General features: G+C 40.3%; 3 protein-coding genes and 2 long non-coding RNA genes across 22 annotated transcripts; 3 read left to right on the forward strand and 2 right to left on the reverse strand.

Moving 5' to 3' along the window:
- Nucleotides 1–2947: 2947 nt before the first annotated feature.
- ZMYM1 (zinc finger MYM-type containing 1) lies at nucleotides 2948–31904 on the reverse strand. 5 transcript variants are annotated; one of them, XM_025421395.3, is made up of 9 exons: nucleotides 31785–31904; nucleotides 23075–23245; nucleotides 21468–21540; nucleotides 20819–21068; nucleotides 15245–15416; nucleotides 10383–10536; nucleotides 8968–9105; nucleotides 8729–8766; nucleotides 2948–8195 (listed from the first exon to the last, which is right to left on the reverse strand). In XM_025421395.3, the coding sequence occupies exons 2-9, from the start codon at nucleotides 23168–23170 to the stop codon at nucleotides 5895–5897; spliced, it is 3222 nt and encodes a 1073-aa protein (XP_025277180.1). In that variant the 5' UTR covers nucleotides 23171–23245; nucleotides 31785–31904; the 3' UTR covers nucleotides 2948–5894. The 5 variants fall into 5 exon arrangements, with proteins under 5 accessions (XP_025277180.1, XP_048950075.1, XP_048950074.1 ...); XM_049094118.1 differs by lacking the exon at nucleotides 31785–31904 and adding an exon at nucleotides 31220–31553 and having other exon boundaries at nucleotides 10383–10491; XM_049094117.1 differs by lacking the exon at nucleotides 31785–31904 and adding an exon at nucleotides 31220–31552.
- Nucleotides 31905–49404: 17500 nt separating this feature from the next.
- LOC118350689 (uncharacterized) lies at nucleotides 49405–51152 on the reverse strand. Its single transcript, XR_007402269.1, has 3 exons — nucleotides 51018–51152; nucleotides 50442–50556; nucleotides 49405–49766 (listed from the first exon to the last, which is right to left on the reverse strand). It is a non-coding gene; the product is annotated as an uncharacterized LOC118350689 (long non-coding RNA).
- A 21-nt stretch (nucleotides 51153–51173) lies between these two features.
- Nucleotides 51174–92490, forward strand: ZMYM6 (zinc finger MYM-type containing 6). 14 transcript variants are annotated; one of them, XM_025419973.3, is made up of 16 exons: nucleotides 51174–51313; nucleotides 53386–53552; nucleotides 62682–62766; nucleotides 63467–63716; nucleotides 66957–67131; nucleotides 67230–67421; nucleotides 69920–70070; nucleotides 70489–70604; nucleotides 71404–71721; nucleotides 71900–72050; nucleotides 73862–74034; nucleotides 75139–75286; nucleotides 76559–76699; nucleotides 77138–77178; nucleotides 88933–89077; nucleotides 90573–92490. In XM_025419973.3, exons 2-16 carry the CDS (start codon nucleotides 53460–53462, stop codon nucleotides 92402–92404), a joined length of 4011 nt encoding a protein of 1336 aa, XP_025275758.3. In that variant the 5' UTR covers nucleotides 51174–51313; nucleotides 53386–53459; the 3' UTR covers nucleotides 92405–92490. The 14 variants fall into 14 exon arrangements, with proteins under 14 accessions (XP_025275758.3, XP_025275760.3, XP_025275762.3 ...); XM_025419975.3 differs by lacking the exon at nucleotides 51174–51313 and adding an exon at nucleotides 51421–51649 and having other exon boundaries at nucleotides 90699–92490; XM_025419972.3 differs by lacking the exon at nucleotides 51174–51313 and adding an exon at nucleotides 51422–51649.
- On the forward strand, nucleotides 51176–52179 carry LOC112642211 (accumulation-associated protein-like). The gene is made up of 2 exons (XM_049094547.1): nucleotides 51176–51193; nucleotides 51598–52179. The coding sequence occupies exons 1-2, from the start codon at nucleotides 51176–51178 to the stop codon at nucleotides 52177–52179; spliced, it is 600 nt and encodes a 199-aa protein (XP_048950504.1).
- Nucleotides 92491–100282: 7792 nt separating the features above from the next.
- LOC112642423 (uncharacterized) lies at nucleotides 100283–105773 on the forward strand. Its single transcript, XR_003125242.3, has 4 exons — nucleotides 100283–101428; nucleotides 101866–101952; nucleotides 102340–103960; nucleotides 105169–105773. It is a non-coding gene; the product is annotated as an uncharacterized LOC112642423 (long non-coding RNA).
- The last annotated feature ends 266 nt before the right edge of the window (nucleotides 105774–106039 follow it).

Raw genomic sequence — 106039 nt, forward strand, 5'->3', positions numbered from 1 at the left:
GAGGCAGAGACACAGGCGCTAAACCGCTGCACCACCCAGGGATCCCTAGCCTGGATTCTCAAAGGAATTTTTTTCTTTAAACAAAAAAATTTTTTTGGCCATGACTATTCTGGGTCATGTTCTTAAGCATACAGCTTATCTTTTCAATACATAGTCTTTTTCTTTTTTTATAGATTTGAGAGCGAGTGTCAGAAGGGACAGAGGGAGAGAGAACCTCAAGCTGACTCCCCAGAGTCCAACGCCCCATCGCATGATGCTGAGATCATGACCTGAGGTGATACCAGGTGTCACTCAACCGCCTGAACCACCCATGGGCCCCAATACATCAAGTCTTTCAATTTCAGGCAAGCTCCTTTGATTTACAGAGTATTCGTTAGGGTCCAGTGAGGACAGAGAAGCCATATTAGTTATCTGAGCAGAGGGACTATGAAAACAAATGAACAAGTAAGAGGTAAGTAGGTTACTGAAAGAATAAAAAGAAAACACCAAAACGTCATAGAAGCAAATTAAATTCTCAGGGATGAGAGAACAAAATAAAGGAGATAGGAATTAAAATTTAGAGGGACCTCATGGAGCTGAAAGTCGGACCTCTGAAGAAGGATGCTGGTGCTGCTGGTGGCCCTGAGACCTAGATCCCCGCAGTCACGCTAGCGTCTCACGACATGATCAAAGCAGTTCCGTAGGTGTTGTGAAAACTGCAACTGTGTTCAGTTCCTGCTCGGGAGGGAGGAGGCGCTCTCACGGTGAAGCAGCACTGTTGGAATGATGCTCACAACCACGCACCTACATAAAGCCCAGGAAGCACACAGGAAGGAACAAATCCCTTCTCCCTCAGGCTTGGCACCGTCCTCCAGTGTCCCCTATGGAACAGGCTGGAGAACTGCTGTGGTTCGGAGATCCAGCTTTATCATCCACAAAGCAGACAGAATGGTGGGTGTGGAGCTGAGGCAAAATCTGTTTTTTTTTTTTTTTAAGTTTATTTATCCACGACACACACACAGGCAGAGGGAGAAGCAGGCTCAATGCAGGGAGCCTGATGTGGGACTCAATCCCAGGACCCCAGGATCACACCCTGGGCTGAAGGCAGGTGCTCAACCGCTGAGCCACCCAGGTGTCCCAAGACAAAATCTTAGTAACTGGCATCCGGTTTTTACTATTTGTTCTTTTCTATCGCTTTGGATTACTGTGTAGCTTTCGATGTTCTTTTCCGTTGCCTCAATTTTTCTGAAGATTCCTTTTATATGGATATCAAGTCTTCTGTATTTGGTAACACTGTCTCTTGAATCCTTGCAGTCTCTTGTTTTGATGGGAAACATTTCCTTCCTTCCCATTCTGTTTCTTAGGGATTATCAGTCGTCTTACTCACATTGGAGTCCCTTCTAGTTTAGTTTTCAGTTTTTTCTTTTTAGAGTAGGCTCCGTGCCCAGTGTAGAGCCCAGCGCAGGCTCTGAACTCCCAACCCTGAGACTGAGACCTGAGCTGATATCAAATTGGACACTTAGCTGACTGAGCCACCCAGGGCCCTGAGTTTTCAGTTTTAAAGTGACTTTTCCCCTTTAATTTCTAATGCTTTGCTGAATTGTTACTGATCTTTTAAAATCTTTCATCTACTTATCTGAGCTTTTCTAATTTTTATAGCTTTCATAATTTTCTTAAACTTTTATAGCTTGGTTTAAAACCATTTTTATGTTTTTAAGGATAATTCTGTTTCCTATTTTTGTATTAAATTCTACAATTCTGTTGTTTGCTTCTATGTGAAATGCATTTTCCTGTACTTTTAGGGAGGTAGAAAGGACAAATTAACTTTTCTGGCCCCAAGGTCCATTCAATTCTATTATTTTCACAAAATGACCTGAGATTCTGCTTCTGATTCTCTCCTTCATTTCACTCTATACATGGTCTTTCCTTTGTCCCTACTATCCCTGTCCTGATCAATTTGGTGTCTATAGCTAGCAGTTCCTCCTTAATTGAGGTGTTTGGAAATAAAGCTTCTGTTAGTTTCAAGATTTCAGAAGAACCAAAAAGAAAAAGTTCATATGGACTGAGACTACTCCCAAAATCTTCAGAACTTAGCACAGTCCCCTTAAATTCACCAGCTGACATCTGCAGGAACCTTCTGTTTGGGTTGTTTCCAAATTAGCCTGCCATGCTTTCTAGTGGAAATCTGTTGATTTGGGGGATCTCTTGATTTTCAAGGCTATCAGATGTCCCACTGCTTTTCCTCCATGGCTTTCTAAAGATAGCCAATACCATTCAGGATTGGTTTTGAGTTTGTCACTACCTAATCTTATTTGGGGACTATGGGGATACACGGTCACCAAGATTGGTTGTAGATGCTGGGCATCAATTTCTACTTCAATGGATTTGGGGAGATTAAAAAACTATACTATTTCTGTGATCTTCTGTTCTTTTTTTTTTAATTTTAATTTAATTTTATTTTTCTTTTATGAGAGAGAGAGAGAGGCAGAGACACAGGCAGAGGGAGAAGCAGGCTCCATGCACCGGGAGCCCGATGTGGGATTCGATTCCGGATCTCCAGGATCGCGCCGGCCAAAGGCAGGCGCCAAACCGATGCGCCACCCAGGGATCCCTTAATTTTTATTTATTTTTGATAGTCACAGAGAGAGAGAGAGAGAGAGAGAGAGAGAGAGAGAGGCAGAGACATAGGCAGGAGAAGCAGACTCCATGCACCGGGAGCCTGACGTGGGATTTGATCCTGGGTCTCCAGGATAGCGCCCTGGGCCAAAGGCAGGCGCCAAACTGCTGCGCCACCCAGGGATCCCTCTTCTGTTCTTTAATACACTTCTGGTGGTTAATCTTTTATTTGGGAACATTTCTGACAAGTTTGTATAGGAGTTAGTAGAGCACAGTGATTGGGAGCACGGGCTAGTCACACTGCCTAGATATAAATCCTACGTTCACCATTTACTAACTGTGTGATCCGTATCCCCTTTTTTTTTTGTTTCCTGTGTAAAACAATAGGTTGTTGAGAGATCTAACTGAAACAACCTAAGTAAAGCACTGAACAGAGTACTATATTACATAGTAGGTATTCAACCAAGATAGCTGTCTTAATTACTGTATTTTTCTTTTTCAGGTCTAGGTCTTATATTACTCACCTTATAGACTACCAAAAAAAAAAAGTAAAAACCAAAACATTTGAATATTAAAAAAGAAAAAAAAAAAACCCAACCCAACCTCTTGAAATCAATTCCTGGTTTCATGATAATATAGAAACTACAACTGCGAACAGCTAGAAAATAATGAAAATGAGAAAAACACATGGTTGACAAAGGTGAGTTCAGAGGAATATTCAGAGCACTAAAGCACTTTCATTACAAAATAGAAAAGAATGAAAACACATGCAAGAAGCATTCAGTACTAGAGGTTAACTAATTGCCTATTTTGTTTTCTTTCTCTTTTTTAAAGGTAAAGTAGAGGGCAGCCCGGGTGGCTCAGCGGTTTAGTGCCACCTTCAGCTCAGGGCCTGATCCTGGAGACCTGGGATCGAGTCTCATGTCGGGCTCCCTGCATGGAGCCTGCTTCTCCCTCTGCCTGTGTCTCTGCCTCTCTCTGTGTCTCTCATGAATAAATAAAATCTTTTTTTTTTTTTTTTAAAAAGGTAAAGTAGAAATCAATGAATTAAAAAAAAAAAGACAGTAAAATGATAATACCAAATGTTGGTAAGTATGTGCAGAACAGAGACACTCAGGTAGTGGTGGGAAAGAAAAACATATAAAGCCGAGGCTTAATTAAAGTGGAAGATGAACATAGCCTTGAATTATCGAGTCTACTTTCAGGTTAAGTACCCTAGAGCAGACTTTCCCAACTAGCATGTCAGGGATAGGTGGCTGGGTAAGGCCTTTACTGGCCACAGCTTCCAAAACCTCATCTTTTTCCTAGTGCAGCCTATAAATATTATTTTCTGTATTATCATCCACCTAAAGAACTGCTGAGTAACTTCTTCTAGCATCTTTCTTGGACCGCCACATTAGAAAGCTAAGTTTCATTGGAGTCAGGGCCTTGTTTTAGTCTCTGCAGGATCTCCAGCAGCTAGAACAGTGTTTAGTATATAGTACTTGTTGAAAAACATTTGTTGAATGTGCAAATGCATACTACATATGGAAATGTCATTGGAGTATTATAAAAGTGCAAAATCAAGGAGTATAAAATTTCATTTAAATAGAGAAAGGATGAACATGTACAATCATATAATGGGGTAATATTCAGCAGCTAAAAATAAATGAACTAGAAATCCCATCTATAAATTTCAAAAACATTGAATGAAAAAAATTATTGGAAGGTATGTACAATGCAACAGAGTTTTATATAAAGTTCATAAATATGAAACAAAGCTATCTTTTAAGTATAAAATTAAACATTCATGAAAAGAAGCACAACAAATCATTGCTTCTGGGGAAAATAGAAGAGGAATGCTATCAGTAAACAATCTGCAAGAGAGCTCCATCTTGCTCTGTAATATTTTATTTCTGAAGTAAAAATCTGGAACATAGTAAAATGTTAGGATTTAATAGGATTAAATGTTATTTAGTATACTCTTTGTATTTTTAGGTTAAACCATAATATTTTTAAAAGGTAGGACTGATAAATAAATCTAAGAATGTGTCTGAAAAACAAGTCAGTCAGTCACTGGCTGGCTAATCAAGAAAGGAAGCATGTATATAGAAATTGATGAGGAAACTTAGTATACAAAAAAAATAAAAAACTTTCTATAGCTCTATATAAATCAGTTTTTGAAAAACCTAAATAAAATGGATGCTCTCTCTAGAAAAATTACAAATAATAATTGAGGAGAAAGAAACAGAATGGTGGCAGAAAAATATTCTTAAAAGAAACAAAATTCTAGGCCTAGATACATCTACCACTAAATTCTTGTAAGTCTCTGAGAAACAGATTTTCCTTTATCACCGGAACCTTTTTAAAGTATAGTGATAGAAAAAGAGTTTTTTTTTTTTGGGGGGGGGGTGTTATTTGTTATTCAGTCATATTTTCATAAGGCAGATTAAGAATTCATATTGTGTCATCTAGCTATTTGTGTCAACCAAAACCACAGCCATGTTTAACCATGACAGTTCACTAGGAAAAGGAAATACAAATAGCTCAAGTAGATACCCAACCTTATTCTTCAGTGAAAATACGAAATTCCACTGGGGCTTAGAACAGATTGGTAAAGATCAATATGTTTCAGAACTCTGTTTATAAAGATTCAAGGAAATAGGCAATATCACACACACATGGTTGAATGGGACTTAAATGGGCATAATCCTTATAGAGCAATTTGTCAGTATTTATCAAGAATAGAAATGCATAAATCTTCTGACCTAGTAATTGCAATTTAAAATTTTATCTTAAAAAATAAAAAATAAAATTTTATCTTACAGTAACTCACTCATGTGCAGTATGACCTACATACAAGGTTACTAAATGTGGCATTCTTTATAATAGCAAAATACTGGAAAGAATTTAAATGTTTGCTCTTAGGGACTGCTCAAATATTTTATGGTACATCCATACAATGAAATTCTATGTAGTTGTAAAACGAAACCAAGAAACTATGTACTGATATAGGACAATTCAAAAATATGTTAAGCGGACAAGCTGAAGAATGGTGTGCACTGCAGAGTACTATCTATGAAAAATATCGCCAGGAGCGTATCTGAGAAACAGCTAACACAACAGGGAGGGGGAATTGCATACTACAAAGGGGAAAGAGACTTTTCATTATACATCAGTCTGGTTTTTGAATTTTGAATCAAGTGATTGTTACATGTTCTGATGAAAAAAAAAATGTTTTCTTAGAAAATAAAATTCTGAAATTAAACATTCCAATAGAAATACAAAATTCTTTTTACGTAAATCCAAATTAGCAAGTGTTATATTTCTTTCATCCGATGGATAAACTTTTCCACAATTCCATTGAGTCTTTCAGGTTCCATCAGTTTATTTACCAATTCCTGCTCAATAGCCATTAGGGCCAGGCCACTAAGCTTCTCTTGTCCCATGGTATGACATAAATATGTTTTAAGACGGGGCAGTGTAGAAAATATATTTTGAGCACTTGAAGTAACTGGCCAAGACAAACCAATATATAATAACTTTGATATGCAGGGAATATTATTGTGAAGACCATGCTGAATAAACAAATAGCCAAGATCGATGAAGTTGATACAATCATAATTTATGACAAAATTGAGCTTTGCATATTGCCGATAAAATCTAAGTTCTGGGATGATGTCTGCATCAAGTTTATAAAATTCTTGGACCTGTTTGGCTGTTGTTTCATTTAATGGTTCATTCCATTTAAATAATAGTTCTGAAATTTGTTTCATTTTGCAATAATCAAACTCTGAAAAACATAATTTTAAATTATCTAATATAGTGTCCAATCCTTGGTAATAAATATTAATTTTATATTGTTCTTCTGTTGAGGTAGGAAAAAACATACTATCTGAATTGCCAAAATCTATTGTTTTCTGAATTTTTCTTCTTTTCTGAAAAGAAGGTCTTTCAACTTCAAAACCTTTACTGGTTATTTTTTGACATATTTCCTCTGCTCCATCCCAGATAGTTTTGAAATAGGCATCATTTCTCTCAGATGATAAACATTCTAAAATTGCTTCTATTTTTGAAGACAATGAAAAAATATCTATGGTTTCACTTTGAAGCTCTTTGGAAAGAATTCCTGTAACACTTAAGACTCGATAAAGAAATTTCAAACAAAAGATAAATTCAAATTTGGAGACCAGTATTAACAAATTATTCAATTCATCAGCCAAACTTGTGTTTGAAGAATGGCTTGATACAACTTCCAAAGTTTCAATAATCTCCGGAAGACCCTCAATCACAGATAGTAATATATGATCGTGAACTGTCCAACATGATTGTGATGTATGTTTCTTGCATGTTTTGTTTGGACTTAGCTTACAGATGTTTTGAAAATTTGCAGACATTTCCCCAGACATATGAATAGTGTTGAACAAAGAGCTGAGAGTATTTAGAGTACTTCGGAGTTCTTTCACTTCTTTACAAAACCTAATTACTGCTAAATCCAAAAAATGTGCATAACAATGTATGTACAAAGCTCTTGGCTCTTCTTTTTTGAACTCTGCTGCAATTTTATTAAATTTTCCCCTCAAATTGGCGGTACTATCATAGGCCTGGCCACATATCTTATTCAGATCAACTCCAATTTGCTGCAGGTACGTTTTGATAGTCCTATGTAATTTAGTCCCACTCATCTCTTTAACATCTATGAAGCCCAAAAATCTTTCTTTAATTAAGATAGCCTTTGACATTTTTTGTGGGTATCTTACATAAATTGCAAGCTGTTCTTTAGTGGCACTATCAGTTGTCTCATCACATATTATAGAAAAAGCTGAGGAGACATTGATTTCATCCACAATATCTTGCAGCATTTCAGTCTTTATTATTTCAATAATATCATTTTGAATTTGTGTACTATTGTAGAAGTCAACTTGTGAATTCATAAGTCGAAATATTTCTTCTCCTTTATCTTTTGCTCTGATTTCTAACAGTTCTAAAAAATTACCTTTATTCATAGATGAAATTGATTGGTCATTTCCTCTTAATGGTAAACACTGCTTCCCAAGAAATAAAATATTTTCAATTATAAGCTTTAGGTACTTTTTATTTCCTTCAATCTGCTTTGAATGAATAGATAAATTATCATTGACTGCTTCATCAGAAAACTGGTGTTCCCTCCAAAACTGCAATGACTTCAAATGCATTTCACTTTTTTCATGCTTCCTGAATTTTTCTAGAGTCTTTTTCCAATTAGAAATTCCTTGGCCTGCAAATGATTCTCCTCCACAACTAAAATTTTTTTGGCAGAACAACTGGCATGAATAACAGAATGTCACATCCTTCTTAATACTGTTTTTCAAATGTTGGAGATTTGAACACCAAGATTTTTTAATACTTCGTGATTTATCTTTAACTTTTTGTACTTTGGATGTAAACTTTGGGTGACACAGTCCATCACTTATTTTCATAGATTTCATATTGTATGTAGCATCTTGGTTTGACACTTGATCTCTTTGTACTTCTACACTGGAGTCAACTGTATGCTGACTGGGTACTGATGAAGATGGTGAAAGCCTTGGCTGTTCAACACTATTATTAGCAACACCATTACTTGATTCACTGGGTAAACTCTTAGCAATGTTTGGGAGAAAAAGAAAAAAAACATTTGTTCGAACAGTTTTCAAATGATTAATATATCAAACATATCTATTCTAGTAACACAATAAAATGAATGGGCGAGTTGCAATATGAGCTCCACTAGAGGGAAACATTAACAATTATTTATAATATAATGTTGCAATCTAGACTCAGCATTAAATGTTCAAAGAATCTTTTGGTATGTAATTGTAATAAAAATAATTTTTATTGCTCATGTGACCTAGAATATTGAAAAAGGTAATAAAGAACCCAGAGGAAAAACTATGACTAATAATACTTGTTTAAATATTCTTATTAATAGTGTCAAGTCAAACCTGGGATTCGGGAAATTGAATATGAATACCAAAAGATGTTTCTTGTTCAACTTTTTTGAGCCTTAGGATGAAAATAGGAATGAATATGCATATATATGTATATATACACACATATATATATGTTTACATATATAAATGTACAAAATATGCTTAAAAAAGACAGGGTCGAAAGTATTAAGAACAAAACTTACATCTACAATGACTTTTGCTGTTACTGAAGAAACTGTATCTGGTAAAATAAAAGAGTAACATCAATTCAAGATCTTATACTATAATCTATAAAACAGCATCATAAACTACAATTGCTTATTTCATATCAGACAACAAAAACAACCTAAGAATATAGATAGATTCCTCAAGGATGTGAAGACAGTGTATATATCAAGTATCTTTTGTTTTTTTATATCAAGTATCTTTATATCAATTTTACCTTGTAAGACATCAGAGTTCATGATGGGCAGGGAAACATGAGTATCTGCCAATGACACTATATTGCTTATAACTGGAGTTGTATCTTTCTTTGGAGCTAAGAGCTCTGTTGAGGCATCCTGTACCACAGAAACATTTACTGAAAAAAATTAAAAGATTTCTCAACAACCAGGAGAATCAATCAGAAAGCACTGTTTAATAACCAGTGTTTCAACAAACAATGCAAATATCCAATAGCTTTAGGTATTGCTGGAAATTGGAGTAGGGCTTATAGCCAGGTTCTTTAGCATAAACACATTAGTACCCTGAAACTGATAATTTACATTTTCCATTTTTTAATATATTTGACCTTTGCATACAACTTCTCAAGTCCCTTTATGTCATTTACATGAAATTACCCATGAAGAATAGAAAAGAGATTCCTTCAATATCTCCTAATGGATATCAGATCTTTCATCTTTTAAACACATTATTTTATTTTAAGTAATTTCTAGGGGATCCCCTTGTGGCTCAGCGGTTTGGTGCCTGCCTTCTGCCCGGGGCGTGGTCCTGGGGTCCCGGGATAGAGTCCCGCATCGGGCTCCTTGCATGGAGTCTGCTTCTCCCGCTGCCTGTGTCTCTGCCTCTCTCTCTCTCTCTGTGTCTCTCATGAATAAATAAAATCTTAAAAAAAAAAAAATTTCTACACTCAATGTGGGGTTCTAACTCATAACCCCAAGATTAAGAGTCACTCGCTCTACTGACTGAGCCAGCCAAGCACCCCTAATGGGTCTCATTTCTAACTCTTTCAAGATTCATAACCCTCAACATGACTGGAGTTAGACTGGTATCTAAGCTAGTATTGCAGAGATTTCTAGAATAAACCAGTTTACATGAAGTACAAACCTCAGGGGTATCATTTTCTTTATTATCTATGTAAAATAGCACTAATGGTCCTATATGAGGCTCTTTGATAGAATACAAAGTTGGCCCTGGGTTACTTGTGCTTTTCTATTAATGAACTTTCAAGTATTTCCAACTAGCTCCACTTCCTATAAAAAAACATAACTGATACCCTTATTTTTACAAAGCAGGGCTAAGTATAAAATTCTATATTCTAATATGATGATCTTTACAAATAAATATTAAGTCTTTGGTTGTGAAGTAGGCTTCCTTTTACATAAAACTACTGGAAAACATTTTTTTCCTTTTAAATGTAGGCTCCATGCCCAATGTGGGGCTTGAATTCAGGACCCTGAGAGCAAGAGTCACGTGCTCTACCGACTGAGCCAGCCAGGTGCACCTGGAAAACATTTTTTTTGCAACGAGTTTTATACTGTTTTGACTCATGTTGAGATAAATCAAGGTGATAAACTAAAGGAAATTAGTAATATTCAACAGTTTCTAAACCTCTGATAACTTCTAAGCAAACATTACCTGTTGATGATTCCATCTTAGCTTTATTGTAAGCAGAGAAACAATTAATAGAACAGAAGAGGTCTGTCTTCCCAAAGTCATTGGTGGTCTCAATCATTTCATCTGAGGGCTTCAATGATTTGCAAAGAACAGATGTAAGTGTTTGGGTTGGTTTCTGTTTAAAGATTAAAGTTATATTCATATTCCTGGTGTATGACATATTATCAACAAACAAAAACACACCCATTATTGCTCCTCTTAGCTAAAATATAACAAGTAATGATAATGAAGTCACATTTTTACACTTTCTTAAAAATCGGAAAAAAATAAGCACTGAATGTTATATGCAACTGATGAATCACTAAAGTCTACCTTGAAACTAATAATACACTATATGCTAACTAACTTGAATTAGAAACAAACAAAAAAGAGGAAAAAAAGGCACTATAGATTAGAGTGACTAAAATGAAAGAAATAGATCATTCCAATATTTGTGTTATTTATCAGATATACATTAGTAGCAGCAGCATTATTAGATACATATTAGAAAGCAGTATGCTTTCTTCATATGCAAGCAATGAAGAAAGAGGTCATAGAATATGTTTATCACTCCAGGCAATCAACTCTGACTGGATAAATACACAAAAGTCTTACAATTATATCCCTTTCTTCAATTCCACTTTAAAAAGAAAAAGAAAAAAAAAGATTTTATTTATTTACTTGACTGAGAAAGAGCACAAGCAGGGGGAGAGGGAGAAGCAGGCTTCCTGCTTGATGTGGGGCTCCTGGGATCATGAACTGAGCTGAAGGCAGATGCTTAACCGACTGAGCCACCCAGGTGCCCCACTCAATTCCACTTTGAATATTAACTCAGGAAAGCAGAGGAGCCAGAGAACAGCTGTGGGAATCATTGCTTTTCTAGCCTAACTTCATGGTAAACACTGAAAGCATATTGTTAGAAAGTAGCACAGAAGCAGTAAGATATACAGAATATAGTACATTCAGTAAGCAGTAAGTGTGTAAAGGACATGAACTGTGTGGTTCCCCATCTATTGTTTCTACTGTAACAGGAACCATCATTTTGGGCTTAGAGCAATGGTGAAAAAGAACTGCTTTTGGGGGCATAAAATACAAGGACAAATGAAAATACCATATGCAGATTTTCTTCCATGAAAAACAGGATATTGGCAAAGGAACAATAAAACAAAAAACAATTTAAGTTTGAAAATTCTTTTATCCTTTATTAGTATGACGTTTTTATTTTGAGAAGAGCTATTTTAACATTATTTAGGGGATCCCAGGATGGCTCAGCGGTTTGGCGCCTGCCTTGAGCCCAGGGCATGATCCTGGAGACCTGGGATCGAGCCCCAGGTCAGGCTCCCTGCATGGAGCCTGCTTCTCCCTCTGCCTGTGTCTCTGCATCTCTCTCTCTCTCTCTCTCTGTGTCTCATGAATAAATAAAATCTTAAAAATAAAATTATTTAGCCCAATATTTAACATTAAGTAACAATACTGGTATTATTATAGTTAATTTATTATTCATCTGGGAAAGATAACAATTAATTTATTCTATTAAGATGTGGAGGGGGCAGCCTGGGTGGCTCAGTGGCTTAGCGCCGCCTTTAGCGCAGGACGTGATCCGGGAGACCCGGGATCGAGTCCCACATCAGGCTCCCTGCATGGAGCCTGCTTCTCCCTCTGCCTGTGTCTCTGCCTCTCTCTCTCTCCTCTCTATGTATTGTCATGAATAAATAAATAAAATATTAAAAAGAAAAAAGATGTGGAGGGAAAAAAGATGTGGTCAAAGTAAGTATAATTCTATCAAGCAGGGCAGCCCTGGTGGCGCAGCAGTTTAGCGCTGCCTGCAGCCCAGGGCATGATCCTGAAGACCCTGGATCGAGTCCCACGTCAGGCTTTCTGTATGATGCCTGCTTCTCCCTCTGCCTGTGTCTCTGCCATTCTGTGTGTGTGTGTCATGAATAAATAAAATCTTTAAAAAAAAAAAAAATTCTATCAAGCAATCTACTTTAGGGTGCCTGGGTGGCTCAGTAGGTTAAGTATCTGCCTTTGGCTCAGATCATGATCCCCGGGTCCTAGGATTCAGTCCCCCTGTTCGTGCTCTCTCTCTCAAATAAATAAAATCTTTTAAAAAAAAACTATTAAAAAAAAAACCCCAGTCCATTAGAAGACATTTTTTTAAATTTATTTTTTATGATAGTCACACAGAGAGAGAGAGAGGCAGAGACACAGGCAGAGGGAGAAGCAGGCTCTATGCACTGGGAGCCCGATGTGGGATTCGATCCCGGGTCTCCAGGATCGCACCCTGGGCCAAAGGCAGGCGCCAAACCGCTGCGCCACCCAGGGATCCCTAGAAGAAATTTTTTAAAAGATTTATTTATTGGGGGGGGGAGGGGTAGGGAAGGAGAATCTTAAAGCAGATTCTGCAATGACTGTGGAGTTGGACATGGGGCTCGATCCCACGACCCTGAGATCACGACCTGAGCTGAATCTAAGAGTCAGACACTTAACTGTGTCAGCCAAGCGCCCCTCAAACAATCTAGTTTTGTGTTTTTTAAAAAATATTTTATTTATTTATTCATGAGAGACACACAGAGAGAAGCAGAGACACAGGCAGAGGGAGAAGCAGGCTCCATGCAGGGAGCCCAATGTGGGACTCGATCCCGGGTCTCTGGGATCACGCCCTGGGCTGAAGGCAGATCCTCAACCATTGAGCCACCCAGGGATCCCACAATCTACTTTTAGAAATAAAAAGTCACCCTATTTTTAGACTCATAGATTTGAATATTTTTCTAATTCTTATTACAGTTAACTAACAATATTAATTTTTCTCCATTATCACTATCATAATAACTCATATGCAGGATATAGTGTTAAATGGTGCTTTTTAAACTCTTTCAACCAATCACATAGGCTAAGTATGTGGTACTCACAATAGGCTCTTAAAAACAGGACAAGGTGTATTCACTGAGTGTGAGGGATGAAGAAGGAAAAGACTGAACGGCATTTCTTGCCTTCAGAAGGCTCCCATGCCTCCCATTTTCCCACTTCTGTGCCCAAGGTCATCACATGAGCACTCTGCCACAGGGAAGATGTGGCTCACAAATGACTTAGTTGAATTCACACTTGCGGAGAATCCTATCTTGAATCGCGTGTTTTTAAGGAAGAATTTACGGAGATGGAATTGGGTCTCAAAGCATCATCCGAACAAGCAAGACAATAATCCTACCTCATGAAAGGGGCTCAGACCACTAATTGCGTTAATCTCATGTAGTCCACCAAAGCAGGACAGCTTCTCTGCTCTCAGAACCACCTACCCACGGCTCTTCTACCAGAAAGGGGATTATTTCTCATTCAGAAAAGCCTGTGACATTCTTAATTCATTTTAACATTGCTTAGGTGTAAGAAAACAGAATTAAAAACACCTTTGTGGTTGAGTTTTACGATAGGTAGGCTATTGTTACTTCTGCTATCTTTATTTGCAGTTTATTTATTTATTTTTTTAAAGATTTCATTTATCCATTCATGAGAGACAGAGGGGGAGAGAGAGGCAGAGACACAGGCAGAGGGAGAAGCAGGCTCCATGCAGGGAGCCCAATGTGGGACTTGATCCTGGGTCTCCAGGATCATGCCCTGGGCTGAAGGCGGCGCTACACTGCTGAGGCCTATTTATTTGCAGTTTATAAACAAGCTTCCATTTGCTTGGTTTTCTTCAAGGCAAGATCATCCTGAGAGTCTTTAGGAGAATCTTCATACAGCATTTATCATGAATTGTTATGTAAGAGGAACTGTCAGAAGTCTTATTTCATCTTCTTCACTGTCTTATCAACTGAAACTATTCCCAATGGTACTAAAATCTTATCCCTACATTTTCCTAAAGTGGAAACATCCACAACTAAACTAATGGAAGGAACTCAATCTTGGATATTTTGAGTCCACGTAGTCAAATTCAAATGGAGTTGTCCTTACTTTATGCAACAGGTCTTTATTCGTACCCACTTATGTGCTGTAATACTCTGAACTATTTTTTTTCAGTATTTTATTTATTTATTTGAGAGAGAGCAAGCGAGCGAGCATGAGCGTGTGGCGGGCAGGCAGAGGGAGAGGGACATGTGGGGCTCATGACCTGAGCCAAAATCAAGAGTTAGATGCTTAACCAACTGAACCACCTGGGTACCCTCTCTCTGAACTATTAAAGTAATAAGACTGTCCTTTCATCTGAAGCATTCGAAACAAACTAGAGACAGTGTAACAATAAGTAAGCCCCACGGTTCTCAAGATAGACTTCATGATGAGGTTGCTGGAGTGAAAGTGAAAAACAGGCATTACTACAGTGTTTCACATTCTAGTATTTTACTTTATACTGAATCTAGGATTTAAAAAAAATTCAGTAAAGGGGAGCCTGGGTGGCTTAGTGAGTTAAGCATCTGCCTTTGGCTAGGGACACGATCCTAGTGTCCTGGGGTCCAGCTCTGCATCAGGCTCCCTGCTCAGTGGGGAGTCTGCTTCTCCCTCTCCCTTCGCCTGTTGCTCCCACTGCTTGGGCTCTCTCTTTCTGTCAAATAAATAAATAAAATCTTGGAAAAAATTTTTTTAATTCAGTAAAAACTCTAACATTTAAACAAAATAATCAGAATCCCTAAAAACTAGGGTGCCTGGGTGACTTGGTTAGCTAAGCGCCTGCCTTTGGCTCAGGTCATAATTCCAGAGTCATAAAACTGAGTCCTGCATTGGGCTTCCTGCTAAGCGGGGAGTCTGCTTCTCCCTCTGCCCTCCCCCCTGCTCATGCTCTCTCTCAATAAACCAAATATATAAATAAATATCTTTAAAAAAAAGAATTCTTAAAAGTTAGATTTTCAACTTACAACAGTAGTCTTCTGACACATGCTGCACTTGGTTAAAATGCTATTAGTACATATGGTAACAAATACTTTTCTTTTTTCTTCATATGATGAAAGACAAGATTGGCTGCAAAAATTTTTGCTAGATGTATCTTCTAGCTGGACACTGATCACATCCTTTAGATTTAAGAGGTCTCTAAAAAGAAAAACAAGGGCACCATTAAACACTTTTAGAAGTTAAAGCACTCCTTCAAGTAACCCTCTCCCATTTCACCTACCTTTAGATTATGCAACAGCAAAAAAAAAAAAAAAAAAAAAAAAAGATTATGCAACAGCAGGGACATCAGCCTTGAAATAACAAAACCTGAATTTGGTATTTAGTTCTAGAATTTATACTACATAATGTTGGGTAAGTCATTTATACTCCCAAATGCTGATTCCTTTATCTATAAAGTAGGGATTACAAAACACATCTGATAGCACAGTTTTGAGGATTACCTAGTTGCATTAGTTAGTGCTAGTGATAATAGAATGTTGATGAGCAATCACATATTCATACCTGACCAACTCTGTAATCTACAAGACAGAGGATACCAAACTATGGCCCGCAAAACTCTAGGGATCCTCCGGATACTTTTAGAGGGGTCCACTAAAACAAAACTATTTTCATATTAAAATATTATCTGCCCAAAAAAGTGTCATTTGTCTTTTTCACTATGTTAACATTGGAACTGATGATGCAAAATCAACAATGGGCCACTGCAATTCCACTCCTCGTACTGAAAAAAGTATGAAGACACACATGTTCCTAACAGCTCTATTTCAAATAGCTAAAAGATAAGGGCACTGGCCTGGCTCAGTTGGTAGAGCACATAACTCTTGATCTCAGGATTGTGAGTTCAAGGCCCACACTGGGCCTGGAACTTACTTTAAAAAGAAAAAAAAAAAAAAAAAAAAAAAAAGCCAAAAGATGGAAATAGTCCAAATGTTTACCAATGAATGAATAGATAAACAAATTGTGATATATCCATACAATGGAATATTACTCAGCTACAAAAAAGATGAAGTACTGCTATACATGCTACAACATGTATAAGCCTGGGATAAACCTTGAAAGCATTATGCTAAAAAGATGGACACAAATGGTTGTATGTTGTAGAATTCCATAATTATAAAATATCCTGAATAGATAAATCCAGATAGACTGCAGATTGGTGGTTGCCAGAGGCTAAAGAGAATTTTCTCTGGGGAGAAACTCCTTAATGGATACATTGGAGAAATGTTTTGGAATTAGACACTGTTGAGTGTAGTAAATACTGCTGAAATGGCTTTTTATGTGGATTTCACCTCAGTAAATTGGGAGGAAAAAAAAAAAAAAAACCAATACTGGGTAAAATGCCAGGGCCTTATTAGCACAAACTAATGCAGCTGCACCAAAACGTCCTGGTATCAGCTATTCATTGCCATACATTTGCTGTAAAAATCATTTTCTTATTAAGCTTTATCTTTGAAAACTTCTTTTTCATATTCCGTGTGATGATATGGGACAGAGACACAAAGTATTTCTCCTGCACACCAAACTATGATGGTTGTCTCCAGGAAAATCTCACGTGAGAATGTTGAGCTACAACCTGAGGTAGTTACTATTTTCATGGAACATATTTTTACTTGAAAGAACATACCATTATCCAGAGTGGATATCTAGCAAATATTTTCTCAAAAAAGAATAAAGTAAGACTGTTACTTCAAGATAAAGAGCTGACAGTATTCATTGCCAATGATAAAATTCAAGCTTTCATTGAAATTAGAATTTTGGAAAATTTGCCACCTCCAACTTGATTGCGTCCCAATAGCTAAGATTTCCTGATGAGATTAGTAGTTTTGTTTTTTTAACAAATGTGATTGTTAAAATATTGCATAAAGAAATATGCCAACATTTGGAAGATCTAAATAACTCAGTGAAGTAGTATTTTCCAAATTATGATAGCATGTAACAAAAAAGCATTCATTCACGTGTTAAAAAAAAAAACCCATTCAAAGTACAAACAGATCCATGTATTTTAACCTAACAGTACAAAGAATTCATTGATATGGTTTCAGATTTCACATTGTAACTAACCTTTAAGAAGTACAACCTGTTTTCTGCTAGAGTATCAAAGAGCATCCACAAAATCTAAGACTATTAAAACATACCTCCCTTTTCCAATTACTGATTGTTAGGACCAGATTTTTTTCACACTTTGGCCAAAACATTTACCAATTCATTGAACACAGAGGCAGATATGAAAACCCAGCCAGACATCGAAGAGGTTTGCAAAACTGATAAAATGATGTTCACTCAATTTTTCTTAAAATTCTTTTCACTAAAGACTACTTTTCATTAAAAATATTATTTATGTCCACATTCACTGAGTTCTTTTTAAAGGAGTTAATAATTAGTTTAAAAATTTCTCAGTTTTAGAGGCACCTGGGTGACTCAGTCAGTTAAGTGTCTGCCTTCAGCTCAGGCGGTGAGCCCAGGGTCCTGAGATTAGCCCTGCCTCGGGCTCCCTGCTCTACAGGGAGCCTGCCTCTTTCCTCTGCCTCCCCTCTCTCATGAATAAATAAAATAAAATTTCTCAGTTTTAATCTCGAACACTGTATATATTGGCAGATATAACCTACATAAAGTAAAGCTTCTGGCTTTTCAAAAAATTTTAAGAGTGTAAAGGGTTCCAGAAACCAGAATGTTTGAGAACTGCCAATGATGTCTGGCTACTTAGAAACCTCAGAACATCAATCTTTCAGGATAATAGTTTTCTAGATGAAATACTCCTGAAATCAACACTATTTTTAACACTTACAAATTTTCCTCCTGAAATAGATTGTACCAAAAATAACAGGTTCATTTCATTACTATGAATCAGTCATTTTACTGGTTTAAAATATAGCTCTAAATGCAGTATCTGAGTTGTACTATCCTTGTATTTTATTTGACAAAAATTTTTTTTCTCGGATTCACTGTGTGCCAGCTAGTGTAAAGGCATTGGGAATATAAAGATGAGCGTGATCTGGTTCCTAATCTCAAGAGATTCATAGTTTAACTGGGGCAGTATCAATTCTTTCTTTAAAAAATTTTGATTAATGCTGTGGGAATTATGAACACTATTAAAACACAGACCATGGAACAATTATTCTGAAAGGGTGGGGGTTAGTGAGAAGAGAGGAAAAAATTGTGTGGGAACAGACAAGAGGTAAGGATATTTGAGGCAGACCTTTGTGACAGAAATAAATTAGCCAAATGGAAAGGGAGGCAGAAGAAACTGCATCGGCAGAAGCATGGAAGTCTGAAAATGCTTACTGATTTACTGCTACCAGTATACTAGATTCCTGGTTTCTAATCTACTAAGTCCTTATAAATAAAAAACTAAAAAATGAATTTTCTTAAAAGTGCCTAAAATTAGCTTAAACAAATTCCAAGCACAGGACTGAACAACTTTCTTATTTATATGTGTTATACAGCATTAATGCACAGGGATATTCTGCACTCTGTTGACTGCTTTCAGAATCTCTGGTTGGTTTCAAATTGGGATACTACAGTGCAAAAATGACATTTCTTAAACACACTGCTCTCAAAAGAAGTCTTATCTAACATGATTTAAAATGTCATTTTCAAAGCCACTTTTTATTTGGTTCATGAAACAAAAACTGCATTAACTCAAAACAGATTTTTAAATCATTGCTATAAAAGAAACCTCAATAGTAACTGAAAATTAGCTAAAATCTTGAGAACTGTAGATTAATACCAGAGGCTAATGAGGAAGAAAAAAAACTTTGAGAAAAGCACAGGTTACTCTGAACAATGGACAGCCTCTTCCAGGCTATGTATGCATTATTATCACCTTTCCACCAACCTATACAATAGTATTTTGTATTAAAAAATATTTGAAAGGAAGTAATTTTGGAAAAATATTCCAAAGGAAGTAAAACTTGTTTCATATTTTTGCTCATATTGGATTTCTTCATCTTAGAGAAAAACTTACACTATATCTTTCCTGTTTCAGCCTTTTCAATCTGTCTGGGAGATCTGCTGAAGATGTATAATAGGTAAATTCCAAACATAGTAACATGGTACCTTAACTTCTCAGGACCTCAGTTTCCTCAAAACCAAAAGAAAATGTTTTGACTGGATGATTTCTAAGGCCCCTTCCAGTTTTATGATTCTGCAGAGAAAGAAAGCAGACTGAAGAGAGTGCCTTACAGCCCTTAGCAAAAAGGAAAAAAGACATAGTATTGAAGAGTTGAAAAAAACACAAAGATAAAGGTGAGTTTCAGGGAGTAAGACTTGAAGCAGCGGATAACACCCGAAGCAGCAGCCAAATGAGGAGTTGAAGCAACCAATAAAAAGGGTTTGTGAATTTGTTACGAGAATAATAATGGTGATAATTAACATTTATTGAGGTCTTATTACATGCCAGTATTGCTCTGATGGCTTAAATCTATTATTTAATGCTCATAATTCTTATGTACATTTTATAAAACAGATGGGAATACTAAGAAAGAAGTTCTCACTGTTTTTCATACTTAAGCATATATATGTATTATCTGGGGACAAATGCAATTCTGATTCAGTAGATCTGGGTGAGACCTGAGACTCTGTATTTTTATTTAACAAGCTCCCAGATGATATTGATATAGCTGCTATGAGTTGTAAAATATAACTATAAATGGAGAAAGATTCAAATTATGGCAATCGGATTCTAAAATAAGATACTTGAAAGGTATTTACTATATTTACAAGCAAAACTGGTGGCCTGTGTGTTTCCTCTGTTCTGAAACAAAAACATTTAAAATTTAGCAATAGCATTTATTTTTTTATTTTTTTATTTTTTTAATGAGAACTAATAAACCAGAATTATAGTATGATAGGAGTTTCAAAGCACATTGATTCTTTACATCTCAAGGTAGAGTTCAAAGTTTTGGACATTTTCCACTAATTCATTATGAAATTACCTCTACTTCCTCTCTCTGCATCTAAATTGCCTTATATACGTTAAAAAAAAAAAAAAAAAAAGTAGCAATACAAACCCCAACAGCAGCTCACTGAAATCTTGAAAAGATTACATGCAACCATGTTTACCTAGGACTACTCAAATTTGCAAAAGTATCTAATAAATTCATTTGTCATTACAACAGAAACATTACTTTATAATGTTATACCTTGGTTATTTTATACCTTGAACGATCCAAATTGACTACTATTATATGATTAATGTGTTAGTGGTTTGCAGCCTATACAGTTAAATGATAGAATAGACATATAATAATCCCACTTACAGAGAATTTCTAATGAAAACAGTAGGAAAGTAAGTTTCAGAAGTCACATTATTTAAAGCTGAAGAGAAACAGAACTCCTTATGTTTTAAATTCTGCAAATCTCTCAACAGAAAAACTATTTCTGAAGAATCTAATTGAGGAACTGAAAGCGGAAGCGGCTTCTTTTCACTAAACCAAGGTGATATTTCTTTAGAAAAAATGAAAATGTAGACAGTTACAACCAAGACTCTGATCAAGATCTATGTAGGGAAGTAAAAGAGGGCATAATTTAGAATTATATACTTTGAGCAGTTTGAACAAGTTCTCTTGGGAAGAGCTGGTGAATTGGCAGATGAAATGTACTCATTGATGCACAGCGTGGAGCAGAAAAGCTGAGTAGACCCTTTCCTCTGATAGGCAGTTTGCCCCTTCTGAAGGATTTTTTTACAACCAGAACAGGAGACCTGAACAGCTGTGGTTGAAACTGAAGGAAGCATTTTATTCATGCCAGATGACGTAAGAGAAAGCTGAATGCCTGCAGTCAACTGTGGAGCTATAAACACAAACAGGAAGAAAGAAAATTAGTATTTACATAAAATTAAGTATGCATTCCTTCATTTTCTTTTAGAGGTTACTTCTACTGGACTTGAAACCCAAAACAAACAATGCACTTTTCAAAGACATTTTTTTTTAATTTTTATTTATTTATGATAGTCACAGAGAGAGAGAGAGAGAGAGGCAGAGACATAGGCAGAGGGAGAAGCAGGCTCCATGCACCGAGAGCCCGACGTGGGATTCGATCCCGGGTCTCCAGGATCGCGCCCTGGGCCAAAGGCAGGCGCTAAACCTCTGCGCCACCCAGGGATCCCTTCAAAGACATTCTAAAAAAGTAGAATAAACTGGCTAATACGTTGGTTAGGATAAATATGATTAATTTAAGTAATTCTATTACCACTCTCTGAAAAGGTAGTGTTTATTTTCAGTTCATTCTCCTGAGTTTTGGGCTGCTGGGCTTGACAGTACTCCTAAAACAAGAAATGAAAATAATGAATACAATGTGTATAAAACAGCTAGTTATTCAATAGAAAATAATAAATTATGTTTAAGTCTTTGCAGTGAATTGTGTAACTGAACTGAACCATAGGTGAACACTTCGTTTCTGGTGACCTTTGGCTGACAACACTAATCAATTACTACATTATATTCTATCATACCTGGACGTGACTTCAGTAATCTTTGTTCACACAGTCCTTCGGTAGCTACCACACAAAGAGCAGACACACTCAATGACATCTATTTTCCCTCCTTGTTTTAATTAGTACTAGCTAATTGTCTTTGTAAAGACCTTAAACACAAAAGTTGTTGGATTGAGCTACGAGTCTTACGGAGGATTCTTCAGAGCAGTAGGCAATCTATCTAAACATGATCTATGTTTGGATGTCCACAACATCCACAATGTGTGAATGTCCACAGACTGAAGAAGCAACAAACACTTCCTAGATGGACAATATTCCCCAGAATCACCAACTCAGTGGGAGTCATATCCCTACTTAACACTGATTTACTTTAGGCTATTTCTAAACAGAATACTAGAAATAAATTAAAACTGAATTCACTTTTTGTTTCATTAGAAATTTCAGCTGGCTCATATATAAACAGTCTAAAGAAATTTGGCACTACTCACAGAACATTCACGGCTTGAGTCAGTTTATTATTTATAGATTTTTTAGGACATAATATGTGTGAAAAAGTTTAAGAAAAAACATGAAATTAATTTGGGTAAAATAATTACAAAGAAAAAATTCTAATAATTACATACAATTAGTTAGCCATACTGTTTTAAGTTAAGAAAAATGAAAACAAAAATGTGTTAACCTTAGCTAGACCCATAATTTCCTAAGCAATCCTTTTATCAATCCAAAACCAAATGCCGGGAGGCCTGGGTGGAGGCCTGGGTGGCTCAGCAGTTGAGCGCCTGCCTTTAGCTCAGGGCGTGATCCTAGATTCCTGGGTTCAAGTCCCACGTCGGGCTCCTTGCATGGGGTCTGCTTCTTCCTCTGCCTGTGTCTCTGCCTCTCTCTCTGTGTCTCTCATGAATAAATATATAAAAAAAAAAAAAAACAAAAAACCCCAAAACAAAAAACAACAAAACCCCATGCCAAACATCCATTCTTGGGCAGCCCTGGGTGGCTCAGCGGTTTAGCGCTGCCTCCAGCCCGGAGTATGATCCTGGAGTCCCGGAATCGAGTCCCATATTGGGCTCCCTGCATGGAGCCTGCTTCTCCCTCTGCCGCCCCCTCTCTCTCTCTGTGTCTCATGAATAAATAAACAAAATAAAAAAAAAAAAACAAACAAAAAACAAACAAACATCCATTCTTTTCTCAAATCATTTTCTTATATAGAGTTGGGATGGCATTTCACACCATATGCCTTATATTATGTGACCAACTACTTCGGGGAAGATAAAGATTTAAGGTTTTCAACCAGTAAACTAGCATCTTGCATAACTGAAATGTACAATTAAATGCTGTTCTAGAAAAAAGAAAATAGAATATTTACCTGAGCACTGTCAGGTTCAGTCTTAATTTCATCTACCCGCCCCATTTGTGGTGCCATTGCTTTGTCACATTCACCATCTATTGGCGATTCTTTCATCTTAGTATCTGATGCAAAGGAATCCTCCAGTTCCAAACTAATGAAATTCTTCTTTGGGGAAGAGTGTCCAGGTTCCTAAAATAAAATAAGAATTGAGAGTCTGATTTTAACATTAGTTCTTTTAAATATGGTAATTTTCTGGAAGCACAACGGGTCTTCAGACAGCTTAGACTCAAGGTTCCTTCACAGTACCAACACTGGCTTTCTTCCCTTCATCACTATTCCCTAACATAGTTTCGCTTTGTAATTCTCTGGTGGACATATTTCTCGCTTTCTTCTGGGACTAATCTTCTTCACTTTTATTCCCCCAGGCCTGCCTATAGCATAAACTCATTAACCCACACGTTTACTTTTAAATTATTAGTCTTAGAAAACATAAAGTCTTCTATCTAAGGTTAATCCAAATAGCTGTAGTCACTACCTCTCCCCCGCCAATGCCCTCCTATAGAGCCAGTTATTATCTTCATCTCCCTCAACTCCTCTTTCCATCCTTACTGGTTCTTCACATATAAACATTCAAATACACTCAAGGGTCCAACTTTTAAAGCTAGTGGCCTCTCTCTGACCACTCCTGTTCCTCATCCTTGAAACTCTCCACTTCCTTGAATCCTATGACTCCAAAACATATTCCTTCCTCCTCCTACCTCTTTGCCAGTTTTCTTCTCAAACATTTATTTCACCTGCTTCTAAATTATTTGTGTTCCAGGGATGCCTGGGTGGGTCAGTCAGTTAGGGGTCTGCTTTCAGCTCAGGTCATGATCCTGGGATTAAGACCCAAGTCAAGCTCCCTGCTTAGCGAGGAGTCTGCCTCTCCCTCTCCCCACCCCTCACTCATGCTCTCTTTTGTGCATGTTCTCAAATAAATAAAGTCTTAAAACAATTTTTTTTTTGTTCCTTCAATTCCACAGGACTCTTTCTCATTTGCTCTGTGGGCACAACCTTGGATTCAATTATCATTTTTAGGCTGATTTCGCCTTACATTTCTGAGCTCCAGCCCATATATCTAATGGCCTACTAAATATCTCCACTTAGATGCTCCACAGGTCCCTCAAATTCAAGAGATTTTTTTCTTTTTTTTAATTCAAGAGATTTAAAACTATATTCTTATAGTATTCCTGTAAACCTGCTTTACACATGTTCCCTTTTTTGATAAAATGGCTCTATACCCAATTTCCCATGCCAGAAATCTAGGGGTAGTCCTAAATTCCTCTTCTCCCAAAGTCCCCACATTTAATCACCAAAGTGGATCAAATATACCTTCTAAATAGATTTTGAATCTATTTTCCTTTTTTTTTTTTTTAAAGATTTATTTATTCATTCAGAGAGAGCGAAGAGAGAGGCAGAGACACAGGCAGAGGGAGAAGCAGGTTCCATGCAGGAAGCCCGATGTGGGACTTGATCCCAGGTCTCCAGGATCACACCCAGGGCTGCAGGTGGTGCTAAACCGCTGTGCCACTGGGGCTGCCCTGAATCTATTTTCCAATTACACCTCATGCCTGTCTCCTACTCTCTACCCCCATGAATGGATTCCTTTTTGGGAACTATATAAGATAGTTAAAGTCCCAAATCAAAATATAAAAGATTGTTGCACATTCAGGCTTAAAATATAATCCCATTTTATGTCTTTTGAGGAATCACAAGTGCCTTTTGATTGCTCAGCCTCAAGGTCTCTTTTTCCAGGACAAACTGGTTCCTTCTATCTTCTTTTCTCTCATCTTTGGTCTTTCCCCCACTTTTCTGGTAGCTTTAATTCAAAGTCCCTATCCCAGAGCAGAAAATTAAATGAATAAGACCTGACTGTGAAGTGCAGTAAAAGCTCAGACGGCTTCTGTGCAGCCTACTTAAGCACTCCAAATAACCAGAGCAAAGCAAAACTCACGGAAAATTGACTACTAGACTGTCATTCACTCAAAAGAAAATATGCAAGTCTAAAAATCAATTAAAAACAACACATTTTAAAGAAAAAAAAAAAAAAACAACAAAAACCCACAACGCATCTATGAGCTTTTGCATCTTGGAATCCCTTCAAATGTCAGTCATCACACAAATAGGCAAATAATGGAAAGCACCCTCAAAGTGTAATTAATTAATCTAAATTAGGTCTCTGAAGCAAGGAAGAACAGTATGTAACATTTCTTCAGCTATTAGAAAAAGCAAAAGAGCAAAAAACATATATGAATAACAAATCTAGTACTTTCTTTTCCAACAAGATGCACATTAAAAACCCTAAAAGATTTTATTTTTGGGGTGCCTGGCTTGCTCAGAGGAATAAGAGACTCTTGATCTCCAGGTGGTGAGTTTTGAATTCCACACTGGGTGTAGAGATTACTTAAATGAATAAACTTAAAAAAATTTTTTTAAAAAGATTTTTGTAAAAATCTACACCCAATGTGGGGCTTGAACTAATGACCCTGAGATCAAGAGTTGCATGCTCCTCTGACTGAGCCACCAAGACACAATGAAACCTCTTTTTTAATATAGTCTTTCACCTATCTTTCCCAACTAGGGCTAACCCATGTATGTTGGAGTATTAATGTGGCACAGGTTCCTACTGGTTAATACTACTAGGTAATAACCAATTAAAATATTTTAATTTAAACCAAAGAGGGATAACATGGAGCAGAGAATAAAATTCACATTAATTAAAAAAATTTTTATTTATTTACTTGACAGTGAAAGAGAGAAAGAGAGAGAGAGAGAGCGCGCGCGCACAGAGACAGAGGGAGAAGCAGACTCCCTACTGAGCTGGGAGCCCAACTCAGGCTTGATCCCAGGATCCTGATACCACCACCTGAGCCAAAGGCAGTCGCTTAACTGACTAAGCCACCAAGGCGCCCCTCAAAATTCACAATTTTTAAAGTAAAACTGGAGACTGCAAAGAAATTACAAGCTATCAGGAATTATTTCCAGACACACAAACAGATCTCCAGAGAGAATGTATGTAGCTTTCCTCCTGGAAAATTACTACAATATTGATGCTTCAAGTTGCTTCGCCCTTAATCTTTTAATTCTTCCCCACTATAACTGTGCTTATACTGCTCTACCTGTAAAGTCATTTTTGCTTATTCAAATCCTATTCAGCTTCTAAACCAACTCTGTTCCAAATTTTATCCGATTGGCAAGAATTAAAAATAAGACTGACAAATCTAGGGGTGCCTTACTCGCTCGGTTGGCACAAAACTCTTGATCTTAAGGGTCATGAATTCAAGCCTCATGTTGGGTGTAGAGAATGTTTAAAAAAACGAGACTGATAAATCTAGGCATAACAGATAAAAATAACAGGCTTTAATTTTATCTGTCCTGAGGACACTTTCCAGAACAGAGTAGAGGAAAACAGCAGCACATTGAGCTAAGGAGATGGGAGTTTTGGGTTGCCAAAGCAGGTGGAGCTCCTGAGGCACAAAGGAGATGTGGGAACCAAGGAGAAATAAGCCTCCCAATTTGCACACAAATACCTCCTTCTCCACTTTTTAGCTGATCTCCAAATGTACATCTATGGATTATGACATCAAAAAATCCGGGATCCCTGGGTGGCGCAGCGCTTTGGCGCCTGCCTTTGGCCCAGGGCGCGATCCTGGAGACCCGGGATCGAATCCCACATCGGGCTCCCGGTGCATGGAGCCTGCTTCTCCCTCTGCCTGTGTCTCTGCCTCTCTCTCTCTCTCTGACTATCATAAATAAATAAAAAATTTAAAAAAAAAAAAATCTAGCAGAAAATAGCAGATTGAGTCTAAAGAGCTGAACAGAGATTACAGTAGCTTTGCAGAGCTAAGAACAAAGCTGAGATTTAAGCCCAGCAAAGGTAGAGGGGGCTTGGTAAAGATCTGGACTTTCAGTTGGCCATGTGGTAGGAGTAAGGATCATATCCCAGGAGAAAAGACCAGTCCCTGGAAAAAAGGGCAACCCAAAATAAATCAGCCCTAAAAAGTCCCAACAAGTCCTAATGCTAACCCTCAACAGGATCAATGTAATCTGTTAGAACTATCTGCCTGCTTATAAGGAACTTAGCCCTCTCTGGAGGAAGTGCACCTAGAGTCTTTAAATTTTGTCATCCACAATACAATAAAAATGTATGGGTATACCCTCAAAAAAAAAAAGCCCCAAATAAGACTGACTGAAAACCAATAAAAAGAAAAAAGACAACAGAACAGATCTATAGGTAATTCATATTGGTATTATCAGGCTAGGACTTTGATGCATTTGAGAGGATAAGAGAAAAAAGGTGAAGAAGTTTAGCAGACCCCTGGAATAAGAAGTCATAGAAATAGGAGAATTGGAAAATAGAGAAATTAAGAATAGATACATTTTATATCAATAGTAGAAAATAGTTCAGACTGATGATGCATAATAAAATAAAAATACAAATAATGTAAGCAATATGTGGAAACTGGCAAAAAGGTTAACACAGATGTAAATAGAGTTCCAGAAAGAGAAAACAGACAAAGCTACAGAAGCAGTATTTGAAAAACTACTGGCCAATTTCCTCCAAATGAAGAAAAACATCAAACCACACAATTCAAGAAGATCTATGAGTAATAAATACAGTAAATATAAAAGGAAAAAACCAAACCTATGCATATCAGAGTCATACTGGTGAAAACTAAAGATAAAAAACTCTTAAAAATAGCTTAAAAAAAAAAAAAGACATACAGGAAAACAGAAATAAGAATAAAAGAAAAAAAAAAAAAAGAATAAAGGCTGTTTTCTTGTCAGAAACAATGAAGGCCAGAAGCCAATGGAGGGTCTTTAAGGTAATGGGAAAAAACAACCCCCCCCCCCCAAAAAAAAACTACTTAAAGTATTCTCTAGTCAGTAAAAATATCCTTCAAAAATAAAGGTAAGCGATGCCTGGATGGCTCAGCGATTGAGCATCTGCCTTTGGCCCTGGGCCCAGGATTGAGTCCCACATTGGGCTCCCCACAGGGAGCCTGCTTCTCCCTGTGCCTGTGTCTCTAAGTAAAATCTTTAAAATAAGAAAAAAAAAATAAAGGTGCAATATTTCCTTCAGATACATGAAAATGAGAATTTATCACAAACAAATCTATACTGCAGAAATGCTAAAGAAAATTCCTTAAGTTAAAGTGAAATATTTAACGGAAATTTGGTGTAAAGATTGGAAAGGGAGAAAGCAAACATACTGCTTTAAATAAAAAAAAAAAAAAAAAGAGGGATCCCTGGGTGGCACAGCGGTTTAGTGCCTGCCTTTGGCCCAGGGCGCGATCCTGGAGACCCGGGATTGAATCCCACATTGGGCTCCAGGTGCATGGAGCCTGCTTCTCCCTCTGCCTATGTCTCTGCCTCTCTCTGTGTGTGTGACTATCATAAATAAATAAAAATTAAAAAAAAAAAAAAAGAAAAAAAGAAAATCCAAAAGGATCTCCAGGTAATTACTGCCAATTATTAAGTAAATTTAGGAAGGCCAATATTCAAAAATCATTTTTTACTTGAACAATCAAAAAAATTTTAAAACAACCATTTTCTAAAGCATCACAAAACATCAAATGCATGAATATATCTAATGAAATAGGTCAAGATCTCTACACTGAAAAACCAAACAATGCTGAGAGAAATTAAGGAAGATATAAATAAATGGAGAAATATAGCACGCTCACTGACTGACTTAATACTGTTAAGTCAGTTTTCCCCAAATTGAGCTACAGATCAAAATCCCAGTTTTTGTGGAACTTGCAAGAGGATTTAATGCATAGGGAATGTGTATAAACATAGAAAGCTAAAACAATCTCAAAAAAGAAAAAAGTAAAAAAAAATATATATATATATAAAAGAAAAAAGTTGGAGGACTTAACTATAAAGCTACGGTAATTAATATGTGGTACCGTCACAAGCAAAAATAAAGTGACTCAGTCTAGAAGCAGGTATACTCTAACCTTTTACTTCTTTGCATTACAGCTACTTCTTTATACATTACGCTTTTTTTTTTTTAAAGATTTTATTTATTCATGAGAGACAGAGAGAGAGGCAGAGACACAGGTGGAGGGAGATGCAGGCTCCCTGCGGGGAGCCTGACAAAATCAGTAGCTTTTGAGGTTCAGCAAACATTTCACTCATATATATATATATTTTAAACCTACTTTTAAAAATAAAAAAGAAGGACGCCTGGGTGGTTCAGCAGTTGAGCATCTGCTTTTGACCCAGGGTGTAATCCTGGAGTCCTGGGATCAAGCCTCGCATCCGGCTCCCTGCAGGGAGCCTGCTTCTCCCTGCCTGTGTCTGTCTCTCTCGCTGTGTCTCTCATGGATAAATAAATAAAATCTTAAAAAAAAATTAAAAATTAAAACAAAAATCATTAGATACAGTTAACCGTGTAATATACCAAGCGTCACCTATTTTTGGAGACTTCTGAAGCATCCAAAAAATAGCCCTTCCTGCCATCTAGGGGAGTACACTTCACACACACACACACCCCCTCCCTGCAGCGGTGACACTAAGGAGGACGCTCACAGCTTCTCACCTGCTCTTTTTGGATTCCAACCTGTGTATATGCTCCAGCACAGAAAATCCCGGGTTGGGGGACAAAAATCACTATTTCAAGCAAAGGGCAACTACTCCCCTAAACGCTCTTGCCTCATCCTACGAGCTAAACGGCAAACTGCTGGGTCCTGAGGCTGCTGGGGCTGAATGTAATATAGATCTTGCTATAGGGATCCCTGGGTGGCGCAGCGGTTTGGCGCCTGCCTTTGGCCCAGGGCGCGATCCTGAAGATTCAGGATCGAATCCCACGTCGGGCTCCCGGTGCATGGAGCCTGCTTCTCCCTCTGCCTGTGTCTCTGCCTCTCTCTCTCACTGTGTGCCTATCATAAGTAAATAAAAAGTAAAAAAAAAAAAAAAAAAGATCTTACTATAAAATTTAAATTTCTCATTATATATAATAAATATATTATATATTGCATATATAATAAATATAACATAATAAATTATTAAAAATAAAAATATAAGAGCATATAAAAATAAAAATAACATTTTATTTTTTATAAAAAACAAAAATATATCATATATAATAAATATATAATGAAATAACTAAGAATAAAAATATAATAAATAAAAATGTATAATAGAAATATTTCGGGATCCCTGGGTGGCGCAGCGGTTTGGCGCCTGCCTTTGGCCCGGGGCGCGATCCTAGAGACCCGGGATCGAATCCCACGTCGGGCTCCCTGCATGGAGCCTGCTCCTCCCTCTGCCTGTGTTTCTGCCTCTCTGTCTCTCTCTGTGTGACTATCATGAATAAATAAAAAAAAAAAAAAAAAAAAAAGAAATATTTCTATAAAATATAATAAAAATATAAATAAGCATAGCACATAAGATAAGCTATTAAAAATAAAAATATAAATAATATAAAAAATAAAAATATAATATATATAAAAATTAAAAAATATAATAAAAGTATATAAATAAAAATAAATTTTATTTTTATAAACAAATAAAATATATCATATATAATAATGAAGTAATCATTAAAAATAAAAATATAAGAAACAAAAATATTTCATGATAAAATACATTATATATAATAAATATATAATAAAAATATATTATATATATAATATAACAAATATAAACATAATGTAATAAAACAAACTATTAAAAATAAAATATAATAAAAATAAAATAAATTATTTTGTAAAAATAAAAATATAATATACATAATATAAAACATAAATATAAGTATAATATAAATATAATTCAATAAAAATAATGTAATAAGCATAATAATAAAATTAAAATGTAATAAATATAAACAAAAATAATTTTTATAAAAATAAAAAATATAAGAAACATAATATATGCTATATATAATAAACACAAATAAAGAAATATTTATTTAGACATCCTATTTATTTATTCCTGAGACCCAGGCGGAGGGAGAAGCAGGCTCCCCGCGGAGAGCCCGACGCGGGCCCCCGCGACCCCCGGCCCCCGAGGCGGCCGCGCAAGCCCGAGCACGGCGCGAGGCTCACGGCGGCCGCCGGGCGTCCCCCGGAGCTGCAGCTCCCGCCCACAGAGCTGGGCGCCGGGCCGGCCGCGCACCTTCCCCGCGGCCCGGCTTCGAGCCACACTCCTGCACCGGTCAGTCCCCTTCTGCGGACGCTCCGTGCGCAGCACCTCGTTGCAAGAGCACTTCCGTGATTCTTTTTTTTTTTTTTTTTTTTTACGGCGTCTCGGGGCCCCCGGGGGCCCAGGTAGGTTAGCGTGACCCTGGAGACCCAGGTTCGAGTACCGCGTCGGGGTCCCCAAGAGGAGCGTGCGTGCCGCTCCGCCTGCGTCTCCCGCAAAAGCACTACAGTAGGGGCCGCGAGCTGGGCGTGCGCGGGCGTGCGTGGGTGTGCGCGGGCGGCCCCTCCGGGAGGCCCGCGGCGGCCGCGGGGCGGGGGAGCGCAGGCCGGCGAGGGGCACGCGGGCGCGCTGCGGCCGCGGGAAGGGGCCCGGCCGCACATGGCGGACCCGCTCGCAGGGACCCGTGTCCGGGAGCCCGGCCCGGCCCGACCCGACCCGACCGGACGCCTCATCCTCCCGCCGACCGGCCACGCTCTCTGCCCCTTCGCGGGAGGCGCGCGGGGAGGCACCGACGCCGCGGCGGCCGGAGGACGCTTACTAATTTTTCTCAGGGACGCTCGCCGCGCGAGGAGGCTCGGAGGGACTTCGACGCGGAACGGTCACGCAGGCCCCGCCCCTTCCCGGCGTGCTCTGCGGCTGAGCCTGCGCGGCGCAGCCGGGGGGCGGGGCCTCCGGGCCCCTCGCTGGAGGGGGCGGGGCTGACCCCGACGGTTGAGCCTCGCGGGCTGGGCTCGGGGGCAGGTGGGCCTGTTAGCGACCTCTGTCAGCGACCTCTGTAAATCCCGATTTCTGCGTCCTCGAAATGGGAGTTATTTCATTTTTTAAAATATTTTTATTTATTTATTTATGATAGAGAGACAGGCAGAGACAGGCAGAGGGAGAAGCAGGCCCCATGCAGGGAGCCCGACACGGGACTCGATCCTGGGTCTCCAGGGTCACGCCCTGCGCTGAAGGCGGCGCTAAGCCGCTGAACCCCTGGGCTGCTCGTATGGTATATTTTAAAGGCTACTTAATATTTTCAACACTCAGAAAAGTATAGGATCAAATAATTATTCTATTCCTAAAATCATTAACAGGATAATAGAAGATTTATAGAGTTGAGTGATGAATGTATTGCAGTCTCGTCTTTGACTATATAATACTTCCTGTGCTACACCAATAAAAAATAAATTTATTAAAAAAATACTTCCTGTGCTATTATCAAAAGTCTATGTCCAGGGCAAAACGCCCTCCTGACCCCTGCTGCCAGGGTCCCTAAATGTCCTCTACGGTTAACCTTACATTCAGACCTTTGGGTGATTCTGAATACTACATTGGTAACAACTGAATTTCTCCAACAGTCATTCTTACCTTCCTAATATAATCTATAGTAATTAGCTATATCATTTTATTGTTTGCTCTTTGTTCCCTTTCCTTGCTTTCTTTTGGCTAATTAGAACACTTTCTAGTATCTCATTTAACTATTGTATTAATGATCGTATCTTTTGGTATGATTTGTTTAGTAGTTGCTCTAGTGATTGCAATAAACATAACTAACTTTTCATAATCCCCTTGGAATCATATTTTACTACTTCAAGTGGAATGTAGAACTATTACCCCAAATAAATCCCTTTATCCTCTCCCTACTGTCTTGTTATGGTTGTTTTTATGTATTAGAATCACAAACCCATCAGGCAGTGTTAATAATTTTCACTGTCGACTAGTAAATATTTTTAAAAGAACTCAAGGGGAGAACAGTCTATTATGTTTACTCATATACTTACCATTTCTGTTCTTTCATTCTTGATGTTCCCCGATTTTTTTCAGGTATCATTTCCCTTCTATCTGAAGAACTTCCTTTAGCAATTCTTTTAGAACAGGACTGTTAGCAACAAGTTATTTTGGTTTTCTTCTCTAGTAACGTCTTTATTTTACCTCCACTTTTGAAGGATATTTTCACTAGATATAGAAGTGTATTTCTTGGGACGCCTAGGTGGCTCAGTGGTTGAGTGTCTGCCTTTGGCTCAGGTTGTGATCCCGGGGTCCTGGGATTGAGTCCCGCATCAGGCTCCCCAACGTGGAACTTACTCCTCCATTTGCCTATGTCTCTGCCTCTCTCTGTGTGTCTCTCATGAGAAAATAAATAAAAATCTTTAAAAAAATGTATTTCTTGGGCAGCCCGGGTGGCTCAGCAGTTTAGCGTCGCCTTCAGCCCACGGTGTGATCCTGCAGAACCGGGATCCAGTCCCTGCATGGAGCCTGCTTCTTCCTCTGCCTGTGTCTCTGGCCTCTCTCTCTCTCTCTGTCTGTCTCTCAGAATGAATAAATAAAATCTTTAAAAAAATGTATTTCTTGATAGGGTGGAAGAAAAATCCTCGTGAGGTGCTATCAAGTGACCACCACTGACTTTGTCATAATATCTGGAAGATGGAGTACTCTGATTCCAGTCTAGAACATATAATAATTTTGACACCTTCCTTCCCTGATTGATCCATTTGTGATGTCCAACTCTTGGAACTTCCATATTATGTAAGCCGGTAGATTCTCTCTTTTTTTAAGTTTTATTTATTTGTTTTAGAGAGAGAGAGAGAGAGAGAGAGTACTAGTGGGGCAGTAGGGGTGGGGAGGAAAAGAAGGAGAGAGAAAATCTTCAAGCAGACTACCCTGTGAGTGCAGAGCTCAAGTGGGGCTTGATTCTGGGACCCTGAGATCATGGCCTGAGCTGAAATCTAGTTGGCCATTTAACTCACTGAGCGACCCAGGCGCCCCAACCAATAGATTCCCTATGTATTTAACCTTCTTTGATTTGGTTTTCTGTCACTAGCAGCCCAAAGTCTTGTCTAGTAAATGTGTATCCATGAGCAATTGCTGACAACAAATGCATTTTCTTTTCTTTTTTTTTTGCATTATATTTTCTAAGTTGATGTAACTTTGTCCAAGCAAAATAAAGCAGTTAAATCTTCAAGATATGTAGATTCTTGTTTCTTTTTTTATGATTTTTTATTTATTTATGATAGTCACACACAGAGAGAGAGAGAGAGAGAGAGGCAGAGACATAGGCAGAGGGAGAAGCAGGCTCCATGCACCGGGAGCCCGACGTGGGATTCGATCCCGGGTGTCCAGGATCGCGCCCTGGGCCAAAGGCAGGCACTAAACTGCTGCGCCACCCAGGGATCCCCTAGATTCTTGTTTCTAATAAATGAATGACTTATACAAATAAAATATATGTGTGAAAGATAAGCCCTAGCTTTTGTGTAACAACTTCAGGAAACTGGAGCACAGTGTACATCCCATATCAGAGCGTTTCTGATTATTATCAGACCAAGGGAGCCAAGGGAGAAAAAGCAACACTATAAAAAAGATTGAATCCTAGTTCCAGGTGAGGACTACCATTGAGTGTGCAAACTGTTCATGGGGAAGTTATCTAATTTTTGAGACATTAATTTGTATTATATACCTTTCCTCCCTTGCATCTTTGACAGAGGGGTTTTGGTAGGACCCAAAGCTGTTAGAAGTCAAGAGCAGCCTTATGTTTTGTAAAAATTCAACCTGACTTGAAAAGATTATGAAAATATCCAGGGAGAGAGAGAGAGAGAGAGAGAGAGAGAGAGAGAGAAGACAGGAAAGTGCCTTAAAGAAAAGGAAGAAAAGATTTCAGAAGGCTAGGAAGGGGGTGAAGATCTACAGTTGTGTGATTTCAGGGAAGCTGCACCGTGTTCTTTGACAGCACTGAGGGGAGAGGGCTGGACCTTGAGCATAAGGATTTTTATTCTCGATGAAGATCCTCATGCCTCAAAGCCATGGGTCCTGGTGCAGATTGGGGCAATAGCCATCTCTGTGGTAACCAGTCTGGACTATTGAACCAATCGCTGCAGAGCCTCCCTGATGCTTTAATGGTGGGCGACCCACCCTGGCACCTATACATACCTCTGGTGGATTTCTTCTTGGGAATGCCAATGACGACCGAGATTGAATTTTCTGCCAGTGTAATAGTGTGAGGAGGCTTCAGATTTGGGTTTAAGTTCAATTATGAGAAAAATGGTATTTTCTTCATACCTGAATATGCCCTAAAATTCATCCCTGTTACTTCTGGATGAAGCATCAGACCCCAACTTAGTTCCTTGACTTACTACTTTTGATTAAGTATCTGAAGAGACAGGCCCAATAGTCGAATCATAGTCCTATAATTCCCCAGGAGCTCATCCAAAATCAATGCCTTTATACCCTTAGGACAACACCTAAACATTAAGAGTGTCCTACTTTGGGTCCAAGAGTAAGAGTTCAGAAAGAATGAGAATTAATCCCACAACTGTGTTCTTTGTATTTTAAATCCCCCCAAAAGACTTCTCATATATTTCCCCTCAAACTATAACCTGTATCACTTTTATAATGGAAAAAAAAAGCCCCATAACTTTATTGAAAAAAAATCAAGAGTTGGGATCCCTGGGTGGCGCAGTGGTTTGGCGCCTGCCTTTGGCCCAGGACGTGATCCTGAAGACCCGGGATCGAATCCCACGTCGGGCTCCCGGTGCATGGAGCCTGCTTCTCCCTCTGCCTGTGTCTCTGCCTCTCTCTCTCTCTCTCTCTCTCTGTGACTATTATAAATAAATAAAAATTTAAAAAAAAAATCAAGAGTTAAAGAATGATCCGAAATAATAGTTTGAGATTTCCCAAGGTCATTAGTACACAGCTAATTGCCAATAACTATCTGCAGGTGGAGAGAATAAGAATGAGTCATAATTCTGTTTGTCTCCTTGTTGAGCCCTTTTCCCTCTTCAAGTTTCTTTATGCTAAAGGAAAATTTCATTTTATTATTTTTAAAAAAGATTTTATTAGAACGCCTGGATGGCTCAGTGGTTGGGCTCTGCTTTCGGCTCAGGGCAAAATCCTGGATTTCAGGGATCGAGTCCCACATTGGGCTCCATGGGGGGAGCCTGCTTCTCTCTCTCTGTCTCTGTCTCTGCCTCTCTCTCTGAGTCTCTCATGAATAAATAAATAAAATATTTAAAAAATAAATAAATAAGATTTCATTTATTTATTCGAGAGAGGGAGCACGAGGGAGAGAGAAAACACAAGCACGAGGGAGAGGGAGAAGCAGGCTTCCCTGCTGAGCAGAGAGCTGGACAGACCTGGGTTCCATCCTAGGACCCTGAGATCATAACCTGGGCCAAAATCAGACACTTAACCAATGGAGCCACCCAGGTACCCTACTAAAGAAAATTTTTAAAAGGCACCCGAATAATGTGTCATGTCTTAGGACAACTATTTGAAATATATATATATATATATACTCACACACACACACATATATATACACTTGTATATATATATATAAAGTATATACTTAATATATATTACTTATATATATTTATATACTTTTTTCTGGTTATCAAACATGCAAGTTGAAATGAAACTTTCTGTGTAGGTCTTTCTCTGCATCTCTGCCTGACATGCGCTTTCTCTGTTTCTGGAACTGTAGGTCTTTGTCTCTCACAGCTCATCTCCTTAGTACTTAACACAATACTGGGCAAGGAGTCCTCCTCCATAAATGTTTGTTTAGTGAAGGGATGTGTGAATGTCTCCTTTATGCTTCAGAATATCTTTGTTTCTATTTCTCATTGTCACATCCTGGTGGATGGGGGTATTATTCTAAGAGGGAACACAGGAAAGAGGGAGGTGAGCTGTTGAAGGAGTGGGGCACTGGGGCAAATAATGGGTTCAATTTTAGATATGTTGAGTCTGAGATGCTGTGGGCTACCCAAAGGGAAATATATGTATATTTTTTAAAGATTTCATTTATTTATTTGACAGAGGGAAAGAGAGAGAGAGAGAGAGAGGCTGGGAGGAGCACAGGGAGAGGGAGAACCTAATATCAAGCAGATTGCCTGATAAGTGCGGAGCCCAACCTGCGGCTCAATCCCACGACCCCCACCCGAGATCATGACCTGAACTGAAATCAAGAGTTAGATGCTTTGGAATGCCTGAGTGGCTTAGCATCTGAGCATCTGCCATTGGCCCAGGGCGTGATCCTGGGGTCCTGGGATTGAGTCCCACATTGGGCTCCCCGCAGGGAGTCTGCCTCTGTCTCCGCCTCTGTCTCTGTCTCTCTCTCTGTGTGTGTGTCTCTCATGAATAAATAAATAAAATCTTAAAAAAAAAAGTCAGATGCTTTAACCAACGGAGCCACCCAGGAACCCCAAAATCATATTTCTAACAAACGAAATGTTGGAATCATTTTTCTTGATCGTTAAATATATAATATACATTTGACTAATTTAATTCCCTTAAACAATTTAAGCTGGAATCACAAATATAATATGGCTGGTAGTTTTGAATATCTCATATACCTTAAACAATCAGCAAAGTATGCACAAATACAAAAATTACAAAATCAACTATGCTTGTAATCTAATTCAATGCCATGGGTTGAATATGAGTGCATTATTTTTGCACTGCTTTTATACTTCTTAAGATTTTTTATTTATTTATGATAGTCACACACAGAGAGAGAGAGAGAGAGGCAGAGACACAGGCAGAGGGAGAAGCAGGCTTCATGCACCGGGAGCCCTGACGTGGGATTCGATCCCTGGTGTCCAGGATCGCGCCCTGGGCCAAAGGCAGGCGCTAAACCGTTGCGCCACCCAGTGATCCTTTAAGATGTTTTTAAAAAGATTTCATTTATTTATTCGTGAGAGACAGAAAGAGAGAGAGGCAGAGACATAGAGGGACAAGCAGGCTCCATGCAGGGAGCCCGACGTGGGACTCGATTTCGTGTCTCCAGGATCATGCCCTGGGCTGAAAGTAGCGCTAAACCCCTGAGCCACCCACTTCTTAAGATTATACTTGTGTTTATTTCAATATCTTCTTAGGGTTTCAGTAGTAGCATTTTTTTAAAGATTTTATTTATTTGAGAGAGACAGAGAGAGAGAAGCACAAGCAGAGAGGAGAGGCAGAGGAAGTGGAAGCCCACGTGGGGCTTGATCCCAAGTCCCCGGGATCATGACCTGAGTTGAAGGCAGACACTTAACTGACTGAGCTACCCGGGTGCCCCTGTAATAGTAATAGTTTTTAAATACCACAGGATTTGTAATTCTGTCTTCCTTATGGTTTCTAATTTCTGAAACTTAGTGTGTCTTGGTAATGATTTAAGCTCTAAGTTTTGCAAGACCAACAGTTCTTGATCAATCATCTTGCCATTATATAGCATTGATCTGCTTAAAAACTTATGGACTTATCACTAGTATTTTACAGTAATTAGGAGGGCCATTTCATTTTTTTATCTCCTGAGAGATGGAAGATTGATTCACCCTTCTCATTCTTAGAATAGCTTTTCAAATCTATTCTTACTTGCTTATTGTAAATCTGGTGCTGAATAATTGACAGACTCCCCTTCTATCTGGTTGTGATAATTTTACAAAATTACTAGTATTGATGGATCCTTCCTCCTACCTTTTGGTTCCTTTTTATCTGCTTGTTCATATGTGAAACATAAATATAGGTAAATTATATATGTGAGTATACTTAAGTCAACACACCCTTTACAGTAGGAAAAAATACACATGCACTCACACCTGTGCACTCAAAGACACACATATAACTCATTATTTCTTTTTTTTAAAATATTTTATTTATTTATTCATGTGAGACCAGAGAGAGAGAGAGGCAGAGACACAGGCAGAGGGAGAAGCAGGCTAGTCACTGGGAGTCCAGTGTAGGACTCGATCCCAGGATCCTGGGATCACGCCCTGAGCCAAAGGCAGACGCTCAACCACTGAGCCACCCAGGCACCCTCATATAACTTATTATTAAAAAACATATATTGTGTTTGTCCATCTATTGTATTAATTTTTTTTTGTTTGCTTAAAGTTATATTTTTTGTTTACTTCTCTCATTTGAGTCTTAGTGTGAATGCATAGCCTTTGTAGATTTGACTTATTCCAATTCATTCTAATTATGACATTTTAAAATTAAATTATTACAACTTCACCTGTAGGTACATCTCTAGGCTTTGTCCTTTTAGCTCTGTCCCTGACATCCTTGAAACATCCCTTCTTTCTTGCTATATATAACAGAATGTTCTTTAAAGTCATACTATTTTTTCCCCCTGCCCCATATAATCAGCTACTCTGCAATGAATTCCAGATACTTTTAGTGGATAAAACTACTAAAAATCAAATTTAGGTGTTAGGGATATATGAGAGTAAAATGTGGGACCAAAATATTAGGCCTCTTTCAGTAGTGACAGACATGGGGAAAAAAATTCAAGGTCATGATCTTGCAGTGCTATTTTCCATTTTATTTATTTATTATTATTTTTAAAGATTTTATTTATTTATTCATGAGAAACACAGAGAGAGAGGCAGAGGGAGAAGCAGGCTCCATGCAAGGAGCCCAATGTGGGACTCGATCCCCAGACTCCAGGATCACGCCCTGAGCTGAAGGCAGATGCTTAACCGCTGAGCCACCCAGGCATCCCTATTTTCCATTTTAACATGTTATGTTACTGAATCATACTTTTCTTAGACTATAGATTCCATTGGGCACTAATGCTGTCCCATGCATTGACGAATTGTTCTATGAATTATTTGCTCTTCTGAGAGTCAGGAATGCCCTCAGGACTTGGAGGACTATTGCTCTTAACAGAAATCTTTGGATAGCTATACATTTTTTTAGTTCTTGCATCTGAATTATAAACTATTAAAGCTGAAAAAGCCTTTAGAGACTTTCTTGTGTAATCCATGCAGATTGCAAATACAATAGGCATTTGTCATTTTTGGCTACCTAGCATCCAATTCTCCCTTTCTTTTGAAGGATCCCTGATCTCCCTTTTAGAGAAATTCTCCATTGTAACTGAAGACAATTTCTCTATTTGCTTCCTCTCATAGAAGAATAGAGAGAGGGAGAGAGAGAGAGAGAGAGAGAGATTCTTTCCTTATTTCCTCCCTGATATGCCCAGTAGCTTAGCGTGTAACCTGAACTTGGCCAATCAGATGATCATTCTCAGAACTTTGAATCTTGTTCAAGTGATGTTGTGACAGTGACTTTCCAATGTTCCTCAAACCTCATCTTCTTTACCCTCCTGGGCATACAGGTGTCCTACATTTTCCTTGCAGTTAGGTGCAGCCATGTGACTCGAGTTCTGGACAGTGGAACATAGAAACGATGCCCAACGTGTAGAACTGACCTGGATAAACTTGGATAAACCTCCCACGTGTGATCTTTGCCCTCTTTTTCCACAACCACTGGCTGAGTGGAGAAAACTCCTATAGAAGAGGACAGAGACACACAGGGAAGGATCATGGGTCCCTGAGGCAATGCCTGGAGGAGAGCGGCCCAGAAAAGCCCCTAGACCGGGAGCGCGCACGTTGGACTATTGTGTGAGACAGAATGTGTGAGACAGAAATAAACTCTCACAACGTAGAACCTCTGTTATTTGGGAGGTTGTCTTAGCATTTAGCTTGCCCAGATTCAAAGACAGAATGCTTGGCATCAAGTTTATTTTAACGACATCAGTGACATGGATTAAGCTATTCTTGCTGACAGATCTTGGGAGGTCCCTCCTTTTGTCCATTGCCTAAACCTTTTCCTAGAGCTTCTTTTTTCTTTTTTAAGATTAAATTTATTTATTTGAGAAAGAAGAGAGACACAGAGACAGAGATAGTGAGAGAGAGCACAGGCAGGGAGGAGAAAGAGAAGCAGACTCCCCACTGAGCAGGGAGCCTGATGTGGGGCTGGGTCCCAGGACCCCTGGATCATGGCCTGAGTGGAAGGCAACTGCTTAACCTGCTGAGCCAGCGAGGCACCCCTTCTCATCATTCTGCAAGCAATCATATTGCTTTAAAACAATATGATTTTTGTTTTTTTTGCCTTAAAACAACCAGACCCGGGGTCCCTGACTGGCTTAGTTGTTAGTGCATGTGACTATTGATCTCAGGGTCATGAGTTCAAGGCCCGTATTGGGCATGGAGCCTACTCAAGAAAGAAGGGGAGGGGGAGGAGAAAGAGAAGGAGGAAGGGGAGGGTCCACTTATCTTGATGAGCACTGAATAATATATATTATATATTATATAATAATATATGGAACTGCTGAATCACTATGGTGTACACCTGAAAATAACACTGTACATTAACTACACTGGAATTAAAATTAAAAACAAAGATAAAACAACCAGACCTGGTTCCTGTTGCTTATAATCAAGAATGTAGACTCTTTCATCTTAATTGAGATCTTAAGTGGTAAGTGATTTGCCCTAGGGCACAACTCATAAATGGCAGACCTAGGATTTTACTGACTTGACTTTATATCTCCTGATTCAGGGTTCTTTCCACTGTACTAGTGGGAGTTTGAAGGAGGCCCAGTAATTAGCATTCCTCCTCCCCACTAACTTCTAAACCAATTGAGAAATGAGACTCGGGAAATGGCAAATAAAGGTATCTATCACCTTCATTACTGGAAAAGGCTAGGTTGGAGGGTAGAGACTCCCTACCTGGCAGGCCTGCCCCTGTGAGACTTAGAGCAGAAGAGAGCCAAGGAAAACTAGATCCCTGTTGACAACTTGCTTTCACGTAGAGAGAAAAGCAGAAGGGGCTAAACTGCACAGTTTCTCCGACTAAACCGTCCATTTAGAGAAGTCCCTGCCTCAACTGAGGAAGAATGAGAGGGTGAATAGAAGTCAGTACTTAAATGTTAATGACTGACCCTTTACATTAAAAAAACAAAAAAGCGGGGGGAGACATAAGATATATCTATGTATCAAAACACAGATATTTTGGCAGCTAGAAATATTGTATTTCTGATAATACATTATTGTATAAGACTGAAACAAAATCTTCTAATAGTTTACACATCCCAGGTGAGTGTTAACAGTCTGAAGTGTATCCTTTCCTACGATCATGCCAAAATTGAAATTTTGTGGTATCGAAGGATTGATCTGCGTAAAGCATCGTGTGTAGTGCCTGGTACAGAAGGGATTCGTTTGCTTCCTTCCTTCTTCCTTAGTGCCCCGGAGCCTTCTCTAGTCTAAGAATCTATGACTAGAGTTGAGCTGGGCTGAGGTAACCAGAGTCTAAGGTGCGCCCTAGTTCCCAGGATGCTGGCACATGTATGCGGGAGAGCAGTAGTTAGGAGTCCAAGCCCATAGCAGGGGCCCTGGGGGCAAGAGCTGCTCAGCCAGGCCAGGCCCATGGCCTTTCCTACTCTCTGGGGCAGGGGTCTAGACCCTCACGAGAGCCAGGGCTTCAGGCTGCCTCCTGGGTAGCCACTGTCCTGTAAGGTTCTCTTACAGCCACTGTCCTGTGAGGTTCTCTCTGTGAGCAGGGGGGCCCATCGCCTCCTCTGAGCCTCCTCTGAGCCTCTGCCAGAGGGGAATCCCATGCAGGGCTGGACCCCATGGAGCAGTCGATGGGCGGCTGCGTTCACGGGGCGGCACCTCCCACCCTTGCCTGTGACTCTGTGCCATGCTGACCTGGCCTCAGGGATGTCCAGGCCGGTTTTCTCCTCTCTGCATTTCCGGGACACGCAGGAGGTGGGATTGAGGAGCTGGGACACAGCTGGAGGGTGTGTGGGTGGAGGAGGCAGCGCTGACTTCAGGGGTCCTAGGCCTGACTGTCCCCACTCAGCTCAGGTGTCTTCTCCTGCAGGGAGTCTCTCCTGAAAGCCACTTCTCTTCCTCCCCAGCCCCATTACTCACTGGCTTCTAATTCTTGTTAATGGTTTTTCCATGTCTGTCTCCCCTCTAGCACATGAACTTTAAAAGCTAAAATTCATCTCTATGTCTCCAGTGCTTAGCACCGGCTCTGGCTCAATAGTGCTTGATAACTTTTGGTACCGTGATTGAGCAAAAGAAGGGTGGTACCCCAGGGTGAATTATGTAAGTGGGGGCAAGGACAGAAGAGGGAGAAGGGGACTCCCTTCCTAGGGCCCAGCCAGGGTTTACGATCAAAACCTTCCTGAAGGCAGAGCTGTCCACTGTGAAAGGAGCTGTGAAGGAGGAGTTAACTCCTTATCTCAAAAGGTGTGCAGAGATTGAAGAGCCCCTTTGCAGTGCGCAACACGGATTCTTTTTTTTTTTTAATTGATTTTTTAAAAAAAGATTTTATTTTTTTTTATTCATGAGACACAGAGAGAAGCAGAGACACAGACAGAGGGAGAAGCAGGCTCCACGCGGGGAGACCGATGTGGGACTGATCCCAGGACCTCATCCCAGGACCCTGGGGTCACGCCCTGGGCCAAAGGCAGATGCTCAATGCTCAGCCACCCAGGGATCCCTCATTGGCCCAAATTTATACACACTTCCTCCACTGCCTCCAGGCCGAGGTAAGCTATGGGGCTTCCTCTTCCCAGGAGCGGCCCAGGCAGTCCTGAGAAGGGCGGAGGTGGAGAAGGCCTGGTCCGCTGATGACTGATAGATTTATTCATTAAAGAAAAGACTGAAATGCACTAGAAAGTTAGCAATCCACACCACATCTTGCACAGTATTTCCAGAAATGTCATTATTTGGCCCTGGCAAATGTCTCGGCCATGTAGAACATTCTTGGATTTTAGTTTCTGTCATAGTATTGCAGATGAGAAGTCCAAAGCTGGTCTAATTCTCTTTCCTTTGTAAGTAAGTGTTCTTTTTCATGTTTCATTTAGGATTTTCTGCACTTACTACTCATCCGTCTGCACTGTGCTCGTGAGCTGGAAAGCTGCCTATCACTTCCCAGCAACTTTGGTTTTGATTTGGCAACACCTCATGACCAATTATGTCATTTTTACTGTGGGATTATAATTATAGCCTGGAACGTGATGCTATTCTCTCCTCATTGCACCCTCCCCTGGCTTCAATTGTCATGTGGACAAAAATCTCTAATAATGTGTACTCGGAGTCTTATGCGTCATTTCCGAGCCCAGCAACCTAAGACCCATGTGTGCCTCCTTCATACTCTCTGGAAAATGTGCCTGCGACCAGTTTCAATGATGGGAGAAACAAGATGGGAGAATCTTGTCTTCATAAATGATGATGTAGAAGCACAACAGCTGATGACCTAGAACACGTGCCTCAAACAGTGATATGAAAGAAAGATAAACTTCAGTTTTTTTAATTTTTTAAGATTTTATTTATTTGAGAGAGAGAGAGGGAGAGAGCACACAAGCAAGGGAGGAGGGTAGAGGGAGAAGCAGACTCCCTGCTGAGCGCAGGGCTTGATCCCAGGACCTTCAGATGGTGACCTGAGCTGAAGGCAGAAGCTTAAACAACTAAACCACCCAAGCACCCCTAAACCTCAGTTTATTTGAGGTATTGCATTTTGGGGTTTCTTTGTTACAAAAATAGTCTTCAACACATAGGGATTCAAAAAATATATATCATCCATAACTTCATCTGAGGAAAATAATTAAGATACTCTACTTTTCAAGGTAGAGAAAAGGGAAAGGAAAAGAAAGAGCGGTAAACAATAAATCTGTACTCTAAACAGGTCACAATATTGCAACCGGGAATCTGAAATAGAAGTATACAGTAAGGATTCTTGAAACAAGACATACTTTCTGCAAAGGAGTTCCTTTTTTTTTTAAATTTTTTTTTTTTTTTTAATTTTTATTTATTTATGATAGTCACAGAGAGACAGAGAGAGAGAGAGGCAGAGACATAGGCAGAGGGAGAAGCAGGCTCCATGCACCGGGAGCCTGATGTGGGATTCGATCCCGGGTCTCCAGGATCGCGCCCTGGGCCAAAGGCAGGCGCCAAACCGCTGCGCCACCCAGGGATCCCCGCAAAGGAGTTCCTAATAGCATGTAATAAAAAAATAAAAAACATAAAAAAAAAAATAAATAAAATAAATAAAAAAATATAAAACATGTAAACTATTTTAGTGTGTTAGTTATCTATTGTTATGTAGCAAACCACTCCAAAACACTGTGGCGTAAAGCAATGATTTGTTATTTCTCATGATTCTGTGTTTGGTTGGGTTCAGCTGGGGAGTTATTCTGCACGTTGACGTTTTCATCTAGGAATCCGGCTGGAATGCCCAAGAGAACTTCACCCACATCCCTGAGACTTTGGCAGGGAAGCTCAGGGACTTCCCTCCTCCTCTTGGTGTGGTCTCTCCAGTTGGCTGGCCACACCTGTTCACATGATGGTGGCTTCGAGAGAACTAAGGCAGAAGCTGCCAGTTCTCTTAAAGCCTACACCTGTAACTGTCACACTGTCACTCCCCTGCAATTTATTGATCCAAATAAGTGGGCAGGCCAGCCCCGATTCAAGCAGCAGGGAAACTGACTCCACTTCTTGATAGTAGAAGCCTCAGACACATACGGAGAGAGGAGGAGTTGTTGGTGACCAACTTTGGAAACAATCTCTTATAGTCTGCCTTCTGGACAAAACAATTCATGTCCTTTCCAAATCAAAATACACTCACGTCCTCAACCAAAAGCCTCAAATCATTAGGCATTGGGTCAAAGTCCAGGCTCTCACCCTCTGAATCGGGCCTATGAAGAAGCAGCTCCTCTGGTGTAGTTCATTTGGTGCATCTGCTCAGCTACAACTTTTTCAATCCAAAGACCTGTGGACTAAAAAGTCAAGTCATCTGGTCCCCTTGCTCCCTGTTCCCCATACACCCAAAACACCTGATACAGAGACATAATGACTCCAATGAAGGCTCTTGTTCAAAAAGAGGAAGAACAGAAAGCATGTAACAGTTACTGATCCATAGTAATTCACTACCTGGGCACCTGTGGTCAGATTCTCCTACTCCAATGACAAGGGATGTTCTTTGATTGTTTTGTTCCCTGGGAATGGTTTCATAATCCATTTTCTTCAGAGGCTTTTGCTTCTTCCCTCTGGGCTCATGGCTTCCTCCCCTGAGGAACTTTTATTTTCCATAAGAAATGGTCCATATTTGCATCTCATACCTTTCTCAGCTTCTGTAAGGATCTCTTTCCTTTCAAGCTGTCCGTGATCCTTTTGGTCTAAGGTTTTGGTTTGGCAAATGCTTTGTGGGTCTTACTGAAGAGATATAGATTCACTCTGTGGCTCCCAAACCACATCCTTTCTTCTTTGTGGGACAAAACTCTCTCTCCTCTGGGTATGTGTCAGATTGCTATGGCACAAGGCCCTTGTGTTTCTTAGAAGCCCTTCAGTCTAGATAAGAGGGTCTATGAGGCACTGTTTAACTCCTTTTGATGTCTTACAGCTGCACTCTTGAGTTGTTGACCTTGAGGCCACATTTTACCTTAATGTCCTATACGTGACTTTTCTTCCGAGATTTGTTTATTTTGCTGATATTTAGCTAGCTGGAGAGACTGTCCTGGGCCCTTCACGTTTTGTCTAATTTCTGCTTGAAAACACAAGTTCCTTCTTCAGCTTGTTTATCTTTTGCAAAATCTTATCATAGGTGACTAAAATAAATAAGCATTTTTATTTTTTTATTTTTATTTATTTATTTAAAATAAGCACTTTTAATATTCAGCCTGGAAATCTCCTAAACTGGATCCACAAGTTCACTAATTACATTTTTTAATTTTCCACGTTATTATCAGCAGCAGGGCTGCAGAACATTTTGCCACTGCATGACACTAGCTGGTCTTTCTCCAACCTCCAATAACAATTTCCTCACTGCTCTTTCAGCCTCCACTAACAGACTCCTGCTGTCTTTCCAAACTCTGCTGGCTGCCTGGTCCCAAAGTTGATGTCACGTGTTTTAGATTTTAGTTCTGGCGGTCTCCATTTCTAGATATCTCTTCTGCAACAGTTCTCTCCTGCTAAATAACCCTTCATTCATTTATGACGCTATAATTTGGGCTTAGCTAGGTAATTCTTTTGCTTATCTTGCCTGGGCCCGCTCATGAGACTGCCGTCATCTATCAACCTGAAGGATCCAAAATGATTCCATTCATATGTATGTGGCCCTGGTGCTGACTGCTCTACACCTGATCTTCCATCATTCAGTGTTTAGCCCATCTGATCTTGACATGATGGTGAGAATGTTCCCAAGAAAGTCAAAGCAGAAGAGCAAAGACTATTGAGACCCACTCTTGGGAATTTATAGGATATCACTTCTGTCACATTCTGTCAGTCAAAATAACTCACGAAGCCAACCAAGAAACAAGGGATAAGGAAATAGACTCCCTTTCTTGATGAAAGAAGTTGCAAAGAATTTGCCGTAATTAATCCCCCACAGGTAGCTGCAAAAATTCTAAACCAAATTTAATATTTAATGATCTTATATTGAAAACAACATAGCAGGAAGAAGATACTGATGCCCGATACCACTATTTTTATTAAGGCAACAGAATAAGATGAAAATTCTATGTTTAGAAAGGAAAATATAAGTTTGTCTTTATTCTCTAGATAGTTGAAACTGTAGAAAATAGCTACAAATTGGAAAAACTATTAGAATTAATGAATGAATTTAGCAAGGGTACTGTCTTCAAAACCAACATACAAAAGTCATATTTCTATATTTATAATGGAAACAAACAACTAGAAAATGAAATTTTACCATTTAAAATGCCATAAAAGAAGGGGCACCTGAATACCCACGAATGGGCATCTGACTTTTGGTTTCAGCCCAGGTCATAGTCTCATGGGTTGTAGGATTAAGCCCCGTGTTGTGCTCCATGCTTAGCAGAGTATCTGCCTAGAGATTCTCTTCCTCTGCCCCCCACCAGTCCTCTTGTGCTCTCTCTTTTAAATAAGTGGGTAGGGATCCCTGGGTGGCGCAGCGGTTTAGCGCCTGCCTTTGGCCCAGGGCGCGATCCTGGAGACCCGGGATCGAATCCCACGTCGGGCTCCCGGTGCATGGAGCCTGCTTCTCCCTCTGCCTGTGTCTCTGCCTCTCTCTCTCTCTCTCTCTCGCGCGCTCTCTCTCTCTGTGACTATCATAAATAAATAAAAATTAAAAAAAATTAAAAAAAAATAAATAAGTGGGTAAATCTTTTTTAAAAAACTATTAAATATCAAAGATCTAGGATAAATCTAAAAAAGATGTGCCATCTCTATACTTAAAAACTATAGGGGATCCCTGGATGGCTTAGCAGTTTAGCACCTGCCTGCGGTCCAGGGTGTGATCCTGGAGTCCCGGGATCGAGTCCCACATCAGGGTCCCTGCAGGAGCCTGCTTCTCCCTCTGCCTGTATCTCTGTCTCTCTCTGTGTGTCTCTCATGAATAAATAAATAAAATCTTAAAAAAAAAAAAAAAACTACAAACCATCATCAAGAGAAATTACAGAAATAAATGGAGAGATATACTATTTTCATGGATTGGAAGATTCAATCATATTAGTTTCCTAGGCCTGCTGTAAGAAAGTGCTACAAACAGAAATTTATTGTCTTACAGTTCTGTAGGCTTGATGTCTAAAATTATGGTATCAGCAGAGCCTTCTTCTCTCTGAAATCCAGATGGGAGACTCCTTCCTTGTCTCTTCTAGCTTTTGTTTGTTTACCATTAATCCTTGCCATTCCTTGGTTTGCAGCTGTAAGTACTGCACTTTCTGCCTCAATTATCTTCTGGTGTTCTTTCCCCAAGTGTCAGTCTCTATGTCTCCTCTTCTTATAAGGACATGAGTTATATTGGATTATTAAGGGTCAATCCTACTTTAATATGACCAGCTACTCTAATTATTAAGGGTCAATCCTACTCTAATTACATCTACAACAATGCTATTTTCACATAAAGTCATATTCTGAGGTCACCATATCTTTTTGGGGGACTCAATTCAACACAATGAATAACAAATGCCAATTCTCCAAAACAAGTCTATAGCTTCAGTGCTATACTAACCAAAATTCTGGGTGAGTTTAAAACATATATGGAAAATTTGGTCACATTTGGCACCCAGTGCAATACTAACCAAAATTCTGGGGGAGTTTAAAACATATATGGAAAATTTGGTCACATTTGGCAAGCAGATTCTAAAATTTATATGGGGGTGCCTGGCTGGCTCAGTCAGAGGACTCTTTGATCTTGGAGTTCTGAGTTTGAGCCTCACATTGGGTGTAGAGATTATTTAAAAATAAAATCCTTAAAAAATAACATTTATATGGATATACAAAGGACCAAGAAAAGCCAAAACAATTTTGAAGATCATAATGGGAAGGAAGACTTTTTTTCTACCAGACATCAAGATTTCCTGTAAAGCTGTTACAGAAATTAAGACAATGTGACATTTCCACAAAGAGAGACAAAATGAATAGATTGCATAGTCCTGAAACAAATCCACACATTTATAGATAACTTGTTTATGCAAGGGTGACAGTGCAGAGCAATAGGGGAAAGGACAAACTTTCAAAAATAGTTCTTAGTCGGGCAGCCCGGGTGGCTCAGCGGTTTAGCGCCACCTTCAGCCCAGGGCGTGACCCTGGGGTCCTGGGATCGGAGTCCCACGTTGGGCTCCTGCATGGAGCCTGCTTCTCCTTCTGCCCGTGTCTCTGCCTCTCTCTCTCATGATAAATAAATAAGATCTTTAAAAAAATAGTTCTTAGTCAATTTAACATTTACGTGTAAAAAATGAAACCTGACTTACCTCACACCATACACAAAACTCAACTTCAAGTGGATTGCAGAGCTAGATGAGGACAAAGTAATAACAATCCTAACAATTAATCAGCACTGTTGGTAGGAAAATATTTCTTAACAGGACACAAGAAGCACCACCCATAAAGGTCTTTTATGTTCGTTAAAGACGCCAACCAGTAATCAAGTGGAAATGCTGGCTGCTGAGTGGGAGAAGATCTTTACATGGCATACATTATCTCAACAAAGGACTCATATCTAGAATACATAATAAAATGTCCATAATAAAATGTCCATAATAAAATGACAGACAACCCCATAATAAAATGACAGACAATGTCCATAATAAAATGACAGACAACCCCATACAAAAGTGGATGAGACTCTTAAATAGGCACTTTATAAAAGAGAATGTCCAGGTATCGAGAAACATAAAAAAAATGGCTCAACCCTATTAGACATCTGGGAAATCCACATTAAAACCACAATGAGGGGCACCTGGTTGGCTCGGCTATTGAAGAGAGAGACTCTTGACACCCAGGTGCTGATTTTGGGCCCCATGTTGGTGGCAGAGATTAATTAAAAATAAAATCTTAAAAAAAACCCAAAAGCCAAAAAACAAATCACCCCAAATCCAAAGAAACAAACTCCACAATGAGATACCACTATCCCTCGCCCCCCCCCCCCCCGAAAGGTTAAACTTGAAAAGATGTACAGTGGTGCTTACAGGTGAGGATGGGGCAGCTGGGTCTCTCACCGATGGCTGGTGGGGGCGCGGAATTGCTTGGCATCATCCCCTTAAGTCTCATACGTACGTAACAAGCAAGGCCTACACCCAGCATCTGTGCAACAAGGGGCAGGAAAGGTCACAGCAGCATAATTGCTAGTCAACTGCAACCTGGAAACAACTCCAAAAAAAAAAAAAAAAAGAAAGAAACAACTCCAAGGTACATCAACGGCAGACTAATTGTCGCATATTCATAACGCAGAATATTATGCAGCAGTCACCAATCAAAAATAATAATTCTGAATACAAAAAAAAAGCAACAAATCTTGACTTGGACCAAGTTAATCTGTTTACATTTATATGTGAGATAAAAATTTGTACCTCTTGGGGCTGCAGTGAGGACTAAGTGGATTGATGGAGGTCAAGGAGTCATGAGCCCTTGGCTTAACAAATAGCCATTATTTATTCTTACGCTCTCTTAGGAGGCCATCTTTGTGCAAAACTGTGCAGAGTATTTGCAGTGCCCCCAACTTTGTTTTGTCCCCCCTCCCCTCCCCCACAAAGCCTATTTGCTACCTTTTCATCCTCGGGTCTTGGTCTCTTTAAGAAGTCAGCCATCACTGAGGAGAGAGGAATCCTGGGAAGATCTCCTCGGCTCAGGCCCAGAGCATGACGGGAAAAGGAGGGGCGGAGACAGGGCTGCGCATGCGCGGTTGGCCCCGCGTTGCGTTGCGATGGCCCAGGCGGAACAAGTGCAGTAGGAGAGCATCATCCCCGTGCCCGGCGCGCGGAGCTGTGGGTTCGGGCCCCGGCTCCCCACCCCACCCCGCGACCCAGCCGGGGCTCCGCGGGAGCAGGGAGGCGACCCGAAGGTGAGCGCGGCGGCGGCGCGGCGGGGCGGGGCGGCGGGCGCGCCACGTGACGAGGCGGCCCCGGGCGGGGGCGGCGCCGGGAGCGCGGCGGGGACGCGGTGACAGGGGCTTGCGGGGCGCCCGCCCTGCCCGCCCTGCCCGCTCTGCCTGCGGCGGCGGCGGGCGCGGGGCTGGTCGGCGCGGGCGACACTTGCGGAGCGAAGCGGCCCCGGGAGCAGGGATGAGCGCCCGGGGTCGTCGTGACCGTGGCGAGCGGCCCGAAGTCGTCCTCCCGTTCCCCGCAGGTTCCCCCGCCTGGTGCCCATTTGCACGTCCGGCCCGGCGGTAAAGACGAGGGTAAAGACGGCTCTGGGGGCGCCCTGCGGCTCGGGCTGGACGGCCGGGGACCCTGGAGACCCCCGAGACCCCCGAGACCCGGGAGACCCCGGGACCCCCGACACCCTCGAGACCCCGAGACCCCCGAGACCTCGGAGACTCCCGAGACCTTGGGAGACCTCGGGGCCCCGGAGACCTCGGGAGACCCCGGAGACCTCGGGAGAACCCCGAGACCTTGGGAGACCCCGAGACCCCGGAGACCTCGGGAGACCCCCGAGACCCCGGAGATCCCCGAGACCTCGGAGACCCCGACTTCCGAGACCCCGGAGACCCCCGAGACCCCGGAGACCCCTGAGACCCCGAGACTCCGGAGACCCCGAGACTCCCGAAACCTCGGGAGACCCCGAGACCTCGGGACCCTGGAGACCTCGGGAGACCCCCGAGACCCCGGAGACCCTGGGAGACTTACGGGACCCCGGAAACCCCGGGACCCCGGAGACCCCCGAGACCCCGGGACCCTGGAGACCCCCGAGACCCCGGGAGACCCCTGAGACCCCGAACACCCCGCCCGGGAACCCGGGAGACCCCCGAGACCCCGGGACCCCCGATACCCTAGAGATCCCCGAGACCCCGGAGACCCCGGGAAACCGCCCTCCCCCCCAGACCCGGAGACCTCGGAGACCCTGAGACCCTGGAGCCCCCTGGACCCCTGAGATCCCAGGGCCCCGGAGACCCTCGAGACCCCAGAAGGGGCAGGACCGCTTTAGACAGGGGCCTCTCTGGCGTTCACCTGCGAGCCGCATCTGGAGCTAGGCCGTCGTTGGGGCCTGACACGGGGCCCTTGGGGAGGCCCCCAGGAAAGGCCGAGCTCGGGGTGGCGGTGGGGAGCGTGCTGGGCGCCCCGCTGGGAGAAGTAGAAGCTGATCAGTCAGAAACTGTGCTTCTGAGTCCTCTCCTCCAAGTGCTTGATGACTTCTTCCCTCGTCCTGGACAGCCAGCCGGTCTCACCCCCCACCCCCACGGAACTGCAACATTTGATAGAGTGTTTGTAAAGTTACTGGGGACGCGGGGACTACTTCCAGAAGACTTTCCTTGTTTTATTTTACCTTCTATTTTTTATTTTATTTATTTTATTTATTTTATTTTATTTTATTTTATTTTACTTTATTTTACTTTATTATTTTATTTTATTTATTTTATTTTATTTATTTCATTTGATTTTATTTCATTTGATTTCGTTTTGTTTTGTTTTATTTATTTCATTTTATTTTATTTTTCATTTTATTTTATTTTTTATTTCATTTCATTTCATTTCATTTCATTTCATTTCATTTCATTTCTTTATTTTACAGAGGGAGTGGGAGGCGCGGGTGGAGGGAGAGGGACTCTTGATCTTAAGCAGGCTCTGCACCCAGCACCCAGCCCGTGGAGTCTGAGCAGGAGGCTCCATCCCAGGATCCTGAGTTCATTGACCTGAACCAAAAGTCAAGAGTTGGGTGCTTAACTGATCGAGCTGCCTGGGTGTCCCCCACCACACCCCCAGAAGACTTTTCTCATGTGAAGATAACTTATTAAAAGAGCAGAAGGCAGGAATGGGGGAGGACAGAATTAGTCCTGGCCCCAGAAGCGTTGTTTTTCAAAGGCTCAACTTTGAAGCCTTGTGCTCAACACAAAGCTTTTAATATAGATAAATGTGAAGGAGAAAAAAAAAAAAAAAAGAATAAACTCGAGTGCCAATGCTTTATGTTGTATTTTAGGAGTCCATCTGCCCTTTACCAAGAAGAAGTCTATTAGTTTAAGGCTGGGGAATTCCTTTACATAAAAAATTAGAATGAAAGAGCCATTGGATGGTGAATGTGGCAAAGCAATGGCACCGCAGCAGGAGCTTCTGGACAAAATTAAAGAAGAACCTGACAATGCTCAAGTAAGCATTTCATTTAAAAAAAAATTTTTTTTTTATTCTTTTCTACCTGGTGAATTCAGATTTTTAGTTAGGCAATTTCTGACTTGTATGTTGAAACAAACAACCCAAACTTTTTTCCCCCCATTAGATGAGTAAATCAGATTTCTCTTTAAGTGAGAAAAGATCTCAGAAACTGTGTATTTCTTTTTGTAAAAAGTACTACGTATTACCATTTTTCTATACTTGGTACATTTTTTTTTTTTTAATTTCTCTTGTATCTGACAGTAGTTTCCTTTTATTCTGTATCTGTGGTCCGTTCTATTCCAGGAGACTGAGGAGTCAGTTTAATCCCTCTCCTCGTTGAGCTTATAGGTTAGTAAGGGTGATAGACATTATACAAGTAATTGATCAAATGATATATATAATTACAAACTATGACAAGTGCTCTGCAAGAAAAGCCTAAAATGGGGACTCTGACCTAGTTTTGGTTGGGGGCAGAGGTTGGCTAGGGAAGGCTTCCATGAGGGAAGGATGCGAAAGCCGAATTATGAAGAATGAATTGACTAGGCAAAGGCATGGAGAGTGTTTCAGACAGAGCAATCTGTATATAGGGATGCCCTACGTTGCACGGTTCTTTTGAAGAACTGCAAGACCAGTGAGCCTTGGAACAGAAAACATATGCAAATGGTGATGACGGTAATGTTGATCATAACAACAACACTAATAGGTAGTATTTATGTATCAACTTGTATATATTCTATCATAAAGACATATATTATAAATATTAACTTACTGATATTTATATGTGCTTAGACTATGCCAGGCACCATTCTCACAACTGCATTATCCCCATGTTACAGATGAGGCAACCAAAGTGCAAAGAAGTCAAGCAGTTTACCAGGGATCACAGCTCATAAGTGGCAGAGTAGATTCAGATCCAGGTAGTTAGACTTCAAAGCCTGTTATCTTGCTTCTAGAATGAGGCTCTGTAGGTTGTTTGAGGCCAGATCATGCAGGACTTTAGGACCTTTTTATGAATTTTGGTCTCTCTGGGAAGACCCCGTGGGAAGAGAGCAATGGGAAGAGATTGCAGGATTTTAAGTGGGAGAGTAAGATAAACATACTCAGAAAGATCATCTAGGTACCCTTAGGGACCCAGCTTGGAAATCTGTGGAGATCAGTATGAAGACATTGGTTATTTGTTTTGGTGAAGAATGATTTTTTTTTTTTTGTTTTTTGTTTTTGCACAGTTCTTTTGCTTGATACTCTTCAGTTACAGCATAAGCAAATCAATGATATTAAAAATATGAATTATAATAACAATAATAAATAATAATGCTAATATTTTATTTCTCATCCCATCTCAAAGGCAATGTTATTCCAGAACAGGGATGCCAAACAGATTTTGTCTCCCTAGAGTGCTGTGCTGAGAAGGCATCTGAGACACTGTGTATAGAATGTGGGGTGGGGATGAGGCGTGGCATCCATGACATTTATTTTCCCCCTAGATACTAAATTCTTACTCTTCTTCCAGAAGTAACCATTTGTGTGCCAAGTTTTTTGGATTCTACCTTTGAAGTATTTTTTTTTTTTTTTACTGTCTCTGCCTTTTCGTTCCTATGTCATTTTTTCTCATTTTAACTTTTATAACAACTTCCTACTCATCCCTTTACCTTCAGTCACTATCCCCAGCAAAACCCTGTGTAATGATGCTATTGTACCTCCACAGATCTGATGCCATCACTACCTTTAAAGACCCAGCCTCCTCATGCATGATGAAGCATGAACTTTGTAGTGTAACCTCCAAACTATCTATGTTTCCAGCCTTTGTTTCTGTCTTCAGTATCATTGGTCATCCTTCTCACCTTTTTGAATCTGTTTACCTGCAAACTATCTGCATTTTATTCGAAGTCATATTCTGTTGAGTTTTGTTTCCTCACCTTTGCACATGCCATTTCTTCTGCCTGTGGTATTCTGAACTAGGCAGTGTGGCAAAAATTTGTCTCCTCTTTAAGACATAGCATACTGGTCACTCTGGTAGAATTAATCTTTTTTTTTTTTTTTTTTTTTTTGTATAAAAAAAAAATCACTGCTTTCACTTTTGCTGTGGCATCTCCAGGTCAATGAATTTTGTTTTCATACAGAGTCTGGAAGCCTCGATTCCTAGTGCAATGACTGGCACAAGGTACATGCTTGATAACTGGAATAAAAGAGCCTTTATTTCATGATGAAGAAACTGGGCCTGAAGAAAGAAGGGGCTTCACTAAGGTCCCAAGGCAAAGTTGGGATACAAAACCAGTTTTTAAAAATTCCAGATCCAAGTTTTCTTTCATTATGCCTTGTCTGTAGTATATAAATTTAACAAATATTGTGCTATGAGTTGAATGTTCTTTCTGAATGCCAAAATTGTGATAATGAAAATCTGCCTAACAGCTTACTTTTTTCTTTTTTTTTTTTAAAGATTTTATTTATCTTAGAGAAAGAGAGAGCAGGGGGCAGAGCAGGGGGAGAGGGACAGGCAGACTCCCTGCTGAATGCAGAGCCCAAGACCCTGAGATCATAACCTGAGCCAAAATCAAGTTGGGTGCTTAACTGGCTGAGCCACTCAGGTACCCCAACAGCTTACATTTTAATTTTTTTTTTTTTTTTTTACATTTTAAATTTAAGTAGATAGGGACCAACTCAGTTCTCTTTGTAATACTTAATATTTTTTGATATGCAGCCTTCTCCTGCTGCCCCACCACTACTGAAAGTAATGTTCCTAGGAGAATTTTGTAGGTTGCAATGGTGTTAAAATGAAATGATTGGGGATCCCTGGGTGGTTCAGCGGTTTAGCGCCTGCCTTTCGCCCAGGGCACGATCCTGGAGTCCCGGGATCAAGTCCTGTGTCGGGCTCCCGGCATGGAGCCTGCTTCTCCCTCTGCCTGTGTCTCTGTCTCTCTGTCTATCAGGAATAAAGAAATAAATCTTAAAAAAAAAAAAAAGAAATGATTACCACTAATTTATTATGGAAAAAGTTTTGAGCATTCCTAGATTAGGCTTTTGTGATGCCTTAGGACCTATCTTACTGACATGCACAAAATAAATCTAGATAAAGCTTTGATGCTCACATAGTTCAGAGCTATAGCAGCTGAGGTGGTTGATGCTGAGGTACTGAATGTGCTTCCTGGGAAAGGAGCTTGGTGGTGCTGCTCTCACTTCTTCCTTCTCAGGATTCAGGCTGCCTCTATAACTGCATGCTACAAAACAAAGCTGAAGGCTATTTTCGCTTTTTGCCTTTTCTCATAAAAGCAAAAATCTTCAGTTTTTTTTTTTGGTTAGCGAAAACAGGTGCTAATAATATGTAAATCTTTTGTAAAAGTGAAGTGGCATTACGCAAGCTTTTGAAAAGTGGGGAATACCTCTATTAAGAGTCTTCTGGATTTATTTATTTTTTTTATTTTTTTTTTTTTTAAATTTTTATTTATTTATGATAGTCACAGAGAGAGAGAGAGAGAGAGAGAGGCAGAGACACAGGCAGAGGGAGAAGCAGGCTCCATGCACCGGGAGCCCGACGTGGGATTCGATCCCGGGTCTCCAGGATCGCGCCCTGGGCCAAAGGCAGGCGCCAAACCGCTGCGCCACCCAGGGATCCCGTCTTCTGGATTTAAAATTATATTTGAGCTGTCATTTATTCAGTGAGTTTTTATTGCTGCTTATCATAAATTTCATAGCTCTTGTTCAACATTGTTTTAAGTAGTTTAGCTATATTAATCCATTTGATGCACATGACCCTAGGAGTTAAATACTGTTACTCTTCTTGCTTTACACATGAAGATGCTGAGCCACAGATAGTCATTTGTTAAAAGTCACACAACTCATTCAGTGGTTGAGTGAGGGTTTGAATGCAGGCAGTCTGGTTCAAGATCCCAAACCCTTAACCCAGATACTGCGTCTAAGTTGTGTTGGTTATTTTGTTCTCAGAAGAGCTACAAAGATGGAAAGACAGGACCTCTGCTCTCAAGGGAATTGATAGTGTAAGAGATATAGGAAGAAGAGATAATTAGTTATTGAGTGCATCTCATCAAAAGCTATGCTAAGCATGTTTTATGCATTCTCATTTAAATTCTACAACCATATGAGGCAAGTATCTTTACCCCATTATAGAAATGAGGGAACTGAAAAAAAAAAAAAAAAAAACAACAAATGAGAGAAATGAGGAAAGGAGAGGTTGGTAATTTACCAAATTCAAAGGCAGTAACAGCTGGAATAGGCACTGGGGTCAAACTTGTATTCTTTCTGTTGCTTTGTGCCATCTCTGTACAGATACAAAGTCACAGTATTATGTAGTTACTGTAACAGGAAATGTATAGGGTGCATTGGGAGCATAGGAAAAGGAATCCTTAAGTCTAGAGAGGAAGGGAAGTCTTCGTGGGGCAGGTGGCACTTGAGTTGTGTGCCAAGTCATGGAGAGGTGAGAGATTGTGGTAGGTTTAGTGGTTGAGTATTTCAACACAAAAGAGAAGAGAATAGTTTTTTTTTTTTTTAAGATTTTATTTATTTATTTATGAGAAACACAGAGAGAGAGAGGCACAGACACAGGCAGAGGGAGAAGCAGGCTCCACACAGGGAACCTGACATGGGACTCGATCCTGGGACTCTAGGATCACGCCCTGGGCCGAAGGCAGGTGCCAAACCGCTGAGCCACCGAGGGATCCCCTGGATATAGTATTTAGATACGAAAGTTAATCTATCTGTAGGTTTAGTGTTAGATAAAATATAGAATGCCCAGGAAATTTGACTATCAAGTTAAGTGATTTTTTTTTTGAAGATTTATTTATTTAGTTGAGAGAGCAAGAGAAAATGTGAGTATGGGGGAGGGGCAGAAGGAAAGGGAGACAGTCCCAAGCTGACTCCACACTGAACACAGAGCCCAACTCAGGGCTCGATCTCATGACCCAAGATCACAATCTGACCAGAAACCAAGAGTTTCTAACCAACTGCACCACCCAGACGCCCTTTAGCAGTAATTTTTTTTTTTTTTTTTATTTATGGTAGTCAGAGAGAGAGAGAGAGAGAGAGGCAGAGACACAGGCAGAGAGAGAAGCAGGCTCCATGCACCGGGAGCCCGACGTGGGATTCGATCCCGGGTCTCCAGAATCGCGCCCTGGGCCAAAGGCAGGCGCTAAACCGCTGCGCCACCCAGGGATCCCAGTAATTTTTTTTTAAAATATGAGTAGGTTACATGCAATACTTAGGACATACTTACACTAAGAAAGTGTTGTTTATCTGAAATTCAAATTTTGCTAAGCTTTTATATTTTTATTTGCTAAATCTGGTAATCCTATATAGGTGATAGTTGAAGTTATGAATGTGGATGAGATCATTCAGGAAACAAAAGTAGAGAGAAGAGCTCAAGGTAGAAAGCTGGGAAATGGATTAATTTAGGGCTTCACAGTGGCTTCAGGGGATGGCTGGGTGGCTCAGGAGGTTGAGTTTCTGCCTTTGGCTCAGGGCATGATTCTGGGGTCCTGTGAGGAGCCTGCTTCTCTCTCTGCCGGTGTCTCTGCTTCTCTCTCTGTCTCTAACGAATAAAGAAATAAAATCTTAAAAAAAAAAAAAAGAAAGAAAAAGTGTGGGATCCCTGGGTGGCTCAGCTGTTTAGCACCTGCCATTGGCTCAGGGTGTGATCTTGGAGTTCTGGGATCTAGTCCCGCGTCGGGCTCCCTGCATGGAGCCTGCTTCTCCCTCTGCCTGTGTCTTTGCCTCTCTCTCTGTCTCTCATGAATAAAGAAATAAATAAAATCTTTAAAAATAGAAAGTGGCTTCAAGGTGGTCCCCCCAATCAGCAGCCTCAGCATTACCTGAAAATTTGTTAGAAATTTATATTCTTGGACCCTGCTCCATACCTACTGAGTTAGAAACTCTGGGGTTGAAGCCCAACAATTTATGTCTTAACCGGACCTTTAAAGGGCTTCAGATGCCCTTGAATTTTGGAACCATTGACTTTAGGGCTGAATATAAAAGATCAATGAAGGATATGAAGACATAAGTAATGAAATGAAGTATAAGAACCAGAAGACAATGAAATGGAATCATTGACAGTGTCAGATATATCTGAGAAGCCTTGTAAGATAAAACCTAAAAATGTTTATTGCGTTAAGTAGCTGCAAGGTGATTGACTAATTTTACAACAGTTTCAGTTGGGGGAGTGACTGGCTCAGTTGGAAGAGCATGTGAGTCTTGATCTTAGGGTTGTGAGTTCGAGCTCCATATTGGAGATAGAGATTACTTAATTATATAAATAAAATAAAATAAAATAAAATAACCCATTTCAGTTGAAGCAGTAGCCTGACAGCATTGGGCTAGGGAGGGAATCGAAGGAAGTAGAAAAATAATCAGGAGCTTTTTCTCTGGCTGGTTGGAAAGAGAAGAGGGTAGCAGTTCCTTAGGAAATAGGTTCCTTATAAGCAGAGAGGAGAAAAAACTGACATGGAGGTGGTGAGAAGCTGGAGATAACACACCAACGGTATGGCTTGCTGAAAGAAGGGAGAGGGTCCCCAAATGCAAGCACTTTTAGTCATGGTTAAGAAGGTTGCTTTTTCTTATAAGAGGACAGTTTGCTGATCAATTTATAGGCATGGTGAAGGTGGAATCAGAGATTGAGGGATTTCTAGTTTCTTTTTTTCTTGGTGAAATTGAAATATCAGGGAGCAGGAAATTTGCAGGGTTGACTTACTAGTGGTGAAGGGTTGGAACAATTACTTTGTGAATCAAAAGGAACTGATGGGAGATTTAGCCAATATTAGAAAAACATCAGAGATTGAATTAATGATAAGGTAAAGTAGTTTTATATTCTTAGGTGTTCTTTTTGGTAAGTTGAAGGAGGGTGTAAATTCCTCTTCTTTTTGTAAGTGCCAATAGATAAACATTGTTATTTGAGTATAATGTTTAAGAACTTCCATGAGGAATCATTCACTCAACGAATATTTATTAAGTGCCATAATTATAAAAATAATATTAAAAGCTAGGATTTTTTTGTTGTAAATCATGCTTAACTTTTGATTTATCTGTAAGGTACCATGCTACAGACTGCATTTATTTTTTTTATTTTTTTATTTTTTTTTTTTATTTTATTTTTTTTTCAGACTGCATTTATATTAAATCATTTATCCCCTCATAATGGGCTTGTGGGTTAGATAATATATTTTATAGACAAGGAAGTTGAAATTAGAAGAGATTAAATATCTTGTTTGAGCCAAGATAACGTTTGTTTCTGACTGCTGTCAGAACCCATAGCCTCCTTTGTTAGGTTATGTTGACTGTGCCAGGTGTTGAGTGTCCAGACGTGGGAAAACAGATATGGTCCCTGTCCTTATTGGGCATGGTCCTTTCAGTCTTGTGTGCATGAGGAAAAGAAGAAAGGTGTTAGACATAACAAATGATCACCCAAATAGGAAATGGCGTGTTGTGACAGGTGCTATGAGTGAAAGGAAATGGGAGACTACAGCTGGGGAACTTCTTTTCCAGGGAGGGCCATGGTTTGAATTCATTATAGTAATTTTTTAAAACAATTATTTATGAGAGAGAAAAAGAGAGCACGTGCACATGAGGGGCGGGGAGGAGGGAGAGGGGCAGACAGGAGTAGAGAGCACCCTAAGCCAACTGCCTGCTGAGTGCGAGCTCGATGCAGGACTTGATCTCATGACCCTGAGCTGAAACCAAGAGTCCAATGCTTAGCTGATTGTGCCACGCAAATGCTCCTGTAGAATTTTTTAAACATTATATTTATACATCTATGAGGGAGATAGCATGGGTTTTGGAATAGACCTGGGTTTGATTCCCCTCTGTATACTTCATGTCTCTGTGACCTTGGCCAGATTACTGAACCATCAATCTTTAAATCACTTCGCTTGTCAATAAAGAAGGGATCATAGTTCCTGCCTGACTGGCCGCAGCAGCTCGTTTGGTGCTATATAGTACACCGTGAGAAGTGGTAAATTAATGGAGTGGTTCCTAGTCTTTGGCATGTAATAGTCCAAAGAAATTTCAAAAGTAACTTTGGGAGCTGACCTATCAGTCATTTATTTTGCTAAGTATAGGGATGTTAAAAATACAACTATTATTTATTATCACCATTATTTCAGAAAAGACTTTTTTTAAACTTTATTTTGAAATATGTATTTTAACACCAAAAAAAAAAAGGGATGGTTGTCATCTCAGAATAAAGAACAGTCTTTTTCTTTTTTTTTAAATTTTTTATTTATTTATGATAGTCACACAGAGAGAGAGGCAGAGACACAGGCAGAGGGAGAAGCAGGCTCCATGCCGGGAGCCCGACGTGGGATTCGATCCCGGGTCTCCAGGATCGCGCCCTGGTCCAAAGGCAGGCGCTAAACCGCTGCGCCACCCAGGGATCCCGAACAGTCATTTTCAAAATAGATATATGTATTTTTAAAATTTTGTTTTATGATTATATTTTATCTTAAAGCATTTTAAAGAATGTAATTAGGATAAATCTGATTTAGGCTCTGATGATTTTATGTATAATGAACAGATTGCATTGAAAATCTTGTCTTTTCTGCCATTAATAGATATGACAGTTTGTGAATCTGTTGGTTAAAATTACTAATTGGATCCAGTCTCTAAGTCATTCAGATTTAATTTTATTTATTGCTTCCTTATAAACACAGCCTAAAAAAAGGGTAGCGCTCAACATTGAAATAGCTGTGTGTGGCTCCTATATATGAGATTACATTTGAAAAGTGGTTACAAGGGGATCCCTGGGTGGCTCAGTGGTTGAGCGTCTGCCTTCAGCCCAGGTTGTGATCCTGGAGACCCAGGATCAAGTCCCACATCGGGCTCCCGGCATGGAGCCTGCTTCTCCCTCTGCCTGTGTCTCTGCCTCTCTCTCTCTCTCTCTCTGTCTTATGAATAAAATCTTAAAAAAAAAAAAAGTAGTTAAAATTGTCATGAAAGATCTTCCAGTTCTGAAAGGTTCTTTTTGTAAGGATTAAGTCTAGTATAACAACTTGTAAGTTTTGACTTTTGAAGTATTTGTGAAGGTGATTATGATTAGAATGTAGAAGAGATATGACAGGATTATTTTTTTGCTTGAATTTCTGGCTTATTTAGATACTAACACTGTATTTATTTCTTTTTTTCCTTAAGGAGTATGGACATGACCCAAAGCTGAAAACTCAAGAAAGTGAACTGAAAATAAGTGCCGTGTTTTCAGTTGGTGATAGTCCACTTGGTAAGAAATATAACTGTATAAGTTAATTATGATTAGTATTGTTATATTTTGGCTAGTAGAATTGAGGGAAAGTGCCTCCTCGTATATCGTTTATTCCTTAAGATAAAGCAGTGCTTTTTAAACTGGGTAGCTGGTCTTGATTGACACTTTAAAAAGTGGAATAGAGGGTCACCTAGCTGCTCAGTTGGTGGAGCGTGTGACTCTTGATCTCGGGGTTGAGTTTGAGTCCACAATGGATGTAGAGATTATCTACACAAAATTTTAAAATATATATGTTATATGTATATAAAGAAACAAAAGGTGGAAGTAGAATAAGATTATATTAGAGTGTCATGCATGTAGTAAGAAAACATTATTTCATGAAACTACTGTTTGAATGATTAAATTTTACACACATAAACATACACACAAATGTATGTTTCTCCTGGGTTATAATGTGAAATATAGTTCTAACCTTGAGTTATTGTTAAAAAAGTTTGAAACCCTCTGTTTTATTTTTTTGTTCTTTTAAAAAATTTTATTTAAATTCCATTTGCCAATATACAGTATAACATCCAGTGTGAAACCCCGTGTTTTTGAGTGCTTGTTACTTCATGGATATTGGATTTTAAGACTGAGAATTTGCCCTAAAAAATGGAGAATGTATATGTGTTTGTATTGATACTAAAACTGTTTTTCCCCCCTTATTTTGTATTTATAGCCCAACAATTGACCCCAGGCTTTCAGTTTTCTCTTGCATCATCTGGCCCAAACATTTTGCTTCCTTCGGTTCCAGCCGTAGCTATTCAGGTTTTTTGTTCTGGTTGTAAAAAAATGCTTTATAAAGGGCAAACTGCATATCATAAGACCGGATCTACTCAGCTCTTTTGCTCCACGCGGTGCATCACTGGATATTCTTCACGGGTCTGCATACCACCTCCTCCCAAGAAAACCTGCACAAACTGTTCAAAGTATAAAATTCTTAATTACATCCCTTTTTACTTTACTTTTTTAATGTGTATGTAGTTTAGTTCAAATATGCTGTTGTTAAAAAAACAAACAAAAACCAAAGATGCTGTTGCTACTTTAAATCTCTTCAGCATGTTTCTATGGAAATAGCTTTTTAGCTAATTGAGAAATTTGCAAAATCTCAAGCTTTGTAACATGAAATAAGACTTGGTGTTAAAAGTGTCATCTAAACCAGTTTTCTATCTCTTTAAGTTTAAATTTTACTGTGGAAAGAAATAACAAACCATTTGTGGGAATTGTAGGACCACTCATATATCCTGTAATTGTAGACAACCATTCACAATTATTTATTATCTTGAAAGTCACTGAAGTAGAATAAAATAGTATATAAGTTATTTAATTCTTTAGGAGATAAAACACTAAGTGGTTACAAAAATAATGTGTTTATTTCTGAAACATCTTTGTGAGTTTTTGTGGGAGGTTATTGTTGCTTACTGTCACATGTAGGTGCAGAGAAAGGAAGAAATAGCAACAAAGCCATATCATAAACTTCTTTCTCTACCTTAGTATGTGTGAAAAATTTGGCATGTTTTGCCTATTCCTGTGTTAGTATAGTTCTAGGAATGCATTGTGTTGTCAGTCAGTAGTCATTAATGTAAAATGATAAAAGTTAAGAGCTTGGTTTAGATCATGACTCTATCCCTTAGATTAATGGTCCTTGACATTGGGTCTATATTTAACTTTTCTAGGCCTCAGTTTCTTCATTGGTCAATAGTATCTACTTAGATTTTAATGAAACAGTGTTATTAGCCCAGGGCTTAGGACATAGCAAATGCTTGATAAGTAGGATCCTATTACTTTTAATAATAAAATTGGTATCATTATGTATGTTAACATAGAATTTATAGGCCCCTCTTTTGTCTTTGGAGATATATGACAGTTTTTTTTTTTTTATCTGCTTGGGTGTTGGCCTTACATATCTAAAAGTGATCCTGTTAAAATGGAAATCTCCAACTAAAAAAAGAAAAATTTAAAAATATTTTACATAAATATTTTCAAATTTAGTTTTGTTCTAAAATGTTCTCCTAATATCTTACTTAAACTCTTCTATACATTCTCATGAAACTGATCTGGAAGGGTAAAATTAGTTTTCTGTTTTTAGATACTCTGTTTCAAGATATCAAATATCAAAATAAAATGAATTAAAATTTAAAGAATGTAGCACAACTTATACATCCAAATGCATATTATTCTCTTAAAAATAGTCACTCTCATCAGGGACGTTTTACCACAGTGCTGCTCTTACTCAAAAAATTTTTTTTATCTTTTGATTTGGCATTGCATTCAGAGCCTATGAACCATTCCTGTAGACCGATTTAGGTGACAAATCTGTTTATACCATGGGTTTGGTTCTTGCAAATTGCCAAAAGTTGCTTGATGCCTTTATCAGTTGACTATCATAGACAGTTCAACTGAGTCATACACTTAAATGTGATATTTGACTCTCACATTGAAAAGTTGTTCCTAGAATTCTTGTAAATAAAAGAGAAATTAGGGGATCCCTGGGTGGCTCAGCGGTTTAGCGTCTGCCTTTGGCCCAGGGCGCGATCCTGGAGTCCCGGGATCGAGTCCCACGTCAGGCTCCCGGCATGGGCCTGCTTCTCCGTTCTCCTGTGTCTTTGCCTCTCTCTCTCTCTCTCTATGTCTATCATAAATAAATAAATCTTAAAAAAAAAATAAAAGAGAAATTAGAAGAAAGTTGGAGCCATGGATTTTGGACATGTGTGTGTTTTTTAAGATAACTGTTAAGGTGTAAGTTTCATTTGGATGTATAAGGTTTTAGAATGCATTTATATTTATGTGCACAGATTTCCATTAAAAAGTCATTCTCATTGGTTTATGTATGTGTATATTATACCACTGGCAGATTCACATTATTAAATAACATTCTTTATTGCTTTGTTTTTAGTAGAAAAATCACTTTTCAAAATTAATAACTTCATCCGTGTGTAAGCATATCCACTTGGTTTCCAAGATTCACTGTCCTATTTTTAAGGTTAGGTGAGTTTTAGAAAATTAAAGTACTTCGTTGTTATTGTTATTCTTTCATAGTTTACTGTGGAACAGCTCTGTATAATAAAGGCACAGGATGGGAGGCAGGATAGTGGATTAAGTCCATGGACTGTGGAATTAGACTGCCTAGAGTTTATATTCTGGCTTCACTGCTTACCAGCTGTGTAACCTTGACAAACTCTTTAACCTTTCTGATTTGATCTCCTCATCTGTAAAAGGGCAATTATAATAATACTTACCTTGCAGAATTTTTGTGAAAAGTTGGTTAATTTGAATAAAGAGAACAAGGTGTGGTACGTAGTAATTACTCAATACGTACAACTGTATATAATATTATTGCCATTATATTCTTTGTGGCCTGTACTAGTGCTTCTAATTGATGGCCATTTCCTATAGTTTTTTTATACTGGTCAGAAAAATGGCAATACTTAATCTTTGTTTTTACTGTCAGTGCTTTTTATAGTCATGAACTCTTACAGAATAACTTGAAGAGTCTTAGAGAATGACTCGATTATTTGTATTCTCTCTGTTTTATTCTTAAGTCCATCTGTCCTCTGCTACCAAACCTTTATAGCTCTTTGGTTATGTTTCTTTGCTCTCTTCAGTTACAGTTAAGTTTTATATATCATGATAATTTTAAAAATATTAATCTTTGGTAGTTCATCTGTTTCCCAAATCTTGCTTCTCAATTAAAAGAACCCAAAACATGTCATTCCTTGTCTCAATCATGTTTCTATCTTAGCAGCTGCTGGCTAGTAATAGGACAAGTGCTTTGTGGTCTGGAGTTGTGGGATGGCCACTTGCTCCATTGGCTCTGGTGGATGAAACTTGGTTGGGGCTGGAAGCCTCCCTATTTTTCTCACGGACATCATGAACATCTGGCTGGATATATTTTAAATATAATTTTCCCTTAATACATCTGTAAATTAGGTATCATAAGCCCATGTTATACATGAGAAATTGAGAGAGTAATTACCTCACTCATTGTCACTCAGCTAAGTAACAGAACTAATCACCAAACTTAGGTTTCCATATGCCTTATCCCGAGCCAGCTGTTTTCTCCTAAGCAGTAGCTGCCCTTAGTAAATGTAGTTATTTTAGCTCAGAGAGAGGAAGAAATTACAGTGATGAAGAACACATTTCATTTTGCCTTTGTTATTTATTTTTAGAGACATTTTAAATCCAAAGGATGTGATCACAACCCGACTTGAAAATTCTTCTCCTAGCAAAGATTTCTGCAGCCAATCATGTCTGTCTTCTTATGAGCTAAAGAAAAAACCTGTTGTCACCATATATACCAATAGCATTTCAACCAAGTGCAGTATGTGTCAAAAGAATGCTGATGTAAGTCACATTGTACGTTTATTGGGCTTCTGCTCAAAGATCCGAGATTTTTAATTGGCTTTACTGATTTTGGATGTATATGTGTTTTTATTTCCTAGATTCGATTTGAAGTTAAATATCAAAATGTGGTGCATGGTCTTTGTAGTGATGCCTGTTTTTCAAAATTTCACTCCACCAACAATCTCACCATGAACTGTTGCGAGAACTGTGGTAGCTACTGCTATAGTAGCTCTGGCCCATGCCAGTCCCAGAAGGTTTTTAGTTCCACAAGTGTCACAGCGTATAAGCAGGTATGAAGATCCATCTGTCACATATAGTTAGGCTCGCTCCTTCCAGGGTGGCCCTGCAGGGATGAAACACAGAATAAACAAGTAAACTCTTCCCGTCAGTTGATCTTGGTGTATGAGTTCCCCTGTAGAAAAGTGGGATAGATTCTGGTGGTGTAAGTGTGGATTGTGGCAGTGAGATGATACAGGTGAACCAGATCGTGTTTTAAGGTTTCCTTCGTGATCAGGAATTCGCAGATGGAATTTCATGTTTTGCTAGGAGTTGGAAATATTTTATGATATACTGAGAAGTGAAGAAAGCCTCATGTTATTGTAAATAAACTATGACCAAACAGTTATAGGTGATAAAATCAGTGAATTTTTTTCCTTTTAGAAAAAAGTATATTTTAATGTGTTTTATTTTTTTTAAATTTTTATTATTTTTTTAATGTGTTTTAGAATGAATTTGGCAACATGCCTTATTAGACTACGTTAGCTAATTTTTATTTTTTATAATGAACAGATTCATTTGGTTACTAAATAGATCAATTTGGGTTAATTATTGCAGAATGATTTGAAATCTTTAAGAAGTTACTTTTCTAAAAAAAGGTATAAATGATAATTTTTTTTTTCAGTTTAGCAAGTTTATTTTTAATTCCTCTGAGCACTTGTTAGTGGACATTTATCTTTGAAAAGTTTCCCTTTTCTAGGAATTACTACTTTTGGCAGTTAGGTTACTGTTTTCATGAGAAATAAAATCCATGTTATTTTTATATGCATGATCCAAAAATCAGGTCTATTCCTTATTTTGTTGCTGGTATTATACTCTGTCAACTGCATAAATGATGTTCCTCTTTTACCAGGAAGATTATTTAGTGAAACTTCACAATTTGTATTTTCCTACTACTTAATTCTCCATATAACCTCTTTTTTAAAATTAAATTCAATTAACATGGTGTAGTATTAGTTTCAATCATAGAGCTCAGTGATTCATCAGTCTTATATAACACCCACTGCTCATTACATCACATGCCCTCCTTCATGCCTGTCACCCCATTACCCCGTCCCCCCCACCCCCTCCAGCCACCCTCAGTTTGTTTCCTGTGATTAAGAGTCTCTTAAGGTTTGTCTCCCTCTTCTTCTGTCTTGTTTTATTTTTCCCTCCCTTTCTCTATGATCCTCTGTGTTGTTTCTTAAATTCCACATATGAGTGAGATCATATGATAATTCTCTTTCTCTGACTTACCATAATACCTTCTAGTTCCATCCACATCTTTGCAAATGGCAAGATTTAATTTTTTTGATGGCTGAGTACTATTCCATTGTATATATACCCCATATCTTTATCCATTCATCTGTCAATGAACACCTAGCCTCTTTCCATAGTTTGGCTGTTGTGAACCTTGCTGCTAATAAACATTAGGTGTAGGTGCCCCTTTGGATCACTATGTTTGTATCTTTGGGGTAAATACCTACCCTATATAACTTCTTATCAAAAGACTTTTTGTTGTGTCCATGGCAAAATAGTGTAATGGTTAGCCTGGAACTTTGGAGTGAGATGAAATGTTTAATCTCCCGCTTTTCTGTTTATTTGTTAATTGAATTAAAATTAATTTAAACTTTTGGTTAATATAATTTTTAAAAGTATCTCACTATGTTGTTGAAAGGATTCTATGATTATATATAAGTTATTTAGTGTAGGACCTAGCTCGTGGTGAGCACTGAATAAATAATAATATTGGTAATTTATATAAATGGTAGCCATCATTATTATAGTTTTTAAAAACATGAGTAAAGTTACAGGCAGATTCTGTTGTGAACTCAGCTTGAAAAACAGGTAGTTCTGTAAGATCTCCTAATATACATTGAACATCATTTCTATTTCCTCTTGCTAAAGAGTCTTACTGGTTAAGTAACCTTAAAGGTGATAGATGATCTAGATTGATGTCAAGGATCTACTGAGAATGGTCTGTTGGTTCATGTATCATCTGGTCATCTTTATTTGTAATGAGAAAAGTGCATTACGAATGCACTTAAAAACCCATTACGGGATCCCTGGGTGGCGCAGCGGTTTGGCGCCTGCCTTTGGCCCAGGGCACGATCCTGGAGACCCGGGATCGAATCCCACGTCGGGCTCCCGGTGCATGGAGCCTGCTTCTCCCTCTGCCTGTGTCTCTGCCTCTCTCTCCCTCTCTCTGTGTGACTATCATAAATAAATAAAAATTTATAAAAAAAAATAAACTTGAATGTTAAAAAAAAAAACCCATTACTTTTAATGTGTTTTGTTGTTGTTAATAATATATGAATAGTTACTAATTTTCTTCAATTTACACTTTGTTATTGTCTGAAAGAACTTATTTTTCCCACATTCCAACTTCCAGAATAATCTATACTTAGAATGGCCTTATAGTCATGTTCAAATATTTCAACTAAAGGCAGTCTTTGTAGGTAGCTTTTCTTTTTTCTTTAACAACTTGTATGTTTGTGCTAGATATCTAAATGTTATTTTATTTTCTTGATAGAATTCAGCCCAAACTCCTCCATATGCCTTGGGGAAATCATTGAGGCCCTCAGCTGAAATGATTGAGACTACCAATGACTCAGGAAAAAACGAGCTTTTCTGCTCTATTAATTGCTTATCTGCTTACAGAGTTAAGACAGTTATTTCTTCAGGTAATATTTAAATTTGATAAATTTATAGATTTAGTAACTATTGAAGAACAACATAGCTGGTTTTCTTTCTTTTTGTTATAAACTGAATTTATGCAGTTCAATTGAGACCCAAGGTTTACTTTCAAAGAACTCATTTTTAAGTGAAAATAGTTTTTCACGGATTTTTCTTGGCTGAGGTATTTATTTTGTAGTTTTTGTGTGAAAAGAAAGACAAAAAAAAAAAAAAGGAAAAACTTGTAAATTCCAATTTTTTGTATTAAGTAGGACTTCACTGTGATTAGTTGAAGTCAGCACAGATTAAAGTTCCTTGATTCTGGTTTTGTATATTACTGAGTATTTTTTAATCCTTCTAATACACTTTTGGGTTATTTGTTCATCTATGTAGCTTATTCATTGGTTTTTATTTTTTGTTACCAAGGTGTCCAGGTTTCATGTCATAGTTGTAAAACCTCAGCAATCCCTCAGTATCACCTAGCCATGTCCAATGGAACTATATATAGCTTCTGCAGCTCCAGTTGTGTGGTGGCTTTCCAGGTATGATCTAAGGGAGTATTTAACCCCTGAGGTTCTCTTAGGCATTGGTCTATGGCAGTGTATTGAGTGCTGAAGGTCCATATTTACAAAAGATTATATTTAACTTAGAAAAAAACCTCTTCAACTCTGGTCCCAGAAGTCATTTCTGCAAAACGTCCCAGCCGGGCATTGAACTTCAGTACTATCTTCCTTGTCGAGGGTCCTTAGCTAAACTACCCTCCCTCCCACTCTTGCCCTTGGTTCTCTGCCTTTCAAAAGGATAGAAACTAAGATAGGGTTCAGATAGGTGCTCATGTGTCCCTTCCTCTCATCCTGGGCCAAATACATGACTCCTGGCATGGAGGAGGCCTCCATTTACTTGTCCCATTTGTTCCTCATTCTCTGAAATAGAGTTTAGTGACCCTCTGGGGTGACAAGATGCCTGATACAGTGTTCCTGGCTCCGGGGTGAAAAAGACTCCTGGTGGCCTCTGTGCTCTTCCTGGCCATCAAAGGCTGGTTGGTGATGGAAGTGCCAATGGAGAGGTATTTTGGGGGAAAGAAGAGGTCTGCTCTAATTTATCAGAACCCTGTATTAGAGGTGTTTGGGAAGCCCAAATTCCAATCCTTAATCTTTTAATGTGTTTCTTAGTCCCTCTATTCTGCAAGTTTGCCATTTAAACTCTTTCTTTGAACTACTTTATAAAGCGTTTAGGAAATATTTGTGGGGACATTAATTTATTAAAACGAGAAAATGAAAATTACCCAAGTCACATTACTTCTCAGTCGCTAAAACTTTTGTCTTATTTGTGTTCTTCCAGAATGTATTTAATAAGCCAAAAGGAACAAACTCTTCAGCGGGGGCCCCATCTCAGGGTCAAGTGGTTGTAAACCCACCGTCTGGGTCAGCAGTGTCAGCTGCAGGAGGTAACACCTCTGTTGGTTCTGGTTCTGGTTCTGCTTCTGGTCCTGCTTCCGGTCCCCCTGGCTCCATCAGCAGCTCTGCCTCTGCCACAGCCAGTTTCCGGCCTCTTGCTGCCCCATCTCAGCAAGTTGTGGTAGCCCGGACACTTGTTAAACTCAAGTGTCAGCACTGTTGCCATCTGTTTGCCACAAAACCAGAACTCCTTTTCTACAAGGTAAAGAGAAATCTTGAAAGGGATGGAATATAGATGTATCCATCAGAAACATTTGTCTTTTCCTCTTTGACAGTCAATTTGCTTTGAAATGAGGAGAATGATTTCATAAAGATAAGCAACTGTTTAATTCTATCTCACTGACTGATTGGTTTTTTGTTTTTTCTTTTTTTCTCTGCAGGGTAAAATGTTTCTGTTTTGTGGCAAGAATTGCTCTGATGAATACAAAAAGAAAAATAAAGTTATGGCAATGTGTGACTACTGCAAACTGCAGAAAATTATAAAGGAGACCGTCCGATTCTCAGGGGTTGATAAGCCATTTTGTAGTGAAGGTAAAGAAAGCAAGCAATTCAGTTTATCCACAGAGCATGCAGGTTTTTTTATTTGTTTTTTTTTTTTTTTTTTTTTTTAGCATGCAGGTTTTATAAAGTAATTCGTGCTGAGTTGGGCTATTAATCTATAATTAATTTTCAAGTAATTTTATTTTATGTGTAATTTGAGGCTTTTTTCTTGAGTTGATGCTTAATTCACTTTTTTTTTTACTTTTTACTTATTTTTATACATAAGTCACTTTAAAGTCTATACTTCTAAATATTATAATAATCTCAATAAAGGAAAACTTGAAAAAAAGTTTTAATATTGTTAAAAAAGTTTTAATTTAAATATTAAAAAAACTTTTAATAAAGTTGAAAAGTTTTAATTTAAATATTAAAAAAAGTTTTAATAAAGTTAAAAAGTTTTAATTTAAATATTAAAAAAGTTTTAATAATATTTTAAAGATTTATTTATTTTAGAGAGAGAGAACACGTGAGGAGGGGTGAGCGAGTGAGCGAGTCTTAAGCAGACTGCATTCAGGGCACGGAGCCTGACGTGGGGCTTGATCTTACGACCCTGAGATCATAGCCTGAGCCGAAACCAAGAGTTGGATTCTCTCTCTCTCCCCTCCCTTTTTTTTTTTTTTTTTTTAAGAGTTGGATTCTCAACTGACTGGGCCACGTGCCCTGAAAAAAAATGTTAAATATTGTAATATATTTGTGATCATGATTGGCTTGTGGTGATTTTTTTAAATTACAGTAATTTTAAAGAAATTGCTTTAAAATTCAAAGACTTTTGAAAGATAATTAGGTCAATGGTATTAGTATAGAGTTAAAAAAACCTCTTCAGGGCAGCTCAGGTGGCTCAGTGGTTTATTTTATTTTATTTTTTTAAAGATTTTTATTTTTATTTTTTTTTTAATTTTTATTTATTTATTTATGATAGTCACAGAGAGAGAGAGAGAGGCAGAGACACAGGCAGAGGGAGAAGCAGGCTCCATGCACCGGGAGCCCGATGTGGGATTCGATCCCAGGTCTCCAGGATCGCGCCCCCGGCCAAAGGCAGGCGCCAAACCGCTGCACCACCCAGGGATCCCAAGATATTATTTTTAAAAAATTTTTTATTTACTTATGATAGGCACACAGTGAGAGAGAGAGAGGCAGAGACACAGGCAGTGGGAGAATCAGGCTCCATGCACCAGGAGCCCGACGTGGGATTCGATCCCGGGTCTCCAGGATCGCACCCTGGGCCAAAGGCAGGCGCTAAACCGCTGCGCTACCCAGGGATCCCTGGCTCAGTGGTTTAGCGCCTGCCTTCAGCCCAGGGCGTGATCCTGGAGACCCAGGATCAAGGCCCACGTCGGGCTCCTTGCGTGGGGCCTGCTTCTCCCTTTGCCTGTGTCTCTGCCTCTCTCTGTCTCTCTCTGTCTCTCTCTGTGTCTCTCATGAATAAATGAATAAAATCTTAAAAAAAAAAAAAAACAAACCAACCTCTTCATAAGTTTAGCAATGACTTGAGAGATCTTTCTGTTCTTGTACCCCCTTGTAAAGAGGGTGCTTAAGCAATTACTGCTTCTTGGCTTAAGAAACTTTTAGATCGCTGATGTTTCTGAAAATAGATGGCCTAATATTTAAAGTGTATTTAAAAGGTGCTACAATTTTGTTTTGTGAATATAGAGACTATCCTTGCTCCTATTCTAGAAGCAAATAATTATGTCAAGTATTTAGAAATTAGCTAAGTTGGTACCTGAGACTGTGGAAACTCACTTTACCTCCTTCAGGTTAATGTAAGTTTGATGTTTCTTCCTTTCATCCATTTTGGTTCTCAGTTTGCAAATTCCTCTCTGCCCGTGACTTTGGAGAACGATGGGGAAATTACTGTAAGATGTGCAGTTACTGCTCACAGACATCCCCTAATTTGGTCGAAAATCGATTGGAGGGCAAGTTAGAAGAGTTTTGTTGTGAAGATTGCATGTCCAAATTTACAGTTTTATTTTATCAGGTAAATGTAATCTACCTCTTTGGCTTTCTGAAGTTAGTACAAATTATTTTCTTAAAATATGTTTTGGATCATGTGAAGTAAAATTTAGTGTTTGGAACTGGGTAAAATAAATTATGGGCTCCTAAAGCAAAATTCAGTTGAATATAAATATGAAACTTTGGGGGTAAAGAGTATAGGATTTCTGGAGATTTTGCTGTTGTTTGAGCATATGTTCGTTTTATTTTTATATTTGGCTTTCTCTTGAGGCATATTGACCTTATTTATAACTGAGTTCTTTCAACTTAGAACCTTACATAGTTATGTTGCCTTAAGTGGCTCTCTCATTCAGAAGGTTACTCTGATGAATTAAAAGTCAGACCTTGTTCTCACTTCATAGATCAGATGACTCTGACCTCCTTACCCACTCATTGTAAAAGAAATTACTTTTTTGAAAGACTGTGAAAGCTACAATTAATTGAAGCATTAACACACATCCAGTGCTTCATAAGTGTTATTTTATTTAATCCTTACTACGATCCTTAGAGGTATTACTACCAGTTTATAAATAAGGAAAAAGAGCAAGATCCAGGGAGGAGAAATAATGCACCTGGTGGGTGATAGCTAGACAGCACCTGTAACACTCCAGTGAAATCATGTTTATTTTTCTACCTACCCCCTAAAGCGTAATCATTTTGGTGGAGAAATATGTCTTTATCATAATTATATGACCAGGAAACTATCTCAATACTCAAGACAAAGGATACCTAATTAGATATTTCTTGAATAAATCAATAAATCAATGTCTTTATAACTCCAAACTGCATATTCTTTCTACTACATTGTGCTGCTTTTTAACCTCTTAAAAGTAGAACCTATCTTTAGATTCCTTCATCAGTAATTTTGAAAATGGGAGATCAATTTTTATATTCTATAGATTGAGGGCATCTATGTGCAACAAATAATTAAGTATATCTAATTTTAACCACATTATTTTAATCCTTATGTTTTGTGATTTCATCTGACTTATGCATCCTGTTTTGATAGTGCCTTCTAGTTTTATGATTAATGTTTTCTTTGCATTATTTTGTGGTCTTAAGTCTATCCTGTCTTACATTTCTTTCTCAGATGGCCAAGTGCGATGGCTGTAAACGACAGGGTAAGCTAAGTGAGTCCATCAAATGGCGAGGAAACATCAAACATTTTTGTAACTTATTTTGCGTCTTGGAGTTCTGTCATTGGCAAATTATGAATGATCCTCTTTCACAAAATAAAGGTAAAATTAAACTTGACTAACAGGATCTTTATGTCAGTGCTAGGATATACAATTGGCACACATAGTTGTAAATAATACAATAAAAACAAAATTTTACTGGATCCAGATAGCCTGGATTTTCTTAAATTTTCCTATAAGAACACCAATAAAAAATTAAAAAAAAAATTTTCCTATAAGATTTCTTTTTTTTTCCTATAAGAATTCTTAAAGATTGCCCTTTAGTCAATCCTGATGCTTTTTTGCTGTCATAATCAAACATACCATGGATAAGCACTAATTTTATAGGAAAATTAGATTTGATTGCTTTTACTTGAATATATCTATACATAAATAACTTCCACTAAGGGATATGTGTAATTAAACTTAATTAGTTTAAGTTAATAAACTAGAAAATCAGGGCAAACAAAGGGAGAGGATAGAAGTATAATATAGTTGCTGTGACTGGCATCAGATTTGATCCGGAGCTTGCTTGTAGCCAAGGAATAAAAAACCAACACATTAATTATATCAGAAAAATAAAGTAGACCAGTTCTTCATAGGTAGCAAAGTTTTTTTTTGGCTAAGAGTAAAATAATTTTGCAAGTAGGACAGCTAATATGGTCAAAATATCCAGATGAATAGATATATATGTGGCATGTTCTTAAAGTAGCTCCTTGAAGTAGTATTCTCTGAGTTAGGTTCAAAACATTTGGTATTATGCTCTCTGATCAAAGCCTGGAGTGCTGTTGAATTCACAGAATCCATGTGCTTTGTCCTTGCAGTCTGGCCCTTGTCCGCCTTTGCAATCCTGTTGATCACCACCTTAATCACATATGCCACGTGCCAGGCTTTTATGTCTTCATCCATTCCCTAAGACCAGTCAGGAAGAATTTTCATTTTATAAAATGGGTTGACAGAAAACTAGCAGATGAACAGGTGCCTCACCAACTTATTTATAAAAATTGTCATGTTAAATTTTTATTTGAAGCAAGCTTAGGTAGAGGAGTTTTAATATTCACTAATAGAAAAGGCCAGTTGATTCTGAAGCTAATGCCTATATTTTTACCTGTTAAATAGCATTTGAATTTTATAATTTTAGAGAACCAGCCTGTCTCTAAGTCCTAATGAATGTTAATCTGACCAGAATCACTCTTTATATAGAAAGATATATTCTGTAACATTATATAGAGTTAGATATTTGCACTGCTCCTTGAAAACTTTAGTTGTTAAACAGGGTTTTTTTGTGTGTAACCCTTTTGTTTATACTAGGTCTTACCTTTTTATTTTAATCAGTAAATATATATAAGGCGCAAAGTGCTTCAGTGGAGCTCCCTTCTGCAAGGAAAAATACAACACCAGTTATAACCAGTGTGGTGTCATTGGCAAAAATATCTCCTACCCAGCCCACAGGGAACACTAACAGTGTATTAAAAGGTATGACTTGATATGAAGGCATTTGGTTGGACTGCTGTCTAGTCTAAGCAGCTCTTGTTGCTAATATTTACATTTATATTCATATAAGGAAACATGCTCCTTTTTTCTCAGAGGAGAAGTGAGTAGCAAGTAGGTTGGCCTGGATAGAGAAGGAAGTGGTATGTATAGTTTATTTTTTTTAAGAACCTAAGTGATTTTAACAGAATTGCCTTTATCACTGGAGATTCTAATACAGCTGGATGAGATTGGGGCCCAAGATTCTTTACCTTTTCCCAGCATCCCAGGTGATACTGATGTCCAGTTTCCTCGGACCATTTTTTGTGAAATTCTGGACTAGACTCCAACCCACCTTATTAGTAAGGGGAAAATAATTTCATGGTCTCAGTGTTTACATCTGTATATTCTGGGGATAGTAATGTATATTTTAATTTATAACAGGTGCAGCAGTTACTAAAGAGGCAGCAAAGATCATCGAAGATGTAAGTTTTACTGTTTATTGTTAATATTTTTCCTCATAATGCCACTTGTTTATTTTCGTTTTGAATGTAGTATTCTAAGACATACCTGAATATATTTTATGTGGAGCTTAGTCTTTAAAAAGAGTAATCTATCATGTTGTTTTTTTTTTTTAAAGAAAGTCTCTTTTTCTTTCTTTTTTAAATTTTATTTATTTATTCCTGAGAGACCCAGAGAGAGAGAGGCAGAGACACAGGCAGGGGGAGAAGCAGGCTCCATGCAGGGAGCCGACAAGGGACTCGATCCCAGGATCCCAGGATCATACCCTGAGCGGAAGGCAGGCGCTTAAACCGCTGAGCCACCCAGGCTGCCCTATCATGTTATTAGTTTTGTTTGGGATTGGGGAGCCTGAGTGGCTCAGTGGTTGAATGTTTGCCTTTGGCTCAGGTCGTGATCCTAGGGTCCTGGGATCGAGTCCTGCATCGGACTCCCCATGGGGAGCCTGCTTCTCCCTCTGCCTATGGCTCTGCCGCTCTCATCTCTCATGAATATATAAATAAAATCTTAAAAAAATTTTTTTTTGTTTTGGGACCTTAAGGTTACAACATTAATAAGAATATGTTTTTGACTTATTGCATTCTGGCTTCTTAATTTCTTTAAATACTTACTAATTCCATCTGATTGCTTATTTTTCTCTTTTACTACATTCAAGTATTTTTCTTGAAAAGTAGAAAGTCTCTTGAGGGGTGCCTGGGTGGCTCAGTTAGTTAAGGTGTCTGACTTTTGGTTTCAGCTCAAGTCTTGATCTCAGGGGTTGTGAGTTCAAGCCTCACATTGGGCTCCATACTGGGTGTGGAGCCTATTTAAAAAAAGGAAGTCTTTTGAAAAAGTTCAGTGTAGTGTTTTAAGCATCTTCAAATTATGTGAGGCTGAAAATAGTGCAAAGTAAAAATACATTTAAATTCCCACTTTATGTCTCAAATTTGAAATATTGTGAAACTTTCCAAAATTAAAAAAAATATTTTGAAGAAATGCATAATTTCAAATCTGGCAGGCTGAAAGGATTGCAAACTATGTCATTGTTGTCTGTGTCTTGTGTTAGCAGGAAACAATTCCCATCATCCTCTATCAATATCATATGAACCTGATGTATCAGATCTTGGGTTAATGTTTTTGGGTGACTATTTTTGGCTGTTCTCTTAACATTTGCTTTTAGTGCAATTAAAAATGTTTTTGTATATCGTATAACATTCTCATTTAAATTCATTAAGTAGTAATAGTGCTAGTGCTAAAAAGTGTGTGCCCCAAATTCAGTATCTTTGGAACAGAAGTTGGATGTGATAAAACTCTGTGATGAAGGCTCAACTGTGAACCTCCATGCTGTTCATTTAGGAGAGTGCAACCTGCAGAATATTAGAGAGAATGCTCAAAAAACCAAAAGCAGCATTAAAGAAGGTACATTATTTAGTTCACATAAAAATATCTTAGAACCAGGCCAGAATAATGGAATAAATGGAAAAAATCCTGGCAACACAGCTGCAAGATCATTGCTGCCATAATGTGCCCCTAAGGCCAAGCCGTCGCCTGTGCTAAGGCATGAAGTATTTTTGATGATTTGAAAGGAATTGAAAGTGAGACAAAAAGGTTTATTACAAGTCATGGCTGGCTTTCCAATTTTAAAGCCTACTGAGGTTTTAAGAATATAAAAATGAGCAGGCAAGCTATATCTGCTAACCGAAGCTATCAAAAACATTTCAGCTTTACCATAACCTAAAGAGGCTTTAACCTGGAAGACAGCCTCACACCTAATAAAGAGTCTGTGAAAGATGATGAATTTGTGCAAGGTTGGTGAAGGAGATGTTGACATTTTCCTTGGGTGGTTCTCCATGGATTAATAAAGGAAGGCTTGCTAGAATTAGGAAAACAAAGGTAGCTGGAGGAGGGCCCCAGGAGTTAGCCTGGGCCTTCAGCACAGCAGCCAACAGTGAAGTACCTGGCATATGATTTTGAACATACTCCAGCAACAATTGCTATTATTAAAGAAAATGATCCAAATGTGGATTGCTATTTCATGGTGGCAAGGTGAAAAATGGACAGTGTGCCTGCATATCAAGAAATTTTCAGTGGGAAAAAAAATCTTCAGTGGGAAAATAAAAAGGAGAGAAAAGAACCAGCCACATTAGATTCATTTGTTAGCAGAAGTCTTCCAGGGACTCAGACTAGCCTTCCCCATGATGTGGAGAGAGAGCTTCTCCTGATTTGATACCTTTTATCCTTCTCCTTAACTTGTGTTGTTGGAAGATGATAACTTCTTAGTATTTTCAGGCTGGAAACTATATTAGTTAATGAAATACCATTAAGTTAACTTTGTACTTAGTATTATATTTTTTATTTTTTTTTTAATTTTATTTATTTATGATGTCACCAAGTAGAGATTAAGGCAGAGACACAGCAGAGGAGAGAGGCTTGCACCGGAGCGATTGGAATATCCGGGTCTCCAGTATCGCGCCTGGCAAGGCAGGGCCACATGCCCCAGGATCCTATTATACTTTAAGTGTTTTAAACGTAACTTGATTACTAATTACTGTGTCCAGATTAATAATTCTGTTAACCACATAACTATATAATTAAGGTATTAATTTACTACATATTATACTATACTAATATATTACCACTAATATGTTATTAGTGTATATTATAAAAGTGTTCTATATTAGTTGCAGATGTTTTCTGAGAATGAATCCCTCTGTGTGTGTGGGATGGTTAGTTTTGAATTATTCAGGGTTTTCAGGAATATATCCCTTATATTAAATATGATTATGCTGTGTATTTTTTTCTCCCTACATGGAGTACCTCTGTAATTCACCAGTCATTTAAACTGTGTTATAGGGGCATCTGGGTGGTGCAGTCAGTTAAGCTTCTGCTTTCGGCCCAGGTCATAAACACAAGGGTCCTGGGGTTGAACCCCATGTGGAGTCTGCTTCTCTCTCCCTCTCGGTGTGCTTTCTCTCTCAAATAAATAAAATCTTAAATAAACTGTTACAGAATCGCTCTGATTAATATTTTCAGTTTAGTCTATAGCAAGTATAGTAATAAATATGTAGTACTATTACAATGTTTAAAAATCTAATAGTTTTAGAATCTTTTCTTTGTTTCTATGAGATTTTAGTGTGAATTTCTGTCAAGTTATTTAAATAGTCTTAAATTTCAGGGAAAGGTGAGATACAGGAAAGCTTGAAGAAGAAAACCTGCAAAAGTCAGTAAACTTTCAATAAAGATCTATGTAGTAAGTATTTTAGATTTTGCAGGCCATACAGACTCTGTTGCAACTCCTCATCTCAGCTGTTATAGTGCAGAAGTAGCCATAGGCAATCCATCATGAGTGAGTGGCTGTTTTCCAATAAAATTATATTTACAGAAACAGGTGGTGGGCTGGACTTGGTCCACTCCATACTTTGCCAATTTCTGCTGTACTGTATTCCCACCATTAAAAATTAAACATTGTTAGATTGGGCTTATTTGCTTATTTTCTCCTATCTCTTTTTCATTTTCTTTTAAAATTTATGTTTTTTTTTTTAAAGGTTTATTTTAGAGAGAAAGAGTGAGAGTTCACAGGGGAGGGGGAAGAGGGAGGGGTTGAGAGGGAATCTCAAGCAGACTCCCCGCTGAGCTCTGAGCCCAACGCGGGCTTGATTCCATGACCCTGAGATCATGACCTGAGCCGAAATCAAGAATTGGAAGCTCACCCGAGCCACCCAGGTGACCTTGTTTTTTTTTTTTTTTTAATTTTTATTTATTTATGATAGTCACAGAGAGAGAGAGAGAGAGAGGCAGAGACACAGGCAGAGGGAGAAGCAGGCTCCATGCACCGGGAGCCCGACGTGGGACTCGATCCTGGGTCTCCAGGATCGTGCCCTGGGCCAAAGGCAGGCGCTAAACCGCTGCGCCACCCAGGGATCCATCCTTGTTTTTTTTCTAATTGAAGTATAATTGAGGTACAATATCCTTTTGTATAATTGCCATACAGTATCCTATCCTAGAGAGTACCTCAGTACATCATAGTGATTTGATATTTTTATACATTACAAAATGTTTCCTACAATAAGTCTAGTTGCCATCTGTCACCAAAGTTATTACAGTATTATTTTTTTCTCTATGCTGTACATTACATCCCCATGGCTTATTTATTTTATAACTGGAACTTTGTACCTCTTAATCCCCTTCACCTGTTTTGCCTGCCCCCCTAACCTTTCCCTCTGTCTGTTAACCAACAGTTTTCTTTATCTATGGGTCTGTTTCTGTTTTGTTTGTTTTGTTTTTTTAGATTCCACATACAATTGAAATCCTATGGTATTTGTCTTTCTCTGTTTGACTTGTTTCACTTTGCATAATAACTTGCCAGGTCCATTTATGTTGTTGCAAATGGCAAGATTTCATTCTTTGTTGTGGCTGAGTTATATTCTTCTGTGTGTGTATCACATCTTTATCCATCCATCAGTGGACACTTAGGTTGCTTCTGTATCTTAGCTATTGCAAATAATGCTGCAGTGAATGTATTTCTTCCTTTGGTGTTTTGGTTTTCTTTGGATAAATTCCCAGAAGTGGAATTGCTGGATCATATGGTAGTTCTATATTTAATTTTTTTGAGGAAACTCTATACTATTTTCCACAGTGGCTGCACCAGTATACATTCTCACCAACAGTGCATGAGGGTTTTTTCCTACATCCTTGCCAACACTTGTTATTATTTTTTAAATAATATCTGAGTTGACAGGTTTGAGGTAATAAATCATTGTAGTTTTGATTTGTATTTCCCTGATGATAAATGATGTTGATCATCTTTTCATGTGTCTGTTGACCATCTGTATGTTTTCTTTAGAAAATGCCTTTTCAGGTCCTCTGCCCATTCTTTAATTGGGCTATTTAGTTTTTTGATATTAAATTATGTAAGTTCTTCATATATTTTGGATATTAATCCCTTATCAGATGAATGATTTGCAAATATCTATGTATTCTATGTGTCTGTTTTTATGCCAGTACCATACTGTTTTGGTTACTGTAGCTTGTAGTATAGTTTGAAATCACGGAGTGTGATACCTTCAGCTTTGTTTTTCTTTCTCAAGATTGCTTTGGCTAGTCAGGGTTTTTGTGGTTTCATAGGGTTTCAGGGTTCATGTGGTTTCAAATTTTAGTATTCTTCTAGTTCTGTGAGAAATGTTGATGTTTTGATGGGAATTGCATTGAATCTGTAGATACCTTTCGGTAGTATGGGTGTTTTAAGAGTATTAATTCTTCCAATCCATGAGCATGGTATATGGCTTTCTATTCATTTTTATCTTCTTCAGTTTCTTTCATCAGTGTCTTATAGTTTTCAGGGTACAGATCTTTTATCTCTTTGATTAAACTTATTCCTAGGTATTTTATTCTTTTTGATGTAATTATAAGCGGGATTGTTTTTCAATTTTCTCTTTCTAATAGCTCATTATTAGTGTATAGAAATGCAACTGATTTCCATATGTTAGTTTTGTATTCTCTGACTCTACTGAATTAATTTATTAGTTTATTGACTACTATATAGTAGTATGTGGAAGTAACACATTTTGTTTATCCATTGCCCTGTTGATGAACATTAGATTGCTTCCAGTTTTTGACTATTAAAAATCTCTGGTACATTGAACATCCTTATATACATCTCTGTGTGCACATGTGCAGGTGTTTGTCAAGTGTAGATATAAAATAGAATTTCAGAGTCAAAGAACATTAGCATTTTTAGTTTTTAAAATGGCTGTTTCAGTTTTTGTTCCCCAGAAGTTTATGATTTTACTTATTTCCACAGCCTCACTATAATTTGATGTTGTCAGATTTAAACTTCTTTTTTGGGATCCCTGGGTGGCGCAGCGGTTTAGCGCCTGCCTTTGGCCCAGGGCACGATCCTGGAGACCCAGAATCGAATCCCACGTCGGGCTCCCGGTGCATGGAGCCTGCTTCTCCCTCTGCCTATGTCTCTGCCTCTCTCTCTCTCTCTCTCTCTCTGTGTGTGACTATCATAAATAAAAAAAATAAATAAATAAAATAAAAATAAAAATAAACTTCTTTTTTTGTCAATCTGTTTAGTAATATCTTCTTGTTTTATTTTGCAGATCACTAATTACATGTTTGCTTATATTTCTATGTTTTTGTTTTGTTTTGTTTTTTAAGATTTTATTTATTTACTAGAGACAGAGAGAGAGAGAGAGAGAGAGAGAGACAGGGAGAGGGAAAAGCAGGCTTCATGCAGGGAGCCTGATGTGGGACTCAATCCTGGGTCTCCAGGATCAGGCCCTGGGCTGAACACGGTGCTAAACTGCTAAGCCACCGGGGCTGCCCATATTTCTATGTTTTTGAACATTTGAAATTTCTTTGAATTTCCTATTTTTTATTTTTCCCCATTTTTGTGTTGAATTTTTTCCTTATTGATTTATAGAATTTCTTTATGTACTCTGGATTTGCCCCCACCTCTTTTTCCTCATGTTCACTGATACAAAAACATGCAGTAATACTTAATATCTATTTAAAAAGATATTTTAGGGCAGCCCCGGTGGCTCAGCGGTGCCGCCTGCGGCCTTGGGTGTGATCCTGGAGATCCGGAATCAAGTCCTGCATTGGGCTCACTCCATGGAGCCTGCTTCTCCCTCTTCCTGTGTCTCTGCCTCTCTCTCTCTCTCTGTGTCTCTATGAATAAATAAATAAAAATCTTTAACATGTATATATATTAATAGCATAGTCCTTCAGCTATTGTCCTATTTCTCTACTCTCCATATTAGAAAATCTCCTTTAAGGGTGGCCTCTACTTCCTGCCTCAATTCTCCTTTCTGTTATCTTTCCTTACTTAGCTCACTTAAGTCTGGCTTTGTCTGCACCATTCCACTAAAACTGCTCTTGTCAAGGTCACCATCAGTCTTTATTTTGCAAATCCAGTGGTCAATTTGCAGTTCTCATTTTACTCATCCTTTAGCATTTGATAAAATTAATCTCCCCTTCCTTCTTGAAATCTGTTCTTCAACTTCCAGGTCAGCATACTTGCCCTTATTCTCAATCTACCTTATTTCCCAGGGACTCAATATCTCCTGTGTTTTTTCTGTTTTTTTTTTTTTTTTTTTTTTTTAAGATTTTATTTATTTATTCATGAGAGACACACAGAGAGAGAGAGGCAGAGACATAGGCAGAGAGAGAAGCAGGCTCCATGCAGGAAGCCCAATGTGGAACTCAATCCCGGAACTCCAGGATCACCTGAGCTGAAGGCAGACGCTCAACTGCTGAGCCACCCAGGCATCCCACTTCTTGTGATTTTAAACACCACCTGTATGGTGGCTTATTCCCAGATTTATTTCTCTTGCTGTGACCTCTGAGCTCCAGATTCCTGTATCCAACTGCCTACTTTATGCCTCAACTTAGATGATTAATAGCCATCTCAAATAATATGTCTAAATAAGAACACTTTTATTTTCCTCAGACTTCCTCTCTATTGTTCCTTACTTCTTATCACTCCTATTGCTACATCTTTTGTCTGAGGCACCATCATCTTTTCTCTGGTTCATTGCAGTGACTACCCACTTGTCTTCCTGCTTCCATTCTTATCCTTTGCATTTTTTTCCCCTCTATATTGTTAGCAAAATGATCTTAAAACAAATCAGATTGTGTCACTTTACTGCTTAAAAACCTTCAATGAAATTCTGAAAAAGAAGAATGAAGAAGGGGGAAGAGCTAGCTTCCGAAATTATAGTAAAACTCTGAATTTTACAAAGCGAGGTAGTTAAAAATAACTGATACTGAAGCCTTGAATAGACAGACAACTCAATAAAACGTCCAGAAGTAGACCTAAATATATATACAAATTTAGAAATAATAAAGATGGCATTCAAATAGATCAGTGGGAGATTTAGATTATTCAATAAATAGTGTTATGACAATTGAGTATACATGTGGAAGAAAATGCAGTTGGATTTCTACCTTATAGGTTACACCAAAGTGAAGTTTAGATGGAGAAGAGATTTAAATATAAAAAAATAATAAAGTAGTTGGAAAAAATACAGGAAAGAATTTTAATGCAGAAGTGGGGAAAGTCTTTCTAAATATGTCGCATAACCCAAAAGCCATAAAAGATTTGTTAGGGAAATTCAACTACATTTCAAAGTCAAAGGATATGAAAAAAAAATAAAAAGATTGCAATTCATGTCATAAAAGGCTAGTTTTTTTCTATATGTAAAGAGCTTCTGTGAATCAATAAAAGGACCCCGCACCCATTAGGAAAATGGGCAAAACTATGATCCTTCAGTTTACAGAGTAGGAAGTAAAAATTGTTCTTAAACATATGCAAAGATATTCAGCTTCAAAATTAGAGAAATGCCAGTTAAAGCTACAGTTTTATGAGATTGGCAAAGATAAAAATGATGGATAACACTGTTAAGGCATTTTTACATATTGTCAATAGCAGTTGCTAAAACTGCTACAGAGAGCAATTTAGTAAAACTTGTTAAAATTTAAAATGTAAATACCATATTACCAAGGAACTCCATTTTTAGGAATTTATCCTTCAGATACATTTCACACATTTATAAAATGAATATACAGGGATGATTGCTACATTGTAGCAATATATACAGGGATGATTGCTACATTGTTTGTAGCAGCAGAGGCTTGAAAACAACCAAATTGTTTCATCAGTAGTCAGAGCCACTGTGAGTTCATCCTAAGTTACTGTCTGAACTAGAAAAAAATAGGCCTACATGAGTAGGGCCTGAAATATACCCCTCTCCTATATCCTATCTGGTAAGTGGAGTTCCTTTCACAAGCATATGCAGCAACTCTTTGGGGACTGTAGTTAAAATAAATTTGCTATATCCATACAGTAGAATACTATGCACTTAAAAAGAATGTGGTAGCTATATATGTACAGACATAGACCAGTCTCGTATATAATAAATGAAAAAGACAAAATAGTATATAGCCTACTGCCATTTGTATTTTAAACACATACGCACACACAAACCACATGCTTGTACATATGTATAGAAAGCACTGGAAGGCAGCCAGAAAGTAGATAATAGTGGTTGCCTCTGAGGAAAACTGAATGACTGAGGCAGAATTTTAAGAGGGGGAATTACTACTTTTTCATTGTTTAATGTTTAAATCTTTGAATTTTATGTCACGTATTACATTGCTCATTCAAAAAATACGCATAGAAGTTTTTTTAAAAGTAAAGGAAAACACAAGATGATAGGAGTAGATAGTTCACAGAAGATGCACTAACCCCACTAATGTTAGGTAATTTTTAATTTATTGAGAAATAGCAAAAAAGTTTCATAGTTCTGTGTTAACTAGAGTATGGGGAAACAGGCTCACATACATTGCTGAAGGTCGTATACTTCGATATAATACGCTTCTGTGGAAAGCAATTTGGCTGCACCATCATAATAAAAATCTTCTGACCCACCCAACTGCACTTATAATACCTTACTCTATAAATATACTAACACATGTAGAATTAATTCACATGTAGGGGTATTTATTATGGCATGTTTATAAAAGCAAATATTTTTGACATTTCCTGTTGAGCAGCAGACTCTTCAGATTTACCTATGGTACACTGAGTGTGTAAAGCTGCCCTGGGAGCAGTTACATAAATATACCTCTAAGATAGCTTGCTGTATGTACAGTGCAAGGTGCTGGAACCTAACTAATAATATGCTACCAATTTGTAGACAGAAGCAACTTAAGTACAGGGGCCATCTCTACAAGGGTGTCTGAGAAACTGGGGACCATGGTTGTGTTCAAGGATGAGTCTGGATAGAGGGCAGACAGAGGTGGAAAACTTAATTTTCATGTATATACTTCTTTTTTTTTTTTTTTAAGATTTATTTATCTTAGTGCACATGGAGGGGAGGGGGCAGACGGAGAGGGAGTCTAAAGCAGACTCTGTGCTGAGCAGAGCCCGAAGCAGGACTCCATCTCATGACCCTGAGATCACTACCTGAGCTAAAACCAAGAGTCAGATGCTCAACCGACTGTGCCACCGAGGCACCCCTTCATGCATATAGTTTTATACCTTTTGTATTATTACATAATTTAAAATTATTACATCTGTTGCCTATTTAAAAAGTAAGTGTAAATAAAATCTGCAGTGGTTTCCCATCACTTTTAAAATACAGTCCTAACTTCTTGTTGTTTTTGAAACTAAGACCTTCCTGATCCTATGAAATTTGGCTTCTGCCTACCTTTTCAGACATTTCATTCTAGCCTCTGCTTACTTTATTTCAGCCTTATTCTCGTCTCTGTTCCTAAAGCAGGCCAAACTCTTTCTCACTTGAGGACTTTTGCATCTATAATCCCAGTGCCTGGAGTCCTCTGACTTCAGGCCTTTGCATGGTTTGCTCTTTTGAGTATTTATAAGATCAATGTTCAGATGTTTACTCCAAAAATACCCCTCCTCTGCACATCACTCTCCATTCCCTTACTCTGCTTGCTTCTTGCTTGCTTTTCTTTTTCTCTTTCTTTCTTTTCTCTTTTCTTTTTTTTAAAAGATTTTATTTATTTATTTATTCATAGACACAGAGAGAAAGAGGCAGAGACACAGGCAGTGGGAGAAGCAGGCTCCATGCAGGGAGCCCAATGTGGGACTCGATCCTGGGACCCCAGGATCACACCCCAGGCTGTAGGCGGCACCAAACTGCTGCGCCACCAGGGCTGCCCACTTTCTTTTCTTTCATAGCACTTCTCACTACCTGGAATTATACATTATATATTTGCTTTACTTGTTTATCTTCTGTCTCTTCCTGTAGAATGTAAAGCCCATAAAAGCAGGACTTTCTTTGTCTTGATTTTTGCTATATCCCCAGGGCTTAAAAACAGTGCCTGGTTTATAGTAAACATTCGGTAAATATTTATTGAATGGAAAACATGTTTTTGGTACATTCTCCTACTCTGTTGATTATTCTTCAGCTTTGTCTTATAAAAACTTGTTATTTGCAAAAAAATTCAAGGTAGCCAAATGTATTAGTCTTTTCTGTTTTGTTTTTAACTCTTTTGTATTTTGAATACCTAAGGTTCTCCTTAGGGTACCTGGCTGGCTGGTCAGTAGAGCTTGCAACTCTTGATGTCAGGGTTGCAGGTTCAAGCTTCATGTTGGGTGTAGAGATATCTTTAAAAAAAAAAAACAAAAAAAAAAAACCTTCTCCTTGTTCTGGCTATTTGAAAGTTCTCCGTTGATTTTATTTTATTTTTATTGATTTTTAAGATTAAAAAATTTTTTTAAGTGATCTCTCCTCCCAACATGGGGCTTGAACTCACAACCCAAGATTAAGAATCACATGCTCTGCTGGCTGACCCAGCCAGGTACCCCTTTCCAGATTTTAAAGTTTTATTTTTTTAATGTTGAGGTCTTTAATCAATATGGAATATATTTTTGCATGTGGTTTGAGATTGGACCAGATTTTTCTGAATAGCCAGTTGTCCTAATCAGCAAAGATTGTCTTTACTGTTTTGATGGTCCTTACTATAGGTAGAGTATTTTTTTTTTAGAGTATTTTTTTAATTGATAAATGGAACAGATACTGATTGGAAGAATCAGGAATTAGTGTATATTTTCCAAAGTAACTTACTTATTGCAACTGCTCTTTCAGAAGAATTGTTATTATTACTATTTTTTTGCTATGTGCCACCTTTCAATTGATAGCAATTATGGTCAGTGATAAGGTACTGAAAAACATCACTTTTTGGTTTCTGAATTTGTTTTTAACTAGGGAAGCACACAGACAGATGCCACGAAACTTCTATCTTCCCAGTCTTCCAGGCTTTTAAAAAACAAAGCAGTGTTGTGCAAGCCTGTCACACAGACCAAGGCCACCGCTTGCAAACCACATACACAACACAAGGAATGTCAGACAGGTATGTGTCCCTGAGCTCTCCAAATGTAGAAAGTTACTCTGTTTTGTTTGTTTTTGTTTTTTTAAGAAAAGTAAAGAAAATCATTTACAGTTTCATAAATGTGAACACATTCATTCTTGGATCACATACTTTGAACATCTGATTGCTTCCTTTTATAATTATTGTCAACAATGATAACTACTAAACTGCATCCATCTGCACACACAGCATTATGTGTAGAGTGGACAAACAGCTCTGCATGTGCACTGCTGTTTTTCAAATGTACAAACTGTTATGACTACTAAGATATAAATTTATTTAAAAGCATTAATGATATAAAAAAGGCAGCAGTGATTTAGCCTTAGTTCTTTTTTAAAAAAACACCATGAATTGATTTGTTATTTACTGAAAGTAGAACTATGTATCTGAGGTGTTGGCGATCGGGAAAATTATTTTCATTCATACTTGGAAAGGTTATAAACTATTGCCCCCAAGCCATGTTAACTGCCACTACCCTTATATTTTCAGTGACTTGTGTTGCCTACTCTGCCCAAAGCATTTTTTTAATTTTTGTTTTTAATGATAATTTTACTACCCAGAATATACTGTATTTATTTATTTTTTTTGAATATACTGTATTTAAAAGCATAGTCTGAAAAAAAAAAAAGCATAGTTTGTCAGTAAGTAATCATGAGTTTTTATGTAGGGTACCTTTCTTTTTGGTAGGAGTCAAGGAGAATCCTGCATAGTGCTGCTGAAGCGAGCACTATACATCGAGATTCTTAATGGATGCATTGATTATAATGTATATAACCTATTCGTCCCCCTATGATTGAACCGTGAGATTGCTTTTAGTTATGTAATATTATAAACAGTGTTAAGTTGTGTAAATGGATTTTTGTTCACTTGTCTAATTAGGATAAATTCTAAGTAGTAGAATTCTAGATTCAAAAGGTATCACAGATTTTTAAGGCTTTTGATAGGTATTACAAAATTGAAAAATTACATCAGTGTTTAGGAATATCCATTTCTCTTTACTCTCATTGACACTGGGTATTCTAATAATTTTTTTCCTCCACTTTGGGAAAATTTCAGAATTCAGAAAGATTGAAAATATGGCACAATGAACTTTAATATATCCTTCATCTTAATTCACTAAGTGTTAACTTTTTGAAACTTTTGTTTTCTGAAAAACTTAGAAATAGAATAATTTGTTCTTAATTTGATGTATCCTGTGGACCTCAGCCCTAATGCCAGTAATCTACTGAATACATTGCATTGCTAGTTCATGTACCACAGCCTGCCATTTTGTTTTAGTCAGTGGCCAAGTTTGGAGCAAGGAGAAATTCAGTTTTTAATGGTACCATGGAAATATCATCGTTTGCATTTCAACTTTAATGTATTCTTTTGACAAATATAAATAGTAATAAAATATAAATTTTAAATGTGTGGGGGAAAACAAAGAATATAGCTTATGTCTTCTTGAAAATAACAGTGATTCAAATATTTCATTCAGATTTCCCTATGCCTAATGAGAAAAAGGAAGCAGAACTTGAGTCTCCACCTGCAAAGAAGAAAAGAATAGGTTTTTTCCAGACTTATGATGCAGAATATTTAAAAGTTGGTTTTATTATCTGTCCAGGATCAAAAGAAAGTTCACCAAGGCCACAGTGTGTGATTTGTGGAGAAATCTTATCCACTGAAAACATGAAGCCAGCAAATCTTTCTCATCATTTGAAGACAAAACATTCAGAATTAGAAAACAAACCAGTAGATTTTTTTGAACAAAAATCTCTTGAAATGGAATGTCAAAATAGTTCTTTAAAAAAGTGTTTACTAGTTGAAAAGTCACTTGTGAAAGCTTCTTATTTAATTGCTTTCCAAATTGCTGCCAGCAAGAAACCATTCTCCATTGCTGAAGAATTAATTAAACCATATTTAGTAGAAATGTGTTCAGAAGTTTTGGGTTCAAGTGCTGGAGACCAAATGAAAACCATTCCTCTTTCTAATAATACAATTGGACACAGGATCGATGAATTGTCTGCAGACATTGAAGATCAGCTGATTCAGAAAGTCACAAAGTCAAAGTGGTTTGCCCTTCAGGTAGATGAATCATCTGAAATCTCAAATATCACCCTTCTTTTGTGCTATATTCGTTTCATTGATTATGATTGCAGTGATATAAAAGAAGAATTATTATGTTGCATTGAAATGCCTTCTCAAATGACTGGTTTTGAGATATTTGAACTAATAAATAAATACATTGATAGTAAATCGTTGAATTGGAAACATTGTGTTGGTTTCTGTACAGATGGGGCTGCAAGCATGACTGGCAGGTGTTCTGGTTTAAGGGCAAAAATTCAAGAAATTGCTGCGAATACAGTGGCATTTACATACTGTTTTATTCACCGTGAACATTTAGCAGCAGAAAAGTTGTCTCCATGCTTACATGAAATTCTTTTGCAGTCAGCACAAATTTTAAGCTTTATAAAGAGCAATGCATTGAATTCGCGAATGTTAACAATTTTATGTGAAGAAATGGGGTCTGAGCATGTGAATTTACCACTCCAGGCTGAAGTACGTTGGATATCAAGAGGGAGAATTTTAACAAGATTATTTGAATTACGACATGAAGTTGAAATTTTTTTAAACCAAAAGCATTCAGACTTGGCCAAGTATTTTCTTGATGAGGAATGGGTTGCAAAGCTGGCCTATTTATCAGATATTTTTTCACTTATAAATGAACTCAATTCAGGTCTCCAAGGAACTATGACTACTCTCTTCAATTTGTATAATAAAATGGATATATTTAAGGAAAAGTTAAAAATGTGGTTGAAGCGCACACAAGAGAATGATTATGACATGTTCCCTTCATTTTCTGAATTCTTACACTCATCAGACTTAAATATGAGAGGCATTGCAAGCATTATTTTTGAGCACCTGGAAGGTCTTTCTCAAATGTTCCATGACTGTTACCCACCAGAAGAAGACTTGCGCTCAGGAAATTTGTGGATAATTAATCCTTTTATGAATCACCGAAATAGTAACCTCACGGACTTCGAAGAAGAAAAACTAGTACAGTTATCTTCAGATTTGGAATTACAATCAGTATTTAAATCAATGTCTGTAACTCAGTTTTGGATAAATGCAAAGACAAGTTACCCAGAACTCCATGAAAAGGCAATGAAGTTTTTATTGCCTTTTTCTACTATTTATTTATGTGATGCTACATTTTCTGCCTTGACAGAGTCAAAACAAAGAAATCTGTTGGTTTCTGGTCCTGCCCTAAGACTTGCAGTCACATCTTTAATTCCAAGGATAGAAAAATTAGTAAAGGAGAAAGAATAGAAACATGGCAATTGCTTATTATCAAAGTCTATAATTTTGTGTGAAGTTTTGTATAAGTACTCTAAAATATAATTTCTTAATGTGGATATGTGTTTTCAGTGATTAAATAAGTCTTTTAATTAATAATTTTTCTTTATGTTGAAGAATTTAGTAATTATGCATTTATACCTAGTTATGTATAATTTTATTAGTCCAAGGTAGAGAATTTAACTATTTTATCGTTTCATTAGATAATCTAGATTAGGGACAAAAATGAGGGTAACAGGGATCCCTGGGTGGCACAGCGGTTTAGTGCCTGCCTTTGGCCCAGGGCACGATCCTGGAGACCCGGGATCGAATCCCACATCGGGCTCCCGGTGCATGGAGCCTGTTTCTCCCTCTGCCTGTGTCTCTGCCTCTCTCTCTCTGTGTGACTATCATAAATAAATAAAAATTAAAAAAAAAAAATGAGGGTAACAAAACCGCTTATAATGTACCAGCACAGCTGGATGTAGAAATAGAAACCGCTGGGCCTTTAGGAATACAAGGGACATTGCCGTGTTCAGCCAGACAGCCTGCAGTCCAGCAGGCTAAGGGTAGGTACAGCACATATCTGAGTGGCTTGGCTAACCAGAAATGGAAACAGCAGGAGAGTTTGAGAACCCTTGTAGGGGTCTCTCTGGCCCTCTACTAGGGCTTGGCAGACTTTTTCCATAAAAGGCCAGATAGTGAATATTTTAGGTTTTGTAGGCCATATGGCAGCAGCTCCTTAGTTCTGTGGTTGCAGCACAAAAGCAGCTGAAGGCAATACACAAACGAGCGTGGCCGTGTTTCAATACAACTTTTTATTTATGAATATCGAAATAATACAGTTTGGTTTTTCTTTTAAGAGTTTTATCTATTTGAGGGGATCCCTGGGTGGCCCAGCGGTTTAGCGCCTGCCTTTGGCCCAGGGCGTGATCCTGGAGTCCGGGATCGAATCCCACATCAGGCTCCCTGCGTGGAGCCTGCTTCTCCCTCTGCCAGTGTCTCTGCCTCTCTCTCTCTCTGTCTCTCATGAATAAATAAATAAAGTCTTAAAAAAAAAAGATTTTATCTATTTGACAGAGAGAGAGCAAGCAGGGGGAGCCAGGGAGGGTGCAGCAGGCTCCCCACTGAGTAGGGAGCCTGATGTGGGCTCCATTCCAGGACCCTGGGATCATGACCTGAGCCGAAGGTGGATGCTTAACCGACTGAGCCCCCCCAGGTGCCCCCAAATAATACGGTTTTCATGTGTCATGAGAGCTGCCTTTATAATTCTTTTTATCATTAAAAAATGTAAAGAAACATTGTTAGCTGGGGAGGAGGAAGGAATGAAAAAAACCAGACAGCTGGCTTAATTTGGCCCACTGTTGGTCCATCCAGGTCTCGGCAGATCTCCAGGTCATACCGACAGGCCAAGAGTGGCTGGTAAGGTTTTGTTCAGTTGGAAGTCTCTCTTCCCACAGCTGCAAGTGTCCGAATTTTCTTTCTTTCTTTCTTCTTTTTTTAAAAATTAATTAATTTATTTATTCATGATAGAGAGAGAGAGAGAGGCAGAGACACAGGCAGGGGGAGAAGCAGGCTCCACGCAGGGAGCCCAACGCGGGACTCGATCCTGGGTCTCCAGGATCGTGCCCTGGGCCAAGACAGGCGCCAAACCGCTGAGCCACCCAGGATCCCCAAGTGTCCGAATTTTCAAATGCTTTTCACATTTTAATTTCAGCTGAGAGAAATTCGAGGGAAAATGTGTTTTGCACGAAGAAAACAATGTATAGATACTTGTTACTGGTTTATTACTAATAATGTCATAACTTACTAATTTACAGATGACTTTGGAGCTCTGCCCTGTGCCAGGCATTGTGCTAGAACTAACAGGCCCGTGGGAGGCTAGGGGGCCGCTGGGGGGGCGGAGCTGGCTCAGGCAGGAAGGAAACCCCATCTTTGGGGAGGAGGCGCGTGTAGATACTCCTGGATGGTCTCTACTGGTTGGGAGACCAGAGACTTCTGAATTTAGAGGGGCTCACTTGGTCATTTGAGCCGGTGGTCTCAGTGCCCTGGTCTGTGAGATGGGGCTGCCCCGCCAGGGAGGAAGGTGGCAACAGCCTGGGGGGTGAGGATCTGGAGACTCAGGAGGCCAGGCCTCCCCTCCCCGCCCCTCCTTCTCCTCCTGCTCCCCCCACCCCAGGGCCTGTGGAGTTGCTGTGGGCTCCCTCGAGGGAGCCAGTGGGGGGGTGGAGGACCGATGGGTGGGGTCCAGTTGCCTTCTGTTCCACCAGTGACAGACGCAGCCTTCCCTGTCCCTGCCCCTCCTTTCTGGGGTCGCGTCCCTGAGGTTCCCTGAGGTTCGTGAGGAGCGGGTTTATTCCCCGCTGGGTGGTAGGCAAGCCGCCCAAGGGTGTGGTGCATCCGCTCAAGTTGCACCGACAGCTTAGAGTTTCTTCTTGCAGCCCAGTAGGGAGGGCAGAGCTGGGGGGGGGGAAGGGCGAGGTGGTCTCGTGGCCCAGATGGAGCCCGACTCAGCAAAGTGAGCCCCCGAGTCTCCTGAACTACTGGGGAGTCTGCTGCAAGGGATCCAGGCCCCGCAGACCGTGTTCAGAGCGGGACTGTTAAGCGACGACAGTCTGCCCGTCCAGCCTCTCCCCCACCTCCCACCATTTCCGGCGGGGTCCTGGCCTCCAGGAAACCAGGCCTGGCAGCCAGACAGAAGCTGGGCATGCCTGGCTTCCTGGTCTTGCAATCTGGGGCTGGGCTGTCCTCTAGGGAGAGCTGTGGAGGGAGTCAGCGCCCCTGCACCCCCCCCCCCCCCAACCCCAGCCCTTCTGGAGAGTAAAGCCTGCTTCCTGATGGCAAAGCTCACTCCCCGGGGCCCTCTCCTCTCCAGACGACCTCAGGCCTGGACCTGCCCTGGAGCAGGAGCTCACTGCTGAGGGTGCAGGCGCAGGGTACCCCCAGGAGGGCCCAGGCCGTGGACCCCGGGGGGGCGGCTGACGGGGATTCCCTGCCACCCCTAGAAAGCCCCCGCGCGTGCAGCCTGCCGAGGGCTCCCGTTGAAGGTGTCGGGCTGCCAGCCAGACCCCAGGAGCCACCAAGAGGCATTGAGTGGGCTGCCTGGCCATGCTGGCCCTGGGCCCGGGGGTGCTGCAGGAGGTGCGGAGCTTGCTTTTGGCCCTGCTCACGATGGGTTAGGGGGTGCAAGTGAGCTGGGAAGTGGGGACTTCTGGCAGAGGGCAACAGAATGCCTGGTTGTTCCCGTCCCTGCTGCCTCCTTTCCTTTTCTTTCTGGAACTCGCTGCTCTATTGTCGTTTCCAGACCAGAACAGGTGCTTTTTATTTTATTTTTAAAGATTTTATTAATGAGAGGTAGAGAGAGAGAGGCAGAGACACAGGCAGAGGGAGAAGCAGGCCCCCGACATGGGACTCGATCCCAGGACCCTGGGGTCATGCCCTGGACTGAAGGCGGAGCTAAACCACTGGGCCACCGGGCTGCCCAACTGGTGCTTTTTAAACCTCACGTAGCATAACAGGATTCTAGGTCAGATGTAGTTCCTGCCTCGTGGATTCAGTGGGTGCAGGGTACCCCCTTGTAAGGATGTGTTCTACCCTATGAGCCCCCGCTCCCCTCACCCCTACCCTTGAGACGAGGGGCCGGAGTAGCAGCTGCCAGTGGACCTATGTGTCCGGCGGGTGGGGAGCGGGCGCAGCAGCTGGGCCCCCTGACTAGGAGGGCACAGGATGCCCCGGGGACAGGCGGGCCTCGAGGAAGCCCTCAGTGGTTCTGCCCGTGGGAACCGCTGACGTACAGACAGCGGCCGCTTCGAAGGCCAGACGTCTTCAGGCTCCTCGTGTCCCTGGCCCTGTGTCACCCCGACTGCGGCCACTGCCACCCCTGCCCCAGGGTTTCTTTCCATCCCTGGAGCTTCCCTCATTTTCAGATCTTTCCCGTCCCTCCTCCACCAAGCCCTGGGCCGCCGCCTCTCCAGGAGGACTAAGAAGGACGAAGGACCAGAGGTTGTTCCCAAATGCCCGCCCCCCGGGCTGGATGGTCCAGTTTCCTCCTCCCCAAGGACGGGGTCTGCGTTAGTTCAGGAGGCTTCCAGTCTGGGTTCTAGCCTCTCCTGAAGGCCCGAGGGGTGGGTGCAGCTCGCTTAGGCCGCGTGTGTGCATGTGTGTGCAGATGTGTGCAGTGGGGTCTGCGGTGGCTCCGGGAGCCTCGGGGACCCCACTGTCCACGCCGGGGCTCTTCACCTGCCTGCCCCCCTCTGCCCGGGGCTCCTGCTGCTGCTGCTGGGGGTCCGCGGCTCATCGTCCAGACGAAGGAGGTGGCCGGAGCCCTGGGAAGGAGACTTGCCCGCGCGTTCAGGGACCCCGGGAGAGAGGGCCTCCGGCCCCTTCGCGCCGCGGCAGGAACTGGAACTGGGGGGAGCACGCGCAGTGGGCGCCCTGTTGCCAGTACATCCCTGGTTGGCCGCTGTTGAAGCGCACGCCTCCTGGTCCTGCTTCCTCCCGTGGACGTTTCCTGCTCTCTTTTGAGGGGTACGTGTTCTACTGTGAAAATAGGACATAGAAAAGCAATTTAAATCACCCTAAATTGAGAAACCTGGGGGGCTCCGTGATTGAGCATCTGCCTTTGGCTCAAGTCATGATCCTGGGGTCCCGGGATCGAGTCCTGCATCGGGCTCCCCGCAGGGAGCCTGCTTCTCCCGCTGCCTGTGTCTCTGCCTCTCTCTCTCTATGTGTCTCTCATGAATAAATAAATAAAATTCTTTAAATAAACAAAATAAATAATCACTCTAAATTTTAATGCTTCAAAATAACTACCACTGATTCCTTTTAATAACTGGACTGCTCAACTTTTTTCAGTGCCCTCATAGCTATTTTTTAATGAAAATGAGACAATATAAATTACTTTTTAAAACTCTGGTACTGTAACACCATTCCAGGTCTATTTTAGCTCAGTGATTTTTTTTTTAAAGATTTTATTTATTTATTTATTTATTTATTTATTTATTTTACTTTTAAAGATTTTATTTATTTTTTCACGAGAGACACAGAGACACAAGCAGAGGGAGAAGCAGGCTCCCCGTGATCTCCAGGATCACGCCCTGGGCCAAAGGCAGGCACTAAACCGCTGAGACCCCCAGAGGTCCCCATAGTGATGTTAATGACTGTACGGTATTCCCTGTAAGGATGTCCTGTAATGCATTTATTCAAGCCCCCGCGGAGGAACACTCAGACTGTCCCCAGTTTTTGCTATTGTAAACTTCACTGTACATCACCTTTGCAGATTTAGTGTTTTTCCCTAGAAGTGAGGAGAGAGGGTCGGGAGGGGGAGAGAGGAAGAGAGAGACTCTTAAGCAGGCTCCATCCCCAGCACTTCGGGAGCTGAGCCCATGACCTTGAGATCATTACCTGAGCTGAGATCAAGAGTTGGACGCTCAATGGATTGAGCCACCCACCCAAGCACCCCTGGGTTGTCTCCTTTTTTTGTTGCTATTGTAAACTTCACAGTACATCACCTTTGCATCCTTATATCTTTCCCCAGAAGGGAGGGTGCTGCTCCAAAAGGCACGTTAAAAAATTTTTTTAAACACTTTTTTTTTTAAGATTTTATGTATTTATTCATGAGAGACACAGAGAGAGAGAGAGAGAGAGAGAGACAGAGAGACAGAGACACAGGCAGAGGGATGAATCCCGGAGGTGCTGGGGAATCAGGAGGGCGTGCGCGTGCGCGGGAGAATTACTGAAGGAAAGTGACCAGGTCAGAGCCCCCACTATCACATCACCGACCATCTCCACCTCAGTGGGGGCCTTTTGGAAAGCATGCGTCCCCCCATAACAGAAGATAGGAAAAGAGCTCATTTATTTATGCAAGTGCTCTAGCCTCCAGCCTATGGACCACTGTGGGGGCAGGGACCTTGGCTTTTGGGAGCCCACGGGGGAGGAGAAGTCTGTGCACCTGAGACCATTTCATCCGCCCTGCAGAACAGCAAGCTCTGCTCTGACGTGGACATCCTGGGAACCTCGGGCAAGCTGGCACCCTTGGGTCCCTTCTTCTTTTGTCTGAAAGCACAGCGATGCAGTCTAGAGGACGCGTGCACGTATGCGTCTGTATGCACGTGCTGGTGCATCTGTAATAGCACGGAAAGATGGTCGTCTGTGTAAGGCACATGTACAACACACACTGGTGCACGTTCATTACGCAGGTGTCCTAACAGGAAGCCGTTTCTTCAGAGGTCCAGCGATAGCATCCCTTCAGTTTCCAGGTTGGGTAATTTGGCTGCTTTGCAGTGACATCAAAGACTGACGTTCTCTCAACTTTCTGCCTTTTTTTTTTTTTTTTTGACAGTGCGCACGAGTGCACAATCATGGGGAGCAGCAGGGGGAGAGGGTGAAGCAAACTCCCCACTGAGCAGAGAGCCCGATGTGGGGTCCATCCCAGGACCCCAGGATCATGACCTGAGCCAAAGGCAAAGGCTCAACCTACTGAGCCACGGCCCTGCTGCTTTTATCTGCTCCTGCCCTTGGTGTTGCAAAATAGTTGCAGCATCTCCAGACAGCACGTTTGCACATAACATCCAAAGGTGAAAAGAGAGAGGAAAGCTCTCTTAGGAGACCCCCAGATTTCTCCTCACATCCCCACTGGCTGGAATTATGTCCCATTTCTGTCCCTAGACCCACCATTGGCAAGGAAAATGGAATTCCCATGATGGACTCAAACTGGTTAAGCTTTATGCACTCTGCTCGGCAAAAAAGAGAGGGGGTATATAATGGTCCCTGCCACTTGCTAGCTTATTTCCGAAATATGGCTCATAATGGTAAGTGCTTCATAGAGTTGCTGGGAGGATTTAGTGAGCTAAAGTGTTTACAGTCGTGCCTGGCACATAATATGTGCTCAGTAAATGCTATTATTAAATAGCATTTGTTATTAAATAGCAGTTTGTTCTACAGATGAGAAATTGCGTTCAGAAAGCTTCAGCGCCTACCTGTCATATCTGAGACTGGAATTAAAGCCTGATTGACTCCAGACCCCCACTTTCCACTGCACCAGCTGCCAAAGTCAAAAGTGGGCAGGCAGGGCACCCCTGCTTTCTTCAACAGGGGAGATGGGATGATCTGTCCAATGTGATTAACTGTGCCTTACTTTCCAGAATCGCCCCTCTGCATGAACATTCTGAAGCCCGTGAAAGTAGAGGCTAGAGCCCCTGGGGTCCTGGCCTCTTACCATCTCCACCCCTTCCAGGATGTGCCAGCCAGCCAGTCTCCAGCCAGGACTTTGAGTAAAACCTCTCACAGCTGGCATTAGATCCAATTTGGCCCCTGAGCTGATTAGCAGTTACAGCCCCCGCCCCCCTTCCCCACCACCAGCGTGACTGTTGGCCGCCCAGCAGCTGCAGAAAAGGCAGGGTGCTGGGGAAGTGGGTTGGCCAGCGGGTGTGGAGCAGAGCAGCTCTGGAGCTCCAGCAGTGCCTCTGCAGCCCAAGGAGAAGCCAGGCCTCAGGAAATGTGCCCCCCCCACCAACCACACCCTGGACCTTCCTCAGGTCAGCACTAGTACATTCAGCTTGCAAGGCCTTTCCTCCTCCCTGTGCCCGCTGGCCCTCCAAGATGCTCCCTCCCCTTGGGGCCCTGGCTGTACCCCACAGAGCCAGCTCAGAGCTGCCACGGTGGGGGGCGGTGGGCCAGCTCCTCCAGCTGTTGGGCCCCATTCTTCACGTGGTGTCCCGGAATTAGTCGTGGATGGGAGGGTCTGAGATGTGTGGGCAGGAGTGCAGTGCGCTGGCTCTAGCTCCTTAAAGCCAGGGGCCCGGGGCCCTGGGGCTTGCGACGTGAACCAGAGCAGTAGGAGGTAAGAGAGGACTACGACGACATAGTGGGATGGCAGGGAGAGGTTGGGGTGGGCCAGTTGGGGGCTAGAGGCGTAGTGGACAGAGCTGAGGGTTGGGGGGTGGGAAGAGAATACATTCGGGGTCCCGGAAGGATGGCAGCCTGAGAGGTTCCAAGACAGCAGTGCGAATTTTGGTATTGGGAGAACTGAGTTGTGGGACCCCTAGGAGGGTGACTGTGCCAGACAAAGGAACAGGACATTGGCTTGTGCACCCGACCCCCACCCCGGGGGAAAGAAGAGGAACATGCCCCAGATGTCTGTGTTGTTCTGTGAGCTCCGGGTGCCTGTGTGGGTGGTGTGCACATTCATCTGTGTGCTGCCTGCAGGGGAAGGGAGCTAATGGTTATGGGGTGTCTCCCCGGTGTCATCCGCCGCGCTCCGAGTTTTACTTATGTTTCCTCATAATCCTCCCAACAAGGCTGTGAGGTAGGTATTTTAATCTCTGTTTTACAGCAGACAAGCCCGGCTCCGAAGCGGAGTAATTTGCCCAAGGTCACATGGCAAATAAATGTGTGTCTCCAGGATCTGCCCCATTCCTGGCCCCGTGCTCTTCTTTTGCTTGGCTGTGCAAAGTTTAGAACCAGACCCAGAACTTCTTTGGGGTCAGACCCAGGTCCAGGGGAGGCTGGAAATAGGCTGGAGAGCCGGAGAGTCGTAAGGGCCTGTCCTCATGGGCCTGTGCCTGCCTCCGTGCGTGGTTTGCGGAGGAGGGAGGATGGGGCTTTTTCTGGGAAGGACTCTAGATTCGGGTCTGGTCTCTCCAGAACTCCCCGTTGGCTCAGCTTTGCTTGGGCTCACATGTGCCTCCAGTATCTGAGCCATGCTCCATCCGCACGAGGTGCTTCCACTCGCTCCCTCACCAGGGCTGGAAATTTCCAAGCTATCTGGGGCTCCTGCCTCTTCCTCCTTTCCCCGCAGCTTGTCAGAAGCCCATCCCGCTTCAGATGACTCTGGAGTTCGTCCCCTGCTCCATCCCCAAGGGGCGCCGGCCCAGCTCCGTCCTCCTCCTCTCCCACATGGACATCCTGCTTCGTGAGTGGCCTCCCAGCTGGGCCTGGGGACCAGGAGCCTGGGTGGAGGGCTGCTTCGGAGGCCAGCCCCGCGGTGACTCTCTTCCTCTCCCTGGTCCAGGCTCTGAGGTGAACGGCCCTGTGTGTGGGGACCCGGGGGGCCGTTGCTGTGGCCCCTGCGATGACCCTGCTCTCTTGGTGGTGGTGCCCGCGGCCTATGCCTTGGCTCTGGGCCTGGGGCTGCCAGCCTACGTGGGCGCCCTGGTGGGGTCTCCCCACGTGGGTGCCTGGGGGAGAACTCGAGACCCCAGCTGCTCCCCACCCCAGCCGAGGTGCTGTCCACGCTCACGCGACCCCTCTGGTCCCCACTACCTGGGCACCCCCACACCCCATATTCCCGGGACACTGCCTTGGTCTGGATACAGGTGGTGGGCCGCAGTCTGGCCCCGTGCCCCTCGCCCCGGGTTCAGTCACCTTCCCAGTCTCCCTTCCAAGCCTCCGCGCCCGTCCTGCGGGGACTGATGTCGCCCCCGACCCTCACCGAGTTGAGCCCTTTGCATCCTCAGGCCTAAGGCCCTGCCTGGCCCGCAGCTCCCTGTGAGCCCCTCACTCCTCCACGGCTGGCTTTCCGACTGCAGCAAGCGATTCATTGGGTAATTCACGTTTCCCTTCTATCTGCCAGAATGTATTTCTGGTGATCCGTAAGAAGGTGCCATTTAGTTTTATTTTTTGGGTAGCTCCAGAAAGGTCGAATATTGGCAGTTGTATTTTCACCCAAGCCAACTCCATGAAGTCCCCGTTGGCCTTCCTCGGTGCTGCATCCCCTGGGCTGGTGGCTGTGTCCTGTACACAGTGGGACCTCCGTCTATCAGGGGAATGAGTGAAACCTGGATTATTAGCTCAAAACGCACGAGGACTCACTCAGACGTTCCCCACAGGTAGACTGTCCTCAGGTTTTCCTGGGACTCTCCAAGCTCCTACTCCCTGTGTTCATTCTGGACTCGGCCTTGACGATCGCTTCCTTTTTCTGTTGCATCCAGCACTGATACCTGGGATTCAGCCATCAGCTCCCGGTGCCGAGACTTGGTGGTAACCCAGCTGGGGCAGGATCGGCCCGACTTGCTGCCTTCTGCTTCCGTTCAGCTGGGACTCCCCCTGGGTGCACATCCCCGCCAGTGTCAACGGCCACCAGTGCTTTCCCTCCACTTGCCTTCCTGACACAGACACAGCAGTTGGCTCCAGTTGGGGAAGGGAGCCACCCCTCTCCTCCGCCCTCTTGCTGGAGGCCCCACAGCAGGACTACTTGCCTCTCCAGGACCCAGAACTTACGACAGAGAGCAGCAGCTTCGTGTTGCCAAGTTGGCTGGGTCAGCAAGGGCCCCCCAATGAGCCACCGGGTCTTATTTCTGAATTTGCCTTCGATTGGTAACAAGTGACAAATTGCTTCTTTTCTTTTTGATAGGTTATCTTTCGTTGGTCCCTAATTCCTCCTTTAAATTTTTCTCATTTACATTTTAAAAGTAATACAGGTTTGAAAATGAATTCAAAGGGATCCCTGGGTGACTCAGTGGTTTAGTGCATGCCTTCAGCCCAGGGCGTGATCCTGGAGTCCCAGGATCGAATGCCATATTGGACTCCTTGCATGGAGCCTGCTTCTCCCTCTGCCTGTGTCTCTGTTTCTCTCACTCCCTCTGTGTCTCTCGTGAATAAATAAATAAAAACCTTTAAAAAAATTAAGAAAAGAAGAAAATGAATTCAAAGCACAGAGGAAAATGTGAAATGGAGAGTAAAGTTCCTCTAGTAGGAGCCACTGTTTGTTTTCTCTTGTGTAGATCTTTCTAGATGTTTTCTATTCCAGTACACATGCAAGTATACTTAATAGTCTTCAAAAACCCACAAGTAGGACAGGATTACAAGGCTCTTCTGCGATTTTCTTTTCTTGTTTAAGAGTCTTGTACAAAAAAAAAAGACTCTTGTACATCTCTTTATAACTTTTAATAATAATTTTATCTTGTACATCTACTTCATTCTTGTCGATAGATGCAGAGTATTTATTTTACCCAATTGGGTAAACCAATAGTGAATTGGTTCACTATTGAAGGGGATTCGTTTTTACTATCTTCTGCCATAAATGATGCAAGGAGTGTCCTTGTCCACAAATCCTTGCATACTTGTAAATCTGTAGAATAAATTCCTGGCAGTGAAATTGCTGCATCAAGGAGTATGCATGTGCACTTAAATTATTTAATCGCATCATCTAATTACCACCGAAAATGATGCACCAACTACACACCCATCAATAGTATGTCATGGTCCCTGTTTTACCACACCCTCACTAGGACTGGGTATTGTCATCTGCCCTCTCTGGAATCTGGACTCCTGTCTGCATTACAACTATGAGAATGGCAACCAGAAAAAACAACAACAACAACAACAACAAAAAACAAAAACAAAACAAAACAAACCCTATGAGAATGGCTAATTTTCTCTCTTTTTCCTAGAAGGCTGCTCAGTCTCCTCCATATTTATTTGAAACCTGGACAGGGTGGGAGTGGGAAGGATCGGATGTCACCTAATACCTCACATGAGCCAAATCTTACCCATCTCCTGCTTTTTGGAGGAATGAAACAGAAGCACGAATGAGATCCCAAACGCACACTGGTAAGTCAGAGCTAATTGTCAAATATCTCTCCTTCTTTGGGGGTTAGACTGGTTCATCCCATGCAGCAGGGGTCAGCATCTCGGGCCTAGGCCAGGAGGCAGCCTTGGCCCACATCATGAACTTACTTCTCTGGTGGGATGAATTGCTCAGCCTCAGGGGCCATGCAAGGCTGGGTGTCTGAGAAATGATCCGGTGTCCACCTTAGGGCCAGCTGAGTCTCCTAAGGCTGAATTTGATTCTGTCCAAATAAAAAATGATTCCCTATGGCCTCATCCATCCCTGTGGTCTTGTACTACCTTGCTTTTAATGTGACTTTTCCCGTCGCAGTCAGTTTCCTTTGGGAAATGTCTGACTTAGTCTTCTGTGTCTGACCTGGGGAAAAATAGCTTGAGATTTGATTGCCTCTGGGGGGTTAGGCCTGGTGGAAAGAAAGCCTCAGTCTAGAGTTACAGTGTGTGGGAATCCTCTTCTTTCCTTCCCATCGACTCAGGCGAGTGGAGCCTGGGCTGAGGACCCAGAGGCACAGAGCTTGGGGGAGAGAGGGAGAACAGCCTGCTCTATACTGTCAGTCCTTTTGGATTCTTGAACCCTGTACTTAATCCAAACCTTCAAGAATTTGACCCAAGACCCTCCTTCAACCCAAGATGGAGAAGAAGGTAACCCAGGTTGACTGGTCCTTGATTAGATGTGGGACATCCCCTTCTCCAGGGTCCAGGGAAAACTCCTACGCCAACAGTTTTCAACAGCTATCAAATAGGATGCTCAAGACTCCCCCGTCCCTCTTGCAGGGCTAGGAACGCCCAATCCCTGGCCCTACCCACCCAGACCCTTTGGCTGTAAGGATCTAAATGTGGTGCTGAGAAGCTGCTCCTGACACAGAAGGAACCAATCTCCCCTTCTCTACTGGACCCCACTCCCTCCCTCAGCTTAACAACAGTCCAGATCGCTGAACCCAGCCCAACCCCACTCCTGTCCTTGGCCAGGGCTGGTCCAGGTTCTTGGCTCTGCACACATCTGCCTGGGCCGGGTGACCAGCTCTGCAGCCTCTGTTCCTGCTGGAGGCTTCACCTCTAGCCCAGGTACCATCTGCTCCTTTCGCCTCTGTAGGGAAGCCTGTTAGATTTTACCTTAATTTATCTCTCTGTCTTCAGGCCTCAAGGTGCTGTCTCTGAAGCTGTTCCCTGACATCTATTTCCCTTTCCTCTAGCCCTAGGAGGATAGTGTCCCCCCGCCCCCTTCCTGTGGCTGTAGCTGTCCTTCACTGATCCTGAAACCACCTCCTTCCCAGAATAGTCACATGTGGAGCTCTCCCAGGCCTGCTTTTCCAGCTGTTGCTGTGGCACCTGCCCACCACCGAGGCCTAATAGAGACACATCGACATAAGATCATGCTTCCTTACCCCGGATTCTCAGTGAGCACTAGTCTGGTTCTGAAATGGCCTGTGGTTGGGGTGTTGGGTCCACATTGGTCCCTGGCCAGGTAAAAGTATAAATAGAAGCTCATGTGCTATATGTCTAAATATTTATTTATTTATTTATTTTTATGTCTAAATATTTAAAAGTTATAAATTAAGTAATCTCTACACCCAACGTGAGGCTCGAATTTACAACCTCGAGATCAAGAGTCACATGCTCTTCTGTGAGCCAGCCACAGCTAATGCATCGTTAAATAAAATGTGTTCTATCCTCCTATTTTGACAAATATACCTTCATAATGATGGGATAGAAAAATATGTGTAAATGTGTTTTTGAGGACTGAAAGTCAGCAAATTATCAGAAACAATTGAATTAAATTTGATATGTTATGTTTAAACATTGTGTTTGAATTATTGTCATAGACAATATAATTTTTTTGAAAGATTTTTATTTATTTGTTCATGAGAGAGACACACAGAGAGAGACAGAGACACAGGCAGAGGGAGAAGCAGGTTCCCTGCAGGGGGCCCCATGTGGGACGCTGTGATCCCAGGACCCCGGGGTCATGACCTGAGCCAAAGGCAGACGCTCAACCACTGAGCCATCAAGGCGTCCCTGTCACAGAAAATCTAAAATATTTTAATTTAATTTCCTGCTTGGAGT

The sequence above is a fragment of the Canis lupus genome, chromosome 15, assembly GCF_003254725.2.
Source record: "Canis lupus dingo isolate Sandy chromosome 15, ASM325472v2, whole genome shotgun sequence".
In the NCBI taxonomy this organism is placed as follows: domain Eukaryota; kingdom Metazoa; phylum Chordata; class Mammalia; order Carnivora; family Canidae; genus Canis; species Canis lupus.

Excerpts from the sequence above, each read along its gene's own strand:
- ZMYM6 (XM_025419973.3), top strand. The coding sequence starts at position 53,460 with ATGAAAGAGCCATTGGATGGTGAATGTGGCAAAGCAATGGCACCGCAG. Across the intron at positions 71,722-71,899 it reads CAGAACTCCTTTTCTACAAG|GGTAAAATGTTTCTGTTTTG; the intron begins GTAAAGAGAAAT and ends TTTTCTCTGCAG. Across the intron at positions 74,035-75,138 it reads TTACAGTTTTATTTTATCAG|ATGGCCAAGTGCGATGGCTG; the intron begins GTAAATGTAATC and ends TTTCTTTCTCAG.
- ZMYM1 (XM_025421395.3), bottom strand. The coding sequence starts at position 23,170 with ATGAAAGAATCGCCAATAGATGGTGAATGTGACAAAGCAATGGCACCA. Across the intron at positions 15,417-20,818 it reads ACTTGTTCAAACTGCTCAAA|AGACCTCTTAAATCTAAAGG; the intron begins GTATATAATTCT and ends TTTTCTTTTTAG. Across the intron at positions 8,196-8,728 it reads CAGCAAAAGTCATTGTAGAT|AGTTTACCCAGTGAATCAAG; the intron begins GTAAGTTTTGTT and ends AACATTGCTAAG.